This window comes from Cupressus sempervirens, chromosome 2 (genome assembly GCF_028749045.1).
Source record: "Cupressus sempervirens isolate cs-2001-9-10 chromosome 2, ASM2874904v1, whole genome shotgun sequence".
Classification (NCBI taxonomy): Eukaryota; Viridiplantae; Streptophyta; class Pinopsida; order Cupressales; family Cupressaceae; genus Cupressus; species Cupressus sempervirens.
Genome location: NC_143119.1, coordinates 668556463 through 668700641, shown reverse-complemented (window position 1 = coordinate 668700641; position 144179 = coordinate 668556463). Strand labels below are relative to the sequence as shown.

Sequence of the window (144179 nt, the reverse complement as noted above, 5' to 3'; positions counted from 1 at the left end):
ATACAAATAAGTAATTCTTAATATATATGAAATTTACTAAATATACTTTTAATTATATATATATATATATATATATATATATATATATATATATATATATATATATATATACTTATTGATAGATTAGATTAGGTGAGCTATTTAAACTACATGCTTACACTATTTCAAGAAATATATATCAAGGGGATTTTCAAACTAGTTGAATAGTTTATAAGGCATAATACTCAATGAGCTATTTCAAAACAAGGCTTAGATTTTTATGAGCTACTACTCATGAAATATATCACTTTACTTATGAACATAAAGAAAATCAAGTTAATTCATTATTTACACTTTATCATTAAGAATATATTTTAAATTCAAAGAAAATAGAATTAGTTAACCCTTATATTTTAGATATATGATATTTTAAGAAAATTATAAAGAAAATAAAGTTAAATCATATTTATATATTTATATTAGTATCTGTGTTAGGTTCTTAAGATTATAGAAAGGATAAAACACATAAAAAAGCTCCAGCATGCCAAATTGGGGAATGCTCTCTTTCAAATAGAAATGACAAAACATTATTCCATCTAATCTCCCCTAAAGTATATTTTGCATCCAATTATTTCCCTTGATAGACACACTATTACACTCTATTTTGGTGCAATCTTAAGGTTAAGTTGCATGATATACATTTAATAAGAAACAACTTGATTCTTTGAACAAAACAAAACATTTTATGATTCAAATTGAAATTACAATAACTTTGATCATTCATAAATAAAATCATGTATAAGAAAATATAGTTAAAATAAATGCATTAATCTAAAGACAAAACTATTATGGATAGTGAAAAAAATCATATAGTGAAAAATAACTTGGAGAAAATTAAAACTACTTTGGATTACAAGAGATATTAATTTGGGGAATATCTTTAGTACATTTAAAAAATCTTCTCAAAATTAATTCAAAAATTACTTCAAAAGGTGAAAAATTAAAAAAACTAGCTTCTATGAATGTTAAAACCATAATTTCAAGAAGTCTGTGGATGGAAGCAAAGATGGTTTAGTAATATAGTAGGTTTGAAAGGTTAGGTTATATAAAAGAGCTACTTAAAAAAATAAAATTCGGGGTGGACATGTTTCAAACTTCTGAAACCAAACAACCATCCACAAACATATATACATAAATAAGAACATTGTCACTCTGTGATGTATTAAGATAATGGAAAATATACAATGGAGGAACTTCACAATTAATTTATTCAAGATAACAACAAAGATTGCAAGATGAAGGAATAATCTTAATAATTTATTGTTCTCCTAGAAAGTACTACATCAATAACAATCTATTCCTAAAGACTATGAGATAGAGGTGAGCATATATAAAATGTATTTAATGATACTCTTGAGTTGTGACTACTACCAAGTCACCAAGTGATCCACTATGAAAGAAGCTTGTGTGTGTGTGTGTGTGTGTGTGTGTGTGTGTGTGTGAGAGAGAGAGAGAGAGAGAGAGAGAGAGATCATAATTTTCAATGATTATAGTACTTAAGAAAACATTATCAAATTGATATGAGATCTTGTTCTCAAAATAATATGAGGATGTAGATGAGACCTTTACATTGACAATAACTATAGGACCCAAAAAAGTGAAATAGTACAAAAGGAAGACCTATGATATGAAATGAAAGTAGAAAAAATGACAAGCAATTAAACTTGAGAGTAAAGTAATAACTAAAACCCTAATAATAAAAATAAGAGTGAGTAGGGTATTATGAAAATTTGGCCACAAATGAAACACAAGATCTTTAAGGAAGGTTTAACAACTAAGACACAAGTGAGGCATTATTATTCCACAAATTTGGGTAGATTTATTAAGTCTCAAGTTCCCAAGGCATGATTCATGGCTGGAATTTGGGTCTTGGCTACCTAAGCTCTCTCATTTCTAGTCTGTGGATGACATTGCTCTTGGTAGAGTTTCTTGTATACATAGAGTTGAATATTTTAAGTGGATGTTGGATGTTTACTTATCTACTTCAGGGAAAAATCTCAATGACCACAAATCTTAAATCTATTTAAGTTATTAAGAGGAGGATTTTTGATATTTTGAGGTTTCAAATTAGATCTATTCCTTTTCTCTTCTTGATAGCCCTCTTGTTTTTGGTAGGCAATGTAGACCCCTCTGGAAAGACTTGTTTGATAAGCTCCATCAAAATTTTAATCATTGGAATCATTGGTGGCTCTCTTCTACTACTAGGGCTATCTTGCTTTAATTGGTGATTTAGACTCTTCCTATTCATAAGACTTTTGATCAAGAGGCTCCAATGTATTTCCTTAAAGAATTCAATGGCCTATCACATTAATTTCTTTGTAATGGTAATTCGTAGTCCTCTAAGTGGAGTCTTTTTAATTAGGAGTTAGTGTGTCGACCAAAGTATGAATGTGATCTTGGTCTTCAATTTTCTATATGGAATGGGTAGGTTGTGGCTACCAAATTATATTGATGTCAGTGTACTAATCAAGACCATCTTTGGGGTCATACTCACACATAAGTATTTAAAAGGTATTGATTAAGTGAATTTTTCCCGATATCTTTTGAAAGGTATTGGCTATATGATTTGGCACACAAATAATTGAGGTTCAGTTAATTAAGAAAGGTGTTTTTTTGGATCTATAATAGAGGTACTGAAGTAGTTCTTTAGCTAGATTCTTGGGATGGTAATCCTCCTCTACACTCCATGTACCCTTATTTGCAACCTCTTTGTGAGTCTTTTACATCGACTAGTTTGGATAAGGTTATGCATTATAAGAGAAATGGAATTTGGGCCTAAGTATGGGGTTTAGATGAAGGAACTATTGTGAGTAGTCATTAGAGGGTTTAATGGAGCATTGGAATGAGTTGGCTTAGATTCTTACTTCTAAGGAGGGTAATTCCTTGGGTGATTGGGATGCCTTGGCTTAGGGAAGTATTGTATCTGATAGGTACTCAATTTCTATAGGATAATTGGAGCTTGTTAAACAGTTCTCTGGTGGTATTAAGATGCCTTAGTGGAAGGAGGTTTGGAGTGAATTTTCTTGGTACAAGTGCAAATTTTCTCTTTGGTTGGTTTTTCATTACAAATGTCTTACTTGGGACAGTTTATGTAATAGGGATTTTAGGGTCATTGAGGTGTATTTTATGTTGTAATGACACAAAATCTAGCTCTCATGTTTTCTTTCAATGTTCCATTCCAAGGAGATCTAGGTTGGGATGTTTGGGGTCAATCTTGTTGGTGTATTTCATCTTTGGTTTAGTTTTGTGCCTATTGGTGCAAAACTCTAATGAGGACTTCTTTTATCTAAGTGGCCTAAGCTTTGGGACCACCTTTTTATCATTTGGTATATTTGGTTGGAGAGTAATCAAAGGATTTTTTCAAGTATCAGGATTGTCTTACAATATTCATGGTGGAAAGTTTTTCACACTCTTTGTGAGACTATCTTAGCTAAGTGTGATTTCTTTTGTAAAGGGGATCCTAGAGATGTCTCTATTTGTTCGACTCAATTTTTCTCTTCAAGGGAGTACATTGGCATTGGTTAGCTAGGTTATGAGGAATAGGTGGAAACATCCTTTGTGAATGTTAGAAATATTAATCTTTGCTTGGATGTATTTAATTTAGGATATTCCAGGATCCCTACATGTAGTTTGTCCTATTGTACACATGTGGACGACATGTCATTTACTTGTCCTTTAGTCCACATGTGAGGACAATTCATTTTATAATTCTTTTTATTAAGGAATTTAGTTTATCCTCCTTAATAGGATCTTGACACTTTGCACACACTTATTATGAATGTGGCATTCATAGAAATGGGAGTTACACATGAAAACACATGCAACTCCTTTCTCATCTCTTTATAAGAGATGCTTCATTCTCTTTCTTCAACACACATTACCTTGATGTTATTGTATCGAGCTATTTTGCTCCACCACTCTCTCTCTCTCTCTCTCTCTCTCTCTCTCTCTCTCTCTCTCTCTCTCTCTCTCTCTCTCTCTCTCTCTCTCTCTCTCTCTCTCTCTCTCGGCATTTGCCTTCATTCATAATACTGACAAGGGGTTTTCATTGCTTTCCCCTTTCAAATCCTTGTCTCCATTGTTGATCTACTTTGGTGTATGCTCTTGGATCTTGTTTATCTCATGGTAACATTATTTCTCACTTAACTCACTTGGATTGTTTTCTTTCCTTTGCTCTAGTTTATCATTTCTTACATGGTATCAAAGACAGGTTACTAATGCTTGTTTTGAGTTTTAGTGACAAAGGTTGCCATTCATTGGAGCACACCTTATTTGGAGACATTATTGCGAGAAGAAATTTTGGTTGTAGTTCTTAGCTCATCCTAATATCTTGTGTGTGCAGGTTTTTTTTTTTTTTTTTTAATCATTTTTTTTACTAACCCTCTTTGGAAGGCTTGCCACCAAAGGGTATTTATATTTATTTTTAAAAAAAAATTGCTTATTCTAACAAGTAGCATTTATCAATTCTTAGTTTATTAAAAAAAAATTATTATTCTATAGTGTGCAATTATTTTTTTGGTTGTTAAATATTTAAAATAAATTCAAAAAATATTACTTTCCTAATATTTTCATTGCAAGTAAATCTTCAATAATTTAAGATATCTTCTTTGAAAATATCATATTTCACATTAGTTTGTTAAAATCAATTCAAATATCTTTTTGAGAAATTTAAAATATATTCTACTCTATAGCTATTTGGAATTTATTTTTAAAAAATTGAATATCTCTTGATTTCCAATCTGCACTCATCCTTCTCTCATACCTTTGTTGTCTTTTTTACACTTTTTTTTTTTAATTCCTGATTTTTCTCCCTCCCCTCATCAGCCATTTAGCCTGATTGCATTCCTATGTTGCTCATTTCTTTTCATTTCTTTTGATTTTTTTGCTCATATTTTTGTTTTCCTTCTATTTTTTGCAAGCATAAAATTGATGTATCTATTCTTTTCCTCTTCAATTTAAGCATTTCCATTCTATTTTAGATCCACACCCCTCAATTTTGTAAAGATAATCTAGAAAGTTCCAACCCAATCTGTACGCCTCTCCATTTTAGTTTGGATTTGCCTAGCATTGGGAGGTATCCAATTGACTGAGGAAGCTCCATGTATTTTTCAACTCATTATTATTATTATTTATTTATTCTCTGTCTTTTAAACTGTTAATTATCATTTAAGATGCATTTCCATATGAGCCTTGTCAGAGGCATTTTGTTTTCTTTTAATTCTGCCTTTTCTCTAATCATTATTCCTTCGTGTAATGTTTTTATTTATTTTTTTTTGAACTATTCCAGCAAGAATGAAACAACCATAATAATTATTTAATTATTCTCTCACATTTCTTGTCTTATTTTATGGTTGTTACATTTCTTACCTCAAATTATATTATTGGTGAGAGAAAAGTATATTCTTTTTGTCCAATTCATTTTACCAAAAACAAGTTTAATTTCCTTACTTTTAGTCCAAAATTAGTTTAAAATTATATTACAAGAAAACCACATTTTAAGTTGAGAATATCTATTTTTTTAAATTGACTTTTACATGCGTTTTTTCTTCCAAGTTAAATAAAAAATCAAATATGCTGTAGCTCCTTTAAATTTAGGAGAATCAATTATTTCCCACATAAGAAGATGTTTTTTTTGAAAAAAAAAAAAAAAAAAAATCTTTAAAATTAAACATTGAATATATTTAAAGTTTTTTAATATTTTATTTTTAAATAAAAAGTTAGTTTTTAAGTTTAATTTTAGTAATAACTTTTTAAAATTAAAATACTTTAAATTTACGTTAGTACTTTCTTTTAAGTTTCTTGCATATATAAAATAATTATTTTTTCTCTCTCTCAAATAATTTAATCCTTTAAAATAAAAGTGTTATTTTCATCTTTTTATATTTTTTTACTTTTTTTCAATTTCATCCTAATAGAAGTGGTTTATCTTTTTTCTCAAGTATTTTTCATATTCATTTAATCAAAGAGGCTATTTTTTCTTTTCCTCTAACCATGTCTACTTTGATTCCTAAAATCAAACCTAACAATTCAAACTATCATTCTTGGAAAACTCACATTTTTTTTTTTCATTTTTCATTTTAAGCACATGTTAGACATAGCCACTGATCCTTCTATTGAACCTAGTTCAACAACTACCCAAGATGAAAAAGATACTTGGAAAATAAAAAATGAAGAAGCTTTAGGTTTAATTGGTATTTCAATCATTCTTGATTTATATGTATTAATTGTAAAGTGTTCTAAAGCTCATGAAGCTTGGACAATTCTCCAAACCACTTATGACAGTGCAGATGAATCCCACAAAATACAGTTGCAAGATCAACTTGAAGACCTCAGGTATAAAAATTTCAAAACTATGGATTATTTTTTGTTAAAATTCGATGATCTTAAAAGTCATTTAATTGGTTTAGGTGCTCAGTTAGCTGATATTCAGTTGATTCATATTATTCTTTAAAAATGTCTTCTTAGACAATTTCAGCAGTTTATAACTAATATACATGCTCAGCTTGCAGTTCCTACTTTAACTGCTCAATTGACTTGTGTTATTTTTTTAAAACTTATTGTGATAAGAAGAAGCTAAGTTAATTCAGTTTGGCATTCTTAAATCAAGTGAACTTGCATTTATGTCTAGGAATTCAAATAATAATGACTCTCATCCAAATTATAATAATCATCATCATAATAATCATAATCATAACAACTCTAATCATTTGAATAATAAATCTAATGTGAAACATAACAATAATCATAATAACAATTGTAATTATTCCAACTATAATAATAATAATAATCAAAGGAATTATTCAAATTCCAAACCTCATTACACTTATTGTGGCAAACATGGTCATGTTGTTAATAATTGTTTTAAAAAGAAAAAAGATAAGCAACCTATCAATAACAATAATCAAAACTCTCATCCATCTCATCATGTTTTTACTATTAGTTACAATGTTCCTAAAAATTTAGAATGGATTATTGATACTGGTGTGTCTCAATATGTTACTTATCATAAAGAAGTCTTTGATTCTTTAAAACCCAATCCTTCTAATATTTCAATTCAATTAGTTGATAATCATAGCTGTGAAGTTGAAGGATTTGGTAATGATAGTATTCCAAATGAAAAATTGCATGATGCCTTTTATATTCCTGAGTTGAAATACAATCTCCTTTCTATTGTTCAATTATGTCAAGATTACAAAGTCAAATTTCATAGGGACATGTGCTCTATTATTGATCCTAACACTAATGAAGTTGTTGCTAATGCTATGTTAGGTCATGATAACTTATTTAAATTTAATGGGTTTACCTCTTTAAGATACTCTTTGCATGAAAATATTGCTTTTAATATGGAGCATGAAAGGCTTGCTCATTTGAATACTAATCATATGTCATCTAATACAATTGAACAAAATTTACCTCCTATTGCTCCATCTAAGACTCGTCATATTCCTAACAAGGTTCACATAGCACGAAATGTTTGTCTTGTAGAAAATGATGTGCATGATTCTTCTAATGCTCAAAATGATCAATTTAGTGGAAGAAAAGTTGTGTTAGTGGAGGACCAACCTCCTTCTCTAAACCCCACTTCTCATATATCTACCTTTATCCCCCCTATTCTTTCTTACAGTGGTAATGGTACTGATGCATTTATAGATCATGATAATTATGCTAATGTTGATAATGGTAATGATGCTAATACAAATGGTAAATTCATACATCATGACTCTTCCTCTAGTGACAAATTTGTTGAGAGAAAACCTAAATGGTTTCAAAAATTACTTAGTAAAAGAGATCAATTTCTAGAATGGGTGGACTTCAACCTAAGAGGATTAATTACTGCAAATATGGTTTGATGTTAATGATCCTCATTCATCATCTTTGGCATTTCTCTTTAGTATGTTGCCTAGAAATTATATTCTATTAACTACTGACTTTATGATCTTAATTATATTTGCATGATTTCATACCATGATATTTTAGGTATATTTATTCATGATTATATATGGGGACCCACATATATATCCTAATAAATATACAAATTATTGTGTCTTTGTGACTTGTCAATTATGAGTGCATTCTTATATATTTCACATTTGTAATTTTTTCAGTCTTTCTTATTCCTTGGGATTATGAGTTATTACACACTATTCCCTTCATCATTTATTTTGTTCTATTAATTGGCACATAAGTGCAGTTTATGCTTTTCTAGCATCATTCTATTACCATATTGGCACTTTATGGTTTATACCATTTATTCTTAGAGTTTCCCTCCAATTTCAGTTAATCTGACCCATCTTGAAGGCATTTTACTCTTATTTGAAGGCAATCTATTGTTAATACTCATACTTATTCCCTTTGGTATCTTTGAAATCATGATGTATAATGTTTTTCATACTTCATTGCTTAAATTGTGAGTCATGCAGGTTATGGATTGATCACCCATTAACCTATTGCGAATTGACTTATTAGTGGACTATTTATATCCACATGATTGATGCATTGTTGATGTTGAGATCATTATTTGGCCTTGTCTATGGTCATTTGTGTCGTGTATATTCCTTTCTTGAGAGCTTTGATAACATATTTATTCTTTGAAGAATATGATTTATCTTGATTACTTTACATTTATATTTATCATTCTATTCCAATTTACTCATGAGAGTTTACTTATACTTAGAAATTTTCTAACTTGAATATAAATTAAAATTCTCCTCGTGAATAGTTTCCTTGTTTCTTGTTTCCATGTTTCAGGTAATACATCATGACACATACTAGAACTCTTGAAGATGCATCACAATTGAAGGACTATCCACTTCTCTTGGATCTCCAACGATGTACCCATGCTAATACGAGATCTCTTGCACGATTGAAGATATTTCAAAAAAATCAAGTTGTACTATGTAAATTGGGTTCAACTCCCTTTTATGTAAGCTCCCAAAGTAAAGATTTTGGGAGGGGTTGGGGGGGGGAGGTGTTAGAAATATTAATCTTCCCTTGGATGTATTTAATTTAAGATATTCCAAGGATCCTTACATGTAGTTTGTCTTACTGTACACATGTGGAGGACATGTCATTTACTTGTACTTTAGTCCACATGTGAGGACAACTCATTTTATAATTCTTTTTATTAAGAAATTTAGTTTATCCTCCTTAAGAGGATCTTGACACTTTGCACACACTTATTATGAATGTGGCATTCATAGAAATAGTAATTACACATGCAACTCCTTTCACATCTCTTTATAAGAGATGCTTCATTCTCTTTCTTCAACACACATCACCTTGATGTTATTGTATTGAGCTATTTTGCTCCACCTCTCTCTCTCTCTCTCTCTCTCTCTCTCTCTCTCTCTCTCTCTCTCTCTCTCTCTCTCTCTAAGCATTTTCCATCATTCATAATACTCACAAGGGGTTTTCTTTACTTTCCCCTTTCAAATCCTTGTCTCCATTGTTGATCTACTTTGGTGTATCCATTGTTGATCTACTTTGGTGTATGCTCTTGGATCTCGTTTATCTCATGGTAAGATTTATCATTTCTTACAGTGAAGAATCAATAAGGAGGGTCATTGGACCCCTCCACTTCATAGAGTTTTAAAAATAAATACTAATGGCTCATCACATGGGAATCCTAGTCATGTTGGAATTGGAGGGGTTGGTTATGATAGTTGTAGTGATATCAATTCCTTGTTTCTATCTATCAAGGCTTGTAAATGAATAACCTTACGAAAGCTTTCGTAGCTTTGTACGTTGTAGAGCATAGTTGTGCTTCCAGGTTGGCAATGAATTATTTGTGAGCCTGACTCTCAGGTGGTGGTTATTAACAAGTCGATGGTGTCAGTTGACATATAGCCTTGATTATTAGATCTTTGTTTGTGTGGCTCTTTTGAGTATGTTGTTTTTAGGCATATTCCTAGGGAATGGAATGGTGTTGTTGATTGTTTGGCTAAATGAGCTTCTAATCAAGTGCATTCTTAAAATATCATAGATAGGAGGCAATTGTCTATCGACATTGCTCATAAGTTGGATCATTTATTGGATAGTGATAAGGTCCATTAATGCTCTATACGAACACCTTGTTCTTCTTCTTTATATATCTCTTGTGATTGAATAAATTTTTACCCATCTTTTAGTTAATCATCACCATAGATTGATAATTACATGATATCTTTAATGTCATAGCTCACATCATGAGAGTCCAAATAGAGAATATCCCAGAATAGATACAACAACACAATTATAAATGATTTACAAGTGATACATGTAACTTGCCTCTCACATCAATAGAATCCAAAATGCCCACAAGACAATCCAACTGACACTACTAACTTTATCACCATCACAAATTAATAGCTATAACATAATTCAAATACTTCTATATCCTTTAGAATCCAAAATGTCCATAAGACAATCCAATTGACACTACTAACTTTATCACCATCATAAATTAACAACTACAACATAACTTTAATAACATAATTCAAATACTTATATATCCTTTAGAATCCAAAATATCTAGAAGACAATCCAACTGACTCTACTAACTTTATTACCATCACAAATTAACAACTACAATATAACTTTAATAACATAATTCAAATACTTCTATATAAAAAAGAATAAAGAATAATTACACAAATTCATACTACACTTCCCCCTTCTTCAAACAACCTCTTCACCTCTTATTCACAAGTCCCTTTGAGGGGCCGAAGAAAACACACTAATTGCTTTCCCATACATTAAAATGAGTTTGAACATTCTACTTTATAGCCCCATCCAGTTCAATCTTCCTTTGGATTGGCCGTTGCATTCGATTTCGCCTTTCCTCTCAACGGCACATGAACTGCCTTCAAATCTTCCTTGAAAACCAAGCTGTTCCTCTCATGGCTGCCTCTTAAAGGGGGCTCATTGCCTGAATCAGACATTAGCAGAGGACGAGTAATGGCAGATCGACATTTTCGTTCCCTTTCCGTTGCTGCAATGGTGTATTTTCCCTTCAATTCGTGGCGCCTTGACGATCCTGATCTCAGAGACCTCACCCAGTCAAAATCTTTGTCCAAATTTACTCTTTTGAATTTCGCTTCTGAATCTTTTCTGTTTGCAATTTTGGCCGGTCTCTTCCAATGCTTGTCCCCAATTGTAAGAACAGGGCACTCTGTTTGATCTCTGTACGAAATTGTTTTTGTTGATTCACCGTTCGTCTGATATATTTGTGTTTGGGATTCCTGGTACGTATGGAGCTGTTCAAGTTTGCGAAGAAGACGAGAAATATTTTCCCTCATCTCTTCTTCCAAATCCTTCTCAATTTCCTTCTCCAATTCGGCTCTGATCTTCGCTTCTTCTTCACAGATTGCCATTCTGCTACAGTGAAATTCCAGAGATTTGTTCTTTCTCTGAATTGCTTATAAAATGACGGAATTGATCTGCTCATGGCTGATAAACTCGACAGATCAACAGCTGGAAGAGGGTTCCAGTTGCGGCGGCGAATTATATGAGCAAATCGATCTTTCATCGCTCAGTTATTATCCAAATTTATGTTGATTGTTAAGATTTAGTGGCGTTGGCCTTGATCTTCATCAGCTTCTTGAGCCCGTTTTGTAGATCTTGATCAGTTCAAGACGTCTTATCAGAAAGATGGGATTTTCTTTTCTAATTTTTTTCATTATAGGAAAAGAGCATCTGCGGACTTGTTTTTCCCTCTCAACTTTGAATTATTATATCCAGAGTTGAAAAAGTGATTACTAAAAGTTCATCAACAAGTTTGGCATATACTACTTATCAATATACATTAATAGTCAATTAATAGTCAATTATCTCCTACTTACCAATATACATTAATAGTCAATTAATTATTATATTTCTTAGTTCATTTGTGCATGATTTTAAGTGGTATTTGGGTGATACTTTGAATGCCCTTTTTTTTTTGGTCCTTCATAACTTACAACAACAACAAACGACAACAAATGAAATCATTTCACAATTCAATATACGGTTTAGGTTCTACAAGTACACAAAGTTAGCTATAACAACTATTCTTACACTTTCCCTATTTATTTACTTTTGGAGAAAGAAGTGGAAAACATAGATACCAATGTCTTTGCCTTTATATAACCAATCATAACAAGTTAAGCACAAATCTTAGCTACACGTTGCCTTTGCTAAGCAGGTATATATAAGAATCTAATTTGTCTAGTTCACCTTGAAGTTGAACCCACTAATGTGGATTGAAGGAGGCGATACAAATGGGGACAGACTAATCTCCAACAAAAAAGTACCAAAGACAAAACAAAGTCAAACTTTTTTTTCCAAATTCATGAAAAATGCACCGATTTTTTTTTCAAATTTTTTGTTGTTTTCGACTACAAACTATGCAGATAATGAAGATCAAACGCTGAAATTTTCAAAAAAAATCACAATGTTTTCAATCTTTTGAAAATTGGTCAACTATACATTTTCGTGGGAGGATAGCCGCATCCATACATATGTCTTGCATGAGTTCTAGTTTTAAATAAAATAAAAGTATTTTACATAAACAAATTAATGATGTTAACAATCAAAAATTCAGATAGACTTTCTAAATCTTAAACGGTTGACAAAACAATTAAAAACAATGTCACAAAAATTTTCTCAAGCCTACTTATCTAAAATATAATCAAAATTCAACATTGTAACATATAATTAATTGTGATTTTTTATCATGAAAAAGTTATAATTACTTGCTTCAATTTTGGACATAGAATGTTTAAATATAGTACACTTTTAAGGCCACCTTTAAGCGAAAAATTAAGGTTAGAAAAAAAAGTCAACTTTGGCTATGTAACACATTTAGTCTATGAATCAAGCTTAGTATGTGATGTTTAAGCCCCCGACACTTTCATTAGGTTTACTTACATTCCTCACAAATGAAACAAAGGTGTTGATTGTTTGGCCAAATGGGATTTTGTTCATGCACTAGGCTGGTATATTATGGATAAGGGGCAGCTACCCCTTGATGTGTAACTTGTTGATTAGGATCAAATTCCTTGTTGAGCTCTCCTTGTTGTAATCCTTTATGTCTTAATAAATTTTCACCCCTCTTTTTTTTCAAAAAAAATGCCCTTGGACACTTTTAAACCTTGTACATAAAATTGATAATTAGTCGATAGACTTTTTCACCAGAGCCATAGGCCACAAGAATCATCTTACACTATAACCCATTTCATGACCCTACTCTACCATCTCTGGCCACTCCTAGTCACTAAGATGCTTGTAGGGGAGAATAGGATTTGCATTCACCTACACCAACAAATTGTAAGTACTTTTTCATTTTTTTTAATAATTAATTTTACAAGGAAATTTGAAAATTGATGATTAATAGAATTTAATAACCAAGATCTTTGTAGAAAATAAAGGACTGTATATGGAGCACATGGCCATATTGGTTTTTGGATTTTTCTATGATCCATTCACTGAAAAGTTTACAAATTTAACTAAAAACTAAGTTTATTTCTATTGGGGATATTGTTTTCTATAGAGTAAATCCGTCAATAGGGACGCAGACTACCACTTTAATTATGTCCTCACAGTAATAGTGGGGCATTACTATTCTCTCCTACAATTCTAATGAATGTTGTCTGCATTGCATGTCAAATAGTGTATTTTACTTTTCTTTCTCTTAATGTTTTTGGTTTTCAATTGATAGCTTCAAATTCGAACTCACACGTCGGAGTAATTAGACTCTTGAAGATGTTGGTGTTTGAAAATGTTGTAGGTTTTCAATTACCCTGATGAGAATATAACACATCTAGGGGAAACTAACTCCCATCTTCAACACATCATTTCAGATACCGGGCCAACTATAAGGCTTGACCCTTCTTCACTTTAGGCTCTACAAGACCTAGGCGGGTGGACCTTAGATTCAATCGATATGGTACCAGTGCAAAAACATATTCGTGAATCTAACAAAGTAGGTAAAAGCCCTTATATATCCTAACACCTATGCAATGACATAGATTTGTAGTAGCTAAATGCAAATCTTATGATATTCATAAGCTGAGTTAGGGCATCACATTTAGGTTCTTCAACATGAAAAGGAAAGAATGTTTGATTAATAATGTTGAATTCAACAAAATCTCAAATATGCAGCAGTAAGAACTAATGATCCTATAGCTGACCAATGCCTAATCCATTGAGAAAATCCATGAATCAAATGCATACATATGGATATATTATACTTATTTATATATTCAGATATACAATCTATTTATTCACCTTGTAAATAGGCATCCATGTTCAATCTAGATCTCATTCTTACATAATATCCCCATTAATAACCTTGCAACCCTATTGATTCCCTTGAAGTATTTACATAACCCCTTGAGTTATAAGCAACAATGAAATAACATACAACCTTAAGGGACTGCAACTACAACCTAAGCTCTTTGTTCCAAGATTATAAAACATTGAAGATCACTGATAAAGGAGACAAGATTCAAGATGAAACTCAACCTATTGTTCTTTGTATTAATTTCCTTGAAATAATACATTCATATGCATGAAATGAAAACACAAACAAACCTAATAGATCTAAACTATTTGTATTATCTTTCTTAATGATGTTCATACAAGAGAATTATGCTAAAAGAATGTGTCTCCGTATTGGGAATACATCAAGACTGGAACCAAAACCTGGTATCACATCCATGAGCAATTTTTCTCCAAAAAATTGGAACCTCTATAATGAGAAAAAATGAGAATCATATAGGAAGAGGTGAATTCCCGGATTTGCTCTGCAACTAACATGTGTCCATTTGGAATTCCCTATCTTTGCCATGAAAATACTCTCTCTAGTCTCTTTCTTCAATAGGTGAATCAAATCCTTGCATTATACCTCTCAAAGGCATCAAATATCTCAGAATCTTGATAATGAAAGAATGTAACTGATTTTGGTGTTAAAATGAATTCATGGTAAAAGTGAAAAACTAGTTACAATATGACCTCCAGAATGCAAGAAAATAGTTCAACGATGATTTTCTCCACATTTAGATCCTAACAAGCCTTTAAATCTGCCCTCTAACCAACTCTGATGCTTAATGATAAAAACACCCATTCTATCGAGAATGCTCCAAAATTTACAAATTGGCCTATAGCATGAACCAATGAGTGTCTATGTAAAAAGCGACCTCAAAAATGGAAAATTCAGCTCTTCCTAGTTCCGGAGGTATATTGAAGCACCCATTTTCAATAAAAATTGCTCCAGTTATGGCCCTTTGAAAATCAGGTTTCTATCTCATGGCTTCCATGGCATTTGAAAATTTGAAAAATTTATCCTTGTATAAAGTTTCAAACTATAGAATAAACTTCAATCTTTATTTAAAATGAACTTCGAGAAGGAAGTAAAATATTTTTTTTAATTTGAAACCTTAGAAATTTTCTTGCCTTTTCAATCTGGGTCAAATTTGGTTTGACCAACTGTGACAAGTGGCAACACATGATTGGTTCAATCTTGCACAGTTGTCAAACCTCCTCAACTGGGTGCCACATGTCAGCATGAGATTTTTCCACCTCGCCACCATATCAGTGCCACGTGTCATCTTCCTACTCTAATTCTCTATGTTAGCATGTTATCTGTCAAGCAACTTTCTCATCGCGACATAGCAACTACCCTCAAATCTGCCACGTGGCACAATTTGGTGCATCGCAAGATCTACTTGCCACATCATCTTGCCTCAAAATCCTTGCCATGTGGCACCTTGTGATTGGTCTAGAATTCCACTTCATCATCTCGTCACTACCTTCATTGTCTAGTTGCCACTTGTCAATGTCTGATTTGTGCTCTACATTGGAAATGGGACCCACGTTGCATTTTATCTTTATCTTGGCCAGACTTCATAAGTTTTTTGGCAATTTGCTATGTTGCTACTAGAAAACCTTGGATTCTTCCAACTAGTGATGTAGTGAGTTGTCAGATTTCTAGTGATGCAGTGAGTTGTCAGATTTTTTGACTTTTCCAGTGGCTACCTCAATTTGCGTGGGACGTCAAAATTTGTTTGCTTCCACCTATCTTCTGGCTGACCATGGGCCCACCTGTGCATGCGCTGGCTTTAACAAAAAAAATTTGTCTTTAAGACAAGTTAATGGTTGTAGAATACTATATTTAAACAACTAAAGAGCCTCCCATATAAACAATGTGGGATAATTATATTGCCAGATATTGTGCCTCCTTCATACTCCACGTTCTCATAAATGCATTCTAACTCATTCACTGTAATAGAGAACCCCATTACGATTCTGCATTGAAATTGAAGCAGAAGCAGCAAACACGCTACTGCACTCGCTCCTATTCTTTTCATTGTGATCTTGATGCGCATCGATCCTGATTTGTTTTACTGAGGTTGCTTTCAAATAAGATTTAGAAAGACTTTTGGTTCGAAACTCGCCCAGGATAAATGCTATACAGTACCATAATTTCCAGCATGGACAAGGACTATCTCCCGCCACTGCAAAAGTAGAAGATAAAGAAAGACGCTGAGCTCATGACTGCAAGCTGCTTCTAGACGGCTTCCTTTCAAATGCATGATCTCCCTTGTGGGGTTTCTCTTCATCATGTCATTGACTGCCCTCTTCCTGGGTGGATGGCTTATTCCTCTGCTTATGAAGGACGTGTGGCTTCTTATATGCGTGGAGCTTTCCCTTTTATATTGCATGGGGATTCCTCCTTTTAAACATGGGATCTTTCTTTATATCCCTTGCTACTTTGACACTTAAAACTTCCTCTCATAAGCCATGAACTTTCCTTTTTAATGGCGTGTTACTCTGTGAAAATGCCATTGACTCCCTTGCATCTCGGCTTGCCATGGAGTCTTCCTTTTTACTGTGTATTCCCATGTCAAACCATGGGTTCTCTGCCTCCTACATGTTGCTCCTCTCAAGCCGGAGGCTTAGTCTCTTATTGCATGTGTTGAACTGTTCTTTCTCATGCTCATGGGTGCCTTTTGTTTGCAGATGGCATCTTTGACTGTGAATTCTTGTGTGATGTGGACTGCTTGATTGCTTGCGTGAGCTTAGTCCTCCATGTCGTAGTCATGAGCTTCTTTGAATGGTGCCTTGGACGCTAATCATGATGCTCCATTTACATTGGCGGTGTATTGCTACATGAGTTCCTATAATATTATCATCAACTTCCGCTTTTGCAATCAAGCCCTCAGCAAAATAAGTTGTATAGGGTCATGTTGCAGCCTTCCCCTTGAATTTCTTGCCAATGGAAAGATCAAACTTGGTAACACCATGGTACTTTTTAGATGCACGTTCTGCATATGGGTAACCCCGATCTTTCTCTGTAACTATATGGATCAACACTGGGCCGGTTGTGTGTGTTGCTTTGACTTCTTGGAGGATAGTGATCACTCAAATCTCATGCAAGGATTCAAGAATCTAACATCCAAAAGGCTTATAGAAAAGACCTAAAAGGATTCTTTTTGTAAAATTAATTTGTTTTGAAACATCCTTAATCCTCACAAATGTCATAAATCTGATGAATTTAGTCGGGCCCCAAAGTGGGTCCGGATTAAAAAAAAAATTCATTTCCAAATGATTGAACTAAAAAACTGACTTACATCATCTCTAATTGATTGAAATCAAATTCAATCCCTGACTGATCATTTAAAAGTCATTTTCACTTCCTTGCAGATTGTTAATTTTGCATCAGGAGGTCCTTTGACTAGCCTTAAAAACTGATCCAAACACATGAATAGGCTCTAAAAATTGGCACACTGATTCTTTGTTCCACATAATTTTACCATGTCGAATCTCATCTCATGAAGAATTCGGGGTCAAAAGATATTCGCTATCAAAGTTGACCTCTCAGAACTGCCTGCAAGAAAACATGTCAAAAAACCAAAAATCACGTTCAGAATTGGCTTTGAAAATAAGGCAAACTGATACTTGGAAGAACAAAAAATGGGGCATTGGTTCACTGTCACGAGGTGAGTATAAATTTGTTATTTGGGCTCATGATGAATAACAGGATGCAAATGGCAAGTGGTCAAAGTAGGCTACTTGGATTTGCAAACTGAAAACAATGACAGAAAAGCAATTTTTGCAAATGGAATGGACCTGGGAAAGTGTGTAAATGGATTCTTCAAGACTTGAAAATTGACACACTTAAAGTATTTTTAGAGGAGAACATAGTGGTACAATCCATTTGATCTAGGCAATCACAGATCTCAAGTTATAATGTCTCGAACAAGGGTACCAAACAATCTGCATTTGCTAACTAAAACTTGAAACATAACAAGTCTTTGATGTCTACAATGCAATGCAAAAGGAAATTTAGCATTTTGATCAACTGGGTCAAAGTTATAACACATCAAATAGGGCTTCCCAAAATTATGTGAAGTGTGCATCAACATGAAAACAATAAACTACCAACTTTGAGGGGTTTGAAACCTTGTCAAACAGATTTGAAACAACTTGAAATCTGAAACATAGGCTCTCTCGTATGGACACCAGATACTTCCAAAGCAGCGAGTCATGAAACATCACTGGGTGCGAGATATTTAGATGCAAACATGGCCTCCTATCACTGTTTGACACTTAGGTGAAAATGCAAATTTGGAATATCCTCAAAACAGGACCACAAAATGACTCAGAATGACAATTTAACTTCATGAAACATATAGATGCACTAAATGAAACGTGTTAGAAATATTAAACACCTCATGGGGCTCAAAGGTATAGTCAGGTACATAGGCATCAAAAAGCATTTATAGGGCTTGAATCCTCAATGGTACTCAAAATTGACCATGCAATTTTTAGTCCCAACAAAAGATATAGAAATCAACTCTTCTTTTTAATCTTTTAGATCTTGATTTGTAAATCAAAAATTCTATTTTGCATCAATTTATTACATTATGATAGAATGAGACTATTTATCTTGATCTTCAATATGATTTGATTCATGTTCATAGCCCAAACGTGTAGAAGTAAACATGATCAAAGTGATCATAGGCTTAGGAGTACTTATTTCAATTAAAAAAATTCTTTGACTTATGTTCTTATTGCAAGGTGTAGTGTTGGGGATCAGTATTGGTAAGAAGTGGAACCCCAAAATAAGTGTAAACTTAACAAATCTTTGCAGGTTAATGTTTTCTTGGTGTGCAATTTTGCATTGAAAAATTGGATGTAGCTTTGTAGGGGATAATTTATTTTTGTTAAAAGTGTAAGGTGGGCATACAAATAGAGATATTGAAAAGAAATGTGGTTTTAAACAAGTAATATCTTATCTAAATCAAGACCCTGCAACTCCCTTATGTTGGCATAGCGATTATATTTCCGATGAGCCCTCTCCACCACAAGTATGTGCTTTTGGAGTGATAACAAAATCTACATGGTATTAGAGCACATGTCATCGATTTGAGTCCCTCAAATCCTTTGACCCTTCACCCATGTAGGCTTGGATTATCAACATGGTATGTAATGGGTGCAAATCCCACATGATAAATGGTTGTATCTAACTCCTTCATGTGAGGGGTGTTGGTGTAGCAACTATATCCCCAATGAGCCCTCTCCACCACAAGCACTTAATTTGGTGTGATGGTAAAATCTACAACCTACTTATTTACAATATTAGTATCATTATATGAAATTAAAAAATTCTAAAATATACAATGGTTCTCATTGATTTAAGGTACTTACAAGACTACCCCCATTATAGTTACCCAATCATTGGTGTTGAGCAGAAATTTCTAGCCATATAGTTAGAAATGTAAGTTATGTTAAAGGATTTTTGTACACATCGATATATTTTAGCTTGTAACATAGCTATAATTTCCAAAAACACACTCTTACCTCAAATAATCTTGGTTCATTTTAGAAAGCTCCTAAATGTAATCATCACACTACTTATTTTAGAGTTATTAACTATTAATTGTATGCATTATTAGAAGTATTTATTTGAGAGCCTACATTACTTACTCATTTTGTAAAAGCCATCCATGTCAAATGACTTAACTCTTTCTTTCTCTTTTCATATCCACCAAAAATATGCACTAGAGATTCATACCAAACAATTTAAGTGCTCTAAAATTGGTTAGAAACAACAAGATCTGAGACTGTTTCTAAATTTTTTGTTGTGTTGAAACAACCCCTCTGTTGATTTTTAAATGTATCATGGTTAACTAAACCCTTATCTATTTTAACTAACATATATATTTTCAAATGATTCACTCTAGATGCACCTATCGACTATTCCCTTACACACATGCTCAATGCAAGCACTAATTATGCAATATTCATCACAAATGTGATCAATGACTTCATCATTTCTTTTTTAAAATTTACTACCATAAACTTTTTTTAATTAATGTCAAAATTTTAAATAAATTATTATATATTCTACTTTAGCAAAGTGCAAAGTAACAATATTTTTCTCATTTAGGTTAGGATTTTCAAGTATGAGTTAATTGAAAATTATATAAAAAAATGAAATTAGTTTGATTTTTTAATAAAAATTAGATTTGTTCTAATGAGCGTTCACTCCATTTTCAAAAGAGTTTGTGATTATATAGTCCTAATTGTAACATGCAATAGTTTCCAAAGATGTAGAAATGTTGATTAGTGATGATCAAACAACCACATTAGAAAAGTTGATTAGTGATGATCAAACAACCACATATGATACATCCTTTGGGAAAACAACATGCTAATATTTTTAATGTATTTAATTAAATAATAAAATTTATTCCTTTATAAATAATATGGACATGTATGTCACTTTTGGGAAAACTAGAAGTTTTCTTTTAGTTTAATCCATTTGTGTTCATCTTTAAGGAAAAACATAGAGAAATATCAACGATGATATTATAGGTAGCTTTAGTGGATAGCATTCAAAGCTTATGGATTACTCATCATTTTCTATGGTAATATTTTCTACTCATGTGATTAAGTTGAGTTGTTAGAGTTGTTTCGAAGGGGGATATAAGTCCTTTCTTCTTCCCAAAAGTGTAGTTGGTTAAATTCTCCTTCCTTTGATCATGTAAGTTATGTTGAATGCAAAATTCATCTTGTTGAGTCCATTTAAGTTAATGTTGATTGTGGTTTAACATTAGTTATATGTAACTTGACCTAAATACATGTGTAGTGTTCAGAAACTTGATGGGTAGAGCCACCTTTATGTAATTTGATAAATGTATAAACATAGGCAAGTCTCCTCGTAAATAAATCCACTTTTATATTCATGTATACAAATTAAAAGGAATGAACAATATGATTAGTGTATTCATCCAAAAATTATAGTACCTCTCACTATCCAATCTGTCAATAAATAATTGATTATACCCACAATTAATTATTCTTTTAAGTTTAAATGAGACATCATCCCACATATATCTAATAAAGCATACCAAAATCAATATTCAATAATATTTGTTACAAGAATTATCATATACAGCCCAATGGAAGAAAAAAAATTAGCCAATACCTATGGTAATTCGAACATCATTTTCTCACAAACAGAAACAATAAACTCAAATTATCTACCTCATTACCACCTATTTATGCCCATATCTTAATTGGAATACTTGGTTGTAAGCCCTTGACCATCTAGGTTCTAAACAAATATTTGTCTCATTCCCTTGGATAGGCCCTATAAGGGAATGCCCCCACCTTCTCCTAGTCTAGGTTTAAGAGTGTTGGTGTAAATAAGTATTCACTATTTACACTTACTTAAGTTTACTTAGGCTAATGTATTATTTTATTATATTGTATTATTATTTTATTTTATTTTGTGAGACACTTAGGAGTTTGTGCACTTTTTTGAGTTGTCATGTTGACAACACAGGAGTATCCAACTCTATTTTAACACATGGTGTCTACAACATTGATTTGCATGTCACACTCTTGTAGGCTTATCCTCTCATCATTGCACTTACTTCTATGCTTAATGGAGGATAACCAATATCTAGTGGACATGTGCCTATTGTATGACATATCATGGTGCTGATTTTGAGGCATTTTAGATGTATCTCAGAGGCTTTTATATACAGGCACTCCTAGTGTACTTTCATAGCACATATTGAATGAATATATCATCATTCTGATCATACTCTCTCTTTTTGGTCTACAGTTGTGCTTGTGTTTGAGTTCTTAGTTTCTGGGTGAATTTTTCTCTTATAAAAATTCTTACATGGTATTAGAGCTTGGAGATTTTCTCATCACATAGCCGTTCGAGACCACTTGTTGCTTAAACACCTCAGCCTGAATCTAGAGTACTACAAAAATTGGGAGCATCTAGAGCTAGATCTGACCTAGCCATTGTGTCTGGAATGTTGAATCGGTGAAGATTGACTATAAACTTGGCCATCTTGGCTCAAAGTTGACCATGAGGCAATTTTTTTCGCAAATCGGACCCCGAAGGCCCTGATTTGTAGTTCGGGTATGGTCATTATTTTCAGATCTTCAATTTAATTTTTGGATCTATATTTTTAATTTCTTTGCATCTTATTTTTTCGACTATATTTTTCAAAAAAAATTTAGCCCTATGGGCTGGTAGTAGAGAAAAAAAAATTTAGCAGGTACCGAGTTGTCAGATCTCGGCCCTACATAGGGTGTATTCCATTTTGGTCTGCATCTTAATCTACAAGCTTAACAAATCCAGCTGCACAAGGGATCAGACTGTTCAAAAAATCTGCCTGCACAAAGATCGAACTGTTCAATATTCAGCTGCGGCCTTCACATATTTTTCGGTCATAGAGAGATTAATCTGGGCTAAATCGGCCAACTTCATACTAGTAGCAAGCATAGTCCCTTGGCTTGCATTTGATTTTGTTAATGCTGGCCATCCTTTTTACACAACGACCTGCACTGGTCTCCCACCAATGTGGGACAAAATTTTACATACTTTGGCTTGCATTTAGCCTTCCCAACACTTTCCCTCCCATCGGTGGTGGCATCTTCACATATTCCATCTCCTGCCCGCATGCAGATCCTAGCAGTGACCATTGGTTTTGGTGGCCGCAGAGTTTAAAACCTCTGACGCTTTACATTGTTCCCACGTAGCACTTGTTAATACTCCATCCATTGCCTCATTTTTTTGGCAGCACTTGCTAGGCTCCACGTGGATGAATCCACGGTTGCCATGTGGCAAGTGACCTCTTTGACAGGTGTACTCTATGACACATCAATGACAACAAAGAGTGACTGTGCTACCAATTTAGACTAGTTGGCATGCAACATAGGAGTATAGGTTGATAGTGACATGTGTACTACCCCTATACCTTTTGCCACATCAACGAAGTGACACATAGGCAAGACTAGTGACACATCAATGATAAATAAGCCTGCCATGCCAGCAGAAATTTGTATGGGCTATACAGACACATATGCTGCCACATCATTAGTTGCATGTCCTAATCTATACATTCATACAATATAGACATCCAAGTAAGTAGTCCAGTCAGTGTGACATGTCAATAGGGAGCTATTTTTCACTAACATCAGTCAGTCACTAGGTTAAATTTGATGGTCATTTGACTATCAAACCTAAGAAATTTGAACTACAATGATGGCCATTTGACTGTCAAATTTAACATCGCAGTTTTCCTACCAGACCCCTCTCTAGATTGCTTTTCAATTTGGCAACCTCATTTTGCGAGCCCATAACTTGGACATCTGAACTCCAATTCAAGTGTTTTTTTTTTTTGAAATTGAGTAAAATTTCCTAAATTTTCTAGTGGTGGTGTTGTTTTCTAGTTTTGGTGTAAGGATTTTGCAAAAATTATATTTTTTGGCGATTGTACCTACATAATCCTACATTTTGCAACTTCAAACACTCCGTACAGGCACATCTAGTCACTTCTTCAATTCTATTTTTTTTGAAAGTCCATATTTTTTTTGTCTACTTTTTAAATATTAAGTCAGATTCTAGGGTTGTGTGGACAAAAATCTCACTTTTAGAATTAGGCATTTTTCGACATTGTAAAGCTTTTATTACTTTTTAGAATTGTTGTACATTTGAGCTACATTACTTAGTCATAAATTTGGGCCTCATAAGAAAAATTGTAAAAGCAAAATCAAAAAGTCCACTTTGTTCATTTTGACAAGTGGCCCATTGTACACGCATTACTTATAAAGTGCTAAAAGCATCTTTTTTGGGGGAGTCTTTTGATTGAGTGATAAAGTGGGGTGTGTACTATGTTTTTGTGTCTCTCTATTGTGCTCTTTTCATTTTTTGCATCATGGGTTTTAAATGTCCTCCTCTAACTTCACACAACTATTTTACATGGAAAGATATTGTATGGAGTAGACTAATGGAAAAAGGATATAGTCTTTATGTTGATGGTAAAATTCCTAAACCTACTGATGCTAAAGAACTCATTGAATGGAAAAGACAAGACCAAAAGGCTTTAGGAGCTATCAAGAGTTGTGTACATAAGGATCTCCTCTTTCACATTACCAGTTGTTCAGAATCCAAAGAAGCTTGGGATAAACTTGAAAATTTGTATGGTAAGGTGGATGAAGAAAAGGGATTTTAGATTGAGGATGATCTACTTCTCTTGGATCCAAAGAATTTTGACACAATTCAGGATTACATCATCAAAGCCAATGAGTATAGGGCACTTCTAAAAGATTGTGGAAATCCCATGAAGGATGACAAGTTGATTCATCACATCCTAAAAAGGCTACCTTCAAAGTATGCTTCCTTCATTTCAAGTTTTAATATTCATAGGTTGACCATGGGATATGCTTACCAGAAGCCTACATTTGATGCATTTGTAGAAATGTTGATTGCTAAACAATCTCACTTGATGGATTTAGGACTTCTCAAGTCATCAAAGATCGAAGCCTTGGTGGCTAGTGATGAGCACCAATCAAGTCAAGGAGGGAAAAGCAACAAGAAGAAGAAGCAGTGGAAGTAGAAATCACAATCTAAGACACAAAATCCTCCTCTCAACAAGGCGGTTCTTCTTCCAACAAGAAGGGAAGTAATGAAAAGAAGGACAAACTCTTTTGTGCATACTACAAAAAGCCAAATCATGATGAGCATCATTGCAAAACTAAAAGAATTGATGAGTTGGAAAACCTACTCAAGAAGAGCAAGATTCAAGTGTCAAGTACTTCCAAGGATTCTACTCCAACCTCTTCAAAGGGTAAAGGGCAAGCAGTTATGGAAAATACAAGTTCTTCTTCGGAATGGATACTTGACTCAGGTGCCTCCTACCATATGGGTTCTTCCAAGGGAGACTTTTCTTCATTGAAGCAGTCAAAGGTACCACACATCTTCATGGGAGATGATACTAAAATGGAAGTTGAAGGAAAAGGACATGTGGAAATGGAAAATGGGGAATTCAAAGATGTTCTCTACGTTCCAAATCTTAGCTCCAATCTCCTATCAGTTTACCAAATCACTCACCTTGGAGATGGTCATAAAGTTGAGTTCCTTCCTGATTCACTGCTGGTGTGAAGTCTTAGAGATGATTCATTGGTTGTAGTGGGGAAAGTCAATGATGACAAGAGGCTTTACTCCTTCCCCCACTTTGTGCCTAAGTCTCCTTCTCAAGCCTTGTTGACTCACTCACATCCACACATAAATTTATGGCATGAGCGGTTTGGTCACCTTGACTTTCTCTCTCTTTAGCAACTTTGCTCAAAACATATGGTCAAAGGTCTACCTAACATCAACTTTTCTAAGGGAGAATGTTCATCATGCTCAATGGATATGAATCTCGAGGAGAAGTATGATCAAAGGAAGTCTTCTAGAACTCTAGTTGTTCTTTAGTTAGTTCATATGGTTTTAACAAGACCCTTTGCAGTGACTTTAGTTAGCCAAGGCCGCTACATACTCATGTATGTTGATGACTTTTCAAGATTCACTTGGGTCTACTTCCTTCATCATAAGATTGAAGTGATTCATAAGCTTCAAGACTTCAAGACTCATGCTGAACACAAATCCAAAAAAGCCATCAAGGTACTAAGGGTGGACAATGAGAATAGATATGTAGATAGAAGACTTAGAGACTTTTGCAAACTTGAGGGGATTGATCTTCAGAATCTACCAACATTCAGTTTGCATAAGACAAATTTTGTAGCTATGAGGATTATGACTCTCAAGACCATGGCAAGTTGCATGATAAAATCCAAGTCTCTCAATCCTACACTTGAAGTTGAAGCCATTAGCAGTGCTACTCACATACTTAATAGATCTTCTCATAATGCCTTAGATGAGAAGACTCCTTTTGAGGCATGGTGCAGCAAAAAACTAGTTGTGAGTCACCTTAGAGTCTTTGGTTGTCTAGCATGGGCTAACCTATCTTCCAGGAGTTGCAAGGCACTAGCACCAAGGCCTTGTACTTTCATCGGTTATGAAGACAATGCAAAGGCTTACAAAGTTATGGATCCAAAGACACATGAGATCTTTGTGGAGAACGATGTTCACTTTAAGGAAAGTTCACCCAGCTTATCCTCTAATCCTCTTCGCACATCATACATAGTAGAATCTGATAGTGACACCAGTGATAGTGCTTCAACTGATTCAGACATGTGGGGTTCTATCGACAGTTGCAGTGAGAGGTCACATCATCAGTCCAATCCACATGCTTACATTGCCATAGTGAAAGGTCCATCACAGCATGGTAAATCTCATCTTCTAGCTCTAGCCTTAGTTGATCTGGGAGACAACCTTGAGGACTTACATCTTCTCTTTGATGAAGGTGATCCTTCTACAATTGTTGTGAGGGCTCACTCTGACCCTCATGTCCATTCTCTACATGATCAATCTATACATGTTGGTGTGATTGTGGATCCTTATGTACAACAATTGGAGGAGGTCTCTTTGTTAGTGGAGGAGATAGATGGTTTAATGGAATAGGTTCAACAGACATCCTTGTCAAATCTGCATTCGTTCTTTTCAGCATAGTTGGAAGGGGCAAACTTCAGCATCAACACAGGGATACTTGAGTAGGTTTCAAGGCTAGCATACATCTTTAGGATTATACCTTTGGCATTGTTTCTTCCAAAGGGGAGGAACATCATCCAATACTCTTGGACCAGCTTCTTCATTGGAGCAACTTTCATTGTTAGACATTCTTCATTTGGGGGGGGGGGGGGGGGGGGGAGGGGACTACCTTATCTCTCTTCCTCTTCTTTCTTATGGGGGGGATTTTTTCCTCTTATGAGGTCTTATCTCTCTCATTCTTCACTTTTGTATATACTGGATGTATTTCATAATGGGGGGGTCTTGATTACTCCATCCATCCATGCATCTCTATTTATCTCTCTTTTTGGAGAAGGTTTTTTTCCATGAGGTTTTCCCTCTTTCTCTACTTTATGAGAGATTGCATTTCATTATGTACATGGGTACCTAACATGGCCTAGTAGCTCGGACCCATCATGCATCTTCATCCAATTTTTTGTAAGCTTAAGGGCATTCCCCTAAGTTGCACTTAAGGGGGGGTGTTGGTGTAAATAAGTATTCACTATTTACACTTACTTAAGTTTACTTAGGTTAATGCATTATTTTATTAATTTATTTTGCAAGACACTTAGGAGTCTACGCACCTTTTTGAGTTGTCATGTTGGCAACATAGGAGTACACAACTCTATTTTAGCACATGGTGTGTACAACACTGATTTGTGTGTCACACCCTTTTGGGCTTATCCTCTCATCATCGCACTTACTTCCATGCTTAATGGAGGATAACCCATATCTGGTGGACATGTGCTTAGTTGTATGACATATCATGGTGTTGATTTTGAGGAATTCTAGATGTATCTCATAGGCCTTTATATACAAGCACTCCTAGTGTACTTTCATAATGCATAGTGAATGAATATATCATCATTCTGATCATACTCTCTCTTTTTGATCTATACTTGTGCTTGTGTTTGAGTTCTTAATTCCTAGGTGAATTTTGCCCTTAGGCAAATTCTTACAAAGAGCCCCATCTTTTGCTAAAGTATCTTTAATATAAAAAATGCCAAACCAGGCAAACCCTTATTCATTAGCATAGTAGCTACACAACATCTATTTACTAGCACTTAAACCCAGAGGAGCAAGGGGTACGTCAATAGTGACAGAAGGTGAAATTATATATAAGATAGTTTCTCACATGTATATTTTTTCAGGCATTTAATATGACATGAAAGGCATGTAAACAACAAAAAATATAGTTACATTCATATTCTTAAATTCATTTAACAAATGTAGAAGAGGAACACAAAAATTGAAGATAGCTACATCCATACAATTATACTCTAATAAGAACCACTGAATACAAAAAATTTAAAAATCCAATAAAGGAATCCAAACAAATCTAATAATAAGAAAAATTATTATTCCATAGTTGATTGTGCTTGATCTAGGATAGTACTAGAATGAGTGACCTCTTGGGAAGTCCTAATGCTTCACTTCACCTATGTGAACATCACCTAGATCCAATGAGTGCTAAGTGTTCCATTCATTTTCATGAAATATGGGTTCATGTGAACTGATTCTCATGAAAAATGGGCCAATAAGTTTGACTCAAAAAACTATATAGTTAAACCATGATGACAATATCACAATTTTTCTTGATGTGGAAAATATCTTTTAGCTATGATATGTTATCCAAAAATAGTGATTTGATGAAACTATTGTATAATAATTTGTTGATGACTAAATACACTCAATTTTGAGGTACGTTTTTGTCAATTCTAATGCAGATTTTAAGCTCAAGTATGAGTTGAATTTTCAAGTGTCCAATCATCTTGCACACTTCTACCCTACTTCAACACATTCTTACAATTAATTGAAGATATGTGGAAATGGATATAAATTTTGAAATGGATTGAAAGATGGTGCAATCCTATTAATGTAAGATAGAAGTATTTAACTTTTTTTGTAAGAAGTAATAATTAGAAAATGAATATGATAGAGATATATAATAAGATACAGAGAGAGAGAGAGAGAGAGAGAGAGAGAGAGAGAGAGAGAGAGAGAGAGAGAGAATCGTAATGTATGTTAGAGAGGTATATTTTATATGTATATCCCTCCCTCCCATATTCTTTTTCGTCCCCCTCCTTGTGCCCCACCCTACTCTCTCTATCTCTACCACTCAAACCCTTTCTCTTCCAAAATCTCTCTCTCTCTCTCTCTCTCTCTCTCTCTCTCTCTCTCTCTCTCTCTCTCTACTTTTCTTTTCCATTTATTTCTTCATCTCTATATCCATATTTGCCCTTATCTCTATCTCAATCTCTCTTTTTTGTTTATTTCTCTATCTCTACATCTGTATTTCCCCTTATCTTTATCTCTATCTCTATCTCTCTTTTACTCTCTAGTGGATAAAAAAATTATTAGCAAAATGTCGTCACAAATGCTCAGATTGAACATGTTGAGGGTACTTAGACTAGGTGGTAGTAAGCTAGGAGAGATCATCCTCCATCCACCACAATAATGAGCAATATGGCTATGATAGACACATGGTACAAATGAAGAAAGGTATAATTATGTATTTAATTATTAAAAATATAAATTAAAAGTCAAAAAATTATTATATTACTAATAATATTAATATTGACTATAGGAAAAACTATTATTTAACTATTTATTAATTTATAACAAGTGTATTATTTATTATTTATTATTTCAATTGATATTTGAATTTAATGTATTTTGCAATATTTAACTATTTATTAATTTAATAACAAGTTTATTATTTATTATTCATTATTTCAATTGATATTTGAATTCCATGTATTTTGAAATGCTTTATAGTTTACTCCATTCTACTTAAAAATGAAAATTTATGTTCCTATTAATTATTTGTTTAAGAAATTGTAAATAATTAAATCATTTCAATTTATAATTATTTTTATTCTATCTCATTCAATGCACATGATTTTACAATCAATTAAGATTTTTTTCTTCTTTTTTTTTGACTATTTTTTTAATAACTTTATATTATTATCTTTTAACTTTTCTTTGCCTGAGTCTATCGGTTCGATCATTGATGAATTAAAGATGGGTACTTCTAATCCCACCTGGATATAGAGTACCGTTAAATAGTAAATCTGAGATTTATTGTAGGAATACACGAGACGCAGTTTACATCGATCGTCTCTTGAAGGGTGTGAGGGCGTCTAGATCTCTCAACCTCTCAAATCACGGTCTCAAGTGGGTCATTAGCAAGCGCCATTTTTTTCCTTATTTTGTTTTAAATGTTGATTGCAGTTTTAATGGGTTTCAAACAACATTTAAGATTTCTTTATTGCCATTCACTTCTATACCAAGTTCTTAGATGTAGGCTTGTTATGTAATGCAAATTTAATAATGCCTATCAAAAGAAAACCATAAGTGATGTCCATTTTGGTATTTTATGTTTTGTAATATGGGTTGCAATTTTGGTGGGATTTTATCAAAAAGCCTTCAAGATGTCTACATTGCCTATATTTAGTCATACCCAGCTTCATCGAGCAAGAAATCTATGTTTAACACATTTAGCAAGAAAAAGCCTTCAAGACATTGCATTAAATTAATGACACCAAACATTGCTCTTTCTAACAGTAGCTTTGTTCATTGTAAGTTCACTACTGCTTCCACCCATGGACCAAAGAGTTTCCTCAACAAAATGGTCTATCTGAATATATGGAAACCAACAATTCTATATATAATGAAAAATTAGGCAATGTGAATGAAAGAGCAATGCCCAGAAATCTAATCAATGTTAAGGACAATCCATCTAAAGATTTCAGCGATCATGTAGAGATTTGGAACAATCCATCTAAAGCTTTCTACAATCATAAGAGATTGGTTTCCAACTTTAATGCGGTTGATTTTATATGAGATTGTACCGAAAACAATTAGTGGTATCTAGTTTCAATGAAACTAACAGGTTTGGGTGAAATGCCCACCTATAATAGCCTATTGACTAAAAATGTGAGAAATAGAGTCTTCATAATTGCTAACAAACAAGGAGGTAAAACTAAGTGGGTAAGAATAGTGCTACAATTTGAATTAAAATGAGGGACACTAATAAATAAGGGTGCATCAATCAAGTAATTTTTCAAACACAAATAAAAAAATACTCCCAAAATCTATCTCCAAATCACCAAAGTTAAGGGTAGAAGCTTGAATAGGATAGGGTCTAGCATTATTTTAGCAAGAGTTTTGTGATTGAAAACTTGGTTGTAGTTGTGCTAGATCTTGTTTGTTGGCTGATTGATACTATATTATTTAGTCCCATTTGGAAACTTGTATCTATAGAGTTTGAATTGTTCTATTTAGTGTACAAGATTTACGGTATCTTCAAAACTAACTTACTTTCAATCAATATAAATAATGTCATTATGTGGTCCCTTTGGAATATACCTTCACAACCATATGATTCAAAGATCAAGGATTCAAATGATATAGTGATCAGGAAAATATTAAAGGACAAATCCTTCATAGCTTTGGAAGTGAAGATAGAGTCAATGCCCTTATCACAAATCTCATATTGGCATCCTATGGAGAAAGCTTATAGAATCTCCTACGAATAAGAGTTGTAAGAGTCCCACAAACAAAATATCTCATATTAATGTAGTGTTATCTAATAACCAAGAGAATCTGAGAAAAAGTGCAAACTTTATCTCCAAATACACATAAAACAACCTTAAAAGAAATAAAATGCAAGAAAATAACACAAAATACTTAGATGGTAAGGGCTTGTTGTTGGTGTTACTTTGGATGAAATTTGATTACTTATTAGGTCTATCTAACTATTTATTTGCTTAAGGCACACAAGAGTTGTCACACCTCATCAATCCTTGACTAATTTTGGTTAGGTACTACCTTTGTTTACTAAATGCAACCTCAATCCCAACTAGAATAACACATCTATTGACTTGGAGTCAACCCATGACCTCTTGGACATGCAACTTCCTTGAATTGTGTATCGAGTGCCTTATATTTTGTACTTTAATCTTTGTAACTACTCCATTTAGCTATATATATATAAATATAATGTGTGTGTGTGTTGTTGTAGTTGTATTAAAGAAAGGAGATGAAAGCTCCTTATATAGGTTTACAAAGATGATGTTTCTAAAAGAAACAATTGTGAATTAAAGACAAATAGAAACTACTTAATAAAATAAAGACTTAACTAAGATGATCATTAAAGAAATATTCTAATATTCTAATACCCTCCCTTATTGGTCATTGTCTAACTAATGTCTTTTGGTCACAAATTCTTCAAAATGTTTTGTTGTTGCTAAGACCCTCCCTATATCTGCAAAAATGTTAATGACCAAGAAGCCAAATTTCCTCCATAAAAGAATAGAGAAGGGTGCCCCCTTCTTCAGAATGCTTCGCAACAAGAAACAAGAGCCAACCATTGACTATGTTATTGAAACGAATATGTCACTGACCCTCCTAGATTCAGCAAAACATATGACCAGAAATCATCATAAAATATCCAACCTGATGTTGGCTAACGAAGTTTCTCTTCACTGAAGATAGGGATAAATGCTAAGAACAACTAGCAAGATGTTCATGAAAAATAGACAAACCCTCCAAACTTTGTAGATGAGCACGATGCCCCAAAATAGACTATGAAAAGCCATGATTTTTTAAGAAGAAAATTATAAAAAAAATTCAACACAAATTTTGAGGTGAAAAAATGATCAAAACCCAAAATGATTTTTAAGGTGAAAAATTAGTCAAAACTAGACAATACAAAGCTTGAGGAAAAATGATAAAAACTAATAGATAACTTTTGAGGAAAAAATTATAAACCCACCAAGGAATCCCACTCAACTTTATGAATTACATCAGAAATTTTCAAGGGAAAAATTATAGAAACCCATTAAAAAAAAATTAAGGGAAAAAGTAATGAAAACCCATTAGAAATTTTTAAGGGTGGAAAAACACAAAACTTCACACGGTAAACCAACACATGCAAGTACATGCAACCCTAAAAAATCAGAGTCATTTTCTACAACCAAGAAATCACAGTATCAAAACCCTTAACTAGGCTTGCAATTTCCAAAAAAAAAACCTTGAAGACAAACCACAAAAGTTTCATAAAATACCTCTAACGATATTTGTGTCAAAAAATCAAAAACAAAATTTTTGGAAAAAAAATTCTAGATCAAAAAAGGCTTGAATTATTCTTTAAAAACTACCAAATTTAATGAACTCTGATCGACCTACTCTGATTCCATGTTATGGTAAATTGATGTTGTTGTAATTATATTAAACAAATAAGATGAAAGCTCCTTATATAGATTTGCAAAGATGATGTTTCTAAAAGAAACAATCGTAAACTAAAGACAAACATAGAAACTACTTAATAAACTAAAGACATAACTAAGATGACCATTAAAGAAACATTATAATATTCTAATAGAGTTGTGTACCAAGTTCCTTATATATTTTTACTTTAATCTTTGTAACTACTCCACTTAGTTATATCCTCAGGTCCAAATGTACCAATTTAACTTTTAACAACTTCAAAAAACTTAATCAATATCATAAAATCACTTAACTAATATAACTACTTGTCAACAACTTAGTTGATTCATTGATCAAAAGCTCTCTGCTTAGTATGTGTCAATTAAAAAAAAAAACAATAGTAAATAACATGCATCACAAAACTAAATTCACACATATATGACACTAGGCTTTAACATGAAAACTCAATTTGGAAAAAACCACCAAGTAACATACTACCACTTTTCACTCTTTTGAAGTAAGCTCAGTTAAGAGCCAGCCTTGTTAAAGGTTACAAAAAATATTGTTAGGTGTAATCCTATTAAAGGATTAAATCACTTTGTTAGGAGTGGCTTGGTTAGAGGACTTTGGATCATTCGATTAGAATGTCGCCTTGATTAAAGGATTTACAAATGACTATTAGGTCAATCTTAATTAAGGATTTTACTACCACAATGGTAAGAAAGTAACAACTAGGTTTGATCTATCAAGATACAACTCACTTTGCAAATTTAGATCTCCATTTGGCTCAATTGTTGGTTCGTTGACTGGATTTCATTATACTCTTAGTGTCTACTCTACTTGGCAACCCCTTAAGAAATCACACTTCACCAATCTTCTCACTTTTCCTCTGCTACTCTATTCTTGTTGAAAGTTTAGCATCAATCAAAGTAATATTGAGTATTTGAATCTATTATGCTCTGGTGTGTGTGTGTGTGTGTGTACACATATGATAATATGCATACATATATACATACAAATATGTATGTATACAAGTTACACAAGACATGATTCCGATCAGGTCTCTCTTACTATTGTTGCCTATTCACATCAAGTTACTTTCATTATTGATATTATAACATTGTTATCTCCAATTAGGGACCAGGCTCCAACTATATTGCCATCGATATACATATTAAGTATTGTTATCGAACATGTTTTATTGAGCATGATTAATCACTGGTTGTTTATATTGACTAGCATTTGTGACCACGTAGGGTCATGATCCTATGTGACCTTTGGCCACACAGAGTCATGCCCCTACAAGGACATGACCCTTCACCTTATATAAGCATTTGCTCTCATCAATGGACAAAGAAATATCAATACATAACATACTTGTAGTCCTAGTATTGAAAGAGTAATACTGCAGATTATCAAATACATTCTTTTTAGCATTCAGTATGCTAGACAAAGCACATTGGAGCATTTTGAAGGTACACTCCTGCTACACACAAACAATAAGAAGTAAGTAAAGTCTGATATAATCCGATATTCTTTCTATCAGAGATCCTATAAAAATAACACTTCACAAATTCTCCACAAATTTTCCAATCAATAATGAACCAACCTTATTAAACATCTCTTGTCCCTCCTTAAATAGGTACCTTTGATCTTTTGTCACTTAAACATCGCTATAGATATTAGGGTTTGATCATATTCATTGTATTTGTCCATCATTTTGTCCTTCTTCTCCTTCCTTGAAACTTCTAGAAACTTCTCTTTGAATCCTCACCTTTGATCACTTAGCAAACTCAATTCATGTATTAAGTATGCTAGCTCATCAATCCTTATCATTTACACATTTGGAGCAATCCAAAAATTCAATTATGCCAGCCTCAAATCTCAATTCTTTACAAACAGTTATAATGTTGATACTCGGCCATCATTGGGTAGCTCAATTTTTACTATTCTATCTCACTCGGCTTATAGTGGCTCACTCAATCTTCACTACACTCGGCCGCTACTACATTTTCCTATCATTATCTTCCTTAACCATAACTATCACTCACTTAATACTTCTTGCTTGACTATCTCTTAAGTTCCTTAATCTTTTGCTTCATTGACCTAGTAAAATTGTCACTCGGTCAAGCTTAGTGTTTTACTGAATTTCTTGTCTTCTCTTCTATAAATTAACTCAACTTTATTCTTCACTTCATATAATGATTAAACAACACATTATCTTGTCAAAGACTAATTGATCACATGCCCATTGTAACTCTATCATATGTGCTCCTATTTACTCAAAAACTTCACTAGTTCATCTAGTTATCTCTCTTTTCAAATCCTCTTCATCAATCAACTGATATGACACTCTACACTGTTGACAAATAGTCTCACCAGTAAGGTTTGACATTAATGAAAACATAACAATTGTTCCAATTATAGTTTCCAACACCATATACATATACATACATACATAGATACACAGACACACACACACACACACACACACACACACACACACACACACACACACACACACACACACACACACACACACATAAAGACTTAGGTAGATTTGTTATGTTTCTTAAATATTTTAACATGTATCAAGAGGAATGTAATCATAAGGTTAATCTTATTTGGATAAGGATGACACAAAGATCTATGTTCATACATATATGGTGAATTATGGAATTATTTTGAACTCATAATTATGTCCAAAATAGGAAAAAATAGCTACGATCCACTACTAATTTACCTAGTTTGGACAAGTGAGAGCTTTTCAATAAGTTGTAAGGACCTTATCATGATTTGTGTAAGTCACTATTATACAAACTTTTGTTCAAAAGGATAAAGCCTCACCACTAAGTTTTGAAGAAGCAAAAAATTGGGAACAATTGTAAAATCCCTAAGGTCTTAAATTGTTCCCTAGAGCACTTAGGTAGTTGTATTCATCATGTAGATCAAGATTTGATGTTGTTTTTCAAGTATAGGCTCATATTTTCCATTTATGATTTTAAGGGTTCTAAGGTTTATTTCCAACTTCATAAATCCTTATTGCAATATTTGAATGAATTTATTGGACTTTAAGGCACAAAATATTTGTTTCCTACTACCTCAATTTTCTCACTATGTACACAAGTATCTGAAGCTTGACACATATACCTACCATTCAAGATTCATCCCCAACATCTTGATCATTACTCTTCCTTAAAAATGTTGACATCCACTTAGTGGTTTCATGCACTCCAAAGATTTCTTTAGCAAGCTTCCATTGTTGTCTTGTACTCTTGCACAAACTAGGAAACCTCCTTTGTATATGTTTTGATACATTACTACTTATAAGATTTTAAATTATATCCATATACAATTATATGCTCACCTAGGCCTCATTTTTGGAATTTTTGGGCTTCCGTGCATGATTGTGCTTGATTCTTCTCACATTGGCTAAAAAAATGACATACCCACCTCATTCTAAACCTCTAGTCCTTGATCCCACATGATGTGGTAGGTCAAGGTTTCCTAAGAATCCAAAGCAAGGTTTCTTAGGGTGACCTTGACTCCACAAAAGGACCCCAAGTTTGAATCATTGAATGGCTACATTATAGGAGCAGGAAACCCTCTTTTGTGTCAACCCACTTTGAAAATACAAAAACACATTTCATAGGGAAAGGTATGAAAGAAAGCCAACCTCATCATTTGAAACCATCACATAATCCTAATATTACTACAATAGGAAATCAAACATAAAGCACTCAAGGTGACATTTCATCACATCGTATTCTTCAAATCTAAGCATTGTGGCAAGCTACGACAATCTTCATGCAAGAAATTCTTCGAGATTGATTTCCATTTCTGTCATGTCAAGTCATATTGTTGTATCAAAACTTAATATCACATTTTGAAGTAGGAGCATACTAGGTTGCCTTGCTATCCTGCTCATCTTTGTTCATTCTTGTTGTCATTGTTGAGTTCCAATGGTTGCCAAGTTGCAGTTGTGCCAAGTTGTCCAATGTTGGCTGAGTGTTTCTATATGTGTCGAGTTATCTAGTGTTGGTCGAGTATTCCTTTGTGCACTAAGTGAACTTGATGTTTTCTAATGTTTGGTTCCTTCTTTGACCAAGTTTTTCTATGATTGGTTCTTGGTTTGAGTCAACTTATGCATTTAATTTGGATCATGAATTTGTGTTAAAATTTTGTCTTGGGATGTGTGTAGGCCATTTCAAGTTGACCTTGTTGTTATGTAATGATCTAAAAATCTTCTATAAGCCATTTTGGCAAGAATAAATAGGGGTGTTTAGGTTTAGGTTAGGGATCACTAGGAGAGTTTGGATGGGAGATCAAAGTAGAAGAGTTGGAAGTCTGAATTAAGGATCTATAGAAATTTGAAGTCTGGGATTCATAATTTTGTATTGGTCATAACCTATAAGGCCTTACAACTAGGCATGTATGTTGATAACTTGATGAATCAATAAGTATTCATTGTTCTGTCTCTCCTTGGTGTTGTTCTCTATGTTATTTTCTTTTGTTGTGTTTACTCAACAAGGTGATTGGATAGTTAGGTAGGCCTCTGGACCTATCTTTTCTATCCCTCCTTGCATCAGGTGGTATGAGTGCCTAGTCCATCCTTGTGGAGTTGGCTCATGTAGAAAACCTAAGTTAAATTGGGTTGTAGGATGACAAATCTACGGATTTGACATATAACTTGAAGAGGGTTACTATCTTGCATGAACCTATTTGTAGAGATGGTTTGAGGTAGAGAAAATGTTGACACTACTATTATGGACATGTTGAGACAAATTGTATCTAGATTAGATGTTGTGGAGACAACCCAGAGGACAAAAGTGCATCTTGATTATGTGAGTGATGATGAAGCAATGTCACCAAACCCTAATCTAAAACCTCACGAAGACCAGGATGACAAAAAATTGTTGAGAGTATTATCTAGGGCACATTCAAAGCTTGTTGTGAAAGTTGTTCCTTATGATGGAAAATTGGACACCAATGTTGTGTTGGATTGGATGTCTGATATAGAGACATTCTTTAAGTTTGAAAACACTCCTAATAATGGAAAAGTAAAGATTGCAATCACTAGGTTGAAAGGTCATGCCTCACTGTGGTGGGAGCATTTGCAAATTGATAGATAGAGAAGAGGAAAAGAGAAGATCAAAACTTAGCTAAAAATAGTGAACAAAATGAAGAAGAAGTTCCTTCATTTTGATTACCAAGTTATCTTGTTGAGGAAAATGTAAAACTTGAGATAAAAGGACATGATTGCAAAATAATATAGTGAGGAATTCTATAGATTGGACATTAGATCTAGACATATAGATGATGAGGTTGAGAAAGTTGCAAGGTATCTAAATGGATTGACATTTGGAATTCAAGATGAGATAAGTTTTGTGAAATTGGAAAGTGTGGAAGAAGCACACCAATATGCTTTGAAAGCTGAGGAGATCTTGTGATGCAAGATGCTCCTATACTACTTGGTGCAATTCAAGGTAGAAGAATCCCTAAAGGAGATGTCCTAGCCCCTAGAAAATAACCACACAGTAGAAGAATAAATAATAACACAGATAATTAGATCCAAAATAATGTTAATTCTTATAATATAGTTATAAGATGTACATCCAACATGCTTGGTTGTAAGGCATTCTAGGTTACATCCAAATACATAATAAATTACAATAGTAATCCCGCAAGATCCCTTGAGATCCAATCCAAACCCTAGATAGTCCAGGTTCCACACTCTAGTAGAAACCTCCAAGGAAGATCTAAACTTGTGCTCACAAGCCCATTAAGAAATCTCCTTGTTTCCCAAGCCTCAGCTACTAGGCCTTCTCAAACTTTATCCAAGATCCAAGTGTAAATTGACTCACATTTAGTGCTTTATCCACACACTCTAGAAAACTTCGCTCACTCAGTTACTCCATCTTCCATGTTCTTCTCCAAGCTGGATGATTAATCACAATCCTATTGTAAATTGCCTCACATTCGGTGCTCTTTCCACAAACTTAGTACTCACTATTTTGCTACTCTCCACACTCACTCCTCCAAAATGAATAATGACAAGACAAGGCCCTCTATTTATACCAAACCAAGCCACAAGTCAGCCACTAGCAAGTTACATTAAATAAACCCTCATGCTACAATTTGGCCTAGCAAGTTACATTAAATAAACCCTCAAGCCAAAAGTTAGCTTAGCAAGTTACATTAAATAAACCCTCTAGCCACAAGTTACATTTAATAATGCCACCTATTAAATGCCTTTTCCCTCTTTTCTCCATTTTTAATTTTTAATTTTTTTTTCTAATCTTTGTCACTTTCTCTCTCCTCTAATTTTTATTTTATTTTTAATAAAAAAAATTGTCTTTTTTATTTTTTTTTAAAAAACAAAATTATTTCTCCCTTTATTTTTTGATGCAAGATGCTCCTGCATCAAACTCCCTAGGTAGATAAAAAAGTGTGTCCCACACTTTGACACTAAAAGAAATATCTACAACCACCTTCATCTTCACCAAAGGATTCCACTCCATTGGGGACAATAAAACCAACATACAAATCATCCACATCTGCATCACTTTGTTAAACACCATAATATCAATCATCCAATCAATATGCTCATCCTAGGAAACGTAATGCTTCATTAGTAAATCCACATCTATAGCAACAACTAGTGAATCTACACCAACAATAGACTCCACATTAGTAGTAATATCTAGATCCTCATCAACACATTCTGAAATCCCAATACCAATGATCTCATTGCTCACAAAAAGATGCACTGCAACATACAAATCACCACCAACACCAACCAAATCATCCACGACTGAGTGCTCTGGAATATCGATATCAGACTCAACCAATTGATCATGAAAACTAATCTCCATCCCAACATCAACAAGGTTAAGAAATATCCTCAGTAAAAATGTCCAGTTGCTTTGTGGGTTCTATATCAGACTCTACAAATTGATCAACAAAACCAACCTCTTCTACCTCAACCTTGTGATGTCATATTTTGAATGTGAGGTAGTTTACAATAGGATTGTGATTAATCATCCAGCTTGGAGAGAGTATGGAAGATGGAGTAGCTAAGTAAATAATTTTTTCCAGAGTGTGTGGATAGAGCACCGAATGTGAGGTAGCTTACACGTGGATCTTGGATAAATTTTGAGAAGGGCTAGTAGCTGAGGCTTGGAAAATAAGGAGATTGCTTAGTGGGTTTGCAAGCACAAGTTAAGATCTTCCTTGAAGGTTTCTACTAGAGTGTGGATCTAGACTAGCTAGTGTTTGGGTTGGATCTTGAGGGATCTTATAGAATTTCTATTGTATTTGGTTGTAACTTGGAAGGCCTTACAGTTGGGAATGTTGAGTGTAAATCCTATGAATATATTATGAGAATTGGCATTATCTTGGATCTTATTATCTATGTTATTATTTATTCTTATGTTGTGTGGTTATTTTTTGGGTGATAGGACATCTCCTTTGGGGATTCTCCTACATCTCTTTGTGTCAAGTGGCATCAAAGTGAAGGTTGTTCTTGGGCATGTAGACAGATCACCAAAGTTGAGGTAGTTTGCACCAAGGCCTTGGGAGGACATGCAGATGGATCTATGCTTGCAAAGATGAAAGGCTGATCTTATTCAGGAAGATTGATCTATTGGTGATTTTTTGTAGAGGGTTTGTGAAGATCTTGGAAGATTGCTCCAAGAGGATTGGACCTTGGGATGATTGTAAATCTCCTTGATATACTTGAGAGGAGGATTATGTGGATGTGATTGTGGATGCTACTTTTTCTAAAAGAGTTGAAAAACCAAAGAATAAAACTATATGTTATTGGAGTTGGAGTCTACTGATCCAAAAAAGAGTTGTCTGGCTAGTTAGAAGACTTGCTCAAGAGAGAAGATGACATCGCAAGGTCAAGGTGGAAGAGGTTGGTTTTGTTGATCAGTTAGTGGAGTTTGATAGACACCCTATAGAGCAACTAGAGGTTGTTTCTGAGGTTATTCCTAATCTTATTGATGCTAGGATAGAGATTGGTTGTCATGATCAGTCGGTTGACATTGACATGGAGATTGTGAAGCACTTGGTTGTGGATGATTCCGTTGTTGTTGGTGGTGAGTTGTGTATTACAGAGCATCTTGTTGTGAACAATGAGATGGCTAGTGTTGAGAGTTTGGAATGTATTGATGGAAATCTACATATTAGCGTTGATATGGAGTTTTTTGTTGCTAGTGTGGATTCACTAGTTATTGATGTGGATGAGGGTTTTCTGATGAAGCATTATGTTTAGTTTTTTCCTACGAGTGAGCATGTTGATTTCATTGTTGAGATTTTGATGTTTGATAAAGTGATGTAGATCTGAATGATGTGCAGATTAGTTTTATTGTCCTTGATGAAGTGGAAGCCTTTGGTGAAAATGAAGATGGTTGCAGATATTTCTTTTGGCATCAAAGTGTGGGACACACTTTTCTATCTACTTGGGAAGCCTAATGCAAGAACATCTTGCATCAAATATTAAAGAGGGGAATAAATTATTATTTTTATTATTTTTCAAAAAATAAAAGAGATTTTTTTTAAATTGTGGAGGAGAGAGAAAGTGATGAAAATTAGCATAAAAATAATAAATAAATAAATAAAAGTGGAGAAAAGAGGGAAAATGTATTTAATAGGTGGCATTATTAAATGTAACTTGTGGCTTGAGGGTTTATTTAATGTAACTTGCTAAGCCAACTTGTGGCTTATGCATGTAAGGGTTTATTTTAGTGTGTAATGGGATAGGCCGACTTGTGGCTTAGTAGGGTATAAGCAAGGGATCTTTTGGAGTCTTTTGATCATTCATTCAGTGGAGTGAGTCATAGAGAGTGTGGGATCCATCTTGGAGAAGAGCATGTTGAAAGTAGATTTATATAGGTATGATAAATGTGTTTCAATCATTGTTTTGTCACTGATGTCAAATCTACTATTTTTTGGTAATACAACTGCTTATATGATTTAAGTACTATCACTTATTTGATTGATGAAGAGAATTTGATCAAAATGATGTAACAATATCACCTAGAGGAAAGGTTGAGTTATGATATGAAAAAGGAGTACAAGAATAAGCTAAGACAATTATATTATAATAGATTAATAATCTACTTATGGTTGCAAACATTGGTTACACTAAGCAAGTTCAGAAGAATAAGTTAAATGAAGTTAGTCTATCAAGCTTGACCAAGTGGATAGTAGGTACCAAAGAAAGTTAGTGCAAGCCGAGCAAAAAATTAGTTGGAGCCGAGAAAAGTCAATTTTAGTGGAAGTTAAGTGAAACAATTGATGCCAAGTAAAGTTTAGTTGATGTCAAGCACCAGTAAACTTTAGTTCATGCCAAGTGATTTTACAGTGGATACTAAGAAATGCAGTATGTGTCAAGCATTAGAAGTTAGTTAATTTCAATTATCAGTGTTATGAGAAAGATTGAGAATTCAATGAATCTAAGCTGACAAGTTTGATTTCTTGGATTATGTGAACCATGTAGAAGATAAGATTGATGAGCTAGTGGCATGGAATTCATGGTAAACCATTTTTAGGCAAATTCAAAGAGGATTGAAGGAGAAGTTTCTAGAAGGGAATGAAATCAAATAAGGGGTAGATTTATTGAATCCTACCTAATCTAACCTAACCCTAAAATGGATGATGGAGGATGAATGACAAAATATCTTAATTCTCTATTTATAGAGATGGTTAGTCAAAAGCAAGGGTTGTCATGTGTGAGAACCTAAAGAAGACAAGGAGTCTAGGGTATTGCTTCATTCAGTGACCTAAGAGAATAGTCTACATTGGAAAGCAAAGAAGTAAAAGGCTTAAGGGTGTGGATACTTGAAGGGTGAACAAGCTATTAAAACTGAAGAGTGTAAAAGCCAAGTAGAATCGAGGACTAAAATAGATATTTGTAATCTATAAATGGAGTTGTAAGTTGTTATCAGATCAAGCCTTACTGTTACTCTCTAATAATTCTAGTAGTATAAGGTAAACCCTTTGGATTAAGATTAACCTAAGAGTCATTTGTAAATATTTTAATTGGGTAACATTCTAAGTGAATGATCTAAATTCCTCTAACAAGGCTCACTCCTAACAAGGTTATTGACATCCTTTAACTAGGTCACATTTAACTATGTGCATTGTAACCTTTAACAGGGTTGGCCTTTCATAGGGCATCACTTTAGAAGAATGAGAATGAGTAGCATGTTTCTGGTGGTTTTTCCCAAATTGGGTTTCCACATAAATCATTATGTCAAGTGTGTTGTTGAATTTTTTATGTTTCATGTTTACATTTTTGCAAATTGATTTGACAGTAACCTACAAGTTTTAAGTGATTGCATAATCTTATGGATGCATGCATGATGAAAATGTTTTATGGGTTCACTAAGCTGTGAAAAGTTTTAATAGTACATCTGGACCTCGAATAAATGATTTACCCCCCTCTCATTTATTATAAAGAATTCCAACAATTGGTATCAGAGCCATCTTCTTAAGAGGACTAGTTTGAAGGTACTAGAAGCACAAAGATCAAGATGTCAAAAAGAGAAGTACCCAAACTTAATAGAGATAGCATTCTTGCATGGAAAAGGTTGATGAAGCTACACCTAGGAGGTCTTGGAGATCATACATAATCTGCCATTACTGTTGAGCATATTGATCCTGTTGGAGCCTAACTACAGAAGATTTGAAAAAGAAGAAAGAACACAACTAGGTAATGTTGGAGATCGCCTTTGCCCTAAGCTATGCTGAGTTTGATGATATCAAAATTCTTGATAGTGCAAAGAAAATGTGGAATTCTCTACACACTATCTATGGAGGTGACAAGAATGTTCTAAGAGCCAAAGCTGAGAGTCTCAAAGTGAGTTCGATGATATGAGAATGCAAGAAGGTGAAAATATTGCTCAATATTGCTCAAGGATAAAAATGTTGTTAATGCAATAAGAGGAGTTATTGGTACAATAGATGATGATACAATACTAAGTAAATTTTTGAGAACACTACTACCTTTATATGCTATTAGAGTTTCTACAATACAAGAAATGAGATATATGGCTAGGAATACTCTAGTCTTGAAGGTCTGGTAGGTAAGCTCACAGATTTTGAGCTATCTAACTTTGATAATTATAACCCTAAAGATATGGAATTTTCTTTCAAAGATAAGTTGTCATTGAAGGAACCTGATGAGAAGAAGAAGAAAAAGATAAAATATGTGTCTAGTGATAGTGATATCAATGAGGAAGATGTCGATCATCTTGAAGCACTATTAGCAAGGAGATTTCATAGAGGTAAAGGCAAGTTTAAAGGTAAGTTTCCTATTATGTGTTTTCAATTACAATGAGGTTGGTCATATTGCTGCTAGATATCCAAAGAAGAACTACAGAGGTGATGAAAAGTATAAAAGTAGAAGAGATGAAGACAACAAAGATTACAAAGACAAAGGAAGGAAGTCTTGCTACATTGCTGAAGAGGAAATAAAAGATGGATCTGATGATCATGATGATGAGGTGGTGTATGTTGCAATGAAGGATGAATTTGATGATGATGAGGCAATTGCACTAATGTCTTGTGTGAACAAGAATGATAGATGGATAATTGATAGTGGGTGTTCACATCACATGACTAGAGATAAAAGTAAGTTCATTACCTTGAACCATTATGATGGAAATAGTATAAGGTTTGGTAATGATGCACCATGTCTAATAAAAGGAAAAGTTTCAATCAATCTCACATAAAAGATTTTATGTGACAATGCTTACTATGTTGAAGGACTTAACTATAATTTGTTGAGTGTGTCACAACTAAATAATTCAAGATGTAAGGTTGAGTTTGAGAAAAAAATTGCTAAGATATATGTTACTGATGAAAAATTGATTTGAAAGGGTGATCAAACTAGAAGTAATCTATTATACCTTGATATAGAGGATGCTACTTGTTTAGTTGTAGAATTTGACGTTGTATGGCTATGGAACAAGAGGTTATGGCATGTTAATTTTGACAACCTAGTTAGTATATCACTAACATGAGAAAAGTTAGAGGTTTGCCTAAGTTGAAAAGCCTAACAATATAATTTGCAAACAATGTCAATTAAGCAAGATGACAAAGTCAAGTTTTAAAAGTAAAACTCATACCTCTAAAGGAATACTAGAGATTGTTCATGTTGACTTGTGTGAACCAATTCAATGCAAAGCTACAAAAAAGATAAGTAATTATGTTGTTTGTTGATGATTACTCTAGAATGATGACTGTTATGTTTCTGAAATTAAAATATGATGCTTTTCAAATGTTTAAGTGGTACTTACAAAGAGTTGAGAAAGAAATGGGTAAAAGTCTAAAATGTTTGAGATAAGACAAAGGAGGATAATTTACATCAAATTAGTTTGAGATGTTCTGTAATGAAAAAGGAATCAGAAGAAAGATATATGATCTTAGAACCCCTCCACAAAATGGAATTACTGAAAGGAGGAATAGGTTTGTAATGGAATATGCTAGGACACTCATGACGAAGAAGAATATTGCTTTGAAATACTAGAGAGAAGTTGTAAGTAAAGCCGTTGATACCTTGAACCATGTACAAGTCAAGAAAGGTACTCATTCAACATCTTTTTAACTATGGTATGGACACTCACCCAATGTAAAATATTTTAAGGTATTTGGAAGAAAGTGTTACATTCTCAAAGATATCGGGAATGGTAAACTAGATGCAAAAAGTAAAGAAGGTATATTTCTTGGTTATTCCACAAAAAGTAAATCTTATAAGTGTTTAAATACTAACACTAACAAAGTTGTAGAAAGTGTAAATGTGAAATTTGGTGAATACACAAAAGTATATGAGCTTGAACCTATGAAGGATCCATAAAAATAAAAATTATTTGTATACTTTTATGAAGGTATGCTTGCTGAAGATGTTGTAAATCAAGTTACAAACCAACAACAAGTTTCAGTGACTATCAAGTCACATACTATGAATGTTGAGTTGCATTCAAGAATTGAGCTACATTTAGGTGTTGAGCTATAGAATGAAGTTGTCACATTCTTATTTTGAGATTAGTGTACATAAAAGAGATGTTGAACTACCTGACAAAGAGGTACATAGTGATTCAGAAGTTGAGAGACCAAATGAAGAAACCATGACAGAACCATGATTGTCTAAGTATGTCAAGAGACATCACCTTGTTGCAGAAATCATTAGAGATAAAGATGCTAGACCAATGACAAGGAACAAGTTGAGAAATGATACATGTTTTTTGAGCATGCAATAACCCAAAATAGTGAAAGGTGCCTTAGAAGATGTAGGCTAGATTAAAGCCATGGAAGAAGAGATTAAACAAATTGAAAAAAATAAGACATGGAATCTAGTTCCTAGACTAGAAGACAAAAATGTGATTGGTACCAAGTGGGTATACAGACACAAGTTAGATGAAAATGGTGAAGTCACAAGGAATAAAGCAAGATTAGTTTGTAAAGGATATGCATAGGAATAAGGGATAGATTATGGAGAGACATTTTCTCTTGTTGCTAGATTGGAAGGAGTAAGAACTTTGCTTTCTCACTCTGCATACAAAGGTTTCAAAGTTTATCAAATGGATCTTAAGTCTGCATTTTTTAATGGTATATTAGAGAAAGAATTTTATATAGAACAACCTAAATTTTGATGCCAACAACAAAAACATGGTATGTAGATTACACAAATCTTTATATGGTTTGAAGCAAGCACCAAGAGCATGATATGAGAGACTTCATAATTATCTTGTGAAGATTGGATTTGAGAGAATTGATGATATCAACCAATTGTACTTGAAGGCAGAGAAAGGAAAAAGTATTTTGTTGATAATATTATATTTGGAGGTCAAGATACTTTATGTAATGTTTTTGCAAATGAAATGAAGCAAGAATTTGAGATGTTTATGTTTGGAGAGATCAAGATCTTTGTGGGTCTACAAGTACACTAGATGAAATATGGTATATACATCACTCAATCAAAGTATGTTAAGGAGATACTAAAAACTTTTGGATTGGAGGATTCTAAGCCAATAAGTACACCTATGGTGATAGGACATAAATTGTCAAAGAATGATCATTCGATTGAGGTGAATAAAAAATTATAAAGGTCTATGATTGGAAAATTACAATATGTAGTACATAGTAGACCTAATATTGCATTATATGTAAGGATAGCTATAAGATTCTCTGCTAATCATAGAGAGAATCATTTGATGGCTATAAAGAGTGTGATGAGATAACTAAAAGGAACAAAGGAACATAGTCTATATTGCAAGAAAAATGAGAAATTTGAATTAAGAACTTATACTGATGCTAATTGGGTTGGAAATATTGATGATAGAAAAAGCACCAATGGAGGAGCATTTATCTTAAGCAAGAGGTTGGTTACATGGACTAGCAAGAAACATTACTGCATTTCTCAATCTACTGAGGTAAATTGTACAAACATTGTATGGATCAAACAGCTATTCAAAGGTATGAAGGAGGAAATTGTTGAACCTATGATACTTTATTATGATAATACAAGTGTTATTAATATATCGAAGAATCTTGTGATGCATACAAAGACTAAGCATATTGCAATCAAGTATCATTACTTGAGAGAATTAGTTCAAGATAAAGAAGTGAAGATAGAATATGTCAACACCAAAGAACAAATTGTTGATATCTTCACAAAAGCATTACCCAAGGATTCTCACGAGTATCTAAGATGTAAACTACGAGTGATACCCCTATCAAAGCCTATCTAAGAAACAAGTGGAGTGCCCTACATCAAATAAGTTGATTGACATATGTTATACATTGATGCAATGGATCCTACTTTAAGAGCTACCTAAAGTAATCAAAGAGTTAGATTTATAAATCAGACACAAGCAAGGTGATTAAAGGAGAAATTGAAACTATTCATATCTGCAAATTTAAGATAACAAGTATTTGGCATTGTTGTCAAAGAGGGAGATATACAAGGAAATTGAATAGAAATCTGAAAGATATTGAAGAGAAATCCTATGAGGGAGATAGAGATTATTATCAAAGAGGGAGAAATCCTAACACCCGGTATGAGGGAGAAATTCTAACTACTAAGAGAGAAAGTGTATCTATTGATTACATTCTATTGATTTCATTTACCTAGTAAGAGGGAGATAATGTAGAGGGAGATATAAGAATCAATTCATAGGGAGTCATAAGGATGAGTTGGTTGTCCATTGATTAGAATAGAACAAAATTTTGAAACCTATTCAGAAGATGAAATTTGTTGATAGCGAGAGAGAGAGAGATTTCAATTCAAGGAATTATTTTCTTTTTGGTATTCTATTGGTCTTACTATTTAAACTTAGTTAGTTTGGTTTGCCATCAATACCAAAGAGGGAGATTGTTGAAAACATATTGATACAAGTATGATAAATGTGTTTCAATCATTTTTTTGTCACTAATGTCAAACCTTCTATTTTCTGGTAAGACAACTACTTATATGATTTAAGCACTATCACTTATTTGATTGATGAAGAGGATTTGATCAAAATGATGTAACAATAGCACCTAAATAAAAGGTTAAGTTATGATATGAAAAAGGAGTACAAGAATTAGCTAAAATAGTGATATCATAGCGCATTGATAATCTACTTATGGTTGCAAAGGTTGGTTACATTTAGCAAGTTCAGAAGAACAAGTTAAACAAAGTTAGTCTGCCAAGGTTGACCAAGTGTACAGTAGGTGCTTCAAACAAAGTTAGTGCAAGATGAGCATAAAATCAATTGGAGCCAAGCAAACTCAATTTTATTGTAAGTTGAGTGAAATAGTTGATGCTGAGCACTAGTAAAATTTAGTTCATACCAAGTAATTTTATAGTGGATACCAAGAAATGCAGTATGTGCCAAGCATCATAAGCTAGTTAATACCGAGTGTCAGCGTTATGAGAAAGATTGAGAATTTGATGAATTTGAGCTATCAGGTTTGATTTCTTGGATTGTGTGAACTATGTGGAAGATAAAATTGATGAGCTGGTGGCACAGAATTCATGGTAAACATTTTTTAGGCAAATTCCAAGAGGACTGAAGGAGAAGTTTCTAAAAGGGAATAAAATGAAATAAGGAGTAGATTCATTGAATCATACCTAATCTAACCTAACCATAAAATGGATAATGGAGGATTAATGACAGAATATCTTAATTCTTTATTTATAGAGATGGTTGGTCAGAAGTAAGGGTTGTCATGTGCAAGAACCTAAAGAAGACAAGGAGTCTAGGGTATTGCTTCATTCAGTGACCTAAGAGAAGAGTCTGCATTGGCAAGCAAAGCAAGAAGGCTTAATTGTATGGATACTTGAAGGGTGAAGAAGCTACCAGGGCTGAAGAGTGTGAAATCTAAGCAGAATGGAGGACTGAAATAGAGATCTGTAATCTACAAATGGAGTTGTAAGTTGTTATCAAATCAAGCCTTATTTTTACTCTCAAATAATTATATTAGTCTAGGGTAAATCCTTTGGATTAAGGTTGACTTAACAGTTATTTGTAGATCTTTTAACTGGGCGAAATTCCAAGTGAATGATCTAAAGTCCTCTAACAAGGCTCACTCCTAAGAGGGTGATTAAAATCCTTTAACCAAGTCACATTCAACAATGTGCATTGTAACCTTTAACAGGGTTGGTCTTTCACAAGGCATCACTTTAGAAGAGTGAGAATGAGTAGCATGTTATTTGTGGGTTTTGCCAAATTGGATTTCCATATAAATCATTGTGTCAAGTGTGTTATTGAATCTATTATGTTTCATGTTAACATTTTTGTAATTTGATTTGACAGTAACCTACAAGTTTTAAGTGATTGCATAATCTTATAGATGCATGCATGATGAAAATGTTTTATGGGTTCACTAAGCTCTTATTCTAAAGAATTACAATAGAGAATGGAAGATGGAGTAGCTAAGTTGTAAGGTCTAGATGTACTATTAAAAATTTTCACAGCTTAGTGAACCCATAAAACATTTTCATCATGCATGCATCCATAAGATTATGCAATCACTTAAAACTTGTAGGTTGCTGTCAAATCAAAATTGCAGAAGTGTTATTCTAAATTTTTTTTTCTAGACTGTGTGGGCAGAGTGCCGAATGTAAGGCAATTTACACTTGGATCTTGAATAAAGTTTGAGAAGAGCTAGTAGCTATGGCTTGGAAAACAAGGAGATTGACTGGTGGCTTGCAAGCACAAGTTGAGATCTTCCTTGGAGGTTTCTACCAGAGTGATAATTTAGACTAGCTAGTATTTGGGTTGGATCTTGAGGGATCTTGTAGAATTACTATTGTAATTGCTTATGTATTTGGTCGTAACCTGGAAGGCCTTATAACTTGATACATTACATGTAATCAGTTATTTTATGAATAAAGAGTTGTGATTTGGTATCAAATCTTATATTGCTATTGTTTATCTTCTATTGTGTGGTTATTTGTTGGGGGCTAGGACATCTCCTTTGGGGATTCTCCTACCTTTCACTGTATCATATTGAGAAAGAAGAATGAACAAAGATAGGGAGGTAGAGTTGGTAGATTTCAGAGAGGTAGAGGTAGATATTATGGAGAAGGTGGAAAATTTAACAATTCTATGCAAGATAAGGGAAAATTTGAATTTAAAGGTGATAATAAAATCAAGATTGAATGGAAATTTGGTAATTCCTACCAAGGAGGTACTAGTTTTTACCAAGGAAGAGGTAATTCTTATTCTAGAGGAGGTTTTTGTGGTAACTGTTTCAGATGTGGCAAAGAAGGGCATAGATCCTTTTGAGTGTAGACACTTTGGTGAGAATGAACAAGTTAATAGAAATTTTGTGATTCAAAGAGACCTTGAGGGTTCACTAAGTGGACTTGAGGTTGGAGAAAACATAATGGTGAGAAGAACTTTGTGTAATAAAAGAGTTGATGATGAACCTATCTTGAGGAGAAGTCTTTTCAAGAATAGATGTAAGATGGCAAGAAAATGTTACAAAGTAATTGTTGACATGGTAATTCAAAAAATTTGGCATCAGAGGAATTGGTTGCAAAGTTGTAATTGTAGAGGTTGAGACACCCTAAAACCTATCATGTGTCATGGATCAAGGATGAGCATAAATTGTTGGCAAGTGAGCAATGCGTTGTGAAATTCAAGATTGGAATTATTTTGATGAATTTTTGTGTGATATTATGCCCATGAATTGTTTCCATATTATATTGGGTAGACCTTAGCAGTATGATACACATGTTCATTATGTTAGATTAAATCAATATACTCTTTGGGTTAATGGATAAAAGAAAACATTGCTACCTTTGATTGATTCTTGTGATGATGTAAATTGTACTACTATGAGAATTTTCATGGTTAGTGCGAACCAATTTTAAAAAGAGTTGAAAAGGAACCAAGCTTTTTTTGCTATAATTCCTAGAGGGCCAAGTTGTGCTAGTAATAGTTGAGTACTAGAATATAGTAATGGTTGAGTGACAGGTAAAGGTCAAGCAACATAAGACAATAGAGTTTGAGTGATAACAGATGTTGATAGTGCTATCCAAGTGCCAACATAAATTGAAAGGTTGTTGAATGAGTATAAAAAGATTATTGCTGAAGATATTCCTAATGGTTTACTGCCAGTAAGGAATATAATTCATTGTATGGATATGATTCCTAGAGCTAGTTTACCAAACAAAGCACCATATAGATTAACACCTACAAAAAATGAAGAACTTAACAGACAAGTGCAAGAGTTGTTGAAGAAGGATTTGATTTTTAAAAAAATTGATTCCATGTTGTACTTTCTCTATTAGCACCTAAGAAGAATGGAGGATGGAGAATGTGTATTGATTCCAGAGATATTAACAAGATCATAGTAAAATATAGATTTCCTATGTTGAGGATGGATGATATAATGGATTGTTTGAGTGGAGAAAAGTATTTTATCAAGATTTATTTGAAGAGTGGTTATCATCATATCAAAATCAAAGAAGGTGATGAATGGAAGATTCTTTCAAGACTAAAGATAGTTTGTATGAATGGATGGTTAAGTCTTTTGGTTTGATTAATGCACCTAGTACTTTCATGAGGTTAATGAATGAAGTTCTTAAGATATTTTTGGGTAAGTTTGTAATTTTTTATTTGGATGATATTTTGATATTCAGTAAGACTAAGGAAGAACATCTTGAGCATGTTAGACAAGTATTCCAGAGATTGAAAGAGGAGAGTTGTTGATTAATCTAAAAAAGTATTCCTTTATGCAAGAAGAAATTGTGTATTTGGGATTTGTAATTTTAGCTGATGGTTTGAGAATGGATCTTGAGAAGGTTAAGACACTTTTGGAATGGCCTACACCCGAGAACGTGGGTGAGGTAAGATCATTTCATGGTTTGGCTAGTTTCTATAGAAAGTTTATAAAGAATTTTAATTCTATTTTTAATGCTATGATTGAGACAATGAAAAGAGAAAAAGAATTTCAAGCGGACACATGGGGATAATGAGATTTTTGAGACTTCAAAACAAAAGGTTGGTGAGTTACTTGTATTGGCTATGCCTAATTTCAATAAGGCATTTCATGTTGAATGTGATGTTAGTGGCAGTGCAATAAAAGTTGTTTTGAGTTAAGAAGGAAAACCTATTGCTTTCTTTAGTGAGAAGTTGAATGATGCTAAAAGGAAGTATTCTATGTATGATCAAGAGTTTTATTTTATTGTTCAAGCCTTGAAGAAGTGGAGACATTATTTAATTCCTAAGGAATTTATATTGAATACTGATCATAAAGCTTTACAGTATTTGGGAAGTCAACATAAGTTGAATTAGAGACATATGAAGTGGATTGAATATTTGCAGAGTTTCACATTTGTGATCAAGCATAAAAGTGGAGTTACTAGCCAAGTTGCAGATGCATTGAGCAGACAATGTTCTTTGCTGACTGAGATGAAGGTTGAAGTTCTTGGTTTTGATGGGATGAATGAGTTGTATGATACTAAACCTGATTTTTTTGAGTTGTGGAGAGAGTGCAGAGCACCAAATCTATTAGATCAAATGAGTGAGTATGATGATTATTTTATTCAATAAGGTATGGTGTTCAAAGGAATTCAGTTGTGTATACCAAGAAGTTCTATGAGAGTTAATTTGATTAAGGAAAAATATTGTGGTGGATTGGTTGGTCATTTTGGAATTGATAAGAGACTAAGCTTTCTTAAGGATAAGTATTATTGGCCCCAAATGTATATGGATGTTCAAAAGTTCATAAATAGTTGTGAAATTTGTCAAGTTACAAAAGGAGTAAGTCAAAATATTGGATTGTATACACCTAGTTTTGTTCCTGAGAAACCTTAGAGTGACATCAACATAGATTTTATTCTTGGATTACCTAAGACAACAAGAGGTTATGATTCCATATTTATTGTTGTGGACAGATTTTCTAAGATGGCACATTTCATACCGTGTAAGAAGATATTAGATGTTGTGCATATTGCATGGATTACCAATAAGTTTTATTTCTAATAGAGACAATAAGTTTGTTGGTTACTTTTGGAAGACTTTGTGGAAGAAGATGGATACTGAGTTGAAGTTTAGCTCTACTTTCCATCCACAAATAGATGGACATACAAAGGTTGTGAATAGAAGATTGAGTAATTTTTTTAGATGTTTAGTTGAAGTTAAGCTAAGTAATTGGGATATGGTATTGGCACAAGCTGAGTTTATATATAATAATTTTGTGAATATGAGTATAGGAAAAACATCTTTTGAGATTTTTACTGGAATGCAACCTAGAGGAGTATTAGATTTGAAGGATGTTTTTGGTGAAGAGAAGAGAAGTGTTGAAGGGGAGAATTTGCTAGTTTTATAAATTCTTTGCATGAGGAAGTGAATTTGAAGTTGGAACAAAGTAATCAGAAGTATAAGGAGAATGCTGATAAGACTAGAAGACATCATGTTTTTGAAGTTGGTGATGAGGTGCTGGTTCATTTTAAGAAAGATGGATTTCTCATTGGAACATATAGTAAGTTAAAAATGAAGAAGTTTGGAACTTGTAATATCTTGAGGAAGTTTGACAGTGGTAATGCTTATAAAGTTGTGTTACTTGATGACATGGATATATCTCCTATATTCAATATTGCTGATTTATACAAGTATCATGAGTCAAATGATGAAGTTGTTATACTAGATGATTATCCTAAGAAAATATTGAAGAGGTTGAACATATATTAGATTAGAGAGTTGGTAAAAGCACAAGAGTAAAAGATTACTATGAATATTTAGTGAAGTGGAAGAACAGACCAGTTGAAGATGCTACATGGATTTCTCACTCTGAGTTGGATTTAGCTCAAGTTGTGACACTTGCATAATTCAAGAAAATAATTTCTTTCAACCCTAGTTGTTTGATGTAGGAGCATCCTGGGTTGCCTTGTTATCCTTCTCATCTTTGTTCAGTCAACCTATTGTTCCTGAGTTCTAGTGGTTGTCGAGTTGCAGTTATGTCGAGTTTTCTAGTGTTGGCTGAGAGTTTTTATATGTGTCAAGCTATCTAGTGTTGGTCAAGCATTCCTTCATGCACTGAGTGAACTTAATGTTTGCTAATGTTTAGTTCCTTCTTTGATCAAGTTTGTCTGTGATTGGTTCTTAATTTGAGTTGACTTATGTATTTAATTTTGATTGTGAATTTATGTTAAGATCTTGGCTTGGGATGTGTGCAGGCCATTTCAGGTCAACCTTTCTATTATGTAATTATCTAGAATCTTCTATAGATTGTTTTGGCAAGAATAAATAGGGTGTTTAGGTTTAGGTTAGGGATCACTAGGAGAGTTTGGATCAAAGATCAAAGTAGAAGAGCTGGAAGTTTGAATTAAGAACCTTCAAAAGTTCTAAGTCTAGGATTTCATAATTTTGTATTGGTTGTAACCCATAAGGCCTCATAGTTGGGCATGTATGTTTATAACTTGATGAATTAATAAAGTATTTGTTGTTTCTTCTCTTCTTGGTGTTGTTCTCCATGTTGTTTACTTTTGATGTGTTTACTTAGTAGGGTGATTGGATACTTAGGTGTGCCTTTTGCCCTAGCTTTTCAATCCCTCCTTGTGTCACATTCAAAGATCATTGCATCAAGAAGGCATAAGGTTCAATACTTAATTTCTAGATCTAGCCTCTGCTATTACAATACAATTTAAATTCAATTTTATTTCATGGTTAGTACCAACATTAGGGTTTGACTTATGCAAACTAGCGTCAACCCAATAATTTCCTTTCTTTATGTGTTTAGGTAGCAAGATCTAAAGATACAAATTTGGGGATAGATCAAGCACACAAAGACCTAAAGAATGCACTTTTGTAGATCAAAATAAGCATTGTATAAATTGAATTTAGCAAAATAGTCGTAAATAATTCTAACACTACTTCCAAGGATATGTTTGACTAACATTAAGATCCTAGAAAAAAAATCATCAACATCAATTACTACTAGTTATAGGTCACTCGGAACAAAATAGTCTACTTGATTTTGACCTAAATTTTGGAGAATGTTCATTTCTACCTCTTATTTCTAGATTGATAACTATTGTTTGAATATCCAATTTTTGTTATGTTGTACATGCTAAAAGACCTCATTTTCTCATCTTTAGCCCTATATCTACTATTCAATTTACATATTTTAGGTATCCCTTTCAACTCACAAACAAAGATTGTTGAGTTCACTTCGTGTCCATTCTTTTAGGCCCATTTGTTCTTGTAGACACTTAAAATTGTCCTAAATACTATATTAATTTATTAATATTTCCCTTGACACTATAATTGAATATTTATTCATTAATTATATTTGACATTTTCTTCTACTTATTTAATTAAATAGGTTCACTTCTCTAATGCATTTAAATTTAATTTGAATACTTCTCCCTAATGTGTTAAATTTATTTAATGCAAAATTCTCTAGAAATTCTTTTTTAAATACATTTCAATTTATTTAATTTCCCTCCACTTTATTAAATTCTCTAATCCTATGATTAAATTAAATCCTATTTAATTTAATCCTGATCCCACCTAAAACCTAGTCTACCACCCATCACTCTCATCCTTTAAGCCTACCCACTAGTTAATCCCACTTTATTATCCTAAATACCCTCCTAAACACTTTTTATCCCCTAACTGGCTACTCACACATGTGTGGGCAACTCAAATCCCAAGAAAGCCTCTATTTCATTAATTCCTCCAGAAAACCTCTTACACTCTTACACACTTGTCCCCCTTTCCTTTCTCCATGGTTGGTCACACATGTGTGAGCACACCTTAAGCCATCTTAATCACAAAAAGGATTATGTTGACCTTTGCATGACTTGTCCCCTTAGCCCATGTGTCTCCCTTGTGGCACCTATGTGGATGCCACATAGATGCCACCTCCTCAAGACCTCTCTCAAGCCTATAAATAGAGCCCTTGTCTCAAACATTCTTCATATCTCTCATTTGCATTGTTATCATGCTAGTATAATTCTAGAGTTGTTAGTAGTTTCATGCATTGTTGCTAACTCTTCGGTAGTTGTTAGATCTCATTTCTTGCTTTGATAATTTATTTTACTTTCTTGCATTCATCTCCATTTCTTAGAATATTTTAAGAATGCCTTCTTCCATAGCCTCCACTTGAAGCATTCCTCACTTATTTAGCTTAGGTTCATATCTCATTTTCATACTTCCATCATTGAAGGGATTCATCCATAGTTGTGTTTGGGAGAGCACATCCATTGATGTAGGAGAATTCTGGGGTAGTTGAATATCCTACATGATTAAGGGATTTTGGTGCGGTTGAGTGGACCTATTTGAGTCTTAGGTAGTTGATTTTGATGTATTTAATAATTATTGTAAGCCTTTAAAGGCATTTGATATTTAATTCATGTTGGATGCTGACTTGTGGCTCTTCAAGTAGTTAATGTAATGGATATTTAATTTGTAGCATACTGGGCCAACTTGTGTCTTAGATTGGTATAAGTAGGGGTTATGGTGAAATCTTTAGTCATTATTCATTCATTCGGAAGAGGAGTGAGTGTGGAGAGTAGCCGAAGAGCAATTTTTTCCTGAGTCTATGGATAGAGCACCAAATGTGAGGTAGTTTACAGAAGGATTGTGATTATTCATCCATCTTGGAGAAGAGGAGGTGGTAGAGGAGTGAATTTTGAAGGGAGCTAGTAGTTGAGGCTTGGGAAACAAGGAGATTTCTTGGTGGACTTGCGAGTACCAGTTGGATCTTCCTTGAAGGTTTTTAGTAGTGTAGATCTAGACTAGCTTGGGTTTAGATTGGATCTTGAGGGATCTTGCAAAACTATTACTTGCTTTATATTTGGTCGTAACCAGGAAGGCCTTATAACCCAACACATTGCATGTAATCTATTATATCTATGAATAAATTAATGTGACTTGGCTTCAAATCTTGCCTTGTTATTTATCTTCTATTGTATGGTTATTAGCTAGGGGCTAGGACATCTCCTTTGGGGATTCTTCTGCCTTGCACTCATCAAGTGGTATAAGAGTGAAGGTTGTTCCTAAGTGTGTAGACAGAGCGCCGAAGTTGAGGCAATTTGCACTACGACCTTGGGAGGACATGCAAATAGATCTATGGTTGCAAAGATAGAAGGTTGGTCTTGCTCAGGAAGATTGATCTATTGGTGATTTGTTGCAGAGGGTTTGCGAAGATCTTGGCAGATGGCTCCAAGAGGATTGGACCCTAGGATGATTGCGAGTCTCCATGATATTATGGAGAGGAGGATTAATGAGACAATAGCTTAGGTGGATGTTGTTGTGGATGCTACTTTTTCTAAACAAGTTGAGAAATAGAAGAAGGAAGTTCTATGCTACCGGAGCTGGAGTTTACCAATCCGAAAGAGAGAGTTTTCTAGCTGGTTAAGAGACTTGTTCAAGAGAGAAGATGGCATTGCAAGGTTGAGGTGGAAGAGGTTTGTTTTTTTGATCAGTTTGTGGAGTCTGATACAGAACCTACAATACAACTAGAGACTGTTGCTAAGGGTATTCCTACTCTTGTTGGTGTTGAGATGAAGATTGGTTTTCATGATCAGTTGGTTGAGTCTGACATGGAGATTGAAGAGCACTTAGTCATGGATGATCTAGTTTCTATTGGTGGTGACTTGTATGTTGTAGAGCATCTTGTTGTAAGCAATGAGACCCTTGGTGTTGTGAGTTTGGAATGTGTTGATGGAGATTTGCATGTTGCTGCTAATGTGGGGTTTTTTGTTGCTAGTATGGATTCACTAGTTACAGATGTGGATGAGGGTTTTTTGATTAAGCATTATATTCAATTTATTTTTGAAAGTGAGCATGCTGATTAGATGGTTGAGATTATGGTGTTTGACAGAGTGATACAGATGTGGATGATTTGCATGTTGGTTTTCTTGTCCCTATTGGAGTGGAAGCCTTTGGTGAAGATGAAGACGGTTGTGGATTTTTTTCACTGGGCATCAAACTGTGGGACACACTTTTCTTTTTCACACCTGGAGAGTGTGATGTAGGAGCATTCTAGGGTAGTTGGATATCTTGCATGATTAAGGGATTTTGGTGGGGTTGAGTGGACCTATTTGGGTCTTGGGTAGTTAATTTTTATTTATTTAATAATTATTCTAACCCTTTAAAGGAATTTGGTATTTAATTCTTGTTGGAGGTCGACTTGTGGCTCTTCAAGTAGTTAATGTAAGGGATATTTAATTTGTACCATACTAGGCTAACTTGTGGCTTAGATAGGTATAAGTAGGGGTAGTGGTGAAGTCTTTAGTCATTATTCATTCATTTGGAAGAGGAGTTAGTATGGAGACTAGTTGAAGAGTGAGTTTTTTCTAGAGTTTTTGGACAGTGTGCTGACTGTGAGGCAGTTTACAATAGGATTTTGATTATTCATCGATCTTGGAGAAGAGGAGGTGGTAGAGGAGTGAATTTTGAAGAGATCTAGTAGCTGAGGCTTGGGAAACAAGAAGATTTCTTGGTGGGCTTGCGAGTACTAGTTGGAGCTTCCTTGGAGGTTTCTACCAAAGTGTGGATCTAGACTAGCTTGGGTTTGGATTGGATCTTGAGGGATCTTTCAGAACTATTACTTGCTTTGTATTTGGTCATAACCGTGAAGGCCTTACAACCCAACACATTGCATGTAATCTGTTATATCTATGAATAAATTATTGTGACTTTGCTTCAAATCTTGCATTATTATTTATCTTATGTTGTGTGGTTATTAGTTGGGGGTTAGGACATCTCCTTTGGGGATTCTCCTACCTTGCACTGCATCATCCACATCCCTCCAACTAGAGCAAACCAACAAGGTTCACACAAGTGCCCTTGTTGAGCTGCTCTGAGGTTGTGTGGAATTCATATCTATTGGTTGTTTAGCTTAGTAAAATGCAAGTAGTTTTAGTTATTTTTATTGTTTGAATCTTGATATATGAACATGTACAACTAATGTTTTTCTTGTTTAAGAATGCTCTCGATAAGTAGGTTTTTTACGTATACATTTTGGCATGCCCGATGGGACCCATGTCCCTTTTTCACACTTAATTTGATATGAAGAATTAGAGTTTAGTGTAAAAAATTGTGCACTGTCATCTCTATTAAGATGCAGTGTCATCTGTGAAGATGCTTCATCATTTCTATAGATCCTCGTCTCCGTAGTTTAGCATCTCCACCTATGACAGACTCAATAATCACCTAAAATTACAAAAAAAATATGTTCTGTCATCTCCATTGTTTTGACATCTCCATCAATTTAACTTTGTCATCTATGTCTGCGTGGCCCATAGTTTTGTCATCTGCAAGGATTGTTGTCTCCACAAATTTTGTGTTATCTCATATGCATCATGGGTAGTTGAAAGTTTGTAATTTCAGTTGAACTAGCGTCTCTGCCTCTATACTATCATTTGTGATTTCCTAGTGACCTACTATTTTGGCATCTGAGATTTGCTGACGACTCCTAGTTTTGTCATTTGCAATTTTTTTGATAGCTGCAAGTTTTGTCGTCTACATGGTTTGGTGTCTCCGCTCTGCTACTATCATCTATGATCGACTAGAGTAAGTATCAAGTATTCATTGTTTCCTCTTCTATCATTTGTGTTTTATTGTCACTTGCATTTTGTGAAAATTGACTTTCAGTAGTTCCTTGGGATATGGGCTATTCTAAGTTGATTTGTGTATATACAAAATTACAAAAAAGGTTAAAATAATTTTTTCCATATTCAAGAATTCATTTTCGAGATTTTGGTGATGCTTATTAAGTTGATTGTTTATAGCATTACAGATTGGAGCATTCTAGAAATAACTAATCATGTGTCTTGCAGGTTTTCCTTATAGTTTTGTTGCTCTTGGGAAATGAACTTGGATACTTAAACACTTAATTGGATAAATCAAACACACTCTTGAATGGATAAACTTAAAACAAGCAAATCCAATTTTGAATGCATAATCAATTGAAAAAAACATTTCATTTGGATAAATTTTGTTTAAATACAATCTTGAATGTCTTAAAGGAATGGACAAGCTTTTCATTGGAATAGATCCTAAGAAAGAAAAAATACAATCTTGAATGTTTAGAGGTTCAAAGATCATTGCAATGAATATTTGGATTTGGTGCTTAAAATGAACACTCACTCAATCTTGAATGCAATAAAGGAATTTGCTCAATCCCTATCAATTTTCTTATGTTGACGTTGATCGATTTATTTTTGTTGACAAATCCTTGATTTATTATGTTGACGACGCTATCAAGTTGGAAAGAACATTATATGCTGTAAACATGAATGTCCTCAAAAATAAATTACAAAACCTAAAGCTCCATTGGGAAAGAATAATTGTTTTTTAAACCCAAGACCACTTACGTATTCATTTCTCTCGCACCTTTGGGTGATCTTGAGTGCACAAGAAATAAGTGGCCTTGTTTTACACTTTTTAGGAGGCCTACTTAGGGATTTCATCACCCCTTGGGATGACCTCAACTCTAGTGTTTTGGTGGAGTATAAATATTGGGAGGTGAATCAAAAGACACCTCTCTTGGAAGTAAAATCTTGTCACTCTTAGCTAAGCCCCAAAGAACTTTATACCTTTGGGAAGTGAAGGTGGAGATTTGGATTATTGTCTCCTCCCCGTTGTGTGGCATTATTTTCTTTCATCTACAGATTTGGGCCTCACATACCTTGTGTATATCAAAGACACCCCTAGTTGAGCTTGTATATCCTAGTCAAAACCTTATAGGATTGTTGGTGTGTTTGATGTGCTTGAGTGTTTGAAACCCTCCCCATTTGAAGGGGACACCCCATCTAAATTTTTCTTGTATATATTTCATTGTATGCTTTGCATGTTATGTTTCAAAAAAAAATCCAAAAACATCATAAAAGTTCAAAATTCAAAAAAATCAAAAAAATTTCGAAAAAAACAAAAAAAACAAGATCTTGTTTAATTCCTCTTAGTCAAATTGTCCACGTCAATTTCAAATCACTTCTTCTATCTATCAAATTCATCACCATCATGCATCTCTTGTCTTAATCATTCAAATCATTCCTCAAAATCTTAATCATCTCTAACCATTCTAATCATTACTTCATCTTCTTAATCATTTAATCAAATTCCTAATCTTTATCCTAGTCATGATTTGTAATCCACATCAAGATCCAGTTCCCTCATTCAATGATTCATCCTCATGATTCTTAATCCAATCCCTTCTTGAATTCATTCCTTTCTAATCAATTCCTAATTCAATTCATTTACATATTCATCCAAAATCAATCTTTCTAATTTCATCTATTTAAATCTTCTTCTAATTCAATTTTCATAAAATCTTCCACTTTGGACATAGGAGCACCATCATAAACCTTGGACTTTAATCCTAGCTATCTTGATTCAATCAAATCAATATCATCAATCATCTTTCTCCTTCATCAAGATTGAATCCAATCTTTAGGTAGAAAGATCTTTCCAAAGTGTGATATTAGACCTTTATTCTTAGCAAACATTGTCATAGTTGCGCTCTCTCACATGGGATCATCTATTTTGTATCCTATTCTAACTTGGGATCATTTTCCATCTCCAAGTGGAAGAAAATATCATCATTCAAATCTAACATCCAATTTTTTGCAATATCATAAGGTCTTTATCTACATCAAGGTTATCTCAAACCTTCATCGAATATCCAATATCAAATCAAATCCAAATCAAATCAAAACAAAGTCCAAAACTACTCCTAGTCCTAAGTCATATTCCATACATCATCAAATCTTTCACCAGTCCTCATCTAAGTTCATGGATAAGAATTGGCTTAACCATGGTTGAAGATCTTCAAAGGCAATATGGAGTTATACCTCCCATTCAACCCATGTACCAAATCAGTCCTCAAAATTACATGTCCAATCCTAATCCATCTCCTATTCATTATTCGTCTACCTTTGACAAGGGATATCCACCTCATTATCATTCATCCACATATGATTCCAGCCATAGTATGCATAATTCCTCAAACATTAATGTCATTGCCAAAGAAATTGAGAAACTCAAGAATTCTATCTTGAGCCTAGAAAGTCAAAAGCAAAAATCTACATCCCAAAACATATGTACTCCTACCCCATGCTTCCAAGTCCATAATCCTCATGTTCCATCCAACCCAAATCCTCCATTTAATTCCCCATGCTTTGAGTTAAATTTCCAAAACTGTCATCCCAATCCTCTACCGATGCCTCAACCTCCACACAATCCTAATCCTCCAAAATCAACATCATCCCTACCTTGTAATAGGTTTATCTCACTAAAAACCTTGTCTATGTACAAAACTAAAAATAAAGTGATGCAATCACCCAAAGTCATACACCTAATGCCATCTCAAGAACTTGTTCCAAAGCATGTCATTATGGATTCCTCCTCTCCTTTAGATCCAATAAATTCCCCATCCCATAATTCCCTTATCCCTCAAAATTCATATATCCCTCTTAATCCATCTCATGATCCCCTTCCTAATTAAGATCAAGACATTCCATGTATCGCGCACATTACTGATTCCCCTCTATCTCATGAGTTAGCATCCATTGATCCTCCACTTCATGAAGATTTTCTTTCCACTTCATCCACTAAGATTCCTCCATGTCAAGATCCAATTACTCCATCTCATGGTTCCATTCCCTCCACTCCATTCTATGATTCTATTCTATCTCATGATCCAATCATTCCTTACATTCCACCACATGATGCTCTTATAAGTCAAGATCAAAGTATCTCTTCATTTGCATTTCATGATCCCAATCCATCTCAAGATCTTATTATCCCTCATAATCCCCATCATGATCCTAATCCTCCACATGATCCTATCACCCCTATTCAATCCACTCATGGACCCCCTATACATGGACTCACATCTTGTATTGAAAAATGATAAGTATCCCATTGAAGAAATAATGTCTCAAGATGTTGGTACGCCTTCCACTCCTTCCAAATCCAAAACTCCTCCATCCAAACCTAAATGTTCCCATCATCCATATTCCAAGTCCATTTAGGGCCTTTATATACATATTCCCATTCCTTCCTCATCTCCATCCATTTTGGATCCTTATGTTCCAAAGCCAAACCCTTCATCCCTTCCATCAATTTTGGGTCCTTACATACATCCATCCACCATATCCAATTCTTCCACTTCATCCCCTCATGCTCCTAATAAAGATCAACAAAGGCACACATCCTTGAATTCCTTCCAATGTTCACCATCTACAATTTGATCCATAAGCTCTCCATACCATTTATCCTCATACACTCATACCATGGCCAATGTAAGCAAATTGGATGCCAAAGATAAAGTGAATCAAGCCAAAAATCTACAAAAATCCAAGGATCAACATGTCCCCTCTAAAAGACATGTTTAGGAAAAGAAGATAATGATCCAAAAGAAAAAATCAAAAGGCCACAAATGCTCAAAATAAAAAATTCAAAATTTATGTGGATTCCAAAGCTACTTAATGAAGCAATGAATTTGAAAGAAAAATTCAAAATGGCATCAAATTTTGCTAATCCATAGGCTTCCTTCATCCATAAATCCTCAAAAATTCCATTTACCAACTCTATTTTGGGTCCTTATGTCCCAAAATCCACCATCCTAAATCCATCATCTCCTTCGTCCATTTTGGGTCCATATATACTTTCTCATCCATATCCTCTGAAATTTCCTCTTGTCCATCACCCTTCAAGGTGTATGCCAATGAGGATCTTTCCACCTCCTTCATCCATTCATTCACAAGTCTTCCAACCTAGCATCCATCAACCATGTCTTCATCCCAATCACTCCACCCCCTTAATCAAAACTTTTTCATAAGTCCTTGACCTCCATTTCCCAACCCATTTCATCCTTTGTTTCCCTATCCTACCAACATCTATGAGAACATAGTAAAATTCCTTGAAAATAACAAAGAAAAAGATATAAGAAGAGATATCAAGGGATAGCATCCATGTAACTAGATGCTTGAGTCTAGTCTTCATTTCCATATCATGTATCCATTGTCTTCCAATTCCACTTATCCATCCATTCATTTTTTTCTCTTCCGCTTGCACTCTACACTAGGAGCAAGCTCCATCCATACCACATTGCCTTATATATCTTCTATATTCCTATCTACCATTTACCATCCTTGTCCATCTTTGATCTTGACTATCATTTTCCTTCCATCTATGCTCACTCGACATGTCCCTTGCATATTATCCACACACTATCCTACATACTCTTACCATCCGTTCACATATTTGATCTTGACATCTTATCAATGTCTTGCATCCCATAGTCCTTGGCATTTTCCTTTCCTTTATCCTCCATCCATACTCCTACATACTTCCATCCTTCTTGCATATGTTCTTGGTCTTGGTTATCCCATCTATTTCATTCATTTCATGTCCCACATTCCATCCATACTCTTCATATCATTATCCTTATTTCATACCCTCCCTCTCATATCCCTTATTCATTCCACTTTCAAGCCTATGCTCATGATCAATACTAAAGGCACAACAAAAAAATGTTCATACATGCTTTGGAAATACACATGCCTTCCCTTCCTCCATACAATAGCTTTTGCACAATCTTTTCATGTTCATGTATCCTTTCCCACCATATTTCCCTCCATTTTCCTATCCTTGGTATGGGGCATTTTTTTTAACTCCTTTCAAACATGGTCATTGGCTCCCCATTTTCCGATACCATATCCTTTGGTCTCCCATATTCTTTCACCTTTCATTTCATCCATATATCATCCCACCCATAAAAGTGTCCCTCCCATTCATTTATCATTCCTTGGTTCTCCCTTGTCATTGGTTCTAATCTATTCCACCTTCCATCAATTTTTTACTTCTTCCAATTTATGCAATCAATTCATTTATCCTTTAATCTAATCAGATTCCCTTCTTCCAATCATTTCATAAAAAACAATTTTCATCCTATCTATCTTTTTCTTCTAACCCAAGCTTATCACAACCATTCTTCTAATCCAATCAAGTTCTTCCTTCATCCATCATATTGCCTAAATTCTTTTGTTCATCATTTAATCTCATGACATTGAGCTTCGACCCATCAAACTGAGCTTATCAAAATAGTGATTGCAAAAAAAACTTACACACATTCACATTGAAACTAAATGATTTGAGAACCTTGTTCCTTTCACACAATTGCCAGCAGACAATCATAAACATTTCAATGCAATTCAATTAAACAATCAATTTTTCTCTTACATGATGCATCCTTCCCACACAAGCTTAACAAATTCACCATCAAAATAAAGTTCATGGCAAGTACTATGGACTAAATGACCACTTGGTCATAAGTCTTTTGTTGATTTTATCTTTGTGTGTTAGCGATAGCCTCCCCAATTGTGCCTTGATCTTCAATATCTTGGTATTATTTGAATGGCTTAAACTGATTACACGGGTCATTTTGTGATATCATCTACTTTCATGATTCTTTAGCACATCTATGTCAGTTTCAAGTTATGGTTATGCATTGCTCATTGGGGGCACAAGGTTAGCACACTTTCCACCAAGATCCCTAAAAAGAATTTGGGTGGGCCCAGACCTCTCCAATGTGTATATGTCATTTGTTTCATCATGACTATGAAACATACATCTATGTTCCTAAAGTCTATTGTGTTGAGAGTCTAGTCCATGCAAAGGAACCTTGTCATCTATGCTACTATAGCATTTGATTCATAACTCCTCTGCTATATCAAACTAGGGTATGCTCTCCCATATGAATACAATTGAATCTCATGCATTCGTGTAGTTAGGATGCATTTAGATTAATCATTATCCAATTCACCCTGCTTTATTCTGATCTTATTGACAAGTCATGCAAAGTCATCTTTTTAAGCCTTTTCTCTTTCCCTTTTCCTTCTCTTGTCTATTTTCGAGAAAATGGGGCAAAATATATTCCTTTTTCGCCCAATTTCCTCAAGGGGGCACCCTCATTCCTTTTCATTGCTATGACATGACTCCTAGAACTCCTCTCCTCTCTGGGGCAACCTGTATTTTCTTTTCTTTGATGTAATGTCGTCCCAACACTACATCAAAGAGGGGCAAAATGTAGACACTTAAAATTGTCCTAAATACTATATTAATTTATTGATATTTCTCTTGACACTATAATTGAATATTTATTCATTAATTATATTTTTCATATTATTCTACTTATTTAATTACATTTATTGAATTATATAAGTTCACTTCCCTAATGCATTTAAATTTAATTTGAATATTTTTCCTAATGTGTTAAATTTATTTAATGTGTAGTGCTCCATAAATCCTCTTTAAAATGATTTCTAATTTATTTAATTTCTCTCCACTTTATTAAATTCTATAATCCTATGATTAAATTAAATCCTATTTAATTTAATCATTATCCCACCTAAAACCTAATCTGCCACCCATCACTCTCATCCTTCTAAGCATATCCACTAGTTAATCCCACTTTATTATCCCAAATACCCTCATAAACACTTTTTAGCCCCTAAGTGGTTGCTCACACATGTGTGAGCAACTCAAAGCCCAAGAAAGCCCCCTTTTCAATTAATTCCTCCAAAAAGCCTCTTACACTCTTATGCACTTGTCCCCCTTTCCTTTCTTCAAGGTTGGCTTTCCTTTCTTCAAGGTTGGTCACACGTGTGAGCACACCTTGAGCCATCTTAATCACAAAAAAGCTTATGTTGGCCTTTGGATAGCTTGTCCCCTTAGCTCATGTGTCTTTGTTGTGGCACCTATGTGGATGCCACATAGATGCCACCTCCTTAAGGCCTCTCTCAAGCCTATAAATAGAGCCCTTGTCTCAAGCATTCTTCATCTCCCTCATTTGCATTGTTATCATGCTAGTATAATTCTATAGCTCTTAGTAGTTTCATGCATTGTTGCTAACTCTTTGGTAGTTGTTTGATTTCATTTCTTGCATTGATAATTTAGTTTACTTTCTTGCAATCATCTCCATTTCCTAGAATGTTTTAAGAATGGCTTCTTCCATAGCCTCCTCTTGAAGTATTGCTCACTCATTTAGCTTAGGTTCATATCTCATTTTCATACTTCCATCATTGAAGGGATTCATTCATAGTTGTGTTTGGGAGAGCACATCCACATCCCTCCTACTAGAGCACACCAACAAGGTTCACATAGGTGCCCTTGTTGAGCTACTTCGTGGTTGTGTGGGACTCATATCTATTGGTTGTTTAGCTTAGTAAAATGCAAGTAGTTTTTTTTGTTTGAATCTAGATATAAGAATATGTACAACTAACATTTGCCTTTTTAAGCTTGCTCCTGATAGGTAGGTTTTTCATGTATACAGTTCTATTCTCTTCTAATATAATTAAAATGGAAATAGACCTTGTTTTTCAGTTTGCATGTATTAAATAGTGAGCCCTATTTCCCTACATTACACTACCAATCAAGTATCATGCATAAAGAGCACCAAGGTCTTCCATCATGCTTGTGATTTTTCTAAATCATTAACTATAACTCAACACCTTAAACTGACTTGCATATTTTGAATGCCAAGAATATTTAGTGTAGTTCAATTGTTTATATTAACCATAAGTTACCCATTCTTGTTAGCATTACAGAGAAAACTAGAAATTTTCAAATGAGCCTTTCTAGCTTTTGTCCAATGTGGTATAAAAGAGGATAAGAGGCTAGCCCATGTTATTAAGAGCATCATTATTTTAAGGTTTGTATTGCTAACTCTTAAGGGTTCTTTTCTCTCTTCAAGCTCCCTTTGAAGTATGATTAATTACGAAGGTATAAGTTTTGTCTTCATTTTTTAACTTCTTATAAGCTCAAAAGCCCTTTCCAAAACGTGTTCTTATGTAATATTTTGTTTCATTTGACTTTTATTTAGATTTTGCACTTCCCAATTTATACCTTTATTACTCACAAGCTTGTAATCACACTAATGATAAAATGAAAACCTTGTATGTTTGAGAAACTTAAGCAAAGATTTGTAATCATGAACAAAATAAAGTTCCAATAGGAGGGTCACTTAATTTTGCATTTTACGCATGCACATAACAATTATGGGGAGCTATTATATAAAATCATCTAATGGGTTCATTGTAAATACACAAATATAGTGTCAACATTTTAAAGTGTTTCTAAAATATTTTTGGGCGTTTCATTTCATTCCTATTTTGTCATTCTAGACAATGAAATTCCTTTGTTCTCAAAAGAAACGATAAAGAATCATTGCCTTGAACCAGACCTAATTCCGTGTCGACATGGGCATATTCCTAAGCCAAGTGACTATAGACAAAAACAAACTTGTTTAAATTATGACAATTTATAAATTAATGTTTTACAATTTATAAGCCTTATATTTGTATTTTTTCCCTTTTCTATATAGATTAGAGAAGATCTATATGTGCCTTTGGACCTATTTCTTCGTAAGGAAAGTAATGTGGTTTGATGAGCGTGAGTCTTCATTAGACTTTTGTTCTTCCATCTTTAGTGTAGATTACATCACATTTGAGGGCCACCTAGTTTCTCTTCACATTTCTTCCTCTTTTGGCAGGTTCAACTTTCTCTCCATTGCTGGATTACCACTATGCATAGTCACCTATGATGGCAACATAGTTGAAACTCATTTCCATTTCCTCCTAGGTTACACTTGAGCCAGGCTTTGGTGTGAATGTTATACTTCACCTTGGACAGAATTTATTCTCAAATTACTTAATTAAAATTAATCAGAAATTAAGAATATTTAATTTTTTCTAATCCATATAGCTAATAATGACATGTGGACACCTTGACTTAATTGTACAAATGTCACCATTAACTCACTAAATCTTGGTTAATGTCAATTAGGTGCCACATCTATTTATTCAAGGCCATTTTTTTCTCAATTAAATCAACTCACCTCCTAATTAAAAGTGACTTGAGTTGAATTGGCTAGGCCTATATATTTGTACTTCATTCTTCATAATTTGCTATTTATACTTTTTTCCTTTGCAATTTGCTCCATTCTATTATTTTATTGGATGTGGATTTGCATTTAACTCAAAGACATTAGTTCCTAGGTAAAAATTTTAGTGTTTGTGACAAATTCTAACACACGACTCCTTTGTTGAGCTGAGAAGAAATGTTTGAAAATAAATGATCATATCATGTATGATGTAACTTTTGGCAAGCAATAGGAGAATTGGACTTCCTCTATAAGGGATAATGGTGGAATGAAAATCATAATGTAGTCACAATTTGCAACAAAGAAATGATACAGCCCCTATAACATTGCAAACCACTGGTCTACTGATTTGCATGAAAAGTTCTACCATTTCAACATATTGACATATGCATTCAGATGCATGGTTGACAAGAATGTTGATAGTGCTGGTATGCTGCTGAGCATACTTCTACAACATTTACAAAACTTTCTGCTCATAACCAGAAAGAATAGGCTTTCTATAATGGATGTATGCCAGATTGGATTTAAATAACAATTAAACTTGATTTGTTTATCAGGGAAATCTGTTTGAAAGTTGATAGTTTGGAAAACAGTACACATAAATACACGGGTAGCTAGTTTGCTAAGATGCATCAACTAAGATGCTGACTGCTCTTGCCACTGAATTTTTAGGTGTTGGCAATCAAGATTATCTTTAACTCTATTGAGTGCTGCTTCTCTGTGTTTAACAAGAGGAGATGTAAACAATCCTGTCTGCTCACTTACATTGTCAAGTTTCTTTGACTTACGAGATGACTTTCGAGAAAAATGCTTCCACTTCCATTCAAATTCACATGCTGCACAAAAAGATAAATAGCAAAAACCTATATTATCAACAAAAAGGATGTAGAGGTAACAGTTGCAGTGCCACTCTTCTCACGAGGATCCCACATTAACTAAAATGGTATGACTCCTAAGGTCATGTAACAAATTGATATAAATTTTACCTTCAGAGCGGTCTTTGAAACCGTGAACCAGGCATACACATTGCCAAGGCCTTCCTGCTCGCGATGCTTTAGCTCCACCACTAAGTTCACCATTATGTTGCCTCAATCTGTATGGAATACAAGAAAGGTTTTTTGAGTTTCTGGAAATGTATTGAAAAATAAGCAGTTTGTTCATCAATTACACTATCTGGACAGAAACACAATTAATTTTGGGACATTTTCATTTTCTTAGATGACTGATCTCAAACATGTAGAACTCTATGCTATATGAATCTATAGTTCTTGAGAATCAAGGCTTCAGTGGATTGCGAATTCTCGATCAACACGAGAAGACAAACATAACAATATTATCAATAATAATAAACATCGTGTTTCTTGAACACATTTTGCTTATATTTTTTCAAATGCAGTTCATTATAATTTTCTGTTCCCCCCACCCCAGGAGATAACAACAATAAAAACAGAAAAATTGATTTGAAGTTACTGAGCACAGCATTAAATTACAGCAAGAATATATATATCACTTGTGTTAATGATTAAAACTTTTCTTTCATTTTTTACCATATGATACTAGATGTTTTTGATTAAGATAAGCAGGGCTTAGAAAGGGCACCAAACCCTATAAAGAGTGCAGGAACAAGCTTGAAGCACAACCAGACATCATTGTACAGCAAAAGGAACTATAAAAGACTAAAAGGACAAAGATTTGCAAGAATTAAACACTTCAAATATGATGTTGATTGATTGTTGTAAAAACATTTCCAAGGGCAAGCCCCAAAAACACATTTTTTTTCCGTATGATACTATTTGATATTGATTGATGCTTGTAAAACCATTTCCAAGGTTCAAAACCATAATCAACCCTTTAAAACTCCTAGTCCGTTCCAAGCTTTGATAACAATTGATCTCCCAACTGTACCTATTTTGACCCATAAATCTAAGATGAGCCTTGTAATAGTCCTTATCAGTGGTACACATGATGAGTGACATTCTAGATTACAATCCTCTAAAACAAAAAACTTGTTTAAGAGCCTATAACATATATTTTTTTAATAATCTTCTTTTGTTAATTGTAATTTGTCAAGAATTTTATTGAATTGGGGTATGAGCCTATAATATCCCCTTTTGCATAGGATGTCAATAAATAAATGGATAATAATGCTAGCCCATTCTTCTAATTTTCTCCATAGGCTAGAGCATTAAACTAAAGGGAGATTTGGGAATAATTAATAACAGGCCAAAAAGCTAAACTTTGATTTTAATTTATCTCATTATTCCTTAAGTTCATTGCAGGGCCATTTTGAGTTATCCTTGTTTTTATTTCTAGGTGAAGTATTTATATTGGGAAATGTGAGTTGGAAAGTGAATGATACTGTCCACGGTGCTGCTGAATGCTGGCTGTTTTGTTTCAGTTTGAATCTTTCACCAGCATATTATGGTTTGGTGTTTTGATGAAGTTTGAAGTCCCTTTTTTGTAATTTGAGGTTTTATAATTTTTTTGAATTTTTTGGGCAAATGTGATGCAAAGAAATGAACAACTACGAAATGTTGCAATTCTGAGACTTTTAACTGCAACTCTAAATTCTGAATTCAATAGCATAGATTCATTGCTCAAACAAAAACATCAAGAACTGGGAATCATACCTGGCCAAGAATGAAGCTGTGTTTATTGAGGGACCAAATAATGTTGAATAAACAAATAATTAATGCTACTACAGCTCTCTAATTGGCATCTAAGCTGAGACAGCTTGACCAGTCTTGATTGAAGCATGCAGGGACTGAGATTCCATCCAAAATGAATTATTATTGAGTCTTGACTGATCTGCAGATCACATGATGTCTGGGCTGTTGCTGGTGGATTCCTGAGCATCAAACAAGGTCTGAACCATGTGGAGAAATTACAGAAGAAGCACCAGTAGCTGGATACAGCTGATTTCCCCTCAAGTGGTATGCAACTGTAAACTTCCAAAGTGTGCAATGTCACATGGTCACTGACTCTCTGCTGCAGCCAGATTAACGGTTATGTAATCCCAATGAGTATTTGCCACTTGGAGTAAGAGCCACAGTTTGACTGTTATCGCTGGTAGAACAACCTCCCCATGCTCACGCCAATTTGCAAGGCCTCCAATTGTAATTGCAGAATTAATTAAGGAATTGCAGCCTGCATAGATGAATAAACATGCAACCACCTGGTACCTATAGGCAATTCTTGAAGCTCAACAATTCATGGTTATATGAGCACAGTGATCTAGTATGTTTTTGTGGGACTCCAAGTTCAGTGACCAGAATTAGATGGTGATTTCTCTAGAAGTCTAATCTAAGCAAGCTCCATACAAATAAAGGGAGCATCAATAATAATTGCACAAGGTTCAAATTTCCATATAATCTTTGCGTTTGATTCAGTTTGCGATAATTCCTTGGAACTTCTATACTTTCTTTAAAAGCTGCTAGCTAGGATATTTCACTGCTATCAGAGCGAAGTGACCCTGCCAACTTGTGAGGATTTCGATTGCATGTGAACCTTTCCAGTTGCATGTCAAGATTTTCAATTGCATGTGAACTTTTCCAGTGGCATGTCAGCTTTTTTCAATCGCATGTCAGTTATATCCATTGCATGTCAGAAATTACAACTGCTTTTTGTTTCTAATCCAATGTATGTCAGTATAAAGTGGTTCTATGCAGTCTAGAGGGTTTGAACCACACAGATATAATGCAAATAGATTGGGGCAGCAAGCAGCTGAAATTAACCTAAATGAGCTGAGATGGGTGAAAGAAGAGATGGCAGCCCACAAAGAGAACTGAATAATCAACTGACTTACTTTCTGACAGTTTTTGCCCAACAGTAGCAGCGGCAGCTACAGATGCAACAACATCATCAAATACATAATGATCACAGCTATGGGACAACTGAGAACTGATCATACACAAATAAGGTCTAGTAGCCAACACAGCAGAAGCAAAGTTGGACATAGGAACCAAGACAAAGCAGTTTCCAATGTTTTGAGGACAGTGGATACAATGTCTGATCAACCATTACGTCCCACCTTTTACCTCGTCAAATTGAAAGGGAACCAATTCCTGAGGTAGAGGACAAAAGACTGCGAGAGAAATAGGATCAGGCTTGTACAGTACTCTTCAGGAAAGGCTTCTAGCTTTGGATGAGAGAAAACATGAGTTCAACACTAGACTGATTTAAGAATATTCAATTCATTTTGTTGTGGCTATGGCTGCAGCATTAGGGGTTTCTTCTCCAACCTTTTCAAGAGGAAGGTCCCTTGAACATTCTCCATTTTCAACTCCTCGTGAACAAAGGGGGAGCAAGGGTGATGTTGAGTGTTGATGGGTAATCAGTGGTTAGACAGTTTTGTGTAACTGAGGACAGTTACTGATGCGATGGTTTACGTCACGTCCGTTGGCTACTATATGTACCTGTCTCCGTCACAAGTAAAGACATCTTATGCATTGGAAATGTAATCTTGCAATTGATAATGAATGAATACATAAGTTGCTTCTGAGTTCTTTATACTTTCCATGTTCGATAATCTTTATGCATTAGTTCCTGTTAACCTCGAGAGGGAAAACATTTGGTGTCATTGCCCATTTGAATCCAGAAAGAGCAACATAGCAAATGGCATAAATGGGAATACCTACACTAGAGAACATCAAAACTAATGAAGATGGCGTGATCGAGTTGTACGAAGGCGAGCATGCTCTCATGAAGAACTTCCATATACTATTTCGTGCGATGATTGAAACATTCATCCATGGAGAAGCCATACGTGCAGAAGTCCCTAAGGACATCATTTGGGATGCTTTGAACGTTAGTCTCACCGCCAACAAACTTTTGCACTAGTTCCCCTAATTCCTTGCATAGGCACGACGAAGAGAGGAAGTTGAGAGGGAGCAACGTCGGCAACAAACTCTCAGGAACTTTGTTGAACATAACCGTTGGGAGGAGGAATGAGATGAGACCCGACGGAGGTCCAACCCATGAGCCCTATGCCATGGGAATGTTGAAGGAAAGAGCATTGTAAGTTTGTAACGGTTGCATAGACGACCCATGATGTACAGAGACTAAATAAATAAAAAGTGTTCTTTGTTTGTTATGTATGATGTTTTGAATTGATGCCAAATCAATTGAATAAAGATAGAAATAGAAAAGTACAAAATGATGGAATATGTGTTGCACATCAAGCTTTAATCCTTGCATAACAAGCCAAATGGAGGCAAAGGCTTAGGCAACTTGCTGAAGGGGACTACAATGGGGTCACAAAGGGTGACCACAGTGCCACGGGAGGTGTATTGGTTGACAGAGAACATAGTTCACCTCACCATTGGCAGGTGAGAAGTAGTGAGGATTTGATAGAAGAGACACGACAAAGACTAAGTTGGATCAAAGAAACGAGGGAGGAGTTCATTAACTTATCTCGTACACCACGGGTAGACAATTAGTGAAGGAGTGAAAAGGGAACCAGCACAGCTAGAGGTGTCGAAGCAGTGCGAGCACGGGGTAACCACACTCCATTCTTTCGCCACACATTGAACAAGCGATTTTAGTTTGGTAGCCGAACCTTGTTTTTAGCCACACCATAGAGTAACGTGGGTGCGTAGGCACAGGTGTAGACACAGATCCCACTACAACCACAACCGACACAACCAATAGTTCAAACGGTGGTACAATCAGTAGCCATGGCTGTGAACAAACAAAAGTTGCTCAAATTCATGGGTCAAGCAAAAGAAGATCTGGTACACTATTGGTAGATGTGTGAAACCATCTGGACTGCCAATGAGGTCACCGACCAAGACGAACGGGTGAAACAATTCCTCGCTACATTGAGGGAAGCAACCATTGATTGGTACTCGGGTGTAGACAAGACCAATTTGACAACTTGGGCTATCTAGAAAAAGGAATTTCAAAAGGAATTCAAACTACTGAGAGACAACAATGAGATACTCGCAAAAATATATGGTACCAAGCAAGGGAAAAGTGAGGCCGTCAGAGCGTACACACGAATAATAAAAGAACTCCTTGGCAAGATGGAGTGTGCACTAGCGGGCGAACTCAAAATACAATGGTTTGTCGAAGGACTAAAGATATCCCTTCGGAGGAAGATGAAGATCATACCTCCGACTTCATATGACAACGCCTATAACTAAGCCATGGACTCAGAAAGTCAATACAAGACTTCTAAGAAGACTAGTAAGTCATCATCATCAGACGATGACTCTTCTGACAAAAGCAGCGACGAGGAAGGGAGTAAGAAGGTATACGCCCTACAGAAAGACCTTAAGCGAATGATGAAGGAACTGAAAGCAACCAAAGGAGGGTCGAGTAAAAGTGAGGAGGGCGAAGTATGGTGCACAAACTACAAAGTGCACAGATTGCAAAGTGCACGGACTGCAATGAGGTTGGACACTCTAAGGGTTTGTGTCCTAAGAAATCCTTTTGCGACATCTACTAGGTTATGAGACATTCCACTAAAGAATGTCCCTATAACATGAAGACCAGAAATCAGCAAGTCTTGTTCACACAAGAACAACCCTATATGTTTGGATTGGGCAACCAACAGAATAACAATAATGCCACTTCTGGGAGGTACAAAAAAAATTAGGGAGGAGGCCGAGGGAACAACAACAATAACAATAATGGTCCCCAAATCCAATATGATGCAAAAGGGAGGCCCATGATACAGTGCAAGAATTGCAACCAATTGGGACATTTTGCCTGTGATTGCCAGAAAGAGGAGACCCCACAGAAGTTGTGCAGATGGTGTGGGCCTGGCAACCACAAAGATACAAATTGTCCAAAACTAGGCATTAACCTCCTTGATGTCGAAGGGAGGTTGAAGGGAGGAGCAAGGAGGAAGACATTTTGGCGATTACAGGTGCACAAGCTAAGAAGGCTAAATATCTAGACCCTCATACGGAAAAGCAAAGGGCCTTCGAAGCTAAAGAGGAGATTGAAAAAAGCCCGTAGAGAGTTGAAAGATATTGCTAGAACCTCTACTCGAGCAACGACAAAGCAGAACATTCTAAGGCAGGTGATGCAACAAGAAGTTTCGATGAAGGTCAAGGACCTGTAGGAAACTATGCCCCACCTTCATACAACCCTCCTAGACACTCCAACAACCACAAGTACTCCAAAATGAATAAAGGATCCCAACAGTTTGGTAGTGGATCCGATGATACTCACAATGAACAGTGGGAGACACCCAACCGTGGTGGAGATGTGAATCTTAGGCACCATCCTCACCGACATGATTATGGATGGGGGTCAAGAGTGAATGTCCTGTCGAAAGAGACTTGGAAGAGTCTCAAGAAGTTGATGTTATGGCCACCAACCTTCATCCTCTTAGGGGCTGAACAACATGGTATCAAGCCCTCGGGACCCTGATGGCATAGAAGGTAACAATTGGCACACAACCCTTCATCCTAGACTTTGTAGTGATCTCTCTCCAATGGAAGGGATACGATGCCATCTTAGGAAGAGGGTGGTTTGTGATAGCTAAAGCGAATCATAATTGGAACAACACTCTGTCATTTGAGAAGAGTGGAAGGAAGTATGTGATTGACTTGAGAACCTAGATAGTTGGCAAAGAGATGGTATCCTCCTCGCACTCAGAATTTGATGACAAAGTAGATGAAGGGAGGAAAGACATGGAACCCAATGGCAAAGGAGTATTGGAATTGAGGGAGTTCTCTAATGATGTAGATTCTATAGATGGGCTATTTCATTGGCAGATGGGTGATTATGAATTGTTTACGCCATCGTGCAATGTGTTGGAGATGATGGAGGAAGCGGACCAATTCCCTTCAGAGCACAGAGAATACAAGGAAGGGGAGGCCGAAGTTGGAGATAGCCCCGCCCACCAATTCCCTAAGGGAAAAGCTATTAAATACCAAGAGACCAAGTTGCAGGGCATTTGGGAGATGAGCACAATCCAAAGACTATTTTGGTAGGGGATGACTGGGACCCCATACTGAAGATTGTCGCATTTAAAATATTCACTGAGTACAAGTATGTCTTTGCTTGGACATATCAAGATTTGAAGGGTGTACCTCTAGAGTTATGCGTACACCAAGTCCCCTTGGTACCCGGAGCCAAACTTGTGTGGAAGAGGCCATACAAGATGAACAAAAACTATGCTACAAGAGTGAACACAAAGATCGAAAGGATGCTGGAGGCAGGCATCATCTTCCGAATCAAGACGAGCAAGTGGGTTTCTCACATTGTCACTTCTCTGAAGAAGGAAGCGAACCAAATCCACATTTGCATAGATTTCAAATGCCTGAACACAGTTACCATCAAAAGACCCGTTTCCTATCCCATTCACTGACACAATCCTAAAAGTGGCAGGTCACAAAATTTACTCATTTGTGGATGGGTTTCCTAGGTACAACTAGATTTCCATTGAAAAAGAGGACAAATTGAAAACAACTTTCGTAGTGGAAGATGGTGTTTACACATACAACTGTATGCCCTTCGGCCTCTATAATGCACCCACGATTTTTCACCAAATCATTCTATACATCTTTGATAAGATGTCAGTAGGAAACTTCACATCATTCTTGAATGACTAGTTAGTGTTTAGTGGGCAAGACAAGCATATTGCAGCTTTGGGGGAGTGCATGGAGCGATGTCAGTGAGCTTGCCTTGCCCTTAACTTGAAGAAGTGTGACTTCACGGTGCCACAAGAAAAGCTACTTGGGAACATTGTTTGTGAAGCTAGGTTGAAGAACAACTTGGACAAAGTAAGGGTGATCATTGAAATGGAGCCCCCTACCAATATGACTGGAGTCAAATCATTCCTCGGTCATATTGGATATGATTGGAGATTCATTAAGAACTTCGCACAAGTATCCCAACCATTGGACAAACTCACAAGGAAAGGGGAGCTATACTTATGGGGAAAGGAACAAGGAGACGCTTTTGAAGAATTAAAAACTAGAATGATGGGCGCTGCCATTATGACATTCCCAAATTGGGATAAAGAGTTTAATGTACATGTAGATGCGTTAAACTACACCATCAGGGCTAGCTTGGCCTAGAAGGGGGCACACGAATTAGACCATCCGATATACTTCGCAAGCTGATTATTATCTAAGATAGAGAAAAAGTATAGCACTACAGAGAGGTAAGCCCTCGGGATGGTGTATTCAAAAAAAAATTCCGACACTACCTGTTGGCCAACTCATCCACCTATGCAGACCACAGAGCCCTCATGTACTTGGTTAATAAGCTCATCATCCAAGGGAGAGTCAATCGTTGGCTTCTGCTACTTCAAGAATTCGCTTTCAACATCATGGTACGACCAAGGCATAGCCATGTGAATGTGGATCAATTGTCACGAATCAAGTCCGGAGAGCCACTTGTGGGAATAAACAACTTCCCCAAGGCACACTTATTTCAAATTGCCATACTTCACTCATGGTACACTAGTATTAGGGAGTACTTGTCTACGACTCAATTCCCCTACGACATGCCTCCTGGAGAACGAAGGAAACTAGTTCTCATAAGCAAGACCTTTCAATTAATTAACAGATTACTCTACAATATGGGGGCAGACCAAGTATTAAGATGATAAGTGATAAAAGAAGAGATACCAGGAGTACTCTGAGAAACCCATGAAGGACTAGCGGGCAAACACATGGGTCCTAACACCGCAACAAGGAAAATGCTCCTAATAGGCTTGTGGTGGCCGACATTGCACAACGATGCACGAGAATGGGCTGTTGGGTGCGATACCTTTCAATGCTCAGGAAAGCCTCTCAAACAAGACTACATGTCACTCAACCCATCACACTCCCAAGAATTGTTTGAAAGTTGGGGGTTAGACTTCATCGGACCCCTACGAGTTAGTCGGGCTAGAAGGTGTCGGTATATTGTGGGGGCCACAAAATACTTAACAAAATGGGTGGAAGCACGAGCATTACCAGACAACTCTTCTTTAAGCATGACTAAATTCATCTACGAATAGATCATAATGCAGTTTGGAATCCCAATCCAACTAACAAGCGACAAGGGTGGGCACTTTGTGAATCATGTCATCAAGCTCTTGACTACCGAATTCAATATTTTCCATACACTGTCAAGTCCGCCCCACCCTCGGGCGAATGGGCAGGCAGAGGCAACCAACAAGATTCTAGTTGGAGTTATTTGTAAATCATGTAGAGTTGAAGGTGAAGCTTGTGAGAAAAAATTACCCTTCCTGTTGTGGGCTTACCATACCTCTTACAAGGTAACCATAGGGCACACGCCATTGATGTACGAGCAGGAGGCACTAGTACTCGTAGAGTTCATGGTACCAAGTTTACAGATAACTATCGACAACAACATGGAGAGCTTGAGAGACTTTATACCTTGAACAAATTACACAAGAAGAGGGCATTAGCACAGTGGGCGACCGATGTGGCACAACAATGGCAAAATTTTTGGCATGATAAGCATCTTTGGTACATGAGATTCCAACCCGGCCAGTTAGTTTTGAAGTTTATTGGACAGAACGAGATCAAGCCAAGCAAATTCAAAGTGAAGTGGCTTGGCCCGTATAAAATTCGGGAGGTTGGAGCCAATGGATCAATCAAGTTGTGGACACTAGACAGCCAAGAAGTCACCCATGTTGTGAACGACTTAAAACTAAAGGTCTACCATGAGCTACGCAAGGACCTGCCAATGCCAAATAATTAAGACTTTAAAAAAAAAAATTGGAAAGGTAAAAAGGGACGATAATAATAAATAAAATTGGAGAACTAAGGCTCGTCAAAAAGAAAGAGCATGGGCAAGTGCATAAGGCCACAAGTCAAAACATTACCTTCCATGGAAGGACGCATGGACGAAGCATAAAGGACTTGCAAATAGCATTGAGTTTCATGAAAAAGCAACACGGAAGTGCCGAAGACACTGTGGTCCCGTGGGAAAGAAGGAACCATGGATCAATGTTTTAAAAAGACCTTGCAGAAATATAGAATACACGAGACCTCCCATAGAGACAACATCGAGGAAAAGACTAAAGCCTCGCGGAAAAAGATTGAAGCCGCCCTACGGAGAAGATTGACGCCCTGCAGAAAAGAAAAAGAAACCCCGCAGACAATATTGAAGTGTTGCAGAACACACATCGCGCCACGCTAAGCCACGACAACGAAGGAGGAAAAGAATCAGTTTCTGCAAGCAAAGCCTAGAAGACTCGTGGAAATACAAGTGTGCCTGTGGAAAACACTGGCATTAGGCGAGGAAACCATTACATTCTCCCGCAAAAAAGAACATTCGATCCACGGCCAACAACACCAAAAGACATATAAGGCGATGAAAGACATAGAAGGACCGAGGTAAAACATTGATTCTACCAAGACATAGTAAAACGACATAGAAGGCCACGAAGGATGCAACAAAGGCTCAAGAAAGGAAACTAACTCCTTGTGGAAAGCGAACACAAAAATCAAATATAAAGAGTTTAGCACCACCAAGACACGAGCCATAAATTGAAGAAAGCCTCCACAGAGAGGATAAGAGCCGCATAGGAGTGTTGAATGAAGGGGAGATTGTAGATGCAAAGGCATTGCATTCATACGACACTGCGACAACAAAGAGAAGTGGCCTCCAGCCCTAACCATTTTTTTGCAATAACAACAAAAGAGGAAACCGTTACACTATGCATTCCACAGGCAAGTGGAGGTGTTGGAAGGATCGATTAGAAGCAGACAGTTCGAGCATGGACAAGAATGCAAATGTTTTATCCTCAGGCATTCAAGTTGCAAGCCAAATGCAAGAGGCCAATTTTAATAGCAAGACGAAGGTCTAACCCAAGATTCGGCAGGCTTCTCAGAAAGAGAAAATCACACATCTTACAGTACAGTTTGAAGGACTCAATGGGTTCAAATGCTGAAGGTGGTGGTCGGAAACACCAAAGACAAATACGATAAAGCAATTATTGCAATGGGCCGGAGTGCATTGAGCTATTCAAATGCCCTTGTTTCCCACTCGGATTTTTGAGAAGATTTTATGGATAATGATCCAAGCATTCAATGGGTACACCAAAAAAGGTACATTTGAGTATTGAAAACATCCTATCACTGTTTAATTCAAAGCTGCAAACTTCACCAAGGTGTTTGGTATTCCAAGAAAGATTGGACGAAAGGTGGAAATAAAGAACCAAAAGCTAACACAGGAACAGAAAGAGTTTTAGATGAAGATGATTGCTCAAGAACTCACACCTACAAAGTTTGATTTCGTTGTAAAGGAGACAAAAGAGTAAAGGAATCCGTTGGGGTTTCATTGGGGAGGAGCCATGGTGTTGCATACTGAATGTGTTGAAGTGTGGGCTTACGAAAGCAGGTCATGCTTTAGATATTGCACTGCCACAGATAGTTTTTATGAATAGCATCATGAATGGGGTAGTCTATGATTGGGCTTCTATGTTGGCTGAGAGGATGCATGAATTTATGACACTGCAACACTGTACCTTCTATATGCCCCATTATGCCATCAACTTGTTTTTGGAAGCAACACTACGTTAGATTCATGCGGACATGTTAGAGGTACCTCCCGAGGGAAAGTTGGCACCAAGGGAGCCTCTAGTATTCTACTGGCAATATTTGGATACCAGAGGAACAACGACAGGCATGAATTGAGTGAGGTAGGATGCAAGCTTAGACCATAGTGACATAGATAGTGGGTGTCAGGCAACATTAGAGAGCACAAGTGCCTCTACAGATGATGAGAGTTCTTAGACTAATGAGGATGAAGTGGAAACTGCTTCCAAACCTCAAGTATTATTTGCACCACCATGGCCCATGACAGTGCACTTGACACCAAGTACTAGCACAATCCCTATCCCTACTTTCGGGCAATTTTGGACACCTATTGTGATGACTCCACCAGCTGTCACTATGGAGAGTCTCCATGAAGTAGGTAGTTGCAGTGCTTTCGATGGTAAAGATAGTACCTATGATACTTGACAAGGAGGGTATCCTTACAAAGGTAGTCGTGGTAGCAGTTTAGCAAATGGAGAGCAAGGCACCTAGGATAGAGAGTGTGGTACCTCAGGAGAGTGATGCCATTTTGGAAGGAGAAGGGGATCTTACTAGAACAATGGAGATAGTTGAGACTGGAGACAGTCCATCATAGGAGCCGCATGAGCCTCAGGTTTGCCTTAAAGTGATTGGATCAGAGGCAATGGTGACAATAGACATGACATTATTAGTTGAGCCAGGAGGAGTTGGCGCTATGGAGATGATGACACTACTTGCACCATTGCAACTTGCACCATTTATGGGTCATGCAAGTGAGCTCTTAAGACAACAATTTGGACTTGCCCCTATGGTAATGGGATCCTCCATTCAATCCCCAAGAAGGGGAGATATCTTTGCTAGAGCACCAGTGATTGTAGCACTAGGAGATGGAGATTCCACAATCTGAGGATGCGCCAGGCGATGAGGAGGTCGCACCAGAGGTGGAAATAGCTGCAATAGGCAGAAGAAGTTCCCAAAGAATCAAGGTAGAAGCTGCACCATAGGTAGAGCAGGTAGAAGAGGAGAAGATAAACTATGGTTTGGATACTGAGAGAACGATGACATAACTTAAGACTCTAGATGATGTGTTGGAGATGGGTCGTGCGATTGGTTAGAATTCCATGACCAGAACGAAGGAGTTACAACCTATCCTAGCCTACATATGAAAGAGATGGCCTATACACTTTCGATCTTGCTTTGAGGCAAGAGGGTGGCTAGCAATTGAGACACCGGAAATGATAGCAAACTCGGCCATAGAACCAGAGTTGGGACCACGAGGTAGTAGAGGCATATAAAGCTGCCTGCTATGCTCAGTGACATGTCGAGGCTGAAAGAGTGGCAGCTGAAAGGTCTAGAGAGCTTGTAGAGAAGTCTAGGGAGCAATTTGTCATCCAATTGGCTACACAATAGGTAGAGTGGGCAGCAGAGCAAGTAGTGCTCCTACAAGACAAAAGCATGGTTGAAAAGCAATTAGAGGAGACTCGAGCTGAGGTGACTGTGAGTTGAGCAACATATGCAAATAAGGAAGCCGAGGCTTTGGAGGTTGCAATTATGTTGAAAGACGATGTAGAGCTCAATTAACAAGTACAAGAAGATTTGGAGATTCGTAGTGAGCAAGTCTACCAACTACGGCAGATAATGGACTCTGCAGGGATGTCTTCTAAGCCCCCTCCCCCTTCTTCTTAGTATTATGTGGTATTATTACTCCTTATTTGTTGTGTGTAGTCCCAAACATTTTGCATTTTTGTCATCCAGGGATGACTATCATTTTGGTGGGGATGATGTTGTCAGGTAATCGGTAGTTAGACAATTTTGTGTAACCAAGGACAGATACCAACATGAGGGCCCACCTCACGTCCCTCGGGTATTATATGCACGTCTCGTCACAAGTAAAGACATCTTATGCATTGGAAATGTAATCTTGCAACTGATAATGAATGAATACATAAGTTGCTTCTAAGTTCTTTATACTTTCCATGTTTGATACCTTATTCCATCTTTATGCATTAGTCTTGTTAACCTCAAGAGGGAAAACATTGAGGAAGTTGAAAAACTTATAAAAGCATTTATTATATCAAAATCTGATTTCATTAAATGTCATCCTAATCAACATTAAAGAAATCAATGAATCTGCTACTTTGCATCCTTATATGGGATTTGGTAAATCTACATGTGAAAGTTCATCTAGCCCAACAAAGCTTTGTCTTCAAGATACAAATCATTTAGGTTTTGTGAGTGAAGAATTACAAGGGAATAAATCAGATTATTCCATTAATGACAGCTGTAAAATATCTCCTTATCCCCCTAACATGGCAAGCTCGATATATGGCATTGGCAGCAATATAATATCTTCATATGATGGTACTTCGTGCTTGGAAATGGGACCTAATAAAGGTTTACACTCGGGAAATTCTTTGGCAGCCAAAGAATTACATCCTCATTTAACTTTAGTGAATTTAGCCCTTAAACCAGATCATGGTGTAGTCATTATGCTTAATGATATTGCTAATCTACATTCATTTGCATATAGAGATAGTCATACAAGGTCACCTAATGTTGGCATTCAAGTTTGTGCAGAGAGACATGAGATATGGGTTGATGATGCAAACTAGTAAGAGGGCATATTTTGTGTATCATAGCATATGTTAATTCTGTAACTCTGATACATCATACTGGTTTGATTACAGATCGTACGGATCTGTTCTTGCATGAAATTCTTTATTAAACAAAAGCCTATATATAATTGTATTTATCCTAGTGGTGATTGGCATCTCCTAGAGGCATTGTTGTTAAAGATTAATCTTGATCATTTTAGTTAGTCTATTCACTAACTAAAGTCTTCTCCATTAGGCATCAATTTCAAGGAAACAATTAGAGGCCGACCTAGATTTATAGGGTGTGATTATGGATAAAGGACACACAGAAAATACAAAGTCTACTCCTTTAGCATCTATAGCCTTAGACGATTTGATAGCAGGTATAAGATATTTGCAGAATAATTATCATGCTCCAAATAACACTTCTTATAAAGGTTTGATATAATCAAGACCATCTTCAACAAGTATAAAGGCTTCATATCAGATTTGGTTGTTTAGAATTTGTAGAAACTTTACATGGTATCAGAGCTTTGGTAGTCGAACCTAGGCTTTGCAAATTGACAATAAGATTTAAAATATCTAGCAACTCCTTTTACCTTCAATGGCTAGCACAATCAAACCCAAAGATAGGTTTAATGGAAAAGAACACTTCATTGCTTGGAAATTCAGAATTATGATGATTCTTGAAGACAATGATGTAATACAGTTTGTTGATAAAGAATCCAAGTGACTTGATGCTGATCCTCATAAAACTACATGGATTAAAGGAAACAGGAAAACCATGTAAATCATATTAGATAAGGTTAAAAATGAAATAGTACCTATGCTAATGAAACATTAGACAACATTTAATATGATGAATGCATTAGTAAATGCATATGAGGTTAGCAATGTGACTAGAACCCTTGCACTAAAGAGGCAACTAAATCATAGACAAATAAAGAAGGGAGAATCTACGAATTCATACTTCCTAAGGGTGGCTAGTCTAAGAGATGAACTTGCAAGTATAGGGACCATAATTGAAGACAAAGAGCTAACACTTATGGCTATAGATGGGTTACCGGATTCATCGGAAACATTCTCACAAGGAGTAAGTGCTAGAGACAATCTCCCAAACTTCAATAGACTTAAAAGAGATTGCCTTCAAGAAGAATCTAGGAAACTTAAGAAAGTAAGAAATTTGAAAACTAAAGAGGAACAACTTCATGTTCTCAACACAAATTCCTACTAAGGTAAGAAGAAGCACTTCAAGAAGAAGGGTAATCAAATATATGACAAACCTAAGAAAGATTTATCCAAAATAAAATGCTTCAAATGAGAAAAGTTTGGATGTTGTAGATCTAATTGCCTTGATAATTCAAAGCAGCAAGTAAATTGTACAAACGTTACTAGGAAAGTAGAAAACTATGATCCTAAGAAACGTGTATTGTATTTTGCACTATCAAATGAAGTATCAAGCACAACATGGGTAATTGATAGTGGATCATTTCGACACATTACAGGATACAAAGAAGTACTAGACTCAATATTAGAAGAAGTTAATGGTGAAGTTACCATAGGTGATAATTCCAATTATGCAGTCAAAGGAATTGAGAAGTACACCTTGAAACTGAAGTTGGGTATTTCTCTCCATCTCAAAAGAGTACTCTATGTGCCAAGAATAAAAAAGAATCTAATCTCTGTTACGGCACTTGAAGATGATGAACATAATGTTGTATTCATGGACGGTAAAGTAACGACCTGGTCTAAGAACTCTTCATTTAAGAAATTAGAGTTTATTAGTCAAAGAAAGGGATACTTGTATCATTCAAGCCTTAATTCATGAAGCTGCTAATACAAACAAAATATGACATAGAAGGTTAGGACATATAAACTTCAAAACCTTATCAACTATGGAGAAGATGGTTACTGGTTTACCTAAGTTGAATAAAGATCATTCAAGCATATGCAAAGGATGCGCTCTAGTTAAGAACACCAAAAGTCCATTTCATGATAGCACTAGAAAACTAACAATGTTTTGGAATTAATCCACTCAAATTTATGTGGACCTATGTCTGTTTCATTTCTTGGAAGATTATGGTACTATATACTTTTTATAGATGATTTCTCTAGGAAAACATGGATTTACTTCTTAAAATGTAAAGAATCATAAGAAATCCTTAAGAGATTTAAAGAATTCAAAACCTTAACTGAAAACTTATCAGGACACAAAATTAAAAGCTGATAATGGAGGGGAATATACTTCAAACTTGTTTAAAGATATTTGTAAACAAGTAGGAATTAAGAGTGAGTATATTGTTCCTTATAACCCACAACAAAACAGGGTAGCAGAAAGGAAGAATAGAACAATTATAGAAGCAGCAAGAGCTATGATATTTGATCAAAATTTAGAATAATATCTTTGGGCACAAGTCTCTTGTACTGCTCTCTATATCCAAAACAGAAGTCCTCACTCTCACCTTAGAAATAAAACTCCTGAAAAAGTCTTTTCTAAAGTTAAACAAAATATAAGCCATCTTAGGATATTTGGGTGCAGAATATACATACATGTCCCAAAAGAAACGAGAACTAAGTTAGAACCCTTCGGGAGGAAAAATATTTTTGTCGGGTATAGTGAAACATCTAAGACATATAGAGTGTTCATACCTGGTCAAAAAAAATTGAACTTAGCAGAGATGTAATATTTGAAGAAGATTTAGCATTCAAAAGAGCCCTTAGTTCTGAAGATCCTACACATATACCTAGTTCTGAAGAAAATCATGAATCTAAGTTTCAGAGGGAGAAAATTGAAGATGAAATTCAAAATCTTAATCTTGAGGAAACTCAAAATTCTAAGAAAAGACCACTTTGGGCTATTAGGACTATAGAGAAAGCACAAGACTTCACTACACCATATGGAACCTTCAGAGAAAGCAAAAGACCCAAAAGATTTTCTAGTTATGCAGCAAACATGAGTGATTTATCTAATTAGAACCAACCAATGTTTCAAATGCTATTAAACATACAACTTGGAAGGATGCTATAATGGAAGAATACCAATCCATTATTAAGAATGATGTTTAGTAAATTGTTCCAAGGCCTAAAGGAAAATCAGTTGTTTCTTCTAAGTGGATATTTAAAATCAAGCATGCTACTGATGGTAGCATTGAAATATATAAAGCCCAATTCGTAGCCAAAGGATTCTCTCAAAAGGAGGGAATTGATTATAAAGAAACCTTTGCTCCAGTTGCCGAATACACCTCTGTAAGAGCAGTCCTAGCTATTGCAGCATCAGAGGGATGGAAAGTACATCAAATGGATGTGAAAACAACATTTCTGAATGGAAACATCACAGAAGAGGTATATTTGGAACAACCTGAAGGATATGAAACTCATAACCCTAAAGTCTTTGTTTGTAGGCTTAAGAAAGCTCTCTATGGGCTTAAATAGGCTCCAAGGGCATGGTATGAAAGAATTGATAAGTATCTCTCCAATTTAGGATTCTCCGAGAATGAAGCTTATCCAAATCTCTATTATAAAAAAGATAAAGATGATATAATAATGTTGATACTATATGTTGATGATTTACTAATAACAGGTGATGATCATCTTATCAATGCAAGAAAGATCTAATCAGAGAATTTGAAATGAAACATTTAGGACTCTTTCATTACTTCCTAGGACTGAAAGTATGGCAGAACTCTGACAGCATCATACTTAATCAAGGAAAGTATACATTAGACATCTTGAAGAAATTTGGAATGTGGAACTGCAGACCTATGTCTTCTCCAATGGAGACTAATCCACACAAACTTAAGGAAGTAGCTGCAGAATCACACTCCATAGATTCTACTCTTTACAGACAGATGATTAGGTCTCTTATGTACCTGGTAAATACAAGATGTGATATTTGCTATGTTATTAATGTCTTAAGTCAATTTATGTGTGAGCCAAAGGAGATTCACCTAGTTGCAGTCAAACACATTATGAGATACTTACAAGGCACTCTTAACCTTGGGCTCAAGTATGAGAAAGTTGACATGGACTTACATGGGTACACAAACTCAGATTGGGCTGGAAGTGTTACTGATAGGAAAAGCACTTCAAGATCTTGTTTTAGTTTAGGCTCAGCGATGATATCTTGGATATGCAGAAAGTAGGCTTCAGTAGCACAAAGTTCCACAGAAGCTAAATACATTGCCGCAGCAATGGCCTCTCGGGAGACAATTTGGCTTAGAAAGTTACTTGTGGGATTATTTGGTCAACCCATGAATCCTACTATTACTCATTGTGATAATCGGAGTTTCATCAAGCTTTCTGTGAATCCAGTTTTTCATGACAGGTCCAAGCATATTGAAATTCCTTACCATTATGTAAGAGATATGATAGATAGGAATACTGTAAAATTATAATACATTTGCACTACAAATCAGACAACAGATATTTTTACCAAACCTCTCTCTCAAGTGAAGATAGATCACTTCAAGAAACGACTTGGTATGGTTGAATTATAATACATTTGTATTCTTTAATTATTAATGAAATAATTTTGAGTTAAAATTATTTTTGTCAGGCTTTTGACTATTATGGGCTGCACCATTTGTATTCATTATTTAAGAGGTGATGATCTCTGAGATAATGAACACTTGTATAAAAGACATTATGAGAGATGACAATTTCTTAGATAATGTACTAAACAGTAGTTCAGTAGAGAACTACTATCAGATCTAGATGAGTTCAAGATCACGTTGTGATGTAGACATTTCTATGCCTCTGAGTCACAACTTGAATAAAGGATGAATTTAATCATTCTCCAGATTTTATCCTGTGAACTGGTAGATCTTAACTCAGAATCATATTGTGATATAGGACTTTCAGTATCTATGAGTCACAACTTGGATAAAGGAAGAATTTAATCATTCTCTGGATCTTATCCTGTATATTGCATTCCATGCTATACTGTTATCACAAGTATAAGTGATAAGTCATATCACAGGTATAGTAATATGACATAGTATCATGTGTTCAATGATACCACATGCTTAGAAGATTCAGATAGATATAGAGTATCAATCTATGCTTATTCATCTTAATTGATGTTGCTAGATATGTTATGTCTCATTATGATTATCAAGTTAAGAAGGAGTGTTAATTCTGTAACTCTGATATATCATACTGGTTTGATTACAGATTGTACGGATCTGTTCTTGCATGAAATTCCTTATTAAATGAAGGCCTATATATAAATATATTTATCCTAGTGGTGATTGCCGTCTCCTGGAGGCATTGTTGTTAAAGATTAATCTTGATCATTTTTAGTTAGTCTATTCACTAACTAAAGTCTTCTCCATTAGGTGCCAATTTCAAGGAAACAATTAGAGGCCGACTTAGAGAGGGACATGTCCTTTCTAAGGACATGCCCCTTAGTTGCTATATTTATAGGGTGTGATTGTGGATAAAGGACACACACAAAATACAAAGTCTGCTCCTTTAGCATCTACAGCCTTAGACGATTTATTAGCAGGTATAAGATATTTGCAGAATAATTATCATACTCCAAATAACACTTCTTATAAAAGTCTGATATAATCAAGACCATCTTCAGTAAGTATAAAGGCTTCAAATCATATTTGGTTGTTCAGAATTTGTAGACTTTATAGCATAGACATGAAGAGGATTGAAAGCATGCGTGATAAGTTGCTTCACCATTATGGGCATGGTGATGTAATTATCAGAATAGTGCGGCGGATTGGTGGAGCATTGTCCCTGAGATTGAGATGGTACCAGACATTTGGTTTCACAAGCAGATGTAGATTGCTCGAAGGAAAGCAATTTCTAGAAAGGGAGGACTCTCATGTCCCATTTTGCATAGCACGTAAATAAACAAATGGATACTAATGCTACCCTATTCTTCTATGTTTTCCCCATAGGCTAGAGCATTAAAATAAACGGGATTTGGGAATAATTAAATAAGAGGCCAAGAAGCTAAAGTTTGATTTTAATTTATCTCATTATTCCTTGAGTTCATTGTGGGACCATTTTATGGTATCCATGGTTTTACTTCAAGGTGAACTATTCATATTGGGGAATGTGAGTTGGGAAAATGCCTAAGATCAAGGCTTTATGAGGAGGATCGCAGCTTTCTTGAGAATAAGATAGCTTATAAAGAATTTGATGGAAAAAAGAGGAATGTGCCAAGTTTATCATATTTTTTTTAGTTTTTCTCTCTGCAATTTGTGTAACTAGTATGGCATGAAACCCCTGTAGCAGAAGCTGTTCTGGACGCAACCCGAGCATGGCATAGTAATTGGTAATTTTTATCAGCATAGCAAGTCAACAACTCTAGCAGCAAGCTGTGAAATATAAACATTCTGAAGTAGACAAGGGTTTGAGAATGATCTGCAAATACACAAGGTTCATCTGGTCTAAACCTTACGCCATTCTCTGATATTGTAATTGCAGAACAAATTAAGGAGCTAGAGCCTGATTGATGGATAAACATGCAGCCGCCTGGTACCTACAGGTGATTCTTGAAGCTCAACAATTCATGGTTTTATGAGCACAGTGATTTAGTATGTTTTTGTTGGACTCCAAGTTCAGTGATCAGAATTAGATGGTGATTTCTCAAGTAGTCTAATGAGCAAGCTCCACAAGAATAAAGAGAGAATCAATAATAATTGCGCTAGGTTCAAATATCCATATAATCTTTGTAGATGATCAGTTTGCGATAATTCCTTGAAAATTTTACACTTTTCCTAACAGCTGCTAGTTAGGATATTTCAGTCTTTGACTAAATAAACCTTTTAATATTTTATGACTAGTCTCCCTCGCATCATGATCTATGGATGGCTGGAATGCTAAAATTTTCATTGATTCCACTCTTCAAAGGTAATAGTGTAGATTGATTATCAGTTCTAATATTATTTTGCTAAGTTACCAGATTCTCTCCTAGACCATGGAATTCCTGGTTCAATTCTCTCAAAAGTTTGGTCCTTGTCAGATTCTGTCAAAAGTCTGCCACAGAGAGCGAGCTTTGTTGGGAATTCTCTCAAATGAACCCTGGCAGAATGCAGATGACATTTGAGAGAGTTTGGATTCCAGCATACGAACCTAGAAAATTTTTTGGAGAATTTGGTCCAAAGAAAACTTTTTGTTTACTTTTACAAAAAAAAAAAATTTAATGCCAAATTAGACTTAGGTACATGATTAGACTCAAAATACTAATCAAATTTAATTTGAATTATAAGCTACTTCAGAAGAATCAAGATGTATAAAAGTGTCACACATCTATTATGGAATGTATGTAATACACCATAATTTTTGCATATAGGCTAGCATGTATAAAAAACTATTGATTAAACAAAATCTAAAGAGAACTTTACTATGGTTAAACCTGAATCCAGAGCCTGCTTTCTTGGCTTCATCCAATCTGATCCAAAGCTGCTTTCTTTGAATCGTCGAGTATGAAAATTAACGTGCGAATCTACAATATGGCACAATCACAACACTGGCCTTAAACGGGCCTATAGCATTACTCTTTGTGCTTCTAATTTGCAATAGAAGAATGATGATGATTTGCTTGATGGTTTTTGACAATATTTGATTGCGATGGCTGATTATTAATGTTGACATTATCCTTTTTGAACTGAAACATTGATATGGTGGTGCTTTTTTCTATGTTGATTCAAAATTAGCATAGTGGTGTATGAACATTTGCCGCCACATTTTGAAATTTGTACACATACAAATATATATATATATTCTTGTACAGACAAACCTTAAGGGATTTGAGCCCGACCCCAAAAAAATTGAACGAATTTCGAATCCAAATCTCAACCCTCAATCCATACCAAAATTCAAACCGGCACTTAGTTATTTTGTATCCAAAACCCAAAGATGATTAGTAGAAATATTTTTGAGAAGCAGTTTAAGAGTTTAAGTTGGTATGTAGCAATTTTTAAAAATCCCCTAGAGTTTCTTGTGGCAGGTTACAATGATTCTCTGTGGAAGAAAATCAAGTCCTGTACCTTATTGCAGATACTTTATCACAAGCAAATAATTACCTACATAAGATAACAGCAGATTCATTCTGTTTTATTTTAATCATTTCCTTTTCTGTCTGACAACTCGCATTCTGTTGGGAAGCAGAGTTCTTCTGTTTGAAAGGATCACAGGAAGTGAAATGCTTTAAACTCTTCAAGATCATCCCTGCTTAATTCTACGTTTCAGTCCACTATACTTTGTAGATCTCATGTTTCAAGGAATTTCACTGTCCGAGAAAAAAAGGAGCAGTTGTTTTGAATGCTATAGAGTACAAAGATTGCCTGTATCACTTTGTGGAAGACCTTTCCCCAATTTCCTTTAATTTCCTAGTCTGTTGAATCAGCCTGTGGCTGCTCGTTTTGAAGGGCTTTCCTGACTTGATCTATTTCTTTTGTTCAAATTTGAAGTTTCTCTTATTATTTTAGGGAAATTGGCATCTCCCTCTGACTTTAGTTGTAGCATAAACACAGCTTCTTCTACTTCTTGAATGCAAAAAGAACAGAAACAAGAAATCTGCAAATTCTATTCTGGCTACAAGAAAAAATGTCAAATTAAAACAATGGTCCAACCAACTGTTTGTCCTCAACGATACAGGCATGGCTGAGGCTGATAAAGTGATAATCAGTCAGTCAGATATTCAGGATAGGACTGATCGAGGACAATTCACAGACTTCTGGATCACCATAAAAAAATACGAATGCTAATTTTACCAAACTCCATCATAGAACCATGCCTAATGATGTATCATATTGCTTTGTTACAAAGAGGGGCAAATGGTTATTTAACAGATGCATCATGGTTCACTCATCTACAAAACATAAATTCAAGATAAATGGGCCTGTTGCACTGTATAATAAAGTGATATCATTTAAAAAGTTGAAATCACAGTGAAGAGGAAGACAGCAAGGAACGAAAATGTGGACCATACAAGACAAGATTCTCCATTTTCCCAAGTTATGTCTATCATGTTGATTGTCCTTCAGGAATGCTCTAAAGTGCAGTGGAACAATGGCATCATAAAAAATGGAGTAACAATGTCTATTGAGAAGCAGTTTCAAGCAGTACCTATCTATCTTCTAACAAAGAAAGTTGCCATGCAATCCCGTTGTTATATTGATGTAATAATGTAATTATTTTTAATATCAGAGAAATATAATGAGTTTCTCAAAAAGCTGATGCATGACCATCTTTGATTGCATGGCAATGCAAATCAACCAAAATATAGCACTAAATAATGTTGAAGATTGTAGCTGCGATAGAGATCTTTATCTCTGATTTTGTGAAATAGAAATATGATTGTTATGACCGTTTTGGTCATCTTTAGCTAAAAGAGACATTTGTGATAACATATATATAAACTTTAAAGTGACATGTGTCATACGTCATGTGAAGAGGTATGCGTATGGAAGTATGAAAAGTTAAATATTTGGAAATATGAAGGGTCCTGAATTAGAAATTTGAAGAGACCTTCATGTGTAATCCGAAGAGTCTAAATGCAATCTATTTATGTGATTGCTTGGTGTTGTAATCAATCAAGTGGAAAGCCATGTACTTGAATATTTTTATGATCACTAAGAGACATTAACATGGTATCAGAGCCAAATTGTGCTCAATGGTAAAAAATTCTAGTTGCAATAAGAGTACTTCTGGATTATGTGCGTCAGTTTTGTAGAGTTATGTCTGTATCATACTATAATTCTGGATATTCTTGTTATCATCAATGATGCAGATGCTTTAGTAGTTTTAGTAAGAACAGGTCCTCATAACATTGCATTTAGAGGTGCTTTGGAATAAGACCCACAATTGTTGGCAACTTGCTGCAGCTGACAATTTGTCCAAGGAAAGAATACGGACGGTTGGCTCAGCTCTGGTCAAAGGCGCTTAAACATCTTCTTGAATTACGTTGCCTTGTAACCTTTTTTTTCTCAAGCAACATTGTTCTCTCTTTTTTTTAAAACAAGGCCAGAGCACCCATGAATCATATCGACGCTCAAATATCATGGAGTCCCAAGACTATGTGGTCAATAACATTTGGTTGTGATATTTGTACAAAGAGGGGGCCATATGAGAGAAGGCATGATGGTTGCTATAATAGAGAGATTGTTGACAAAGTCAACGATAAAGGTTGCATGCATCAGTTCAAGGACAAGAATTCAAGAAAGGGGTAGGCTTCGGTAGTCATTGTTGGATTTTTCGGATCTGCTGCAAATATATTAAGCACTGCCTTATTAGGTATGTGTGTTCCAAACGCAACATCCTCATATATATATATATATATATATATGTATGTATGTATGTATGTATGTATGTATGTATGTATGTATGTATGTATATATATATATATGTATGTATGTATGTATGTATATATATATATATATGTATGTATGTATGTATATTAGGTTATGAATAGACATGTCCCTTCATGGTACATGTCTATTCATTAATTAGACAATTAATAATAATAAATTTAATCTCATATATATAATTTTTTCTCATATAACAATGACCTTATATCTCAATATAAAGAATATATGTATGTATGTATGTATGTATATATATATATATATATATTAGGTTATGAATAGACATGTCCCTTCATGGGACATGTCTATTCATTAATCAGACAATTAATAATAATAAATTTAATCTCATATATATAATTTTTTCTCATATAACAATGACCTTATATCTCAATATAAAGAACACACATGTATATAAATTATATCTCATATAATTATATATAGGGACTGAAGCCATCAAATATCAACACTCCCTCTTAGCTTAAAAGGATATACACATAAGAATAAATATTACTTCAACATAATATTACAAATTACAATTTTAAGGATATCTCAAAAGATTTCCACCATTTGATATCGCATTTGATATCATGAGTATTGGTCTTCCAAAATATCAACATATGATATTCACCAAGTACCCAAATAAGTTTTGATATCAGACTATTGGCCTCCCAAAACATCAATAATATTCACCAAGTACTTAAAAGGTTTTGATATCACATCTGATATCACGAGTATTGGCCTACCAGAATTTCAACGATATTCACCAAGTACTCAAAAGGTGTTGATATCACATCTGATATCAAGAGTATTGGCCTCCTAGAATATCAATGATTTTCACCAAATACTCTTTGAGTAACGACCTTCCAAAATGTTGAGATGCAAGGCATTCACCATAAACTCAATTTGTTTGATCTCATAATACAAGTCATTGTAAGATCGTCACCTTAGGATAACTTTTGCAAATACAAGTGACATCATTTGGAAGTTGCCACTTCCTCGTGATGTACACAAGGGGTAGGCCTATTAGAATCATAGTCACACATATGGACTTTCGAACTCCCTCTGAATATCAACCATTTGAGCTCCTCATCCAATGATGCTTCTGATGGAGCATTAGACTCCATCTTTTCCCTGCAAGAACATTCTTGGAGGAAAAGATCAAGACAAATAGCTCTTTTGATGCTAATAAGAATATTAACATTAATTAAGATGTTAGTAATTCAACTCATACTTATTACTAACAATAAGATAACTCTTTATTTTATATTTTCAATAATTGAAATAAGATAACATAATACATCTTACCTTTCATGCTCTCATAATGAATCTCTTTCTGTATATATAAAAAAACTTTATACCGCGAAACTTGCTTTGATTTTTCCTTTCTTTGTCCACATGTATGTTAATGGACTTCTTAATATCATCTACTTCTTGCTGAGTTAACGGTGAGACCCGTGTGCATGCCAAGTGATCGATTGGAGAAGGGATCTTATATCCTTGCGTTGCCTGTAATGTATTCTGTCCAAACTTGCCACATTGAAGGATGGGTCTATTACTTCTTTGCCACCTTCGATGATCTTATACATATTCAAATTGCACAGTTCCGTGCTTTGCCGGGTGGGATATTCTTTAATAACTTCCTCATCATTGAAATGACTTGTTCCTTCTCTACATTTAATCTCAAAACAAGCTTTGCTGAGCCACTTGCAAAATATTTTCAAAGCATTCAGGCAGGAAAAGTAACCAAACATTCAAAAATCATTGAAATTCCGTAGACCTTCCCTCTTGACCATAAAATTTCTGCATTGTGTATGCCCGCATATGGATCAGGACAGTCTTCTAAAATGGAAGTGTTAAATCTAAAAGCACTCTTATTGCCTTAGATGAGACCCCACATCTATTCTATTATCAGTCAAGTAAAAGACAAACACCATCAAGCAGATAATTCTCGTTGTAGACTCTCAAACTTACTAGGCAGATTTCTTGACTCTTCTATTCTATTTTGATAGAAGTCTGCATACTAAAATTGAATGATAATATGTCAACCATTAATGTCAGATTTGATGTGATAAGTTTCCAAATTCATATTTTTACTCAATCTAAAGTAGGCCTTTGTAATGTCATCCAGCATATGTTTTAAATGGTTGCTCAAAATACTGAGCAATCAAATCCAATCCAATCCAATCCACAGCTAGCAGCATCAATCTCATTGACTGTGAAATGATTAAAAATCTAATGTTTTTATTTCAAAAGGGCATCCAAAATACATTAGATTCACATCAGCACTAGTTTATATAAAACATGTTTCCAACAATACATTGAATATGTGTTATTATCTGATTTTTATAAATTGCTGCAGTCGGATACAGATGTGCATCACAATCTCTACCTGTTTACATTTTTTTTAGATCTTCTATATTAATGACTAGATGGTATACACAGATTACATATTGTCGCTATAAATGATGTGAGATACCTCCCGTCATATTATGTGTTGTCACTGAATATTTTCAAACCCTTTTCGGTGATCTATTTTCATAGTCTTCTTCTCATTCATAGGGCTATTGACTCTTTCGAAGATTTACATCGCAAAGTCCAATGTTTGTTCAAATCTTTTATCACAAACACGAAATCTTTCTATTATGTATTTGATCACTCGTTACATTTGCAGTTTGGCTATGATACCATGTTGGATTTTTCAGATCTATTGCAAATGTATTAAGCACTGCCTTGGTAGGTATGTGTGTTACAAATGCAACATCCTCATATATATATATATATATATAGAGAGAGAGAGAGAGAGAAAGAGAGAGAGAGCATAGGCCATGAATAGGCATGTCCCTTCATGGGACATGTCTATTCATTAATCAAATAATTAATAATATATAATATATATATATATATATTCTCATATAGCAGTGACCTTATATCTCAATATAAAGAACACACATATATAAATTATATATAGGTTTATTTGACTGAAACTATCAAACATCAACAGTCAAAATCTTTCACCATGGTTTATTGGCACAATTATTCCTACGTTTAGCTTTGGTTGCTGACCTACAAAACATGTTTGCTTCAAAATGACTTGTCATATGAGTAGGGGGTTCAAAAACGGTGTGAGGTCAGTGCTCCAAGAAGTTGTTGCTTCAGAATCATTTTGGTGTTGATGCTCTATGAAGTGGGTGCTTCTAAAATTGTATAAGAAAGTATTCACAACATTGGAGGTGTGTGGTGTTCCTTCGGAAGCTATACAAAGATGTTGTGAATAAGCCCATAGGTGGATTGTGAGGAAGATTAGATAATGAGGAGATAAGTATTATTGTTTTGATGTTACTATCAAACTTTTGATAGTAAAATTTACATTGATGTTATGAGCATTGTTTGTATAGGCACAAGTCATTATCTCTTCTATGTATGTTGAGATAAGACCACAAAGAGATAAGTATTAATCATTATATCTCTTGAATATTGTTTTTCTTTTAGCATTAATAGTCATGAATTATTAATATCTCTCGTGGTTGCAGGATGCAATGGGATGTTGGGAGAATATGTAACATTGTTTGCAATCTTGCTAACTAAACTGATGGCACATTATTAAAAGGGGACGATCATATTTAGAGAGAGACTATTCAGCTTCAGAGGGAGGTTACGTGATAGAGGGAAATGCCCAACCCTTTGCAAGTTTAAGCAATAGTCAGCCATCCTATAGTCATAATTGAAGCTGTCCATGCTGAAAGGGAGTTTTTGTTAAGAGAAAAACCTCAATTATTAAAGTTGTCCCTGCTGAGAGGGAGTATTTGTTAAGAAAAAATCTCAGTTATTAATGCATTCTTCTTTGGGAGAAGTTTGAGGTGAAAGCTTTTGTTCCACCCTCTGCGAGTAGGCATGGTGGAAATGCATTCTTCTCTGGGAGAAGTCTGAGATGAAAGCCCTCATTCCACCCTCTGTGAGTAGGTACAGTGGACCACCCTCTGCAGTAGACATGGTGGAAATGTATCCTTCCATGGGAGAAGTTTTGAGATTAAAGTCTTTGTTCTACCCTCTGTAAGTAGGCATGGTGAAAATCATGTGTGTGACTCCATTCTATATGCCTATGAAATAACATGGTGGATTATGCTATGTTGAGATAACATATGTGAATTTATCATCTTTGGTTGTTGCTATGTGTGCATGTCTGACTAAAGATCTCTCTCTTGCTAAGAGGGAGCATTGAAGATTGTAGCTGCAATAGAGATATTTATCTCTGATTTTGTGATATAGAAATATGATTGTTATGGCCGTTATGGTCATCTTCAGCTGAAAGAGACATTTGTGATAATATTTAAGATAAATCTATATATAAAAAGACATGTGTCATATGTCATGTGAAGAGGCATGCGTTTAGAGATATGAAATGTTAAATATTTGGAAGTATGAAGGGTTTTGTATTAGAAATTTGAAGAGATCTTCATGTGTAATCCGAAGAGTCTAAATGCAATCTATTTCTGTGATTGCTTGGTGTATTGTAATCAATCAAGTGGAAAGCCATGTACTTGAATATTTTTATGACCAATAAAAGACATTAACAAATAAGCTATGTTCCCCCGAGTTTCCGGGATAGGGACAGTGGGACAGATTTCCAGGACGGCAATATTTTTTGCCGATTTTGGGGATAGCAGGTGATGGCAAATGGGGACGGCAAAAGTGACATTTTTGTTTATATTTTAAATTTTTTGTGTGTTAAAAAATTGGGGACAGATGCAAGTCCCCAATGAAGTCCCCGGGGCGGGGACATCCCCATCCCTGAAACGCTGGCTTTTTTTGGTTGGTGGACACGTACCCGGCGAACATAGAAAATAAGTGGCATGTGGCTTTTCCTCATGTCGAGTTTCCTCAAACATTTGGCACATAATTGTCGGTTTCAGCAACCCAGATGTTTGAATGATCTGAGAACTAAATCCTGATGGGTTTTGATTCAAATGGGGACCAATCCTTATTGATCAGATTCACTTGTAGTGGAGTGGTTAAAATGGAAAATCATGTGTTTCATTTTCATAAAATAGTATCCTAACTTAGCACGGACAAAAGTTCGTGAATAAAAAATAGGCATTTAGAAAACCATAAAGATAATGGAACATCTTGATCCACTAGCAAGGAGTAGAACCATTGAAGAGGATAACTGCAGTTAACTTTCTGTTAAAACGGGTAAACAAAACAAAAAATAACTGCCCAACTTTGAATTTTACAGGAATGGGATTGAAAAGAAGACACCTGGCGCCGAGTCAGTAGAACAGAGATAAAACACATTAATTTGAAAGCAAAAAACATTTGAAAGGTCAGATAAGGTTGGATCAATATACACCTAGAAATGCCGCATTGACCATATTTTGTTTCACTAGATGTAAAAAAGATATATAGGAATACAGTAATCACTAGGCTATTGATTTCCAACAGCCAAATTTGAAGCAAATGTGCATAATGGTTTTCACACCTACATAATTTTCCAGTTTGAAACTTTTGGGGCCAATTTCTCTCAACTTGAGAAGACTTTGACAGTCATAAGAGAAATTTCGGCTAAAGTTTACCCATCCAAGTTATCATCCCACTGTAATCCTTTCAGTTTATCATTTTGCTACATAACTCTAAAAATCCTTATTTTAGCCAAAACAATTTGTCATATCATCACTTACCCACCCCATCACAATCATTTCTTCACACTAGTTATTTTGCCATCTAACTCAAGTAACCCTTGGTGCCCACTATGGCTAGCAGCTGCGAGTCCTAGGACAAATGTAATCCTTTTATTGGAAAATGACGTCCACAAATTGCAAGTTGACATGGGGGCAAGTTTCTCCAAGCTCAACAAGGTCAATGACTTGGATAAATAGTTTGGATGCCTTTACTAACATGCATAAGAACATGACTCCAACACAATTCACATTTTCACATGGGGCAATTCGTTGCAATAATAATTTGTCCAACTCTCAAAACCTTGAGAGGCGTCGACATGGACCTAACTTCTACTTTTCAAATTTGAATGGTACTAATTTTACTAGTTGGATATACAGAGTAAAGTAGTATTTTACAGTACATTAAGTCTCAACAGTTGAAAAGATTTTTATCGTATTTTCCCAATTGAAGCATGATACAATTCAATGATTGGGAAGACCCCGACCTATTGTTCAGTGGATAGAATTGTTGAGAGGAGGCTGTCAAACATTTTGGTTGAAGTGCATATGAAGACTTCACATGAGCCTTAACTAAATTGCACTCTGTTCATTTGGTATACCAAACCAATTTCAAAAATTAGTAAGGCATATGGCCTTGATGAAAAATTATTCAAAAGTTGTTTTATCTCAAAGATGATTTTCAAGCTAAAGTCTAAATGTTCATCGTTAAAGACTTCCACACTCTAGGATGCTCTCCAATTAGCTTGCATAGATGAAGATAAATTTGCAGATCAAAGCTGTCCATTGAAAGCTTCAGAGCTAGCATGCCACCAGTATTTCATCTCATACCCACTTAGGATACATACCCCTCACCCCCTTTGGATGCTTGCATACCAACCCTCAATCACCTCACTCATTAAGAAATTGATTGTTCACCAAACAAAAGAGTTAAATCACAATTGCAATAAAAAATATGCTTCTAGTTTCTATTGTGCAGACTCTGTAGAGAATAGAAGCTGCACATGTTTGATGTGGAATCACCTCTGGAGCTTGAAGAGTGGGAAGCTGAAAGGGAAGCCCAAGGGAAAGAGAAGCAAGTGGAAGAGGATGTAAGTGAGGAATTCATGCTATAAATCTTTGTGCACACATTGGCCACACAAGTCAATTTTAAGTATACCTATGTTTTTTTATTTTGAAGTTATAATAGTTAAGGAAAACCAAATATGTTCGCATCAATAGGGACTACAATATAAAATAAAAAATGTTTCTCATACATTAGGTAGTTGTGACAGTCATGGGTACACAATAGCTACGCAGACTTGTTGGAAGTTTGTCATCGATGATTTTGTTGAAAATGAATGTTTTGCATAGGCTATACCGGTTGTCATTGATGTCAACATACTTTTGTTGACTTATGCTGTTATTGCTCTGGCAATTCTGTGATTCTATTCCTCGTGTTTTGGTCCGCATTGCCCTGCAAATACGGATATGGGTTCATGGTTTGAACTTTGGACAGTATGTCCATGTGTACCAGATGTTTCTATAATCAAGTTTGTACATGTTATGGATCTTTGGATAGAGAGATAGATGGTTTGGAAGCTTGGCCTGTCAATTTCTCTATTCCTCCAGAACAAAACAGTTTATTAGGGTATCTGCATTTCATCAGTTGGATGTTTTTGGTCCTACAGCTTTGGGATAAGACTAAGCATTATGTGTGATATGTGAATTTCAGCTGCCAGTGACTTTTGTTATATCTTCGCCAACCTATGTGAGTGAAATGTGTGAAGCATTTGGGTGGAAGTGTGTAAAAGAGTCTTGGAAGCCAACTGAGTAGTTGAAGCCTGTTTCACTAACCTGAAGTATGATTAGTTTGGCATATATATTTGGTCTACTCCTTTGGTGAGTGTATGTAGTGCATTAAGAGGTAGTGAATTGAATAAGTGGCGATATCAGATATGTGCTTGAATCAAATGCAAATTACACAATAGCTACTGAGCTGTGCAAAGTCTGTTTACTGAGCCTCAACGGTATTGAATTCATGCATATGTAAGATACACTTATAACAGTTCATTTTTGTCTACTTACTCTCTTTCAGGCAGTGATATGTGGTACAGTGGTTGAATCAAATGCAAATTACAGAACAGCTAATAAACTGTGGGAAGTCTGTTTACCGAGCCTCAAAGGAATTGAGTTCATGCATATGTAAGATGCAATTGTAATAGTTCATCTTTTAGTCAGCCATCCTTGCAGTGAGCACTTTTGTAATATATAATAACTAGTTATATTATATTGAGAGTTAACCCTCTCCGTGGTTTTTCCCTTAACAGGGTTTCCATGATAATTAATTGGTTTTCTCAAGCATGTTGCTTTGAATGGTGTTTCTTTATTTCTTTCTGTTTCATGTATGTTAAGAAGTATCTTCAACTCTTAGTATTACAACTGTTCTGAGACATTATTGGCATCTGCATCTGGATTTGAACCAGTAACTTAGCTTAAAGTTTATGCTTTCATTAGATGAAAAATCTGAGACATTATTGGCTAAAAATAATTTGAACTTGGATAGTGCTCTCTCATACATCTAAGGCTTATACATGGAAAAAACATAGATTTGTTTTCTGCTCACTGGTATAACATTCAATAAATATCCATTAATTATTGACAGCAAGAGCCACAATATGCAGTTCTAACCTTGTGAGTTGCCCAGACATATTGAGATGATAATACAAACTCCCAAAATGAACAGTAGGTATAGATGACAGCTGCTACAGGGTTAGATCCTCATCAACACCTCCCAAAGACACTTCCAAGGTCTGCAAGTCTTCTGAGTGCAGCTATAACTATTTTTTATTTCCCAATGAAGCTTGCATTCATTTCCCGAGTATTGTTGTAGCTTCCCTGCACCAGTGATAGCCATGTCCTGATGGCTATGCGTCCATTAAACTTTTTCAAGCTTGAATCAATACGTATTATGGTCCAGATCTGCTGCCACCTCCAAGTTCATCAACAGGTCAACCTCCCAGCTAAATGTGATTCGTATAAAAAAAACATCAAGGGTATACACTAGTTCTGGAATGTTCTGGATGCATCCACGGGGGATGGATGTGCTTCATGCGAGGGGCTGGATGCATCCCACCTCTGAACCATGCCTGGACACATCCACATCTGAAGGTAGGGAGTTGATGCACAGAGCTGGTAATTGAGCTTAAAAGGACGTATTCCTAGATCAGTAAGTATCATTAGCTCTCATTGTATAAGAAAATTGCTTAAAAAGGGATCTCAAGGAATTATTGCCTAGATTTTTGCCATTCGGCCCAATGAATCACTATTTCAACCCAACCAATGAAATTACATGGAATGTTGTCTTGCACAAATATCTTCAAAGAACCAAAAGGGTTACTGTTTAATGCACCAAAGGTCACACAAACTAGCTAGTGCTTGGAAGTTTACCTCCAAATATATGCCTTCACAAGCACATAATCCTTAAAATGACAGAAATAGAAAAAATGATCGATGAACTATTGCAATTAGGTGTCACTCAACCAAGTAGCCATCTCCCCATTGTTTATAATTTCCCATTTTCAGGATGATCAGATAAGGACAAAATGAAAAAATCCATTACAAACTATGGGTTTTTTTCAAAATTACAAATATTAAAACCCTCAATAACATATAGAAACTTCCAAATAAGATCAATACTGCAAATGAAGCCTTTCCAGGACCCAACCTCTCTAGGAGTTAAGATGTCCAAGTAATCAATCATGATGCTATATGTTAAAATTTAAAAACATTGAATGAATAATACTTAGGGCTGAAATTGGAAAAGGTACATGGGCACAGTGATAGATCTCTTCAACACCTTCCAACCTCGCAGGAATTAGGAAAATTAGAGATCATGGTGAAAATTCATGAGCTCAAAGGTCCAAAAAATGAGAAAATCGGCTACAACGAGCAATAAAATTCAACAACATAAAAATGTGGAAAAATCACTTCAGCATTGTGAAATAGGTGGAATCAAATTCATGATAATATCTTGTTTGCAAAAAACTGATACTCTAGCAAGAAGATATGAAGCATAAACAAATGCACTTTTACGGTTCAAATGAAGCCAAAATAAAACATTTAGGGGGCTAGAAAGGTCTATCACCTAGTCACTCCATATGAATGCAGAGCACTCTAGCAGGAAAACAAGCATTCTCCCATGAGGGTGGTGGTGGTAGTTGGTGGTAGGCAAGGCCACACCACCAAGCACTTAGCACCCATTCGAAACACTGTGGTCATGCATGTGATAGAAACCTCCAAGATGCAAGCAAATTGGACTTACCACAACCACAACCAACCACGGGATCCAAACAGAAAATAAATAATTTTAAAAACAAAAATTGTACCCAAAAAACCTAACCATTTGTGTCGATCGTACCAAGTGATTTGACCATCCAACCAAATAGTGTAAAATTGTACATATATTAAAAATAATGACAAATGCATACACAAAAAATGCCAACTATTCCTCAAACTATATTGAAGGGGGATTTTCTGCTATGACTGTACGAACTGTATGATTGTATGACCAAGTATGGATTCATGTAGGAGTTGTGATATGATGTGGGAGTCGCAGACTCTACGATCATTTGCAAAAACAATAATGTCTTCCACAAGAGAGATGCAAGATAATGAGCTTGCTTGAATATTGAGATATGAGATATGACATATTTTACAAATGTACTATTAGCCTTGCTTGTAAAGGCTAGGTGTGATGTAGCAAAAAAGACTAACATGACACAAACATTAAATAATAATGTGAATAATAAATGCCTCGATAACTAAAAGTAAATGAGGTGAACATGGCCCCACTATAACTAATTTCTAAAATGTCACGTAGGACCGAAGTTAACACGGGAATATATCCCTTCACAAGGTAATTACAAGGTACAAGACCTTGACTAGGCACTAGACAAAATTAACTATTGACATATTTAAAAGTTAACACAATAACATATATTTTTTCTCAAACTACATGCCTTGCAATCATCCAAGCACTCTTAAGTCTTTTAGAAACATACAAGTGGCCTAGTGGAAAAGGGCATTAAAAAATTGTGGAAGAATGCAAGAAAAGTAAAATGGTCATGTCCCATGCATGCTACAATCACTACCTATTCCCATCAGGTAATGGACAGAAATTGCCATGGACTTATTGAAGGTTAACAAAGTCAAGCAAAAATGAATCATTCTATAGGTGGTATATCACCCCTCCAAACATGCCCACTTTTGTTTCCCAACCCATTCTTGTACTTCATCCATGGTTCCCCAAAACATTGTTGATCAAATATTTTTCCTCCATGGCATAATCACTTCCACTATTAGCAAAATGATCCTAATTTTACCAAGTTCTAGAAAAAAACCTTTTCAGTGACACAATACTGAGCTTAAAATGTGCTCAACATAACATCTACAAACAAATGGCTTAAACAAAAAGTGTTAATAACTGCAAGGAAAACTAGTTATGTTGCTTCACTTTAGAGTATAAGACCCACATGGTTAACTGGTTACCTTAGGTGGGATGGTGGTATAATACTACTTATCACACTATGACTAAGATAACACCATATGAAGTTGTTAATGGTCAACCATTGCTATCTCTTCAAACATAAATCCTAGGAAGTTCCAAGTTGCAAGCAATTGATTCCACACCCACCATGCACAATAATATCATCTATACCCTCAAGGACACCTAAACAACATACACTAATACAGAACCAAACAAAATTGCAAATCAGTCCACTCCATTTGAAGCGTATTTTCAAGTTTGAACATTCGATGCATGGCCTTTTTCTAACTTCAACCTTATGAATAGAGACCCTTGACAATGAAGGGTCATAAAAAACTAGCATCCAAGTTTTATGGAATTTAAAAACCTTTTTAGAAAATTGGCCCCATGGCATACAAATTAAAGCCACCCTCTTCTTTTTTCGGTAACCTATGTCTTGACAAGCAAAAACAATAGCTCTACACTTGCACCATAACCTATATTGTAGTACAAAATAGACCATTATGAAACTAGAAGATACAATGTGAGGGCCATCACTCCTATTACAACTACAATTTTCTCATCTTAAGTTTTGAGGTCAAACATTTTGACAGGTAGTACGTTAGGATTCATTGTACAAACTTTTTACTTTTGCATTTAGTATTATTACTAAAAGCTTGGATGTCTATGTTTTGTAAGCCATCGATTTACGAATTGTAATTATTTCACATGCATAGGAAGTGGTAGTTCTCTTCAATATTATTAGTTTAAATAGAAGGCTTACACAAGTGGAATATCATCCATTGAATATTTTAATTCAACACCGCTCAAAAGAACTTGCCACTTTGAAGAGGCCCACAAAATTTTGTAATGTGTTTCTACGGTCTCAACAAAATATTGCTCTAATTTTTTCATTGTATATTCTCTAATTTTTATTATTGAATTAATCTATTGAAAAAAGGATAGCATAGAAGCTTTGGGAAGATTTTATCTAGGAGAAGCTAAGAGTAGAGACTTCTCAACTAGAGTGGAAGAGAGTTGGAACCTAATCTTCATTGGCAAGAAAAGAAAATGGGGTAAGAAAGGAGGAATGGAAAGGGTCGAAAGTGTTGAGGAACGATGCCTCAAACTTATTGGCCAAATGGTTCAAGTTTGGTTTTGTTGATGAGACCCTACAATTGTCTTATCGATGAGCAAGATCATGTCTTGGATGATTTTGCGATGGAACATGATATCAATCTTGGTGATACAAGTGTATCAATGTAATAGGATGAACATTTTGGTGATGGCCAACTTTTAGTGTACCATCAAGCTCAGTGAGACAATAAAATATCATATCAATATCATAGCCTTCTTTGATGACCTGCTATCAATGTAAAATTCAGTGGTTTTGGCAATGATCCATTGTCAAGGTAACTTTGGTTTTGATGTGCTATGTGAATACTTTGTCAAAGCTTCTACATACAATGATAAAGTTCACATCAATGTAACAAGTGTAAAGTTCTAGCAACAAGCCACTATTGGTATAACTTGGGCAGTCAATGAAATGCCTTACGTGTCCTATTGACATGCTTAGCTTCTTTGATGAAGTTATATTGATGTAACAATTGCTTTGTCTTGTTGATGAGATGTTATCAATATCAGCTTGGAGATTGATCGAGAGGCTTAGCAATTTATTAAAGGGCCTATCTTCTTCTATAAAGTGACATCAATAAGACTTTGGTGGTCATGGAATGCCTTAAGAGCTTTATTGAAGCCCATACTTGCTTTAATGAAGATGGTATCAATGAGACATTGGTTAAGTCTTTTGTGACATCGGTTTTCAATTGAATATCTATGTTTTTTTTTTTTTTTTTTTTGGGAAAAATGGTGAAGCCATTATATTTTATTAATAATATTTTTTATATACACTACTTCAGAAGGCTCTTGAGGGAAAGAAACAGGAAGAAAACTCTCATTCATAGCCGTGATTGAACATATGAGAGAAAGCAATACATCGTATGTGTACTAGAAGGAAGAACATCATTACCCAATTCCTGCGCCCTGTGTCCAAAGCTGACCTCATTCAAAAGCCACTTAGCAAACATGATTGGAGAGCCTCCATATTAATTATGAAGGACACCTTTGTCCTTGAATATCTATGTTTGACAATGGTCATAAAGTGATTTGTTGAAGTCCAAACCTTCTTCAATGACCCATGAAGAGGAATATGGGAACCACAATTGGACTTGTGTTGACTTTGATGAATTGGATTGATTGAACATTGTGATTGCTCTGTACTGGAACCTTGGGAGCTCAGTGTAAGTTTTTTGTGTCTCTCCGATGGGCTGATACGATGACAGTTGAATGGACTGAGAATTGAAATGAACCATCTCTGATCTGTAACATAAAAAAGAGCATGAGAAATTAATCAATGATAAACTAATGCTCGGTAAGTTGCAAAGAGTCAATCAGACTGTCATCTGTGGAAACTTGGTGACTGAATTATCTGTATTGCTGAAGAACAGAGACTGTATAAACATCAGAGAAGTTTGTAACTTGTATGTAAACACATAATACAAGAGACTTGGCTTTGGTGTGTGGTATTTTACCCTTAAGGATTTTCCTACGTAAATTTGTGTGTTTGCTCTGATTGTTGATTCTTTTGTGTACTTTGTTTCTATGTTGCACATCTTTGTAATTGGAATTGAAAGTCGCCCCTGCTTGTCTCCCCAAAGAATTTGACATTAAGAAAGGTATTTCCACACCTTAACACCTTTCTTTCCTACCAAGTGGCATCAGAGCCCAGCCAGTTGTGTCATCCTTGTGAGTTGGATGGGGTTTTTTGTCATTTTTACAATTGGAGTCTTGCAGTGGGACTGGTGATCAATATTGCAGGTTGAAATGGTAAGCACATCAGGAAGATTAGATGTTGTGAGGTTCGATGGTAGCTATGTGGAAGGTTAAGATGGAAGATCTGTTGGTGGATAGAAATCTCTGGGTTGCAATTTCTGTAACTAAACCATCAATGCAACTGAATGCTGGGGATACCACAGATAGAAAAGTTAAAGGTTTGATTAAGCTCTGTCTTGCTGACTTTGTTTTGTAAAAATGTTCATGAAGAGAAAATGACAACTTCTTTGTGGAAGAAACTAAGTGATATCTATCAGGGATAATCTCTAGTAAATAAGCTATTTCTATGGAAGAAATTGTACTGTTTGATGATGAATGAAGGTACATCTGTTGCATACCATCTTAATGCTTTCAACATGGTTGTTGCACAATTATCTTCTGTAGAAGTAAAAAATTGATGACAAGGATCATTGTCTGCTTTTGTTAGTAAATAAGCTATCCTATGGAAAAAATTGTACTGTTTGAAGATGAATGAAGGTACACCTGTTGCATACCATCTTAATGCTTTCAACACGATTATTGCACAATTTTCTTCTACAGGAGTAAAAATTGATGACAAGGATTGTTGTCAGAATTTATTATGTTCCTTGCCTAATAAGTGGGATCATCTAGTGATGGCTATTGGAAGTACAACAAACACTTCCAAAATAGTAGATGTGGTTGCTTCATTGCTGGTAGAAGAAGCATGCAAAAAATCTTTTGAGATGACCAAGGAGGCTCTTGTTGTTCGGGGAAGATCAAAGGAAAAAATTAAAAAGGGTAAGAAGTCCAAATCCAAGTCGCAAGAGAAATCAAATTCTCCTGGCAAGAAGTCCAAGGCGAAATGTTGGAATTGTGGGCAGTAAGGCCATATCCAAAGGGATTGCAAAGAGAAGAAAAAGAAGAGCAGTCTTCTGGAGCAAGTTGATGCCTTCATTGCTGCTTTGGAAATTCACTCTTCAGATGATGTCTGGTTAATTGATTTGGGCGCATCTTTCCACATGACTTCGCACACAAAGTGGTTCACAATATATGAAAACTATGATGGTGGGAAGGTGTATCTAGCGAGTGATTCAAATCTTGAAATTGTTGGTCGTGGAAGAGTCAAAATTTAGTTTCTTGGAGGAAGGATCAAAGGAATTGATGGTGTAATGCATATACCAAGTGATGGAGCCCTAATTTTAGCAAATTAGAGCCTCCATGAGAATTTTGAGGAAGTACCATTACATATTGGTTGCTTTAGCATAAGATGATGTGTAAGGCGATAATCTTTTATTAGATGTTTCAAAGCCTAATTTGCCAGAGCATGTATATTATCAAACTAAGGTTCTTGAGATTAATTGGGTCACTTTCCTAATGATGTTGAAGTGGTCCTAACAAAAAGAATTTTCAGTCACTGTGACAGCCCTTGTATAGTATTGTTGAATGAGAAAGCTGGTTTATATATATATATATACATACATACATACATACATATATATGTATGTATGTATATATATATATATATATTGAAGTGGTCCTAACAAAAAGAATTTTCAGTCACTGTGACAGCCCTTGTATAGTATTGTTGAATGAGAAAGCTGGTTTATATGTATATATATATATATATATATATATATATATATATATATATATATATATATATGTATGTATGTATGTATGTATGTATATATATATATAGATACATGTATGTATGTATGTATGTATATATATGTATATATACGTATATATACGTATATACATATATACATATATATATGTATATATGTATACGTATATATATGTATAGATGTATATATGTATATATACATATGTATATATTTATATATATTTATACACACACACACACACACACATATATATATGCACTACAACAATATGCAAAGTTGCCCAATATCAAATATATCACTAAGTGTTTCCAAACCATTATCCAAGATGCAAAAAGAACATTTCAGAACAGAAGAAATGATAGAAGATATTCAAACCATGTATTAAGGGATGAGCAGCGATTCAGTCCCTAAATCCACGTCATACATCCATGAGACAAGAAGCGGTAGCAATAATTTTGTAACAACGTTTTCAAACATGGATATCAATAACATTGAAGTTGTGGTCATATGGAGTCCAAGATGGGCCATGATTTTTCCAGAACAAGCTGATGCATATAAAAAGGCTATTGGCTTTCTATTTGTCGAAGCCTATTGACTGGATGCTACTGTGGATGTTCACTAATCAAATAGTTCATGTGTAACTGGGCCACTAAGAAGATTGTAGGAATATTTGCTGCAGGATAAGCATAGTCATTGATGAAATTCATTGAAACAGCAAATGCAAGTCTAGAAGTAGATAAGACTATGGGAGGAAAAAGATACATGTACAGTTCACGCCTTCTTCTGCAGTCAACAAGGAATAAAAAGACTGAACTGACATAACAAGTAGAGCCTTGGCTTATAATATAGAGCTAGCGAACAATATCTACCTCAGTAATTGAAATCAACAGAAAACATAATGATGCCTGTGCAACAGCGATCTAAAGCACAACCAGGCTATGTCTGGTCAAAATGGAAAGGTTGCAATAAGTCTTATGATCTGTATGGAATGCAACACAAATATCACTCCTTGTAAAGACAAAATTAAATTCCAAGAAGATTTACGGCAAAACGTGGAGTTCACGGCAAGCATTTGAGTATAAAAGACTATCCTTATCACGTTCAAAGGAATACCAAAGGCATCGTCAGCGTATGAGGCAGCAGAAATATATTGGAGGCCACAAAGTCAGTGATAGAGAAAGATGTATGTCAATGGCATGAAAGAATAAAAGCCCGATAAAATAAAAGAAGAGATGCTTGAATATTGTGCCAAACTTAGATACAAGTCACATGCAAGGGGCTTGGGCTCTATTTTTGTGGAGCGGGTGGCTTCGTGAGAATTTTTTAAGGGGGAGCTAAAAGTTTATTTGGAATCTTTTCCTATAAAATAGGAGCTCGGACCTTTTAGCCCTCTTAATTTAAGCGGGTGAAAATGGGGTGGGGCTGGAAATAGCCCACTAGTTTAGAGAAGAATTCTACCATTTATCAACAAACTACTCTTCATTTTCCCACCAAAATGAAATAATCCCACCAAACTAATTTATGAAGAAACATAATTGATATTTTTTAAATTCATGAGACAACTAGCTTCCTTGAATTTAGGAGTTAATTTTTGAAGCAGATTCACATATAAATCCATGGGACTCCTTCCTTTTTAAAATATTCCTAAAAAGTCTCAGTGACACCTGCTCTATTTTTAAGAAAGCAGGTGCCCATGGGACCCCCGCCTTTGTATACAAAAACAATGATGCCGAGAACTAGTCAAACATGGAAATAGAGAAAAGTCATTGACTGGTTATTATTAAATAAAGAATTACCATTGGGAGTCATTTGAGAGTACGGATGAATCTCAAATCATATTGTCTCCAAACATTAAAACCGAAAAAAATAAAGTCGAGGAGCCATGCAACATAAAATTTGTCCATAATTCAATAGTTCAAAAAACGAGGATATGATATTTAACTAAAGAAATTACATGTAGTGGCTCTCCCATTTGAGTTTTGTAAGTCATCCTAATGGATGCAACCTTGATGATCTTGCACGGTGAGCGATCATGATTGGGACCATGAGTGGTCTACACCCTTAAGATGATTAGATTTATGTTACTGTATCAATTGCTTTGATTATGCTTATGGCTGATTTATAAGATTATGATATGTTAGATGGTTTGACTGAAGTTTGTGCCAATGGTTACCAGGATTGTTGTGGTATCACGGCATTGTTCCATGATTACCCTAAGATGTGTGCAGAGATTGCACTGTGTATTATTATCCTGCCATATTGGACTAAGTTCCTATAGTAGTGATTAGTCATGTATTTGACCATGTTCTCTTATGTGTTTTAAGTGTCTTTTTATGTTGTTTAAACAACCATTATCAAATGCTTAAATAATTAGAAATGAATTGTCCATGTTGGATTCATTGGTTATGTGCTACAAACATTTACCTTGTTCATTTTGGTAATTTATGCAAAATGGGGTATTTAAACAAATGGTTATTTAATGTGATTTAATGCATTTATTGCTTTGGCTATATTATTATATGCAATTGCACTTGATTGTATTGTTCAGCGTGCAAAATTTATGTCCCTGGCAGTGGCACATGGAGTTAGTGATTCAGCTATTCATATCTAGCCAATGTCATCCCTGTATGGTCGACATATCCTATTTTATTGTTTAAATTAAACCTTCCGATGATTTAATAAATCCGGACTCATCTGCATTATATGATTAGACCTGCGAGCGTGTCTATGCATTTAGAGGTTCGTATTTCTTGTGAAAGCTATTTAAGAATTCTATGATATTTTTTTAAGGGAATTTTGGGCTTTATTATTTAATTTAATTCCCAACAGCTTTGTCATAGTTCAATTCCAATTACTTGGAATAGCCTATTTTCATTTGGGTGGATTTAGGGTCTAATTAGGTAATACGGTCAATACTCTAATCCGTTATTCACTCGAAAAGTGAATATATATCCACAAAAGAATTTTATTCCTCACTTCTCACTTTTTGAAAAAGAAATTACAAATCCTCTTCAAGAGGAAATACAATTCTATTCGTTGTGGGAGATACGGGCGTGGGATCATCACAAGGTTAGTCTCGTTAGATCCATCTCCGGGAGACCTTGGATTGCCATGATTTTTGGCGGTTTCTGTGGAGTTTTTATTTTACTGTTCAGATTCCCGTATTTGCCCTTTTGGTTGTTAGGTAAGGCTCTCCTGCTTTACTGTTTCAGCTTCATTTATACTTTTGTTTTTGGTAGCTGTTTGGTTGGAGGTTGAGAACTAGTGTTCCCCTCCATTTTTGATTGTTAGCTCTACCCGGTTGGGTGGGTATGAGCATTTCCTATTTTTTGAGATGGGGGTTTGGGGTTTTGCACTGTTATGTTGGCCGTTTTTGCATATCGGGTTCAAACCCGATTTTTATTGGATTTCTGAAGCTCATCTACCTGAGGATAGAATGGGTTTTATTTTCGTTGATTTTCATCAACTTCGGGTTTTTTAAAGTTTTATCCTCAATTTGTGTGCCGCCCAGTTTTCTCGGGTTTTCTTGGCATGGTGTTGGTTGTGGATTTAGATTATCCATAGGATGTCAATCTGACCACTATTGCATCTTTATGTTTGCATTGGGATTCATGTTGAATCCGTACTCCCGACTATGTGTTCGGTTGAGTGATTTGTACCTGTTGTTTTTGTTTATAATCGAACCCTTGTTGTCATTTCACAGACGCTAGGATTCATGTAGAATCCATACTTCCCGATTTAGGCAAGTTAAGTGAGTTCATGAAGTATGGCTTGGTTATATCATTGGGATTCATGTAAAATCCATACTCCTGGATTTAGGCCAATGGAGTGAGTCATGATGTTTGGTTTTATTGTTCATTGGGATTCGTGTAGAATCCGTGCTCCTAGATATAGGCCAGTTGAGTGATTTTTTTATACTTGGTATTTTTGCTTGTGTTCTCATCCAGCCCTTGTTTTATGATCTTCATGTTGTTGGTGCATCCACACACGAGCACATGCCCGTGCATTTGTGTGGTGCTTACGAGGCCCGATCTCCTAGTTGTTATCAATGGAGTTATGTTCATTGGGGTTGGGTTGGGAATATGCATTGCCTACAGGCACTCATCATGTGGTGAGCATAGGTATGTAGGGTAGCAACATGAAGGGGCTTCCCTCGCAACCTTGGTGATGATTCCCCAGGTTGGCATGAATAAGTTCTAAATAAGTGATAACTAAATAAATTACTCAGTAACAAATCTAGGATAATAAAAATGTGAGCACCCAGAGTTGACCCGAGGACATGATGTGATGCGCTTCCTGGGGCAGTTTTGGTTTCACACGATATTTAGCTTGGGCTACATGATGCCAAGCGACTTACCCTCCATTGAGTCCCTACATAGTTGACCCATAGAGTGTCTGACCAAGACCTGTTGTATTTGCATTGTCTCATGATCTTGGTTTTAGTTCTCTTTACTGTTTGGTGTGAGTGTTAGCCATGACTGTTTGCTTTATGTGTGTTTGTGGTTGGATCATTATCTCCATCAACATGACGGGAGTGGGCCTACAAGTTCCACGTGGTTGGGAGGTGTAGCTACCTGTACCACAGCTAGGGACGGATGTACAGAGTTGGTCTATTTCCAGTTGAGACCGATGCTTGATGTTCACTTGGTATTTCAGGTTTTCTAGAGTATGTTTCCTTGTGATTTATGCTTTCATTGGAACGTGTGGATATCATGTCTAGATGATGTTAGTTTTCATTTGAAGCATTCCTTTATTATGATGTTATAGCATATGGTTAGAAGATGTGATTCACTTCTAGTTGGAGTTGTAACACCCTCATAAAATAGCTCCAACTATTTAGTTGGCAGTTTGGGATGTTATGCGCAGGGGATTGTTAGGGCCTTTGAGGTCTCATGATGCTATTATGGTTGAGAGGAACCCCGCACGAGTTTTAGTTGTGTTGGTACTTAGATCTTTAAGTTTTTCTTCATATGATGTTTGGTTTATGAACCATGTATGTACATTGTGATGTTGCTTTTTGCATGTTCCTTCATATGTTGTTATGGATTAGATGGATAGTTGTGTTTTCGTCTTGTATTTCATACTTTTGAGTGATGTTCCCTTGACTACAGTGGTCTTGGCACTCCCTGGTGTGGAGTTTCTAACCTTGTTTGCCTTTTAAGCTTAGTGTTTTGCCTTTTGGTTTTGAACCTAGGCGATATTTGTTTAGCATTGGGCAATACAATAAAGTATCACACCATGGTAGTGCGAAATATCGTACGATATTGGTGAAGTATCACTTGGACATAGTAAGAAGTATCGCCTGGCTATAGTAAGAGATATCGCTTGGCTGTAGTAAAGTGTCACTTGATTTCTTGCAAAAACATGCTTGGGCAAACAATAGGTATCTCCAGACTTTTCGGTTGAGAGTTGAAGGGTGTTTTGGGTACCCTTTAGAGTTGCACACCTCCCTAGTTCAACAGTTTTTCTATGGGGTTTAAAATATATCGTTTAAGTATAAGTTGTACTTAAGATATATTTTAATATATGCGACGATTCATTTGAGATAGGTTCTAGACCTCTCCGAGTTAAGATAAAGATTCTAGGAAATTTCAAGGCTTAAAGATTTCAAACTTAGCCAAATTTCAGGAATCAACATTATCTTTCAGCATGGTGTCTAGTAGATGAGTGGATGTAACTTTGAGCCTTTGTCTTGTGCATGACCGTTGTTGGTCTTTGCTTGTGATTCTTGATTATGATATGATTAGTGGTTATCGACTTGTATGTCTAACCATGCTAGGAGCTTTTACTTCGGGTTTGAGGAGAACATCCCCTTGGTATATTCTCATGATTCATGTGATCTTTGGTTTGTGAGTTGTGGTTTCAAGCTTGGAGATCTCTAGAAGTAGTTGTAAGAGTTTCGTTGGTGTAGGTGAACATGTGAGTCTTGCCATGTTCCCTATTCTTATCATCTTGTTGATGTTTCACTCTTACACTTGGATACTTTATGTTGTTGTTAAGTAACTTATCTTAAAAAAAAAATTATTCAGTGCATGTTTTATTCTTGTGTTCCAAGGATCTTCGGGCGGGGCATTACATTACATATCTTCAGCAATTTTTTAAAAAACATCCCACATTGGCATCAGACTTGTAAAATATTATTTTTTTGTGATTAAAGGTTGTTAGTTGTGATTAGACTTATTGAAAAGTCATGATGGTTTAGAATGGATTCTTACATCTCTTTTAAAATATATAGATAGATAGATACCAATGTGTGACAAAAAAGTACAAGCAATACAATTAATATTAATAACATTGAGATCTTGGAAGGAGGAATAAGGAGTAGAAGGCATGGCTTTGTAAATATATATTCAAATATTATATTATAACAATGAATAAAAAGCCTTTTTTGTTTATCTTTATCTGAGGCAAAGAGATTAAAATTACACTGTGGATTCATCCTTTATGATCAATAAAGAGATTATTGAATTATTTTGCCAAAGCTTTTGCTTTGGATTTTTTTGCATTCTTCGTTCGACAAATAGGGATAGTGTGATTTTTTTGTGTTTTCTCATCTCTGTCTAATTGGATTTTTCACCAAAGAAATTAAATTCCTTTTGGAGTAACACCAAATTGCATATAAGAATTGTCTTTTGCAGAGCTCAAGAGTAATTGATGATATTTAAACAAATATTGTCTCATAAAGTTGTATGTAATAATCTTCATTGTAGTTGACTTTGTTGCCTGAATAAGCAAAGGCACTGGTCTTTGGAACCATTGAAATATAATCATTGTACTTATAGTTGAAGTCAGCAATTCTTTCCATATCTCCTCCTTACAATCACTAACTCAGTTATTATATAAACATTCAAACATACCAAATCATTCATCTAATTTTATTTTGATCAAGTTCTCAGATTTTGCCAACTTAAAGAATTTATAAAGTTTAAATTCGCTACAGAAATTCTTTGGAACCAAGCAATCAAGGTTCTAGGAAGGTTTACCTACCTAGATTTAGCGAAGCCTAAAATGCAAGGGAATTGAAGTCATTCCCATTAGTTGGCCAAAACTGATCGGTTAATCCTACTGGAGTATATTGGTAAAGCTCTGGGATTTCCAATCTGCGGTTTTGGGAACCAACACCACGTGTAGCTCAAAATTTACTTTAGATTAAATGATGTTGATGTGCAAGTTACTTTCTCAAATGGTGGCCATAAAATGGCTAGAGGCTCAACAGTGCTGGCAAAGAGTGTATGAAATGGCACTTTGTACAAGCTAGATGCACGATTTGGTCAATGTAACAGTGTCTCTGCAAATTCACAGAATATTTCTGATAAGGAGAATGTTGCAAACTCTTTGGAGGTAAAACTTTCTACAGAGAAAACTATGTTATGGCATCATAGACTCGGTCATATAGGAGAAAAGGCTTAAAAGATCTATAAAATAAAAACCTAGTTAAGAGGCTTGACGATTGTAATTTTGAGTTTGATTTTCGAACATTGCACATAGGGAAAACATCAGTGTTTCATTTTATTCTAGTCCTCATAAGTCTTTTTGTTTGCTGGATTATATACACTCTAATGTTTTTGGTCCAGTGAATGTTCATTCTTTATCAAAGTCTAGATGTTATGTATCTTTTGTTGATGATTATTCAAGAAGGGCATGTGTATACCTTATAAGAAGTAAATCAAAACTATTCAGTTGGTTCAAAGAATTTAAAAACTTGGCTGAGAATAAAACTGGTAGGAAAATTAAATGCTTAAGGATGGATAATGGCGGTGAGTTTTGCTCTCTAGATTTTGAACAATATTGCAAAGATCATGGAATCAAAAGGCATAAAATTACACCTTACATTCCACAATATAATGGAGTTGAAAGGTAAAACAGAATGTTGATGGAAAAAGTGAGAAGTATGTTAAGTGGTGCTGGTCTAGAGTAGAAGTTCTGGTTTGAGGCTGTAACTAAATGTTATCTGTTAAAAATATCTTCCACTTCGGTACTAGTGGACAGATCACCTCTGAAAGCATGGTCTGGTAAGAAACCCTCTCTAAAACATATTTGTGTCTTTGGCTATGAGGCATATCCTTATGTGCCTGACGTAAAAAGATCTAAATTAGAGAACAAGGTTGCTAAGTGTGTCTTCATTGGTCATGGAATCGGTGCAAAAGGATACAAGCTTCAGAATCTTGTCACTGAGAAGATAATGTACAAGAGGTGTAATCTTTCGTGAGCTAAAACCCTTCTTTGTAAATATGCAGTCAGATAATAATAAGAGAGAGGAAGATGTAGTTGAAATTCCTCTAACTCTAGAAAAGGAGGACTTACGAACTTCATGTGTATGTAAAGGTGAGGAGACTTCAAGCAGTTCTGAAAATCTAGAAGAACAAGAAAAAGAACCTCCACCTCAGTTAGTGAGGAGGTCTACACGTGAGAGGCATCAACCTGATAGGTATGGGTTCTCTATGTTAGATTCGAATTGTGCCCATGCTTTGATTACTCATACTAATGAACCTAGGGACTGTAAAAGAGGCAATTAAAATGTCTGATATAAATTCCTGGTTGGAAACCATGAATAAAGAAGTAGCAACGTTGAAAAAGAATGAAACCTGGGATCTGAAGCCCTTGCCTGGAGGTCAAAAACCTGTTGGTTGTAAATGGGTATTCAAAAGAGAGATTGGTTTGGATGGCAGTGTTGGAAAGTATAAAGCAAGGTTGGTCACAAAAGGCTATTTTGAAGTAGAGGGAGTTTGATTCTGCAGAAATATTCTCTCCTGTAGCTAAACTGACATCTATCTGATTTCTCTTGTCACTTGAAGCAGCATATGATTTTGAGATAGAACCGATAGATGTGAACACAACATTCCTTCATGGTGATTTGGAGGAAGAGATTTCTATGTCTCGACCTGAACACTTCGTTAAAAAGGTAAAGAATCTCTAGTTTGCAAGTTGAAGTTCCTTTATGGTTTGAAATAGTTGCCTAGAATGTGGTACCAAAAAGTTTGACACCTTTTTGTTGTCATCAGGATTTGAAAGATGCTATTCTTGGGATGGAAATCAGAAGGGATTAGAAGAGTAGATATGGTTTGAAATAGTTGCCTAGAATGTGGTACCAAAAAGTTTGACACCTTTTTGTTGTCATCAGGATTTGAAAGATGCTATTCTTGGGATGGAAATCAGAAGGGATTAGAAGAGTAGAAAGCAGTTGGTTGTTCCAATGTTGCAGGGAACAAAGCCTTTTGCTGAAGATTGTTCAAAATCTCCTACCAGGATGGAGGACATGACCGAGTTACCTTCTGCAAGTGCAGTTGACAGTCTAATGCATGCAATGGTCTATACTAGACCAGACATTTCAAAAGCAGTGGGAGTACTAAGTCAATTTATGGTTAATCTAGGTAGTCCACTTTGGGATGCAATGAAAAGTGTTTAGATATCTAAAGGGCACTTCTCAATATGCCTTGTGTTATCATGGTAACTCAGCTAGATTAAAGAGATCTTTCAGTATTCAAGGTTATGTGGACTCTGATTGGACAGGGGACATTGACAAAAGAAGATCCACCATTAGATATGCGTGCATGATGAACAGTGATGCTATAAGTTGGATGAGCAAGTGACAAGTTGTGGTCGCTTTCTCAACTATGGAGGCAGAGTATATGGCTGCAACTCGTGCCTATCAAGAGGTTGTTTGGCTTAAAGATTCGTGTTCTGATGTTGGTTTTGATACAGGGAAGATCTTTATCTGCCATGACAGTCAAAGTGCCATTTGTTTGGTGAAAGATCCTACTTTTCATGCTAGGATGAAACAGATCAATGTGCAATATCATTTTGTTTATGACATGTTGGAAGATAGAAAGGTAAATCTGGAAAAGGTAGAAACTCTTAAGAATGTTGTAGATGGGTTGATGAAGCCCGTGAGCACAACTAAATTCCAATGTCGTACCAACTCAGTGGGCTTTGGTACCCATGATTCTATGTAGTCTCTAAATGTTTTGGAGGTGCCAATAGGCTTTTCGTCGAGTGGGAGATTGTTGAGGAAGGATGCCTCAAACTTACTCGTCAAATTGCTCAAGTTTGGTTTTGTCGATGAGACCCTTCAATTGTCTTTTTGATGAGCAGGATCATGCCTTGAACGAGTTTTTGATGGAACACAATATCAATCGTTGTGATACAGATTTATTGATCTAACAGGATGATTGTTTAGCGATGGACAACTTTCAGTATTACCTTAAGCTTGGTGAGACATCTAAATGTCTTATCGATATCATAGCCTTCTTTGATGACCTACAATCAAAGTAACATTTGGTGATTCTGGTGATGATCCATCGTTAGAGTAACTTTGGTTTCGATGTGTGATGAGTATTTTGTTGAAGCTTCTACTTGCACTAATAAAGTTCACATCAACATAACAAGTGTTTCATTTAGGTTTATTATAGAGACAACAAAAGCCACATGATTCATGGCCTAGATTTGCTAATGTTTGTTTACGAAAAGGCATCAATTATATTTCATGCAATCTGAACATGTAATCTTACTAGATATTTAAGGACAAGAATCCAATGGAAATTTTCACAAGAAAGAAACCTAATGCTTCTCAATTTTAGGTTTTTGGAGTTTTGTCAACATTATTTGACCAAAGGAGAAGAAAAAAAGGCTTGAATCTTCCAACGTGAAGGGTGTCTCATGGGATAAGACAAATCCTCTAAGGCTTACATGGTCTATGTTTCATTCTAGCACAAGATTGTAATATTGATGAAGTATTTGGTCTTGTAAGTTTCAAAAGTCCCTATAGAGGTTGAGGGTGAATAGATTGTTGTTTAAGGGGCCAAACTACTCTCGAATTTGTCATTAGCTTTTAGTATAGCTAGGAAGCAAGCCTAGATGGTTTACTTAGACATTGCAGAACGCACAAGAAAATTAGGAGCGCCCAAGGATTCTTTACAAGAAAATTCATAGGAGGTATGACAAGATGCAATGGCAAAGGAGTATCACTCTATTATACAAAATGATGTTTGAGAGATTGTGCCGAGACAACAAGGGAAGTCAATGATTTATTCTAGATGGTCATACAAGGTAAAGCATTTGATAGACAAGCTAGACAAGTAGAAGGCCAAATCAATTACAAAGGAGTTCTCCTAGATAGAGTTCACTATGATAACAACCTTTCTCTAGATGCACAATATACTTCTATGAAGGTGGTGAAGTCTCTTGCATCTTATTTCAATTAGTCTTTGTATGATGTAAAACCAACTTTTCTAAATGGTAAACAATGTAACCCGAGTGCGCGCACATGGGTCAAAACCCCAAAGCACCCAGTGCAGGTGCGTTGCGCACCCGAGTACCCCCGCTGGTCGAAGAAGCACCGCCGCACCTTGGCTGCACCAGTTGAGCGTTTGGGTGGGACATGAGACACGGGTGCTCAGGTGCGGGGGTGCACTCAAGGAGCTCCCAGGGTGCTTGCGGGGTGTGGCCGGCCGAATGGGCAAAAATGTTTTAAAAAAATACTTTCTTGCATTTGTTTTTTATGCAAGCTAACCCTAATTGAGTGTGGATCCCATGTGGTCTATTTGAAGGTTTAATAAGACTAATACACCTCATTTTCATTTCATTTTTTGGGAGCAGCAAGGAGCAAAGTGAGCAAAAGAGTTTGGAGGAGTTTGTGAGAGCTTAGTGGGTGATTTTGCAAGGGATTGCAAGATCAAGAAGAGCAAGAAAATTTGATTTGGCAAGTGTCTCATCAAGTTCAAGGTAGGTATTTTTTATTTTACAACTTTTTTTGGTTTTAGAAATCAATTTAGTATTTAGTATTTAGTTTTACTTTCAGCTTTAAATTTTTGAATGTTTCATTCTTGAATCTATATTAATTTTTTGCTCTTAAAATATGCTGAAACATATTTACTATTTAGCTTCCTTTTTTATATGTATAATATTTTTAAATAGTAAATGCTAAAATTAAATAATAAAGCTTTAAGTAGGCTGAAACTAATTTGTTATAACTTATTAATTACTTGGGCTGAAATGTATTATGATTCATAATATTTTTATAATTTTATTTTCATTTTGTGAAATGCAGTTTATAAATGGCATCTAGATCTGGCCAAAGTGCAACAGACAGAGAAATTAATGAGGGAGTGCATCTGATTATGAGCCTAAGCCCGAGGGAAGTGATCGTGTGGCTAATGTAGATGATCAATCTAAGGAAGAACCTCCTTATGTTGCACAAGGGGTGTCTTCTATTGATTGCCCTTCAGAGATTTTGGCACAGTATGCTGGGGGTCCTTATGATCCAAAATCCCCTCTAAAACAGTTTGCTATGAAAATTACATGCCCTACACCTACAAGTGGTGGCACACATAAATGGGAGTGTAATATATGTCGCACAGAATGATTTGGCAGCATTACAAGGATTAATGCACACCTTTTTTGGACTGGTTATGGCGTGAGCCCATTTGGCAAATCCTAAGAATGTGAAATACAGAATTGAAGTGAACAAACAGTGGGTCATTTCTGATGATATTAAAGTCCCAGTGCCTAGATCTTTGGCTGCTAGGCAACAGGTACAAAGTATACAGTAGTTACAGGAGCAGCAATATACATCTACTTGTATCTTGCATTAGAGAGCAGGGACTATGTCACCTACACCATCCTTTTCCTCACCTACACAATTCAACAAGGGATAGTGGTAGGGGGAAATGGAAAGCAACTACAAGTTGTAGTGGTAGTAAACTCATTGCTCATTTATTTAACATGCACGCAAGGGACCAGTTAGATGATGTTGTTGGTGATTTCTTCTTTTCCAATGGCATCCCTACACATGTGGCTCAATCCCCCTATTCTGTGAGGAAGATGTCCATGGCAGTGAAAGAGAGAGTGCCATCATATGTGCCACCAAGTGACCACAAGTTGAGGACCACAGTGTTGGATAGAGCCTATGACAAGGGTGGGATCTTGATGGAGCAGATGAAGGCATGTTGGATGGATTCAGGCTGCAGCATTTTCATGGATGGGTGGACGGACATTAGTTATTGTCCACTCATCAACATTATGGTTACATGCACCGATGACCCATACTTTTTGAAGGCAATTGATTGTTTAGGGCATTGTAAAGATGTTGATTTTCAGTTTCATTGCTTAGGAAAGCCATTGAGGAGGTTGGGCCACAAAATGTGATCCAAGTTGTGACAGATGCAACACGTGTGCAAAGCTGCAAGGAGGCTTGTTGAGGCAACCTATAGCCATATTTGGTGGACTCCATGTTTTGTGCATGCCATGAACAATGCACTCAAAGACATGGGGAAAATTGACTACATCAGATAGATGGTTAATGATGGGAGAGAGGTGCAGAAGTTTATTTACAATCACCATACATCACATGCACTTTTTAGGAGCTTCGCAATGAAGCAATTCTTGAAACCAATTGAGACCAGGTATGCATCATATTATATTCTCTTGGAGAGAATGATTGAGTTGCAAAAGTCATTGCAACTCATAGTCATGACACAAGAATGGAATCGATGGCCTGAGTCCATAACAGAGTAGGGGAAGAGGGTAGAGGAGACAGTGAAGAGTGATCAGTTTTGGAGTGATGCAAAATACATGGTTGTCATTACTCTAGTGTTTCAGGTGATTAGATATGGAGATGCAAATTCACCTAGCCTTGGAGAGTTTTATGAGTGCATTGATTCCATGTTTGGGCAGATGAGGGTTTTTGTGCGTGAGAGAGTGTAACATCCAGTTCTCCTGGGTCTTAATTAACATCTAACAACTCAAAGAATATAGTTATTACTTTGTTTCTTAGGAAGACAGTTATATCATTCATGATCATGTGAATAAGATTTACCATTAAAATCAGTTAGAAAAAATTTCTTAACTTAAAAACTTGAAGTACCATCAAATGAAATTATTACAGAAATTGAAAACTACATACCTCGGAAAGCTAAGATTAAAATCAACTAGGGATACTTCTACAACCACGTAGGTTAGTCCACAAATACCTCTATAATAGTACCACAAAATGACTTCTATCCAGTATTGTTAAACCAAAATCAAATGACAGTTATCATTAAATACCATTATATAAAATTATGGCATCACATACCACTGTATCAATTAGGGCATTGTTTACCTTTGGTTTATTTAGGGCTTTTGATACAGCTATCTCACTTAGGGCTTCTGCTACCATAGATTCGATTAGGGCTTCCGATACGATGGATTCAATTAGGGCTTCCGATACCACTGATTCAAATAGGGCTTCCAATACCACGAATTCAATTAGGGCTTCCGATACCACTAATACCACTATATCATTTAGGGTTCCAATCATCTCTTAATCAATTAGGGCTTCAAATTCTTTTCCCTCCGATTACTTAACTGTGACAGTATCTCAAGATTAGAAATATGCTTATATTCGATATTCATATAAATGAAAAGCAATCCATGATTTTATCTCTTATATCTAGGTGTAAAATAATAGTAACAATGAAAATAACTCAATTTAATCTTACCTCCTCATGAATAAAAGTGATATTACCTATTTTTCGATTAACAATTGAATGTATAGCTTATCTCTGTCTGACGCATGTCTGACACCTTGGGGAGAGGTGAAACATTGTTAGGAGCTTAACCACCCAACTTTGGACCAAATCTTATCCCCTCACGATCTCTAATGAGAAAAGCCCTCCCTACCTGGAATAGACAGGGGACATCTTGCCATACACTGGGCTTCCTAGTAATTTAACATGCAACTTGGTAGCAGGAGATCACAATCTATGCATGATTTATTAATTAATTCATATTAAAAATAATAAACGTTGTTCTGTCATAACTGTACTGATTCATATTATTGAGGATTCCTTTCTCTCACCTCATCACCCATCTTTTTGGCTACAGCCGGGTGAGTCCCAGGTATTCGGAATTCTTAGAGTAGACAACTCTTTCAATTATTAAAGAAGATTACATACAACCATCATTTCACATTCTATGATTATGTTCTTTAAAGATCTCAAAATCGACAACATTCTTGACAACATTCTTCATGAGTGGAGTATGCATGAGCTAAAGTAATGTTTTATGTATTATTTTATGAATACTAATGTCAACCTCAATTTGTAGGTTCTCTACTCCTCACCTTATTTAGGCCTCCAAGCCAGTGATTCCCAAGTGTTATCATACTATAATTGCCTCAGAACACTTCATCTTCTTCACCATTAACTGGCATTTTCACCTGGTGAATTCCTTGGTGAACTGGTTTCAATATCTCACTCTCGGTTATTTATATTATATCATAATGCAATTGATTTCCAACTGGTATTCTAACTTTCTTGCCATTTACCATAAATGTTTCATAGAAATTCTACATATTCGAATATAAATATAGATAGAAGAAAACATCAAACTTATGTTTAATCAGTGGGATATTATCATAGAAGGCAATCGACTGACTTTACAAGGAAAACGACAGTCCTTACAAGGATTAAGTCAGATTTAACAAGGAAATACGAAAGGTTATATGCATTTAACATTATTATAATGCCACCAAAGAAAACGACAAAGGAAAGGCAGGCTTTATGCTTTTAACAATGTTATATTATGAAAAGGAACTCAAAACTAGCGGAACTTAAATCAAAACTTGATCACAGTGCTTTAAATCTTGACAATAAGAAGAGAGCAAGAAACTACGGGTGCCTTACGTAACTCCTTAAGTGATATTGGATGGCCTGTGTCTTGAATCGAATCCTTGCTTCAAACTGTGATCCATGGCCAATGATAAAAATGTTTCAGGCAAATATAATCACAACTTACTAAGCTCTCGTTTTGGGATTACCAACGGCTATGGTTTGAAAGGCTGAAAGAGAATGATTGCATGCCTCAAACGATTTCGAGGGTCTAAGAAATAAGCATAGTCTGACTCTACGGCTTCCATTCGTTACAAGAAACCATTCGAAAGACTCTCAAATCGATTTTAAAAAAATAAAAAGAAAGGAGGAGGAAAAGAAAGAAAGAAAGAAGATGAAAGGTTTTATTATAATTATTAAAATCTAATACATACAAGTAACATCACTTAATTATTAAATTATAATGGTGCCAGATCATTTATACATATATGAATGTTTATAAATATTAATTAAAAATAATATGATGCAAGATATATTAAAATCCTTTGAGATATGTTTATATATAATCCAATTAATTTAATTTAATTATTAAATAACTCATGCGAGTCCCACAAATGTATTCTATTTCAAATCACTAGGTCCTTTACCCGTCTGCGTAGTGATGGTGATGCCTTGCCTAATTCTTTTCTAACAATGCTTCCACCCCTTCGACATGCTTCCTGCAAGGAATTTCTCCGTAATTAAATTTAATAATCATAACAATTAACCTTCATCTTAATTCCATGAGTTTGTGATTAACGATCAACTAACATGTCATCTTCACTTGAAATCACAACGACTATCTTACCATTTTGTCAGATTATAACAAATTAAATTGTCAACTGACTTCATGTGAACCTCAACGGCTATAATTCCAATTAGGTCAAAATTTGGGATGTAATAGAGAGACCCCACTATAGCACTCTATATGGAGCACATTAGGCCTATCATTCACCACGGGTGGGAGGAGCTGAACACTCCTTTGCACATGGCTGCCTATGCATTGAACCCGAAGTGGGAAAAAAAAGGGCCTCAATGAAGGTGTGTACCACTTCGGGTTCAATGCATAGGCAGCCATGTGCAAAGGAGTGTTCAGCTTCTCCCACCTATGGTGAATGATAGGCTCAATGTGCTCCGTATAGAATGCTAGAGTGGGGTCTCTCTCATGCACAGCAGCCCTCGTCTATCCAAGCATGGAATCAATGCACTCATAAACCTCTCCAAGGCTAGGTGAATCTACATCTCTATATCTAATCACCTGAAATGCTAGAGTAATGATGGAGACTATGTATTTTGCATCACTCCAAAACTGATCACTCTTTACTGTCTCCTGTACCCTCTTCCCCTACTCTGTTATGGACTTGGGCCATCGATTCCATTCTTGTTTCATAACCATGAGTTGTAATGGCTCTTGCGACTCAATCATTCTCTCCAAGAGAATATAATATGATGCATACCTAGTCTCAACTAGTTTCAGGAATTGCTTCTTTGCGAAGCTCCTAAAAAGTCCATGTGATGTATGGTGATTATAGATAAACATCTGCACCTCTCCCATCATTAACCACCTATCTAATCTACTCGATTTTGCCCATATCTTTGAGTGCATTGTTCATGGCATGCACACAACATGGAGTTCACCAAATATGCCTATAGGCTGCCTCAACAAGCCTCCCTGTAGCTTTGCACACATATGTTGCATCTATCACAACTTGGACCACATTTTGTGGCCCAACCTCCTCAATGGCTTCCCTAAGCACATGAAACTGAAAATTGGCATCTTTACAATGCCCTAAACAATCAACTGCCTTAAAAAGTATGGGCCCTCGGTGTATGTAACTATAATGTTGATGAGTGGACAATGATTAATGTTTATGCACCCATCCATGATAATGTTGCAGCCTAAATCCATCCAACATGCCTTCATCTGCTCCATCAAGATCCTAACCTTGTCATAGGCTCTATCCAACACTGCGGTACTCAACTTGTGGTCACCTGGTGGCATATATGATGGCTCTCCCTCTTTCATTGTCATGGACATCATCCTCACAAAATAGGGAGATCGAACCACATGGGTAGGGATGCTATTGGAAAAGAAGAAATCACCAACAACATAATCTAACCGATCCCTTATGTGCATGTTACATAAATGAGCAATGGGGTTACTACCACTACACCTTGTAGTTGCTTTCTATTTCCCCCTACTGCTATCCCATGTTGAACTGTGTATAGGTGAGGAAAAGGATGGTGTAGGTGACATAGTACCTACTCTCTGATGCAAGGCACGAGAAGATGTATCTCACTGCCCCTATAACTACTGTATACTCTATACCTTTTGCCTAGCAGTCAAAGATCTAGGCATTGAGACTTCAATATCATCAGAAATGCCCCATAGTTTGTTCACTTCAGCTTTGTATTTCACATTCTCAAGATTTGCCAAGAATATGCATGGGCTCACGCCATAACCAGTCCAAAAAAGGTGTGCATTAACTCTTGTAATGTTGTCAAACCATTTTGCACCACATATATTACACTTTCATTTACGTCTGCCACCACCTATAGGTGTAGGGTGTGTAATTTTCACAGCAAATTGTTTTAGAGGGGACTTTGGATCATAAGGACCCCTAGCATACTATGCCAAAATCTCTTAAGGGCAATCAATAGAAGGCACCCCTGGTGCAACATAAGGAGGCTCTTCCTCAAATTGACCATCTACATGAGCCCCATAATCACTTCCCTCAAGCTCGGGCTCATAATCAGATGCACTTCCCTCATTAATTTCTATGTGTTCGACACTTTGGCCAGATCTAGATGTCATTTATAAAACTGCATTTCACAAAATGAAAATAAAATTATAAAAATGATTATGAATCATGAAAAATTTCAGCCCAAGTAAAATAATAAGTTATATGTTATAACAAACTAGTTTCAGCCTACTTAAAACTTTACTATTTAATTTTAGCATTTACTGTTTAATAATATTATATATATATATATAAAAGGAAGCTAAATAGTAAATACATTTTAACATATTTTAAGAGCAAAAAATTAATATAGATTCAAGAATGAAAAATTCAAAAATTTAAAGCTGAAAGTAAAACTAAATTATAAATTATAAATTGATTTTTAAAACCCAAAAAAGTTGTAAAATAAAAAAAACTTACCTTGAACTTGATGAGACACTTGCCAAATCAAATCTTCTTGCTCCTCTTGCTCTTGCAATCCCTTGCAAAATCACTCACTAAGCTCTCACAAACTCCTTCAAACTTTTTTTCTCCTTGCTGCTCCAAAACAATGAAATGAAATAGTGAAATGAAAATGAGGTGTATTGGTCTTATTAAACTTTCAAATAGACCACATGGGACCCACACCTAATTAGGGTTAGTTTGCATAAAAAACAAATGCAAGAAAGTATTTTTTTAACTTTTTTGCCCATTCGGCCAGCCGCACCCTACAAGCACCCTAGGAGGACCCCACACGCACCCATGCGCACACCCCCGCACCCGAGTACCCGCATCTCGCATCCCATCCAGGTGCTCAACCGGCGGCCGAGGTGTAGCGGTGCTTTTTCGGTTGGCAAGGGTACTCGGGTGCGTATGTGCACCAGGTGCTTGGGGGTTGACCAGGGTGTGCGCACCTGGGTTACACTGATGTTGTGTGGCATTGTGAATTCAAATTCAGCAAGAGGTTCTTGTTCTATGAACAACACATCGGGCATGGCTATAGGCTAGGTTCAAGGCTGATACCTTGTTTCACAAGAAAAAAGTGGCAGTGGCATTCATTCCCCCAAGGCAGAGTACATGGTGGCCTCATCTATTAGTTGTGAGGCCGTATGTCTTCACAAGCTGATACAATAAGTAAACAATCAGATGTTGGAGCTGAAAGTTGTGCACTCTGGCAATCAACATTACATCAAGTTCTGTGAGAATCTAGTTCACTATCACTCTAAGCATATAGACATTTGGAACATTTTTCTTAGCAACAATGTTCAGAAGACGCACAGCTACATGAGTACATTCTCTTGAATTCACAAGTTTAGGTTGCACATATTTTGATGAGAATTATAAGCATTTTGGGGACTAGATTTTTCCAAACGGCTTTAGCTCCATATTGGTTATTAATTTTACAAAGCATTGTGCTGTGAGGTTTTCACACCATCGCCCCAAAACTTTGGGGACCCCTTTTTTTCAGTCGCCTTCACAATAATTTTTGGAGTTGTCCAAAAATTTTGAGTTTTGAAAATTTTTGAGTCTTGGACACCATTAGGGCCAATGGGAGACACTTAGCTTATTTTCACCTGATTTTTTTTAACTTGATTTTCCAAAGCCACCAATTCTATCCTTAGGCCAAACAAATTTCAAAGTTAATTCCAACTTGGCAGGATAAATTTGTGAATTTTGTACTTAAACATTTTCTTTTGAAAATTTGGATATAATTGTGTAAATTTGGATAATTTTCAAAAAATGAAAATTTTGTTAAATTTGGTCTTTTGGAAAATTTTCGATTTTTGGTGAATGAAAATTTCTTTTGTGAAGATGAAATCAAATTGCAAAATCGATTTTAGATTTTAGAGAAATAATTTTATTTGTGTTAAAATGCTAAAATTGCTTAGCAAAATCGATTTGAATCAAAATTGCAAAATTTGGCTTTAAATGGATTAAATTGCCTTGAAAACTTTTTAGCCTTTAATGAAATTAGTAACTTAATATTGAAAAATGGCTTTTGGCTAGCCAAAATCCAATTTTAATGACGTATTAATTACTAAATCTTCATTAAATGGAAATATTTAACATCTCTAAGACATTATTTATTTTCTTTTTGCAATTTTGTTCCAAATGGCAATTTAAAAAGTTAATTTTCATCATGGCAAAATTAATTTTGGTTAAGTATTTAATTGTGGGCCATAATTTTGCATTAATTATTTGTTTTTCTTTCTCCTAGGGTCTAAGTCGGCCAGCTAGGGAGGGTTTGTGGAGTTGGCTATAAGAGGAAACTCCTTCCTTTTCTTTGCTCACTTCTCATCTTCTCCTCCTTGCTTTTGGGTGATTTTTATTTGAGGGTGAATTTCTCCATTGTTCGGTGAATTTTCTTCTTGGAGCAGCTCTTTGGTGTTAGGCGATTTTCCTTGCAAGGCAGTTTTTTCTCCATTTTTGGCGATTTTGTCTTGAGGGCAGATTTCTCTTCCATTGGCGATTTCTTCCTTGGGCAGATTTGGCCCTTTCTTTTGGGCGATTTTTGGTTGGAGGGCAGATTTTTCATGGTGTTGGCGATTTTATGCAAATTCTGAATTTTTCCAAGGAGCTGTGATATTGCCCTAGGTTGGGCAATTTTATTTGGAGGTGAATTACAAGGTAAATTTCTGATTTGCAAGTGGATTTGAAGTTCTTGAGGTCTGATCCTAAATTCCGAAAAGTCGCTCTCCGATTATTGGTTAAGGTGAATTTTAATCAGTTAGAGTTGAAAGGGATCCTTAACCTGACATCCTTCTTTCGTTTTAGTCTAAGGATTGCTTCCCTTGGTTCTACTTGCCTTCTGGTCCACCACTCTACCATCCCGTAATAGGACGATGAGCATGGAGGATGTTAGTGTAAGTAAGAATCTCAAGCGAACAAACGCTAAGAAAGACAAAGAGGATATGATGCCCAAAACACCTTTCTTCTCGAAAATGAAGCGAATAACCGACACCAATATCGATACAGTGGACATGATATGGATGAAAGATAGACTAAGGGAAGGACAATCCCCCTTGGAAAAGAAGATATAGAGGGCGGTGGTACATCGCAGCCCAAGCGTCGACACTTCCATATCAACCATGATGAGCAACGTTGGGGTGGTGCTTGTTTTTGAAGACATCAGAAGAGGATATTAATGAGACAGATTTTGGATCAAGGTTGGATGAGTTAAGAAAGGTTGCTATCAAGAGGAAGCATCTAAACACCCTTTCCTCCCTAAATGTTTTTATTGGATTTGCGAAAGAATATGAGAAGGATCATGGAAAGATACTACAAGCAGCAAGCAACGTGGTGAAATCAGTGGAACTCGGGATGAAGCACACACCTTGTCCTCCTATGGAAGACGTTAATGAAAGGCTAGCTAAGTTCATTGTCTTAACTAAGAAAATGAAAGAAAAAGGAAGATTTATATTAGAAGATCATTTGATGTAAGTCCAAGTGGCAATTTCTCTTTCTTTTAGAATAGGACAAGTGTCTATTTCTGATTGGTCACTATTTTGGTGCCTTCTCATTGGTTGCCACTCTTTGCACTTTTTTCATTTGTCCATTGATGAGGTGGCAGCTTCTCATTGGCCGATGGGGTGGCAACCCTAATTAGGGTTTTGAGGATCCAATCCGGATCGTTGATCTTATTTTGATCTCCATCGTCCATTGTATTTTTGGCCCATATATAAGGCCATTTTCTCTCATTTGTAAAGTGTTGGAGAAATTGTTGCTAAGATAATACCAAAATCGCTCTCTTTTTCATTGTTGTGACTTGCATGGTGATTAAGAACATTGGGTGTTATTGCATGTTTTCTACTTCCACATAGTTAGATTTCTTTTCAAGTTGTTGAAGCGAATTTCATTTCAAGTTGCTAAGTAGGAGTGAAGTAGATGGATAGTTGTATGGTAGCATTAGTAAGTGTTTGATAGGGATCAATACTAGATCACTAGCATCCTAGCGGCTGTTTGGGAAGCCTTGTGTGGTAATTTTTCCTTTGAATCATTGCATCTGTGGAGGTGGGGCCGCTGGTTAGCCTTCATTAGATTCGATCCCCGTCCATTTTCTAACCTCTCATTCGTAGGAGTAGGAGTAGAATAGTGAGTAGCTGGGTAGTCGAAGTTTAGACAAGTAAGTTAGAGAAGTAAGTCAAGTATCAAAACACACCCATTCACCCTCTACCACCATCACTTTCCCATCAGCATCACCATTGGCAGACACATCCTCCATCACCACCACCATCAACATTATCTGCCACCCGCATATGTCACAAACCCATCACCATCACCATCATTCCACCAAAGTCCAAGTCATCCTTGAATGAGCAACGTAAGGCCGCCTACATGATTACCAGCAGATCACATCGATAAAACTGAGCGAGTATCCAACGGTGTTAGGAACATTGGAGTTATACTCATGTCTCATGAGCATTAACTTTTCAAGAGAGGAGTTTTATGTTTGATATCCCATATCGAATATTCAAATCCTAATATGTTATGTAGTGATACAAAATCGCATCAACACATTGATAATAAGTTATAACATACCAAAGAAATAATAGATTCCTCACAAAACAGTGCCTGCTGCATGAGAGAAATTCATTGTTGCTTGACTAACTTTTCTTTCATCCTTGAAAGGAAGGAAAGGCAGAAACTGAAATTTCTGTTGCCACCATATTTCTCCTGTGCCTAAGAAGAGAAGTAAGAGATTCCTCACAAATAACGTCCACTTCATGACAAATATTCATTGTTTCTTGAGAAACTTTTTTTCATCCCAGACAGGAGGAAAATCCAGAAACTGAGATTTCTGTTGCATGACATTTCTCCTATGTCTCAGAAAAGAAAAATAGATTCCTCTCAAAACAGTGTCTGCTTCATGAGAAACATTCATCATTCCTTGAGAAACTTTTCCTTCGTCCCAGAAAGGGAGGAGGAAATCAGAAACTGATATTTCTGTTGCCACCGCATTTCTCCTGTGTCTTAGACTGTGATGGCTGTTTCCATCATGTTTCAACTTTCTGCCTCTGACGAAATAGATGCCCAAGCATTCTTGACATATGTTCTAAAGTACTGCCCAATCATTGACTTTTTTCTGAATGAAAGGGAGATATTAGTTGCTGCTGCATTTGTGCTCTGTCTCAGAATGTAATGGCTCATTCCAATCATATTTCTACTAGTGATGGCATAAATGCCTAAGCCTCCTTGAATGGTACGTTTCACATGGCCCAGGCCTCATTAAATTTCTTGTCAAACATAAATCCATTCGCCGTAAAACCTAAATATAGCAGTATCAGCATAGCTTCCAGTTATCTGATTAACTGACATGAGAGCAACGGATAAAATATTTTGCTTGGGCAGCATCATGGAATTTGTGCTGATACATAGTGCAGGTTTCTGATACTTGTCTTCCAATTCGTGATGTAAGGTCAAAAGGATATAAAAGAATGTATTTGTCCAATCTCATTAGAAGAGGCAAATTTAGCATATTCAGTCACTCTTACATTTGTACACTCAAATCTCATTGACTGTGAATTCTATAGAAGTTAAAAATCTCTAGAGTAAAAGGACAAGATAATTCTTACACCAATGAGCGCACACAGAACAAAAGAGAGCTGCACATGAACATGCAGCAGAGGAGATAAAGAAATACTGATAGAAAAGAACAAACTGAAGATGGGAGGCCATCTGTGTGTATTTCTGACTCAATCACCAGTGGCATCTCTTAAGATATTTTCTTACTGAATGCAAATTCAAACTTGAACCTGCCTGATCTGTTGAATTTTCTATGTAAAGGGGATGCTTTGTTAGCCAAATGGTGTTAGCAGGGTAGTTGTTCAACCTAAAAATGAAGACACAATTAACTCAATTGAATGTTTGCAAGATCTGAAACACAGGCCAACTGTTGACAGGAAACTCCAGATTAACAATGCCAAATGCCACGGGATGAGAGTGAAAGCTGCATTATATCTTGATTAGTGTAAATACTGAGTTGGCCTAGCAGCAGAGAACTTGTATTCTTAAAAGAGAGGTCACAAGTTCAAGTGCTGTAGGGAATAAGGTATGTCCACCTCCTTTGTAGCATAGTTAGGTGCCTCCTACAAGGAATAGAGGATAGCCTCTTGTTACTATGAGTCATCTGTAGACCAAAAAATAGATTGCTTAGTGTCATAGGCTACAAAGGATTCATTTCCAATGCGTTTTAAATTACTGAAATCTTTAGGCTACCTTAAGTAAAATAAGATGCAATTCTCATAAATCCAACAAAAAACCAGACTTCAATTCATTTCTAAGCAAGGAAATTTTGCTCAGAAGTATTTTCTCGTTATCACGACTAGTAAAAAGTTATAGAATTCAATGCCAGGAAACTTGGATTGTTCTTTGAAGTTTTGAAGAAGATGCTCCTTTATCCAGTCTCTTTTCTTTCAGGTAACAACACAATTCATCATCGATCATGGGAGTGTGATCCAAAATATTGAAACAAAATCTATTATAAATTACATTTCCAAAAGTTTTCTACGCATTGAAATGTATCCTGAAAACCTTATATTCTTTGAAAAACAGAATTAATATTCTACGGAGGCATACTAAGTGGGCATTACAGTATTGCTCGAAAACTCCTTTAGTTTTATTTCGTGAGGCTCTACTATCTCTTCTCCTTTCTGCTTATGCTAAGTCAGTCTAGCTTTCTATACCAAATTTGGCTTTGCTGTGCTTTTCAGTTTAATGCACATGGAAATCCCATGCCTACAACAGACCCTTCCTTTTACAGCATTTGAAAAACATAATTTAGGATTCAATTAATTTATAAGTGACCAGATGCGATAAAACAGACTTTTAGGATTTAAAAGTGTAGTGAATTGTAAGCTCCGAGAGGGTGATACAGTAATATTTGTAGAACACTTAATGTATAAAGTTTACCTGCGTTTGAAGTTTGTAGTGACACCCACATATGTCTTGCGCATATCTGCAGATATGATGAGATAAACACGCCAGCCTTTCGATTTATTCTCTTCTTCTTCATTATCGTTAATAACAATAGCAGACTCGGTTTTGCTTTCCAGATCCGTGAACAAAGACCGTCTGGATTTAGAAGATTTAGAATTGGAGGGGCGATTTTCATTATTATTTTCTTTGCTAATAAATATTGCAGGCGTACTGGGGGTTGCTCCCTCAATGGGGGCAGCCATTCTTACTACTTTTGACTTTAATTGGCCATAGCATCTGTAAGCCTGTTGGACATGGATTTCTTGCAGCCTCAAAACATATTCTTTTCCCACGAATAAACGCAGCATAAATTTCTCAGAATGTCGATGGTGGCAGATTGCTGATCGGATAATCTGGAATTCCCAAGAAACATGAAAGTACCAAATGGACCCCAATTTTTACGCATACTTTTCATACAACCCCATGACTAGGTAAGGAATTGGATAAACAACAAACTAAACGTCAATTTTCTATTTGGACGCTTCGGATGATCCTCTCCACCTCTAACTACGGGGCAACCAAAATGCACCCATTTTTAGTGTATTTTTCAGTCTTTTATATATACAAACAAGGATGGTGCATTTTGGTTACAGCATACACGTTGCCATCATGTACCCAAAGAGATGATTTGTCTAATTTGCACTGTGCACTCTTAAAATATGTGGAAAGGTCTGTTCAATCCTTGTATAAGTGTGAGGTTAATGGATAGATCATTTAGAAAAGGGTTTCATGAGAGGTATTTAAGTCATATTTATGAAGAAGAGGCTGGTTACATGAGACTATTGGGAAAAAAAAGTACTCTCACAGCTTGAGTCATTGTCTTGTGAAGGGAAAGAGGAGCAATAGCATTGAAAGAGAATTTGGAAAGAGGTCAAAATTTGATTTAAAAAAATTGATTATCGATATGGTATTATTAGAAGCTATAATTATAAAATTGAATAAATATTAAGTGGGTTTTGTCAACAAAATATGGATATAAGCAAAAAATCAAAATAGTATAATTAAATATTAAATAAATAAAATCAGCATAAATATTAAATAGTATAATTAAATTGTTCATAAATAAATGTGATGCTAACTCTCCAAAGGATCATTCAAGAATGTTAAAGAAGAGGCAACTATTTGAAAAAATGTCTTAATAAATAGATAAAATATATGGACATGGAAGATCTTGATTACATAATGGTAAATTTATATATTTATGGCAAGGTAAAACTCAACATAGCCATCTAAAAATGACTCAACAAAACAACTCTTAGTTTCAAGAATATAACCATCCACTTCAATTATGTTTGAAATTGTAAAGGAAGGGGAAATATTATTTTGAAATAGAACAGATCACCTGCATTTTTGCACCTCATACACTCTCTTACAAATTTTTACAATGGATCACAAAAATACAGGCAATCAAAATCAAAAGTTAATTGAATTTTGATAAACATAAAAAATCTATTAACACGAATGAAATGGAAAAAAATTATAATAAAAATCTCATTTCAAAAGAAATGACAATTGAGAGGTAAAAAATTGTTGTCTAGGAAAAGCTCATCCCCATGTGATAGGGTTTTCATGTAGTTATGGAGTCTATAGTTACAAAGAGATTAAAGGAAAATAAGATTCTTGGACTTGCCCCTTCATTTTCACTTTTCCTTAGCTTCTTCAATCATATTTTATACTTACAAAGAGATGGAAGGAAAATAAGATTCTTGAACTTGCCTCTTCATTTTCACTTTTCCACCCTTGTGTTTTCACTAGATAATTTCTCCTTTTATATGAGAAGAGATGATAATATATGGATCTTAATAGATTGTAAATCAACCTTGACATCAGTTCTATTATGTAACTCTTATCATATCTAACTCTTCATTAATGTGATGAATATTGATATGAACTATACTTGATACAATAAAATTCAAAACCTCATGTTTGTTGTAGTAAATTCAAAATTATTTTTTCATTTTTTCATAACAGAGAAAACTGTTACTTCTCTATGAATGATTATTTATAGCCAAAAACCTATGTTCATATTTAATCATATTTTAGGTTACATGGTTATCATTATGGTATTCAATCTATAAAACCCTGATTTTGCTAAATCACTTGCCAACATGTTTCCTTTTCTATAAACATGATAAAATTCCCTTCTCTATAAACACGATTTATTTTTTTCAATAATTGCACTAGTTTGCATAAAAGAGAATGTAGCTTCTGATTTAAAAGCTTCTTTGCACTGATTGCATTTACAATTATGGCTAAATCTTCTTCAATTTCAACCTTATTTGGATCCAATTATTTACAAAGATATAATCCTTCCACTAAATCATTAAATCCTATATCGATCTCTAGCAATTTTAAAAGTGTGTCTTTAATATTGCCTTCACATGAATGAGCACACACCTTATTCTTGACCCACTTTGATTACTTCTTGTTGGTAAACATATTTGTCGCTATGAAGTTATCTCTGAAACTAGCTTTATTTGCCTTGTGAATAGTGACAACCACGTCAACAATTGAATAGATTGAAGTTTGATCAATATCAAGCTACAACCTTCCTTTGCATTTGAGAGGGGTAGTTCCCTCATATAATGTGAGTATTTTGCATTTTGTGTACTTTTCACTTGAAGTACGAAAGAAGAAAGCATAAAACTAAACAAGATAAACCACAAAAACCCCAATGATAGACATACGAATACCAAATGGGATCTCACTTCAGATAACAAATGACAAAGGGGTTATTTAGCACAACATACGACAATGACAAAGAATGGATAATAGACCCTAACATATGAAAAGATAAACTTCCCTAGCACATCTATATCAAGATACCATGAGATGAATGTTTTCGTCATATGGATTACATAAATTAAAAAGATCTTCACTATAACGGGTAAATACATTTAAGATGTACAACCAAATGCATTCATGTTATTTCTAGAGATATACAACTCCAAAGACAATTATGTTCTCAATTGAAACTTCAAGAGAAGTTTTTCCATAGTTTTCCCCCTTTACCAAAAAGTCTCTCCCCCCCCGCGCCCCGCCCCCCCCCCCCCCCATTACATTATACATAGCCTTGTAACTATAGCCTTTATAAAATAACTGTCTCCATTTCTGAGTTAATAACTAACTTCTTTTTATGCTTTTTGAGAGAGGTTAATTAACCTCAAGATTTTGCACAAAAATGGTCAAATCTATAACCTTTGACCATAATGGAATATTTAAGTGCATGACATTATATACAGAGGAAGATATTAATCTTTCCATAGTGACAAAGTATCTTCTTGTAACAACAAACATTATGATCTTTCTCAACTACATCAAATACCAACATTTCACTCGTTTCAAATGATTTCTTGAGATTTCTCTCATCCACTTGTGATTCAGTCCATCTCAAATTATGCTATTTAAATATTGAATCATATCTCTTTGTGCGCCCCTTTTTAGCTTCCATATCCTTCATCCTCAAGTGAATGTGTATATATAACTTACATAGAGAGCACTTACAAATACAATATTTGACAAGAGTTTCATTTTATATATGCCTTGATTGATGTTTTTACTTTGTTATGAATTCTTCATATTACCATGGGTAGGAAAGTGTTCTTGGCAAAGACGTTACACTCAACCCCACATTTGCAATTTCTCAGTTATTTCAAATTTTCTTTCTCTGCAAATCAATTTTTACATCATTGTGCACTATAGAATTGTCAAACAATTCACATCATCCCATCACCCAGCTCCTCTATCATTTGATGTCACACATGCATGTCTATCATGAAATTTACATGAGATTGCATGTCTTTGATCCATTCTATTAATCAATCACTCTTATAAGCTTGGGTTTTCTATCAATGCTACTCACGATTTACTGTACATGAGTATATGTGCATTGCTATAAGCATTAAACATCACACACTAAGGGAAGAATTAAGCTTGGAAAAAAAAGTCAACTTTGACTATTTAACACTTTTGATTTAGGAATTAAGCTTAGTGTGTGATGTGTTGGTCTGATTTTTCACGATGCAGAAATTCTGGAAAATTTTAGTGAAAAATCATTTGAATCTTAAAATCTTGCAAAATAGGGTTTTGTTCCTTATATTTTGAGAATCCTTAGATTTCCCTAGTTCATAGCCTGGTCTCTATGTCTTTGAAATTCTATTAAATTCTCAAGGTTTGTCTTCAAAGAATTTCTCAGAAACCCTAGTGCCATGTCTTGTTTTACCCTAGCTTTGAAAAACCCTCGAAATAGTTTTTCATAAAAATGATTTTTAAAAATATATAATTTTACCCTAAGGTTGGGCCTACGTGAGCATGGTTTTATTAAAAGCTCGTTTAAAAAAACTTATTGACCATATTATTTTATTGAGAAATGCCCAAAGTATTATTAATTCTGTGTGACCATTGATCTTGTTTAGATCAACAAATATCACATTCTCGCAATGTTGAGATGCAAGGCTTTTAGATAAAGCGGGCAAGCAGTTTTTGGACATGTAGCAAGGTGGGGTTAGGAGTTCTTAGTATATGCTATGGTGTACCAAATTGAAAAGTGATTGCTGACATGTACTGCCAGTTGTGTCGTTAAGGAGGTTTCCTTGCCAGATGTGATTGAAGTTTGGCCAGCCATAGATCCTTCAGAGATCAAGGGCTGGCACAAGCCCGCAATAAAGAACTGCTCATTCAATAAGGAATGTGGGAATGCGCCTTTGTGCCACGTGTCATAGTGGGGCCAGGATTAGGACAGGAAACTGAGTCGTGCCATGCTGTATGTCGCATATGTTTAGTTGGAAGTACTTATGTTACATGCACGGAAAGTTTTAGAGATTAATGCAGTAGTCAGATTGGTCGGAGCACGAGAATTGAAAGCAGTCATTTCATTAGCCTAAGTAGATGAAGTAACCATAAAGTGAAAATTTTTTCTTACACCGTTGATCTGGTTTAGATCAATGGAGGGCGCTTGCTCGCATTGAGAACTTGAATGAAGTTTAAATAAAGCGGGTATGCGCCATGCGGACACGTGTCCATGGTGACGTCACTATTCCCAACTCAAAAGGATTAAAGGTATAATCAATGTCACCATTGATCTTTCGAAGATCAACGGCTGGCGCAATCCTGCAATATGGAGATGCTTGTTCAATAAGGAAAGCATAAATGTGCTAGCTTGACACGTAGAAAAAATGATGTCAAGTATTTATTCGCTCAGGAGGTGATATGGGACCCGCTTGCGTAGAGGTTGTCAGAAGGCACAGACTCACATTGAGACTTCCTATTGGTTAAAACGACTGACTGGGCCTTAGTCAACTGTAAATTTGTGTAGTCATTGATCTTGTCTTGATCAACGATTGGCACTTACCCACTATTTTAAGATGCAAAAAATTTAAAGAATGCGGGTAAGCGGTAATGCACGTGACCCTTTTTTTTTTCCATAAAGTTCGTTGCTTTTTGAATTAGAACCGCCCGATGTGGTGAAAATCTACAGATAAAATTTAACGCTGATTGCAATTTGGAGGTAACAGTTACTGAGAGTTAAATATGGCGCAGAGCTCATTCGTGTGATTTCAATGCTTGAATATAATCTACGATCTCGCCATTATTTGAACTATAGAATTGCAAGAAATTGATAGAGCATAAAGAAGTTTCAGAGCCAGGGCACAAAAATTTTATCCAGCGATTCGGAGAGTTGCGACGAGAATTATACAAAGAAGAAGTGCAAATTTAATGTTGCAGATGAAATTGCAATTAGATTTAGATATATTTTCATCTGATTTGACTTCTCCAGCAATTGTAAGGATGAATTGAATGTTTTTGGAGGTGGTTGAAGCAATTGTTTTTTCTAGCAACTATACAATGTTGAATTTCACGGCAAGGCAAATGTGGCACATTGAGATTAGATTTTTGGAGCCTTAGTATAGATTGTGATGATTTCTTGATATTCCTTCATGAGATATTTGCATATTTTTAAGTGGGGATATATCAGATATTTTGGCATCATTTATGGTTTTCAAAGTGCAAGTAGATGAGGAAGTTCAATTTCAACAACTCCAGATTGAAGACTCTTTTAGTGGGACACATGTCAAATTCAGATTAGAGACCCAGAAAGATTTTCTCTCCTATATATCTTCATTTTCTGCTTATTGTAAGGGTTCCAATTCTTTGAAGATTTTAGGTGGATTGTGAGACCAGTTTGGTTCCAATTTCCTGAGTTTTCTCACAGTTGTGATACCAATTTTTCTCAGTATTCTCCTGTTATGAACAACATATCATACCTCTTTTGAAGCATTCCATATTATACAGTCATTCTTGGTGTTCTCTTCTAAATTTTGATATACAGATGATGTATTATTTTCAATGAAATTAATGCAAAGAGTTTAACCTTCTTAGTTTCATTCTGAATCTCATCTCCTGCTTCTATTACTTGCAATGTTCTATGCTTAAGAACCAAGGTCTTGAACTCAGTTGCAACCCTTTAAGGTTGTATATTAGGATGAATTTGCTGTTGGAACAAAGAAGCCAAGTAAATGCTTGTTTATACTGATAGGGTTGTAGGTTACACCAGAAGGATTTTACAATAAGTACGAGAGTTGTTATGAAGACTGATGTTTGTTTGCAAGTCAAATAGATAGATCACATGCCCGAATATATGAGTATAATTTAGGTATCCATCTGCATGTTAAGGTTTAGTTGATGCCCAATGGATAAGGGATAGGTCAGCTTGAAGGATGCATGTTCTCTATTGTTGCATACCCAAGTTATGCTGAGATATAAATCTTAATCGAATATCTTTCCTTTGTGTTTAAGAATTAAAAGAGTTTTCACTCACTTAGTTTATCAAGTTCATGTGCTCTATTAAGTAGCTATTTCATCCATGGATGCTTGCATAAACATAGAAGATTAAGAGATTTTATTTGTTTTCCAGATTCAGTTATATGCCTTTACACTGGTACCATATAAAAAGTTTGAGGTCCACCCACCTAGTTCTAACAGAGCCTAAAGAAGAAGAAGGATTTATCCTTATAGTTGGCCCAAGACTGCAGTCAAGTGCATCCATCATAGGAATTGCTAACCTTAGATGTATTGGTTTGGTTTCTTGGTTATTTCCAAAACTGTTAAATCAGGAGCCAACATGATGTTTAAGCCATTCCCATTTTTCCAAACATGTTTCATACTGGTGATCAACACCCTCATCCTATCATCACTTTGCAGACTTGTATGTTGTCAAATACTTACCATGCAGTATGCTTGTATGTCTGCCAATTGCATTCTCTTGAAGCTACAAACACTTTTCCAGGAGCTCTTGACTTGCTGCAACGAAGTGTCTTAACCATGTATTTTGTCAAACAGTTGGGGTGCGGCTATTTCCAGTACATGTCAATTAGGTTAGTGTATAGAACAATATCTGATTCAAATTCAATTCTTACAACGTGGCCATGCAATTCCCTTTGATGTTTAAAAGCTAAGAGGTCAGTGCATGCCTTGACAATACTGCTTGCAGTAAAATGGCTCATTTTATCATCTTCCTCTGTATCAGATGGAAGAGTTTCAAAGCCTCCTTTGCCTCTCCATGTTGAACATAAACATGGGTTGAGAAAGAGTCATCATTGTAATCTTCTTGTATTTGATGGAGGCGCATTTGATCAAACAAGTCGCACGCAATATTAATGTTTGCATAGGCATTCTGTCAAACAGTTCCTATCTAACTCCAGCAAAGCTATTTTGTGTGCCTCCTGTGGAATGTATTGAGGAAGCCACTGGCCTCAAATATGGATAGCATATCCACGTAGCCAGTGCTGTCAGGTTTTCTGAAACACATTCGTTATTCCATGCTATTTTCGTTATTCCATGGGCTGACCTTTACACGGATTTGAATTTTGGCTATATTATGGCCAGTTGCATTCGCTCAAGGGTTCAGAATATTTTTGCACATATCCATAATATATATTCTTTTCAGTGGAGGTCGAAGCCTTTGACTCATTATGAGTGCAGTTTCCATTCTCCCTCGCGGGTTTCATGCTTAACCTTTTTAGTTTTCGGAGGTTGAAGTTTGGTGATCAAAATGAGTGTCTGAATTTAATTTCTAACCTCCTTTTTGGGTAGGGAGTTAAGAATCCGAATGAAAATACATATTTTGAATCTCAATCCGAATGAAAATACATATTTTGAATCTCGTCTCTCAACTTTTGAATATTTTAAA

General features: G+C 35.4%; 1 protein-coding gene across 1 annotated transcript; it reads right to left on the bottom strand.

The window, feature by feature from the left end:
* Positions 1-69824: 69824 nt before the first annotated feature.
* LOC149575121 (Excinuclease ABC, C subunit, N-terminal) lies at positions 69825-136521 on the bottom strand. Its single transcript, XM_089814974.1, has 3 exons — positions 135926-136521; positions 70582-70688; positions 69825-70431 (listed from the first exon to the last, which is right to left on the bottom strand). The coding sequence occupies exons 1-3, from the start codon at positions 136297-136299 to the stop codon at positions 70232-70234; spliced, it is 681 nt and encodes a 226-aa protein (XP_089671100.1). The 5' UTR covers positions 136300-136521; the 3' UTR covers positions 69825-70231.
* Between the last annotated feature and the right edge of the window lie 7658 nt (positions 136522-144179).

Bases quoted from the DNA above. Each gene is read 5' to 3' on its own strand.
- LOC149575121 (XM_089814974.1), bottom strand. From the start codon at position 136,299: ATGCTGCGTTTATTCGTGGGAAAAGAATATGTTTTGAGGCTGCAAGAA. The intron at 70,689-135,925 runs GTAAACTTTATA...TATTCCATACAG, and splicing joins ACTACAAACTTCAAACGCAG to ATTGAGGCAACATAATGGTG. The intron at 70,432-70,581 runs GTAAAATTTATA...CTTTTTGTGCAG, and splicing joins TTTCAAAGACCGCTCTGAAG to CATGTGAATTTGAATGGAAG.